The sequence below is a fragment of the Lissotriton vulgaris genome, chromosome 3_2 (genome assembly GCF_964263255.1).
Source record: "Lissotriton vulgaris chromosome 3_2, aLisVul1.2, whole genome shotgun sequence".
Lineage (NCBI taxonomy): Eukaryota > Metazoa > Chordata > Amphibia > Caudata > Salamandridae > Lissotriton > Lissotriton vulgaris.
This window is the reverse complement of record NC_141690.1, coordinates 38647092-38791270: the sequence shown is the minus strand read 5'-3', so window position 1 is coordinate 38791270 and position 144179 is coordinate 38647092.

Below are 144179 nucleotides of genomic sequence, written 5' to 3'. Positions count from 1 at the left end.
TTTCTGTCCCTTTGGTATTTGATCGCCTTCCTTTCTCTGATTGATTGTTCATGTTTCTGCAGTGTCTTTTGCATTTCTGCGAGCAATTTGGCGATCTCGACCTGGCGCTGTGATTTCTCCAGCTCGTCTGTAATTTCCTCTATTCTTTTGAGTATTGCTCCCCTGTCGCTGGTGGCATATTTAACAGGGGAATTTCTATGGTTTTTCAGTGTGTATATATATATATATATTCACTGAAAAAACCATAGGTTATAGACCATATATAGTTACGAATTAGCATTTGCAAAACCATATTTTACTCACACAAAACCATTGAAATTCGCATATATAGTATGATGCACTAACTATATATCGCGCACCCGCAATCTACTGCTGATCATGTCACATATTACATCATTCATGACATGGTCAGTGACATCACTGATGACATCACTGATGACATCTCAAATGACATCACTGATGACATCACTGATGACAACATCCAATGACTGCATGTTTATGAAAAGTCAAAATATGTCTTACATATTGAAGGATGAGTGGATCTATAAGTCTCTGGATGAAGGATTTAGTAGGTGCATGACTGACTGTATGAGAGAATGATTAAATATGTCTCACTGAGTGCATGGGTTAGTGACTAAACTGTCTTAATTTGTGCATCATTATGTCTGTTGTTGTGTAAACTGCTGCTTATGTTGATCATTTGCTTTATGATTATGTATATTGGTTAATGAAAGGTTGCCCAAGTATTTGTTTGAGAGAGTGAGTGTGTGTGTGGGTGGCTGTGAGGTGTGTGACTCTGTGCATAGATGTGTGAGCGGTGGATTCACTAGATGTATGGGTTTAAAAGTGCATGTGGAAACATCTGTATGGGCAGTTGACTGTGTGCATGAGTGTATTGGTGAGTGAATGGATATCTTAGTGCTACATGTCCAAGTAAGTACAAATGTAAAACACAGTACATGTGAGAGTTGACATATATAAATAACTGTGCATAAGAGCCAGTGAATGTGTGAGTGGCTGTATAGATCATTGTAAACTTGTATCAGGGATTGTATAAGAGAGTAAATATGTGTTAGTATATGTTTGAATAAGTAAGGTGTGTATAACTGTTTAGATGAGGAAATGGAGGTGTGATTGATTCTTTGCATGACTGACTAGGTGTGTGAGTAACTCCATGGATGAGTGACAGTCTGTGACTGTCTGGTTACACTGAGTGTATCTAAGGTTTTATTAGAGTCTGAAGAGGTTCATCGTATTATCACATGAATGATGTCATCAGTGATGCGATCAGTGATGTCATTTGAGATGTCATCAGTGATGTCATCAGTGATGTCACTGACCATGTCATGAATGATGTAATATGTGACATGATCAGCAGTAGATTGCGGGTGCGCGATATATAGTTAGTGCATCTAACTATATATGCGAATTTCAATGGTTTTGTGTGAGTAAAATATGGTTTTGCAAATGCTAATTCCTAACTATATATGGTCTATAACCTATGGTTTTTTCAGTGAATTTCATTGGTTTTTTAAAAGCTAATATCTGTAGCTGTAAAATGTATTTTTCTTTAAATCCAAAAATATATTTTATATGTTTATGATTAATTTTTTTTAAATATTTTTTTTTTCGCTCCCGGTTTGTATCTAAGGTTTTATTAGAGTCTGAAGAGGTTCATCGTATTATCACATGAATGATGTCATCAGTGATGCGATCAGTGATGTCATTTGAGATGTCATCAGTGATGTCATCAGTGATGTCACTGACCATGTCATGAATGATGTAATATGTGACATGATCAGCAGTAGATTGCGGGTGCGCGATATATAGTTAGTGCATCTAACTATATATGCGAATTTCAATGGTTTTGTGTGAGTAAAATATGGTTTTGCAAATGCTAATTCCTAACTATATATGGTCTATAACCTATGGTTTTTTCAGTGAATTTCATTGGTTTTTTAAAAGCTAATATCTGTAGCTGTAAAATGTATTTTTCTTTAAATCCAAAAATATATTTTATATGTTTATGATTAATTTTTTTTAAATATTTTTTTTTTCGCTCCCGGTTTGCGAACCGGGAAGCTTTGCTTTGCTTTGCTTTGATATATATATATATATATATATATATATATATATATATATATATATATATATATATATATATATATTACCTACTGGCGGTCGCCAGTAGGTATATATAGTTAGGATTTTTTCCCTATGGGATTTCTGAAAATTCTATGTCTAATAACTTTGGCGTTTGTGGACGGAATCGGCTGAAATTTTCAGGAAAATGGCACATTTTGTTTCTGAGCAGCTCCTGGAAATTTGGGGGGGTTTCGTCAAGGGGGGGCTGAGAAAAAAGGGGGGTCCCAAAACGCGTTTTTAACATTGAGTTTTCCATAGGGCGGTTGGACTCACTTTTAGCTCGAACGGCTGAATGGATTTGCACGAAACTTGGCAAAATTGTAGGGACTGTTAGCCCGATGTGCCTTTGCTAGGTCTCAATATATGTGCTTCAGTGGATTTTGAGAAATTAACGTTTAAATCAAGATATATATCTGTAACAGCGCTCCGGGCAGCGCTCCGGTTCGCGAACTTTTCGCGTATCGGAACTTTGCGAAGCGAAGCTGATTGGCTCTCCGGTGTCTGTCAACATTCTAAACCATCCGGTGCGGCCGCCATCTTGTCTCTCGGTAGGATCGAGAGACAAGAGGAGGCCAAAACAAAGGGGGAAATGAAGGAAAGGGGGCAAGGTAGACCCCTTCTGACCCCCTAGGATTGATGAGGGGGATATTATAGAGCCACGCCGGGCCCAAAAAAAAAAAAAAAATCCGATTTTTTCGCCGTAGAGACGCGTCTTGGTTCGCGAACCGGGCAGCTAACCGGGCAGCTAACCGGGAAGCTAACCGTCAGTGTAACCCAAAAAAAAAAAAAAAAATCAGATTTTTTCGCCGTAGAGACGCGTCTTGGTACGCGAACCGGGCAGCTAACCGGGCAGCTAACCGGGAAGCTAACCGGCAGTGTAACGGGAGTCTGAGGAGTAGCTGATTGGCTGTCAATATTGTAAACAGTCCGGAGCGGCCGCCATCTTGTCTCTCGGTAGGATCGAGAGACAAGAGGAGGCCAAAACAAAGGGGGAAATGAAGGAAAGAGGGCAAGGTAGACCCCTTCTGACCCCCTAGGATTGATGAGGGGAATATTATTAAGCCACGTGGGGCCAAAAAAAAAAAAAAATCCGATTTTTTCGCCGTAGAGACGCGTCTTGGTACGCAAAATGGGCAGCTAACCGGGCAGCTACCAGGAAGCTAATCGGCAGTGTAACGGGAGTCTGAGGAGAAGCTGATTGGCTGTTATCATTGTAAACAGTCTGGAGCGGCCGCCATCTTGTCTCTCTGTGGGATCGAGAGACAAGAGGTGGAAAAAAAAAAGGTGTAAATGAATGAAAGGGGTAAGGCAGACCCCTCCTGAACCCCTAGGATTGATGAGGGGGCTATTAAAGTTCCCTGGGGGGTGAAAAAAAAAAAATTTGCGATTTTTCGCGGTAAAGGTGCTTCCTGGTACGTTAACCGGGCAGCTAACCGGCAGCGTAACGGGAGTCCGACATATTGTGTTTTTTGAACGTTTGTGATATGTGCACGTGTGGATTTTGTCTAATTAAGGTTAAAAAAATATATATATATCTTTAAGCGTGTTCTGGCGCGCTTACGTTTTGGGTTTGGTTTGCGCTGCAGAGACGATACGTCACGGTTATGCGATGCATCATGAGGCGTCTCACGGGCTACGTGATACGTCACTTAATAAAGAATATATTTTACAGCTATAGATATAAGCTTTTAAAAAACCAATGAAATTCACAGAAAAAACTATAGGTTATAGACCATATATAGTTAGGAATTTGCATTTACAAAACCTTGAAAATTCACTGAAAAAACCATAGGTTATAGACCATATATAGTTAGGGATTAGCATTTAAAAAACCTTATTTTATTTGCACAAAACCATTGAAATTCCATATATAGTTAGTTGCACTAACTATATATCGCGGACCCGCAATCCACTGCTAATGATGTCACATATTACATCATTCATGACATGGTCAGTGACATCACTGATGACATCACTGATGACATCTCAAATGACATCACTGATGACATCACTGATGACATCTCATTTGACATTACTGATCACATCACTAATGACATCATTCATGTGATTATACGATGAACCTCTTCAGACTCTGATATAACCTTAGATACACTTAGTGTAAACAGACACTCACAGACTGTCACTCATCCATGGAGTTACTCACACACCTAGTCAGTCATGCAAAGAATCAATCACACCTCCATTTCCTAAACTATACAGTTATACACACCTTACTTATTCGAACATATACTAACACATATTTACTCTTTTATACAATCTCTGATACAAGTTCACAATGATCCATACAGCCACTCACACATTCACTGGCTCTTATGCACAGTAATTTATATATGTGAACTCTCACATGTACTGTGTTTTACATATGTACTTACTTTGACATGTAGCACTGAGATATCCATTCACTCACCAATACTCTCGTACACAGTCAACCACCCATACAGCTGTTTCCACATGCAGTTTTGAACCCATAGATCTAGTGAATCAACTGTTCACACATGTATGCACAGAGTCACACACCTCCCAGCCACCCCCACACACACACACTCACTCTCCCATACAAATACTTGGACAACCAATCAATAACCCATACAGTTACTCATATAGCTACTGATCAACACATGCAGCAGTTCATAGAACAACAGATATAATGGTGCACAAATTAAGACAGTTTAGTCACTAACCCATGCACTCAGTGAGACACATTTAATCACTCTCTCATACAGTCAGTCATGCACCTACTAAATCCTTCATCCAGACACTTATACATCCACTCATTCTTCAATATGTAAGACATATTTTAACTTTACAGAAACAGACAGTCACTGGATGATGTCATCAGTGATGTCATCAGTGATGTCATTTGAGATGTCATCAGTGATGTCATCAGTGATGTCACTGACCATGTCATGAATGATGTAATATGTGACATCATTAGCAGTGGATTGCGGGTCCGCGATATATAGTTAGTGCAACTAACTATATATGGAATTTCAATGGTTTTGTGCAAATAAAATAAGGTTTTTTAAATGCTAATCCCTAACTATATATGGTCTATAACCTATGGTTTTTTCAGTGAATTTTCAAGGTTTTGTAAATGCAAATTCCTAACTATATATGGTCTATAACCTATGGTTTTTTCTGTGAATATATATATATATATAGATATATATATATATATATTCACTGAAAAAACCATAGGTTTCACACCAGTTATAGTTAGGAATTAGCATTTAAAAAACCTATTAAATTCACTGACAAAACCAGTTATAGTTAGCTGGAAATTTTACTGATATAAAACCAATGAAATTCCACGTTATAGTTAGTTGGACTCACTATAACTTGCGCGTGCAATGCACTGCTGATGACGTCACATATTACATCACTCATGACATGGTCAGTGACATCACTCATGACATCACTGATGACACCATCCAGTGAATATGTGTCTTTCTGAAAAATAAATATTAGTGAGTAATGTTTAAATATTTAAATATATATATTAGTGTTTCACTTTGTGTATAAGTGGCTACATGTGTTGGTAAGTAGCTACATGCGTATGTATATGGGTTATTAGGTGTTTCTCTTAGTATCAGTATGAGTGTCTATATGGTTTGGTGGGGGTATTACTTAGCACATAGATGCATGAGTGACTGACTCTCTGTTTGTATGTGTTTTGAAGACAGCATATGTGCAGGACTGTATGGGTGGATGAGTGTGTATATGTGTTTGTTAGTGAGTGAATGACTGTCTCACTAGTGTCTTTATCAGTAACTACATATGTTTTAATCTAGTATATGTGAATATTGATGTATATAAGTGAGTATATGTGAGAGTAAGAGATTGTAAGAGTTCCTGTTTAAATAAGTATGTGTTTCTATAAGTGATTGTTTAAGAGAATAAATATGTGTAATTTTCAATACAAGTAAGGTGGAAGTGTGTGTATAACTCTATATTCAAATAAATGGATGTTCAATAGTTTATTTGCACGTGTGAGTATGTGTGTGAGTAACTTTTGGATGACTGTCGGTGTGTAACAGGATGTATAGGTGTATCACTTCATATGATGAGTGAGTATATGTATGAGTGACTATATAGAACTGTTGGTGAATGACTGGATGTGCATATAGATGGTGGAATTACTGAATTGCTTGTTGTAACTGATATGGGTATCTCAATTTTTTTTTAAATTTCAGTTTCTATTTTTGAATATGTGTTTCAAGGGTTACATTACAGTGAAAGGAGGTCTGTCACTATGTCACAAGGATGGTGTCATCAGTGATGTCATGAGTGATGTCACTGACCATGTCATGAGTGATGTAATATGTGACGTCATCAGCAGTGCATTGCACGCGCAAGTTATAGTGAGTCCAACTAACTATAACGTGGAATTTCATTGGTTTTATATCAGTAAAATTTCCAGCTAACTATAACTGGTTTTGTCAGTGAATTTAATAGGTTTTTTAAATGCTAATTCCTAACTATAACTGGTGTGAAACCTATGGTTTTTTCAGTGAATTTCAAAGGTTTTTTAAATGCTAATTCCTAACTATAACTGGTGTGAAACCTGTGGTTTTTTCAGTGAATTTCAAAGGTTTTTTTAATGCTAATTCCTAACTATATAAGACCTGAAAGCCCACCAGGAATCTCCAGTATGCGCCAGGGGACTGCATTGCAGAGAGGTGTAATGAAGCCACAACCCTTTTTACACCTCTCTGCAACGCAGCCCCCGTGCATGTTTGAAGAGGGGAAACTAATTCCCCTTGCATACTGGGGGCCCCTGGGGGCCAATTAGCCCACCTGGAACCTCCAGTATGCGCCTGGGGCTGCATTGCAGAGGTGTAATGAGACTATGCCCCTTGTTACACCTCTCTGCAACGCAGCCCACTGCCGCGTTTGCAGAGGGGGAACTAATTCCCCTTGCATACTGGGGGTCCCTGGGGTCAACTAGTCCACCAGGAGCCTCCAGTATGTGCGAGGGAGCTGCATTGCAGAGAAGTGTAATGAGGCCACACCCTTGTTACACCTCTCTGCAATGCAGGCCACTGGCGCCTTTGCAGAGGGGGGACTAATTCCCCTTGCATACTGGGGGTCCCTGGATCATATCTGCCCAAACACCGATATTCCGAACGATTGTAAATGACTTTTCTTGAGAAACATTTGGATTTGGATTATCATGTCCTATACTTTGGAATTTTTGAAAGACTGACTTTGAGGATGCTATAAATTACTCAAGTCTGCCCGAATTGTGTGGGTAAAATTGATACCTAGTCACTTTTAATAAGAATATACTTATGTCTCGTCTAACATTTGGAAGAAATATCTAGTTATATGACAACGGGATACCGACATAACTTGAAGGAAATAAGAACGCCCTGAAGAAGTTCTGTTGTACAGAACGAAACCTTTCGGCTGGCTGTGGTACATAAACTTAAGGAAAATAAAAGCATTTGAATATACACCAAGATTCAGCGCTTCAATAAGGACTCTAAGTGATATGATTTCATTGGACTCATTGTGAAAGTGGTGCTGTGCCAAACTTTGGAATATTCTCCACTACTCTCTACTACTTACTCTCTCCGACTCCACTACTCTCAAATACTCACTGTCTACTACTCATTCTCTACTACTCTACTACTCTCTACTACTCTCTCTCTACTACTCACTCCCTACTACTCGCTACTTGCTACTCCCTACTACTCACTATCTACTACTCTCTACTACTCACTCTCTACTACTCTCTCCCTACTACTCACTCTTTACTACTCACTACTACTCTCTACTACTCACTCTCTACTACTCACTCTCTACTACTCTCTACTACTCACTCTACTCTTCACTCTACTACTCTCTACTACTCACTCTCTGCTACTCTCTCTACTGCTCTCTACTACTCTCTACTACTCACTCTCTACTCTCTATTACTCACTCTCTACTCTCTACCTCTCTACCTCTCTCTTCTTCTCTCTCTACTAATCTCTACCTCTCTACCGCTACCTCTCTACCTCTCTACCTCTACACCTCTACCTCTCTACCTCTCTCTACACGCACACATATACACATATATGCATATATATATGCATATGCATTTATATATGTATGTGTATGTATAAAAAAACAACAAAACATTTTTTTTTAAACAGCTACTTATAAAACTGTCATTCTTTTTCCCCATGGTACCCTCCCCGGTACGCGCACCGGTGCGCGTACCGGGCGCCCCCCCCGCGAAAATCCAAATTTTTTTTTTATTTTTTTTTGCCCCGCGGGGCCCTTTTATGGCCCCCACATCAAACCTAGGGGGTCAAGGGGGGGTCTACTCTGCCCCCTTATGGTCATTTCCCTCTTTGTTTTGGCCACCTCTTGTGTCTCGATTTTACCGAGACACAAGATGGCGGCCGCTCCGGACTGTTTAGAATGTTTACAGACACCCGAGAGCCAATCAGCTTTCCTCACGCAAGTCGCGTGGCGTGCACGGTACGCGCACCGGTGCGCGTACCGGTGCGCTGCTATAGATATATATATTTTTTTGAACGTAAATTACTCAAAATCCAGTGGAGCACATATCTTGAGACATAGCAAAGGCACATCGGGCTACCAGTCCCTACAATTTTGCCAAGTTTGGTGGAAATCCATTCAGCCGTTCGGGCTAAAAGTGAAATCGACCGCCCTATGGAAATTAACATGGGGAAAACGCGTTTTGGGACCCCCCTTTTATCTTGGCCCCCGCTTGACGAATCCCCCCCAAACTTTCAGGGAAGGACCGGGGCGCCGCGAGGCCATTTTCAGGAAATTTTCAGGCAGATTCGTCAACCGGTGCCAAAGTTATTCCAAATAGAATTTTGAGATTTAACATTGAAAAAAATCCTAACTATAACTACCTACTGGCGACCGCCAGTAGGTAATATATATATATATATATATATATATATATATATAGATATATATATCTATACTTCTAGTATAAAGAGAGAACAGAAACCTTTTGGCAAGGTAAACTTGGGAACCACAGCGCCAATCCACACACCCAATACATTGTTGGAATCCTCAGGGTGTGTAGATTGACATAGGCGACTTAAAATAAAAATAAAACGTAAATTAAAAAATTAAAATTTACAAACAAAGTAGTCCCCTAAAACTAGCGCCGGCCGCGACGTAGCGCTGACCGCCATGTACACCTGCATAATGACGACAGGCGGGGAGGAGCGGTGACGAGCGGCGAGGAGTGGCACGGCAGCTCAGGTAAGGCGAGGCGGGAGGCGGTCCAGGCAATGTCGGGGCGGGCGGGGGCCCGGGAGTGGCGGTGAAGTCCAGAGCGCGGCTGAGGTAAGGCAGAGGCGGGAGGCAGGCGGGCAAGAGACGGGAGGCAGGCGGGCGGGAGGCGGGAGGCAGACGGGCGGGGGGCGGTATAGGCAATGTCAGGGCGGGCGGGTGGGCGGGGGCCCGGCCGGGACTGCACAAAAGCCCAAAATGCTGCCCCCAGCCCCCTTCTGCCACGGGCAACGCCGGGGCGGGCTGCTAGTATATATATATATATATATATATATATATATATATATATATATATATATATATATATATATATATATATATATATATATATATCAGTAAAGATGAGTTCAATTTCCTGAACAATGAGTTTCCTTTCATACCGATTCTGTATTTTCTTCCAAAAGTACACAAAGGAACATCACCAGTGCCAGGGAGACCAATTATCTTGGCGCGCAAAAGCCTCTGTGAAAACATATACAAATATGTTGACTACTTTCTGCAACACCAACGTGCCAACTTACTTGAGAGACACTAGTGACTTCCTTCTCAAAATCAGAAACATACAGTGTTCATCAAACCTAATGTCTCTTGACATAACCTCACTCTACACCTGCATACGTCATTCAGATGAACTAAACGCATACCAACAATACCTGGCCAAGAGACCGATCCACTACTACATAAAAGTATATGTCTCTGATAACACACTACAGTCCACCCTTCACAGGAAAACCACAGCAGGTAACTCCACCCTTCACGCCACCAGCTTCCACACAAAATATTTAATAGCAAGCATACTTTATGGGGAAATGCTGCGCTTGCGCAGAATCTGCAGCAACACCACAGACTTAGTCAGGTGCCAAAAAGATTCTCACATGAGATTCAAAGCCAGAGGCTACACTGAAAAGACCATTATTGCAGCTATTACCAAAGCCAATGCTTTTCCGAGAGAGCAGCTATTACCAGGAACATCCACAGACAACACTAACAATAGGGACACTCAACCAGAACTGACCTTCAGAAACCTGGGTGACCACGCGCCTCATTATCACACATAACACAGAGGCACTGGCACTGAAGTCTATCTTTAACAAACACTGGGGCATCATTAAAACTAATTCCACACTAGGACCCATGGTAGCTACTAGACCTGATATCACCTACAGGAGAGCCAGCTCTATGCATGATGCGCTACTCAGAAACAGCCCTGAAGTCACCAATGTAACCAATTGGCTATCTAATGTCAAAGGGTTTTTCAAGCGCAAAAGCTGTAGGGCGTGTAGGTTTGGACTTAACACCACCCAAATCAAGGCGGGATTCAGCAACAAACCCATAGTCACTCAGAAAAAGCTCACTTGCAGAACGGATTTTCCATTTACATGCTTAGCTGCAGGTTCAGATATGTAGGGAGTACTATGCTCAAAGTGCACCTACGAATCTTGCAACACATCAGAGCAATTGTCAACAGTGTCCCGACATATTCTGTCGCCAGGCACTTTAAAGATACACACCAGAATAATTTGGCCCAACTCAAATACTGTGTAATCGAATGTATCCTACCACTCAGGCAAGCGGGCAACAGGGAGAAATTGTTAAGGCAACTGGAATCTAGATATATAATTGAACTCAACACTAAGGCCCCGGCAGGACTGAATCTTAGTGAAGACTTATACAACTTCCTCAGCCAGGATAGCTTGATTCCAGTGGCATGGAGAGCATGGGACACACGTATGAGCATACCCGTCCCACTCAGGATGACAAATGCAAAAACAACAGTTGATGTTGCTGTGCCCTCCCACTGTGTGCTGTGTTGATGTGCCTTGCCACAGGGTAAGTTGGGTCATTGTTTGCAACAGCTCTTAAGTGTTGCAGTATACGGATATGTACTTGGTGGATTGTGCTGCCACATAGTTCTTAACACAGGTACAAGACAGTACATATACTGCGTAGTCGGATTTGCAAGTATAGTACCCTCTGATGGTATAGGGTGACTGTCTGAATGGTAGTCTGACTTCCTTTGTGTTGATGCCGTGTTTACAGGCTTTGCATTTTGAACACTTAAAGAAACCTTTGGGAGATTTAAGCCAGGAGTTGTTGGGGATGGTTTTGCACGGAGCGTTTTTAACAAGTTCCTGTCTCATGGATTTGGCTTTATGGAATGTGATCTGGGGATTCTTTCTCGTGATGGTGCCAATGACTGGGTCATTTCTCACTAAAATCCAGTGCCTGTATACAATTTTCCTTATTCGGGCAAGGTAAGCATTGAAACCCGTTATGAATCTGGGGGTGTCTGAGTTCCCTTCCTCCGTGTTTTTGGTTTCTTGATTATTGGGTGTTTCCAATTTCAAAACCATACTGCGTGATGTTTTGGCAGCTTTGTTTTTAGCTTTGGCGAGAGTTTCTCTGCTATAGCCTCTGCGTGCCAGTCTGTCACTGAGCTCACCTGTTGCTGTTTCTGTACTCTGTGTCGTGCTGCAATTGCGCTTCATGCAAAGGCATTCAGCATAGGGTATGCTTTCTTTAAGGGAGGTGGGATGAAAGCTATGTGCGTGCAGGATAGCATTGCCAGTGGTGTCTAATACTGGTGTAAAGCGCATTGACATCAAGAGTCATAAGTAGATGGTCTTGTTCCCAGTTGACATCATAGATTTTTGTGAGGAAGTCACCTGTGTCCTTGATGAATGCTGGAAGTGATTGCATGAATGGTTGGAGGAAGTGATCTATGTATTTAGATGTGTTCTCCATCAGTCCGCCTATATCCGCTATGATGGGTCTCCCCGGTGGAAAAGCAGGGTCCTTGTCGATCTTAGGGATCAGGTAGAGTTGGGGTAGGAGCGGGTAATCACACTTGATAAACTCTGATTCTTATTTCGTGAGTAGTCCTGCACTTCTCCAATCATAGATGGCTTTGTGCAACCTTTCCTTGATTACTACAATGATGTTGGGGCTGACTCTGCTATAACACTCTTTGTCAGATAATTGTCTCATAGCCTCCGTGTTATATTGTTCCAATGGCCAGAGGACCACATTTCCTCCCTTGTCTGACCAACTTACAACTATTTCCTGGTTGAGTTTGATTTTGTTCATGAGTTCGTTGTACTTGGTCATTTTGTTTTGGTTGTTTTTGATAAAATCCCGGCTACTGGTAAATGCCAAGTCTTTAAAATCTTTGATGACATTGTCTGTAATGATGTCAAGCCCATCTTTGGGCATCATGGGCACGAATGTAGACCTGGGTTTGAAAGATGTTGCAGTAGTACTCGCTGTTTGAAAATCAGAGTTAACAGCGAACTCATTGATTGTATCAGGAGTCTGGGTGTCTTCCATATTTGCAAGATCATGTAGTAGGGCCATATCATTCACAGTGAGACTGTTTGGATCAGACTCCCTTTTGCCTTTTTTTTGGTTTGTTTTGTTCAAAAAGAATTTTTTTTTTTGTAATTTAAATTTTCTAACGAAAAGGAAAAGATCTACTCTAGCCTGAGCATAGTCAAAATTATTTCTGGTGCAAAAGGTAAGGCCTAGTGAGAGGATGCGTTCTTCTTCAGTAGATAGTGCCATGGTGGATAAGTTGATCTCTGTGTTTTCCATGGTCATATCTGCGTTCATCTGCGTCTGTAGTTTCTCTGTCTTTTGGGTTGTTTGTACTTTGCCCCACCGTCTGTCTTTTCGTTTCCTGTTTGCTGATTTTGTTGGTTTTGGTTGCCCGTGCTGTTTCCCGTTCTTTGTAGTCCCTCAGGCTCATAAGTCTCCGTAAGCGTAAAAAATCAAATTCTTGTGCTACTGTTGGTGCTTTTACTTTTGTCGGTGAGTACTGATTCAGCGTCAGATCCAACTTCAGAGCTTAGTTCTGTTTCACTAGATATCGTGTTTCTCTGTGCCACAGTTGCTGTTCCAGAAAGTTGTTGGCGTCTGATGTTCTCATACTTTTTAGAGAAAGTATATATTTTACCACTCATGTAGTCATTTCTGTCCCTTTGGTATTTGATCGCCTTCCTTTCTCTGATTGATTGTTCATGTTTCTGCAGTGTCTTTTGCATTTCTGCGAGCAATTTGGCGATCTCGACCTGGCGCTGTGATTTCTCCAGCTCGTCTGTAATTTCCTCTATTCTTTTGAGTATTGCTCCCCTGTCGCTGGTTTGCAAAAACAACAGGTGATGGACTGAATGAGGATCAATGTCACACATTCAACCCAGTCAAAAGATCTGGGTCCTAATCCATCGTTTTTTTGCACTCCACACCACCCTGGGTTAGACAATGGCGATATGCAAATCTGCTCTGACCCTGTGCCCCATGGGAACAGTCCAGTCTGAACTACAAACGCAAAAAAACGACATTGATCCACATTCGGTCCATCACCTGTTTTGTTTGCAATACCGCCATAAGTGCGCTGGGGATGCTCAGACGTGGGTCCCAGGCACTCCACACCACTGGAGTCAAGCTAGCCGGGCTGATGAGAGGTGTTACCTCGAAACCGGTCCGGTCCTCGGATGCTTGATTCCGTTCTGGGAAGGACATGGCTTTTGTAGTTCAGACTGGACTGTTCCCATGGGGCACAGGGTCAGAGCTGATTTGCATATCGCCATTGTCTAACCCAGGGTGGTGTGGAGTGCAAAAAAACGATGGATTTGGGCCCAGATCTTTTGACTGGGATGAATGTGTGACATTGATCCACATTCGGTCCATCACCTGTTTTGTTTGCAATACCGCCATAAGTGCGCTGGGGATGCTCAGACGTGGGTCCCAGGCACTCCACACCACTGGAGTCAAGCTAGCCGGGCTGATGAGAGGTGTTACCTCGAAACCGGTCCGGTCCTCGGATGCTTGATTCCGTTCTGGGAAGGACATGGCTTTTGTAGTTCAGACTGGACTGTTCCCATGGGGCACAGGGTCAGAGCTGATTTGCATATCGCCATTGTCTAACCCAGGGTGGTGTGGAGTGCAAAAAAACGATGGATTTGGGCCCAGATCTTTTGACTGGGATGAATGTGTGACATTGATCCACATTCGGTCCATCACCTGTTTTGTTTGCAATACCGCCATAAGTGCGCTGGGGATGCTCAGACGTGGGTCCCAGGCACTCCACACCACTGGAGTCAAGCTAGCCGGGCTGATGAGAGGTGTTACCTCGAAACCGGTCCGGTCCTCGGATGCTTGATTCCGTTCTGGGAAGGACATGGCTTTTGTAGTTCAGACTGGACTGTTCCCATGGGGCACAGGGTCAGAGCTGATTTGCATATCGCCATTGTCTAACCCAGGGTGGTGTGGAGTGCAAAAAAACGATGGATTTGGGCCCAGATCTTTTGACTGGGATGAATGTGTGACATTGATCCACATTCGGTCCATCACCTGTTTTGTTTGCAATACCGCCATAAGTGCGCTGGGGATGCTCAGACGTGGGTCCCAGGCACTCCACACCACTGGAGTCAAGCTAGCCGGGCTGATGAGAGGTGTTACCTCGAAACCGGTCCGGTCCTCGGATGCTTGATTCCGTTCTGGGAAGGACATGGCTTTTGTAGTTCAGACTGGACTGTTCCCATGGGGCACAGGGCCAGAGCTGATTTGCATATCGCCATTGTCTAACCCAGGGTGGTGTGGAGTGCAAAAAAACGATGGATTTGGGCCCAGATCTTTTGACTGGGATGAATGTGTGACATTGATCCACATTCGGTCCATCACCTGTTTTGTTTGCAATACCCCTGTCGCTGGTGGCATATTTAACAGTGGAATTTCTATGGTTTTTCAGTGTGTATATATATATATATTCACTGAAAACACCATAGGTTATAGACCATATATAGTTAGGAATTAGCATTTGCAAAACCATATTTTACTCACACAAAACCATTGAAATTTGCATATATAGTATGATGCACTAACTATATATCGCGCACCCGCAATCTACTGCTGATCATGTCACATATTACATCATTCATGACATGGTCAGTGACATCACTGATGACATCACTGATGACATCTCAAATGACATCACTGATGACATCACTGATGACAACATCCAATGACTGCATGTTTATGAAAAGTCAAAATATGTCTTACATATTGAAGGATGAGTGGATCTATAAGTCTCTGGATGAAGGATTTAGTAGGTGCATGACTGACTGTATGAGAGAATGATTAAATATGTCTCACTGAGTGCATGGGTTAGTGACTAAACTGTCTTAATTTGTGCATCATTATGTCTGTTGTTGTGTAAACTGCTGCTTATGTTGATCATTTGCTCTATGATTATGTATATTGGTTAATGAAAGGTTGCCCAAGTATTTGTTTGAGAGAGTGAGTGTGTGTGTGGGTGGCTGTGAGGTGTGTGACTCTGTGCATAGATGTGTGAGCGGTGGATTCACTAGATGTATGGGTTTAAAAGTGCATGTGGAAACATCTGTATGGGCAGTTGACTGTGTGCATGAGTGTATTGGTGAGTGAATGGATATCTTAGTGCTACATGTCCAAGTAAGTACAAATGTAAAACACAGTACATGTGAGAGTTGACATATATAAATAACTGTGCATAAGAGCCAGTGAATGTGTGAGTGGCTGTATGGATCATTGTAAACTTGTATCAGGGATTGTATAAGAGAGTAAATATGTGTTAGTATATGTTTGAATAAGTAAGGTGTGTATAACTGTTTAGATGAGGAAATGGAGGTGTGATTGATTCTTTGCATGACTGACTAGGTGTGTGAGTAACTCCATGGATGAGTGACAGTCTGTGACTGTCTGGTTACACTGAGTGTATCTAAGGTTTTATTAGAGTCTGAAGAGGTTCATCGTATTATCACATGAATGATGTCATCAGTGATGCGATCAGTGATGTCATTTGAGATGTCATCAGTGATGTCATCAGTGATGTCATTTGAGATGTCATCAGTGATGTCATCAGTGATGTCACTGACCATGTCATGAATGATGTAATATGTGACATGATCAGCAGTAGATTGCGGGTGCGCGATATATAGTTAGTGCATCTAACTATATATGCGAATTTCAATGGTTTTGTGTGAGTAAAATATGGTTTTGCAAATGCTAATTCCTAACTATATATGGTCTATAACCTATGGTTTTTTCAGTGAATTTCATTGGTTTTTTAAAAGCTAATATCTGTAGCTGTAAAATGTATTTTTCTTTAAATCCAAAAATATATTTTATATGTTTATGATTAATTTTTTTTAAATATTTTTTTTTTCGCTCCCGGTTTGCGAACCGGGAAGCTTTGCGTTAGCTCAATTTGATGCCGCGACCCGGTCCGCTAACCGGTAAACGTTCCGTTTGCGTAACTGCCGCGTTAGAAATCAACATCGTGACGCGTCGCGGAAGCGCGACATATCACGTTGCCGCATAATGCGTCTTATGACGCGCCGTGTTAGCGCACCCGGAAGTGCTCCGAGCCGCGAACGAGGCGCGAAACGCAGCTTTCCGGAAGCGAACCGGAGCGCGGCGCGCAGCGCGTAACGTAAGCGGAACAGGTCATGTGACTTGTTCATAAAACTTTTCATTGGTTCATTTCACTTTTGGTTTCCTAATGATGTAAGACTAGGTCATGTGACCTAAAAATAAGACTTTTCATTGGTTTAGAACTATTTTTTTCCCAAATGATGAAAGCCCCCACCTTTTTTCTCACTCTGACTTTCAACTTTGAGAAAGGAAGACCTATTTTGGAAAATGCCTTCACTAGTTGCTTCAGCTGCTGGATCCCCACCACCACCACAACCACCTCCTCAAAAGAGAGGACCACCTCCATAGTTCCTGGCAAACCCAGAGGAGGAAGAGGATGAAGAAGAAGAAGAAGAGGAAGAACAGGCACCACAATTTTTAAAAGAGTTGCCCCGGGTATCTAAAAAAAAACTCGTTTTATTTGGCAGTTTTTTTCAATTCCAGCAGGAAAGAAAAAAGTTAATGCACGCTATGTGACGTGCCTAATTTGCAAGGATGAGTTATCTAGAGGCACTGAAAAGAAATATAGTTATGGGAACCACACTATGCATCGTCGCATGCAGAGGTGGCATCCTCTGAATTATAGCCGGGCAGAGATGCGTGACCTGCAAGATAACCCTCCAACTTCTGTGGCCAGGACATCACCAGAAATATCTCTGTCGGTTGCAGAAGAACGAGATACAGTGCCAAACATCCAGAAAAATTTTGTGCATATGAAAATTGTTTGCTTATATTGTGGCGCCTTATTTTCATGTGCGAATATGAGTGTTAAGTTAGTTAATTTAGCTTAATTGTTGAGACCTTTTCAATACCTGTTTTTTGTTCTTTCCCTTTCAAAAAAAACAAAAAAAAACTAAAATTGTTCAAAAAATACAAAAAAAACAAATAATGTTCAAAAAAGAAAAAAAAAATATAAAACAACAAAAACATTAAAAAAAAGTTCTTTTCAGAACTACCTCCCCTTTATACAAAAATTGCTAGAAAGTGTAACACTCTGGCAAGCTGTTTTTTTTTTAGTTCGCTTTCCGGTTCGCTCGCCGGTACGCGAACCGGGAGCTAACCCCAAAATTTTTTTTAAAAAAATAAAGGAGTAAGTACAAGGGAAGTAAACAGAGAGTAATGTTAAAAGAAAGACAGCTATCGGGACTAAACCAGAGATGCTGTTTAATAGATTTATTTACAGAAGAAAAGATGGAAGAGGATATAATTGTGGAAAACAAAATAGATAAGGAAGTGAAAGAATCAAGCATTGAAAATGCAATAGGTCACACAATAGAAGAGTTTGTCCTTTTGGTTTTGCAAATGGATGAGTGGTGTTGCGCGGATGAGTGGCATTGCGTGGATGATTGGCATTGCGTGGATGATTGGCGTTGCGTGGATGAGTGGCGTTGCGTGGATTAGTGGCGTTGCGTGGATGAGTTGCGTGTGTAAGTGGCGTTGCGTGTGTGAGTGGTGTTGCGTGTGTGAGTGGCGTTGCGTGTGTGAGTGGCGTTGCGTGTGTGAGTGGCGTTGCGTGTGTGAGTGGCGTTGCGTGTGTGAGTGGCGTTGCGTGTGTGAGTGGCGTTAGTGTGGGGAGGGGGGGAGACGAGAAATGCACACAGCGGACAGGGGAGGGGATGGAGCGGGGAGAGCAGAATGAGGGTGTAAAGCAGCTGGGGCCTTTGAAGTGAAGCTAATCTTCACTTCAAAGGTGTGGGAGGAGTGCGGCTGAGGGAACAGACGGCGATTTGGTAATGTGCACACGCATTTTAGGTCAATGCACTTGCGCATTGACCTTAAAGCCACGGGCACAGCTCCAAATTTCCACATTTAGTTAAACTTTGTTTAAAGCTCTATAGTCTGAAGCCCTATAGTAGGTGAATGTGATAGAAATGTAACGAAAAGAGTAGAAAACATTTACCGTATAATTGTTGTTAACTTATTCACTTTTTTTTCATACTTTCAATCTGTGAAAGAGAGAACAAACATTTGAAAAATATTAAAACATGAATTTAAAAATTAGAAAAGACCAGGGAAAAGGTTGAAGGACAAACAGTTTTTCAACAACTTTGACATTTACAGAAGCCTCTGCTGCTCTAGGCCCCCTACACAGTCCTAAAGATATATATTTTAAACTAACAGTATCTTTATGCTGATGAAGTGAGGTCTATTTTGGAACATGGTGCATCTTTTGCACTGCTGATGTCTCACAACAGTGATGCAATGGCAGCGCAAAAGAGATGTAAAGCCATCATAAAATTGTCCCTAACATTTTAAATGATTGTTTCAGGATGCAAATAAGATGTGTCCTTTCCAGAGGTTTGTTTGAGGTGAGGCCTACTCAGGTTTCAAAATAAAACAGTACCCAGAAGTGCAGCACTGTATGCATTAACTTTGACACTTACAGAAGCCTCAGTTTCTCCATGTCTACCTCACATTTCTAAATGTATATCATAAGTACAAAAAGTAGAGAATTTATTATACATGTTAAATGGTTTATTCTTGCTGTTTTCAGAATGTATCAAATTTCACTAAAATCAGTGACTTGAAGGTATTCATCATGTAACAGCGGGGAAAAAAAAACACAATCAAAATGATTGTGTTTAAAAAACCCATACAACATAACAAATCATAATTCAAAACTCCTTAAAATTAACTTACTTTCCATGATGTCGAAGGATGTCCTATGAACAGCTTACACTCTGTTGTGCTGTTAATATTTTCAGCCCGCCACTTTCTGAAAGAAAACCTCTATCGTTTTGAAAAATATGTTACATACGATAAAAGACTTCTCACATTCTACCACATGTTTCCACAAGGCCAAATCATGTAAGAGCGATTTACAACTCTTGGAATTCTTGTAAGCAAATCCCGTCATTTTCTATTTTCGCAACTTTCAGAAAGAAAACGTTTAAGATTACTTTCACAATCCTGGACTATTAATATCTTACCCTTGTTGCTCACTCATGTTCTACATTTCCTATGACACTGATACTGCTTACTATGAAGCAGAGTTACTTGCATCAGGTTTATATTTTTGAATTTTTAAAATGACATTATGATCCAAAGTTTGGATAAATAATCTAGACAGCATTGCAGACTTACATTCCCTCTACTCCATGAACCTCTAGAAATTGCTCAGAACAAATCCCGAGATTCTGTCCCTAAAATTTTGGTTTTAAAAACACCAGGTAAGAATTTTTAAGGTCAAAAGGCAATTTCTTTTTGAAAGTTAAAGCAGAATCGTTGCAGAATGACCAGCCGTTTCTGGACTTTAAATAAGTTGTGTAATGTCCTGATGTTGTTGTAGGACCGTCATGAAATATAATTGCTGCAGTTACAAAAGTCCTTCCTGATATTGACAACTGCGAAGCAACAATAATTTTTATTAAAGTTGTCAATTTTGTTCCATCAGTCCTACATCGTTGGAACATTAAAATGACATACAGGCCATATCTTCGTAAAAATAATGTTGACATCATTTCAGATTTACATTGGCTACACTCCATGTTGTGATCAGCTGCTTTTACTAGCTTATGAAAGGACACTGATTTACTGTCTGGCAAAGTTAAATATATAAATCTTTCAGAATCTACACTAGTAGTACTTGATAGCCTACAATTCTCGCAGTCATGCTGCCATTGATAAGAAAGGCCAAATAGATAATCTACATCTACACCCTCATCTTGCAATACATCAAGCATATACATTAAAAACTCCTGACAATCCTGCTGAATATTTTCAGAGAATTCTGTTTGACCTGAACATTCGTCTAACAGAAAATAAATTTCAGACACACTTTCTACTCTCGTTTTATCAGCACTACATTTCTCTAACACAGAATTCAACAAACAGCATAAACTTTGTTCCGAATTGATCACAATCTGTTCTTTGAAAGTCTCTAGTGAAAAGAGAACATTAACCACTACATTAGCATAGCAGTTGACACCAGAACTATTTTCAAATTTGAAACCAACAACATCTTCAACAGAATCCATTTTCTTTCTGCTTATAATTTCAGGTTCATCAACTTTTCGTCTTTTTGCTATAACCTCCCTACTATTGGTCACATTTCTTCGTTTCCGGCCTACCACACGTTTCTCAAACAAAGGATATTGAGGCAAATGTGGCGCATACTCTCTTCTTAACCTATTGTATTCCTTAACACAATCTAGATCTGCACAAATGTTTGTGACATCACAGTCAATCAAGTACAATCCCGATAAAGTTCTAACTCGTGACAATGCCACATAAGCCATACCCTCCTTGAACACAGAACTGCCAATATTCACTAAAGCACTATCTACACTTAAACCTTGCGATTTATGGATTGTCACCGCATATGCCAAGCAAACAGGAAACTGCTTACGGCGCACATATAAGTCTTTTACAAGCAAAAATCTAGCAGAAGAACGACCAATTAGCTGTACTTCCTCAATGCCATCAAATTTAATTTTTAAAAATTCAATACCATCTCTATTTCTGTATTTTTCAAAATCAACAACATTACCCATTGATCCATTTACCAGACCTCTTTCAACATGTAAATTCCTTCTCAAAATGATTCGGCAATTTAAACACACATTCAAAGTCTTTTCAAAACCCGCAGTTTTAGATATAGTCTTCTCTAATGAATCCAATTTAGATTTCAAATTCTCAGACAAAATAATTGTTGCTCCCATATGCTCTATTTTTTCAATAGCTTCAAGTTTCACAATCTCTTGTTTTTCTAAATTCAACATTGTGTTGTTGAAGATGGCACATTCTGCAAGAGTTGGCATCAAACATATTCCAGATTTCTTCTCAGTAATTTTCTTAAAAATATTCTCAGGCACAATGTCTTGATCTGGATATAAATTTGACAGTAATCGTGCATGTAAAGCTTCTTTCGCATACTCAGTCACTTTTCCAATTCTAACATCTTGTAAAATATTCTTGTAATCTTCATCCTTCGCCTGACGCATATTTTCATGCAGTTCAGCATACTTGAAGTTTAACCATATATTGACATTGCCAATGCTCCCTAGGCACTTCCTGGTATCTTCATGCGTGAGTATTTTGAACACAGGTTGTCCTTTCACTGGTGTTAGCTGCAGAAGATCTCCGAAAACAATGATGTGTTTGCCACCAAATAACACATCATACTCTGTTTTAAGAACTTCTTGCATTCTCAAATGCACAAAGGCAAGCATGAGATTTGAAACCATGCTTACTTCGTCAATGATAAGAAGTTTCATTTTCCTCAAGACTCTTGAAACTTCACAACAAGCATCTCCAGATAACTTGTGGTATTGTAATTTGTTGTCATGCTCCACTGGCAACATCAGTAGACGATGCAAAGTAATACCTTTAATGTCATGTGCTGCCAGTCCAGTTGGAGCGGTGACAACACAAGACAGCGATGACTCAGTCCTTTCCTGCAAATAACAAGAAATTGCTTTAATGAGGAAACTTTTTCCAGTTCCCGCTTCTCCACTCACGTACAATCGGACAGGCTTCAACGACGTACATGAGCACTCTTTCTTCTCATGATTTAATCCATGCTCAATTTGCTTGGTAACTTTGTCATATATTTTCCTCTGCTCAACGTTGAGTTGTCTTTCCAAGTCTTCTAAGTTAACCGCATCCTCCTGAGCATGTGCCATGGCTCTTTCTACTTCATTCATGGCAGTGGCGGCTTCATTTTCGATAACAGGTCCTCCTAGTGGATCCTGACTCAATGAAACAGTACTCTGACTGTCCTGAGAACTGTCTCTAGCAATCTCGGCTGCAATCGTTGCTTCCTGCTCGATTTCCAAAGTCAACATTTCTAGATATTTGGGAAAAGCAGAACATTCTATGGTTTCCTTGGCGGCATTGAAAGATTCTTCGTAACAAAGAAAATCTCCAAGCAGTTCTTCTTCTGCACGCCAAGGCTTGAAAAGTTGCAAGAGTGCTAAATAGAAAAACTCTTTTTTTTCTGGAGATTCGCCACTCAATTTTCGATGGTTTACCAAGTGGCATTTTCTTTGCTTGACCAGACATCCCTCACTTCCAATTACAGCATACACTCCTTTCTCAATATCTTCTTTGATGTTCCTCTTGAATATGTAATTTTGTAGAACCTCATATAGACAAACATTCTCGAGGTGACTGCTTCGATTTGGATAATATGTATCCAACATGTTGGTCTTCAAAATGTCGGTACTGTTTGGCTCCTTTTCCGCCAAATACTCAATTTCCCGGACAGGTTTTAGAACTCGATTTCGCGTTGCAGCAAGATCAAGACTCGCCCAAACGATACTCCTGGATTTGGCATAGAGACTTGCTGAAGACAAGCGGTCAGAACATTCGTAAGCTCCGATTTCTCGATGCGACAACATCTTCAAACTGAAACTGTACAACTTCTTGCTGAGGCTCTTTTCATGGGAAATATCCTCCCACATATCCTTCAATTCTGTCTTTTCTTTTTTGGTGATGTAAGATGTCACATACCGAGCCACAGCCATACAGTTGTCAGCCACAAACTGTATATCCATGTTAGCATTCCACATGGACAAAATCCCAGGGTTGTAGTCGTTGATGTATTTGGACTCTTCGTTTCTTTTCAAATTGTATGTGTTTTTGGGTGATTTCCTCATCACATTATGTCGCAGCGAAGACATCAAACTGTTTACTCTTCCTTTAGAAATCACCGGTTGTGGAAAGTTGAAACGACATTTGGTGTAGAACTTGTCCTTGTTTCTGAATTTACGACGACAGTACTTTCCACAACGATGGCTTTGGAAACGTAGAACTTGTTCTCTTAGGCTTTTCTTCTCCTTTGCGTTTGGAACAGCACACGTAGAATACTGTTCTATGAAACTTATCACTAAGTCATCCGGATCTGTTCCAAATTTAGGTGCATCCTTGATCCATAGCAGCATATGTATATGAGGAGCACCTCTTGCTTGGTACTCCTTTCTCCAGAAGAAATCCAACACCTCTCCAAGAGGTGGATTCTTCTTATTCATGATGAAAGACATCATAGCTTCAAATCTATGATTGAAGTACCTGCATACATTCACTGGATCCAAAGAGCGCAGTTCTCCGGGTGTCTTGAATTCAATATTTTCAATGTTTCCATTTACCTCTCGTAGAAATTCAAGTAAGTCTTCCCAGCTATACTCGGCACAGCTCAGAGTGAGGAACCATGTCGGAGTTCCTAAGTTCATCAGCATACATTTTAAATCACCATGACGACGGTACCAGTACTCATTAGTACCACGCTGACACGCCATGAGATTAATTAGGTGAGAATCCAAAATACTGTCTTGGACATTGACTTTATCCATAAAGTCCCTTGCCGAGATGTTTCGCATCTGTATACCACTTTTCAAGATGTGGTTCACTGCATATGACAGTCCTGACAGATCGCTTTCAAACAGGAGATGAAACAAATAGGGAATGCATTGTCGAAACCTAGCATCTTCTGCATACAATCGTAAAGTCCGGAATTCTGAAGCAGGAATTTGAACAGGTCGCTCATCATATCGTCCTCCTCGACCTGTGGGAAATAGCTGTGGGAAACACCGAGCTTCCAAACTTTCCTCCCAAACACTAATGGGACTCCTTTTGGCTTTTTTCATTTGAAACAACTCAATAGCATTCCCCATAGCTTCCTTGGAATGCAAAGGATGAACACTATAATGTTCATAAATTTCTTCCTTTTTAGAGGCTTCTACTTTTTCAATTTGACCAGGACACAAATCGCTATCCTCTTCCTCACTTACTTCCTCTTCTGCAACATATACATTCTTATAGTACTTATTATTTTTTTTTAAATACAATGTTGCCTTTTTGACTTTCCTAACATCCACTAAATCTTGCCATATTTTCTTACTCTTTGTCGGAACACCATTAACTATGATAACTAGAGGTTCCTCTTCCACTTTCTCCACTCCAATTGTGTTAATGTTTTTGTTCAAATCTAGAGGCAAATAAACAACTCTTCCCTTTAATCCTCTCTGTAAATCTGATGGAGGCAACTTCCCTGTCTTTGGCTCCATTCTTACAATAGCCTGAAAGGGATGGATACTTTGAATCAAAATAGATTCATAAGTATTTAAATCCTTCAATTCAGAAGGAATCTCTACCAATTCCAGATTATTATGAACCGCCCTAGCTGGCATCTGGTTTTGGTTTAATTTGTTACAACAATAAGTACACACACGTTGATCCGATCCCAAATCAAAACAATTTTCTACCATCAAGTATGTTGCGAAATCCTTCCATTCACTATTATTTTCCCTTTCACTTTTTGCATATAAATCCACTAACTTAGTCTGATTCTTATAATAAGTGCGTCGACAACACACACAAGTGAAATTAGGCCTCTCACTTGATTTCACCTGAAACGTGGCAATTTCTTTCTGAAAATTATCTGTACTGGAAACCTGTACATTATCTTCCACATTACCCTCTTCTTCTGGGTCAATTTGAACATTCTCCTCTTTACTTCCAAAGTAACAAAACTCAATTTCTTCACAAATATTCTTCACATCTATTTCAGAACCATGGAAAAGAGCAGCACATAATTGTTTAAGCATAATTGCTGGACTCGTAGCATAATACAACATTCTAATTAATTTCCTCACTTTATTATGATGCACTGCTAGCATCCTAAAATGATGAAAAACACTCTGGCATACTCTCCTGGAAAGACAAACCAGTGAATGACCATGCAAACCTGTCACTTCTCTCACTCTGCAAGGATCTAATTCTTGCAACAACTTCATTTTCTGCTTCAGACTTTTCTTATTAAATGTCCGTACAAAATCACAAAGCAAATCGATTGAATCCTGTCGCACACTGCAAATACTACTACACTTTCAGGTGTACACAGGACCCTTAGGACGTCTTCCTAAAACCTCATTACCTAACACCTCTTCTGTCTCTGTTGTTACAAGTTTTTCTTTCTCAACTGGACATCCATCTTTCACTTCATAAGCTCAACCACTGGTGTCAACTGCATGCACCAAATCATTATCCTGGAAATAACTCTCCTCATTAAAAAATGCCTCAGAACTTGAACTATGCATCCAGTCTCCTGAGAAAACATCACAAAAATTACTACGATTAATTATTCTCTTCCATCTACTATTTGTTTTGAAATCATAAATTACCTTGTTCACCTTCCTAATTCTGTTGACTATCAAAATAAATAACTTTCATTTAATTTCAAATGCTTGATCAATAACTTTCTCAACTTTTTTTTTCTCTTATAAAAAACCACTTTCTGTTGACCTTTGTTAATATTTTTTAACAAATTGCCAATTATCCTGTTGCGGAACATTCGTTTACGAATGTCCCTAAACTGTTCTTTCCTTCTGCTATCATGCACAGAGTTATCTCTTGCTCTAGCAGTAACATTTTTGATTGGCCCTTCCTTTCCGTTTAAATTGCTTCTCTTTTTCTGGACTGAAACATTTTCTGAAGAAATACTTTTTTTACTACAAATTTTTCTTATGAATGTTTTCGTGGTCTTACCCGGTGCTTTCTTGGTGACTTGACAAGTTTTTTTTGTAGAGGACTGCTGCAGTAATTGATGGACCTGCTGTCTTTGACGTCTTGTAGCCTTTCTAATTCGATTCTTAGTTGGCATTTTCAAATTTTGAAATAATCTGCAGTTGAATCTGTGCTAAAATATAATAAAAAATGTTATTAATCACTATTACCAAACAGTAAATCAATAACAGTCATCAAAAACTTAACACCCTGCTTGTTATTTTAACATAGAATAATTTTTAGTGCATTGGTAAATTTAGAAATCACAAATAGTAGCAATTGCTAATTGTTTTACCTGTGTTGTTTTATATGTGAATCTGAACTAATTTTACGAGCATATTTGATTATTTTAATAAAGACACTACACACATACTATTTTTGAACTATTGTTTAATTTTAAATGAAATGGTTTACATTTTTACTACATAGGCTCAAGCAGATCAGCTTCCCACCCTATATCATACAATTCTGACAAATGAGCATTCTCATCATATTCTTCATCATCCTCAGGATTTAAATGATCTAAAGGATCTACTTCCACTGACGTTTCCATGACAAGTTCAACGATAAGATCGAGATCAACTGATTGCTCATTATCACTCATGCTTGATGTTGTCGTTATCTTTAAAAAAAGAGAACAACAATGATATGTTGGAGACTAAGACACAAATCTCAGAGGCTAGAATAGTAAAATTGTTTAACAAGAAAATCATATTGCAGCTATTATTTAGCCATGTCCAGCGATGCTGAAGAGGTGAGGCCTATGTCTAAGTCTTCAGTAAACAGGACTCATCTCTTCTTAACCTAGGATAAGCCTCACCGACTCTGTGTCCCCTACACATACTTAAATGTATAGGGACAGATTTATATTAACTGACACATCCCCAGGAATGCACCAGTTAATGTGCACCACTGCTCTGCTACTCATGCTGTGGCACATTTACATTGTGGAACACCATTGAATAAAAACAGCACAGATGCGTCACACATCGGTGCCGCAAAAGCAACACATTGCACAAGTCACGTCGTAAACACGACATGTCTACTGCAATGCACAGGAGGAAGCCACACATTGCATGGTGCTTCACTCCTTATGCCTGTTTCAAACAGCCATAAGAATTTGATTCAGGAATGCTATAAAGCTGACTCAGTGAAATCTTCTAAATTTCACTGTGTTACTTTTACAGGGCTTTCATGCAAATGAATGCCCACCCTGCAACAAAACACCTATATGAAACCTGACGCAAGTTTCATGTGGCACAGGACTTTACAGCATGACACATCTGTCTAGATGCATCAAGTTGAAAATATGTCGCCACATAGCAAATCTTTTGCACCACCGCTGCAGAGTACAGAGGAGATAATACATGTGAAGGCCTACCAATGAAGTAAGTCATGTCCACTTCACTCTTGAACAAAGGCCAGACCTCTTTTGTGTCCGTGGACAGACCTAAACTTCATCTGCACAATGTTATTCATAAACTTAGGAAGCACAGGTGATGTAATTGAAAAATGTGGAGTTTCTTTTCCTCATTGCACAATCACATCACCTGTGTTTCCTAAGTGACTTAAAATTCCCTAAGACACATGAAAGTGTTTTTTTAAAGCCTTTGAACCATTTTTGGATCACTTTTAACATGGCTATGTAAGTCAAATATTCAAAATCTAAATTTGCCAAGCACAGATGGAAGCATATTTACAAGGAACGTGCACCACGGGGAAAGGTCTTAAATTAAAATGGGAAAAATAACATCAGAGACACTTAAATGCCTTATAAATATGCCCCAAACAACCTATGAAGCTCTAGCAGTACATATCCAGAAATGTAATTGATTTAAAAAAAAAACGTTTTTAAACACAACATATAAATCAATTGTATACCTGCATTCAAGAGGAAATGACTTAAAATGTCCTTAAGACACATGAAAGGGGTTTTTGATTGCCCTTGCACCATTTTTTGGGACACTTTTAACATGGCTATGTAACTCAGAGAATCAAAATCTAAATTTGCCAAGCACAGGTGGGAGCATATTTACAAGGAACAAGCCACACGGCGTAAGCTCTTAATTTAAAATGGGAAAAATAACATCAGAGATACTCAAATGCCTTATAAAGAAACAGACACCATTTTTTCCTTGTGATAAATTTTAAAAGCATTCCTTTTCCTCAAAAACGACAGCATGACACATCTGTCTAGATGCATCAAGTTGTAAATATATCGTCACATAGCAAATCTTTTGCACTGCCGCTCCAGAGTACAGAGGAGATAATACATGTGAAGGCCTACCAATGAAGTAAATCATGTCCACTTGACTCTTGAACAAAGGCCAGACCTCTTTTGTGTCCGTGGACAGACCTAAACTTCATCTGCACAATGTTATTCATAAACTTAGGAAACACAGGTGATGTAATTGAAAAATGTGCAGTTTCTTTTCCTCATTGCACAATCACATCACCTTTGTTTCCTCAGTGACTTAAAATGCCCCAAGACACATGAAAGTGTTTTTTTAAAGCCTTTGCACAATTTTTGGATTACTTTTAACATGGCTATGTAAGTCAAATAATCAAAATCTAAATTTACCAAGCACAGGTGGGAGCATATTTACAAGGAACGTGCACCACAGGGAAAGGTCTTAAATCAAAATGGGAAAAATAACATCAGAGACACTTAAATGCCTTATAAATATGCCCCAAACAACCTATGAAGCTCTAGCAGTACATATCCAGAAATGTAATTGATTTAAAAAAAACGTTTTTAAACACAACATATAAATCAATTGCATACCTACATTCAAGAGGAAATGACTTAAAATGTCCTTAAGACACATGAAAGGGGTTTTTGATTGCCCTTGCACCATTTTTTGGGACACTTTTAACATGGCTATGTAACTCAGAGAATCAAAATCTAAATTTGCCAAGCACAGGTGGGAGCATATTTACAAGGAACTTGCCCCACGGAGAAAGCTCTTCAATTAAAATGGGAAAAATAACATCAGAGACACTCAAATGCCTTATAAAGAAGCAGACACCATTTTTTCCTTGTGATAAATTTTAAAAGCATTCCTTTTCCTCAAAAACGATTTTCAAGTAATAATTTGAAAACACTGCACAGCTCCTATGTACAAAAACACCCTGACAGTGCTAATACTTCACATTATTTTCAATTACAATTTCTCAAAGAAACAAAATCTATTTGTAAAACACTTTAGACAAAGCAACATTTTAAAAACACAGCTTTCTTCATAATTTTGTCCTTAAAGCATACTATAGTCTATCTAAATTAAATAAATCTTTTCTCACCTTAGCAAATTCTTTATGAGTTTCAAAACTGTCTCAGAAATACACCAAATTGTCTTCAGCAGAACAAAGAGTATGCACTCCAGAGGCTGCAGCTATAGAAAGCACAGAAATGCAGATATTCATTACACATATCTCTCATGTTAGCCAATCAAAACTCTTCCCTCACTTTTTTCAAATCAAAACCCTTCCCCCCTCTGCCCTCTCTGCCTTTTTTGCATAGCAACCACCTCCTGAAAGACCTCTGATGTTTGCAAGTTCACACAACAATGTTTCAATTGAACTCTGAACTCTCAGTGCACCTGCGTATCCAGTGCAATCTTTCATTAAATGTTTTTTCCTGACCATTCAAATTACATCTTTCAAAGAACACATCCATGCACCCTAACTTTCTGTTTTCAGAAATGGAAATCCACCAATCACTGCTAGTGAATCATTAGCACTGAAACTCCACAGTTTTTTTTTCTTTACAAACTCCTACTGTTTCATCTGCCATTTCATTACCACACTTCATCTGACTGCAGCAGAAACTTCTCTCACCATGTTTACTGTCTGGATTGTTGGACATAGTTACATCTACTGGGCTCAAAGGTATGCCGAGAACAGAAATTTACCTAACCTCAATTTACAAGATGTGGAAATTAAGCGGTTTGGCCACAGAGGATTAAAATGTCACCAATTGATACCATTGGTGAAAACCTTTATGCATTTGCCAAAACCTGACCTGTTAATTGTGCACTGTGGAGGTAATGATTTGGGCACTTTGACTGGGGTAGGTCTGGAAATGCTTTTAAAGGACACCTTTGAGCAATTAATGGCACTTTTTCCTCAAACTGCCTTGGTATATTCAAATATATGCCAAAGACAGAAATGGAGGTGGTCGAACCAATTTTGTCCACAAATTGAGAAGTTGATGAAGCATGTAAACAAATCTTTTTCAGCTTATATGAGAGACCATGGAATGGGCTCCATGTACAACAATAACTTGCGTTACTACATTCAAGATATCTACAGAGGAGATGGAGTTCACTTCTCAGATGAGGGCAACAGAATTTTCATTTTGAATTTAAGACTGTGCATTGGTACCTACTTATAAGTACCTAAATGTACCATAAGCCCAAAAGCTCTTCTCAGAGCTACCCTACATCTGATCACTCACAATTATTATTGTACTCTAACTTTTTTCACTAATTTTCAACAAAGTACGCTCCCCGGAGCGCTACCCGGTACGCGAACCAGAAGCTAACCGCGCAAAATTTGTAAAAAAAAAAAAAAATTCCCGCACATATGGGCCTCCTCAGCCACCCTCAGAAAACCTAGGGGGTCAAGATACGTCTACCGTGCCCCCTTCTACCCATTCTGAACATTATTTGCCCTCCATCTTGTATCTTAATTCGACTGAAACACAAAATGGTGGACTCCCGTAACGCTGCTGGTTCGCGAACCGGGACACTCCCTGGGAAGCGCTCCATTAAAAAAGGTGGGAAAGTAATTTACAGAAAAACGACTGGAAACACTTTCACCAAATATAGATTAGCTCATACTACATACCAATCCCTACCATTTTCATACATTTGTTTGGAATTACATTTAGCCATTTAGCCTGTAGACCTCTCTAAATACCCTGAGGTAAATTACTTCACAAAACACATCTGAAGTGTTGGAATTGACAACCAATGAAAATGTTACTTTCATTTTCAATTTTTTTTACCTGACATTTGATTGGTTATGTACCTGAATATATATAAAGAAACAGAGGGAAACACAGCCATTTTGACTACTACTTCCTGAACTACATTTCAAGAACATTTTCACCTCCCTGTAAAGTAAATTGATAATTTGTAAGGGGCACTTTAAATTAATTTGTAAAAACGTTTTTTGATAATTATTTACTGTCCCCCTGCTATAGTTATAGCTACAGATAGGCTCCTCTGTTATATTTATTGATTGACTTACACTTCTCTGCTATAATTATGAATTTACTTACTTTAACTTCACTGTTAAAAAAACAGAACTACCTGTCTGAACTTAAACCCAACAGTGCCCTAACTCTTCTAATATAATTATTTTTTTATGCAATTTACAGCAAAAAATGGAAGGGGAGCACGAAAATATCAATGTTTCCTTTGACATTACATCTGAAGAGATTTTAAATGAAGAATTTATGGATCAGTCTTTTGATGAACAATTTATTGAATGCTTACAAGACATAGAAACATGCATGTTTGAGGAGATTCCAGATGAAGTAATGCTGGAAGTTTTATTGAACTATGAAAATTCTGACCAATACATTTTTATTTAATAATTAAAAATTGTTTGAGACATTATTCATTGTTATATCTAATTCATGAAGTACAACCAAAATAAATAAATAAAAAAAAACAACAAAACGAACTATCAATAAACATACAATAAGTTAAAAGTCAATCATTCTTTTTTCCTCATAGTACGCTCCCCGGACCGCTTTCCGGTGCGCGAACCGGGAGCTTCCCACGCAAAAAATAAAAAATAAAAAAAAAATGTTTTGCCCCGCGGGGCCCTTTTAAAACCTCCTCTTCAAACCTAGGGGGTCAGGGAGGATCTACTATGCCCCCTTATGGTCATTTCCCCCTTCGTTTTGGCCTCCTCTTGTCTCTCGATCCTACCGAGAGACAAGATGGCGGCCGCTCCGGACTGTTTAGAATGTTGACAGACACCGGAGAGCCAATCAGCTTCGCTTCGCAAAGGTCCGTTACGCGAAAAGTACGCGAACCGGAGCGCTACCCGGAGTGCTGTCACAGATATATATATTTTTTTGAACGTTAATTTCTCAAAATCCACTGGAGCACATATATTGAGACCTAGCAAAGGCACATCGGGCTAACAGTCCCTACAATTTTGCCAAGTTTCATGCAAATCCATTCAGCCGTTCGAGCTAAAAGTGAGGCCAACCGCCCTATGGAAATTAACATGGGAAAAACGCAATTTGGGACCCCCCTTTTTTCTCGGCCCCCCCTTGACGAACCCCCCCCAAATTTTAGGGGCTGCTCAGAAACAAAATGTGCCATTTTCCTGAAAATTTCAGCCAACTCCGTATATATATATCTGTGACAGCGCTCCGGGTAGCGATCCGGTTCGCGTACTTGACGCGTAACGGAACTTCGCGAAGCTGATTGGCTCTCCGGTGTCTGTCAACATTCTAAACAGTCCGGACCGGCCGCCATCTTGTCTCTCGGTAGGATCGAGAGACAAGAGGAGGAGAAAAACGAAGGGGGAGTTGAATGAAAGGGGGCAAGGTAGACCCCTCTTGACCCCCTAGGAATGATGTTGGTGTTATTAACGGGTCCCGTGGGGCAAAAAAAAAAATTCGATTTTTTGCGGTAGAAGCGCTTCCAGGTTCGCGAACCGGGTCGCTCACCTGTAGCGTAACGGGAGTTCGCCATTTTGTGTTTCGTTTTAATTAAATCACAAGATGGATGAAAAACAATGTGGGAAATGGGTATAAGGGGGCACGGGAGACGTATCCTGACCCCTAGGTTTTCTGAGGGTGGCTGAGGAGGCTCATATATGTTGATACATGTCTTCCAGCGGCTGCGCGTGAGCGGAATTTTTTTTTTGCTGCGTGACGTCTGTTAACGTTCGATTCGAAGGAAATCAGGAAGTGTTGACCGCCATTTTGTCACTGCGAGTAAATATATTGTTCATTTCAAAGCGTTGGAACATGGAAAAGGGAGAAGGTAGAGATTGTCTTGCTCCGTAGTTTTTCTCAGGGTGTGCAGTAAGGCCCCGATTGTTGTTATACTCACGGTGGGGTCTTCGAACACTTTAGCAAATGATGATCCAAGCTGAGGCAAAGGAGGGTGTCAGTCGGGGGGGGAGCAATGGTGATTCTTACTGTAAGATAGGTAGTGCGGACCCTTGTCCCCCCTTTTGTAATCTGTAATGCCTATCTTCTCCCCACTGATTGGTAATTGGTTCTACCCGGACCATTTATTAGAGGTAGCTCGTCCGGCCCCACCGGAGGGCACCCCTAATAAAGAGGACATATATATAAAATACGGATTAGCCACGGTACCTTCCTAGCAAATTATCGCAAAACGAAAGGAATCGAACAAAATCAGTAGGCCACTGATTGGATCCTTTCTGACCCTCTAAAACAAGAAACACCAGGAAATAGCACTCCGCAAAAATATGAAACCAGGGGGAGGAGCCAAGCTCGCGGTCGGGATGGCCATGAGGTAGTTTGGCTCCGCCACCCTCGCTGCCTAAGCATGCCTGCCCTACCACCCACCCCGCCCAATAACCGACAAACCCTATACAAATGAAAGTCTGCTGATACCCACTATCGGCGTCACCAGATTTTACTAGATCACGCACAATTGGACTATGTCTTTTTCTGGTTATACAGTAACATCTTTGTGCTTGTTGCCACATTACAAATATATAGCACTCCAACAAAGTAGTAGGATTATAACACTTTAATAACTTATAAATATATACAACGCTCCAACAAAGTAAACACGTTAAAAAAAAACATTTTAAACAACTATTTACATGGCAGCCTGCTGCAACATCCATCTCAAAGCATTCACCGTCCGCTTGACACTGTCCCTGCCCTTCCCTCCCCGGAGTAGCAACAATGGGCTGCTTTGGGCTGTCTTTTAGTTGGCTTTTGGCTATAAAAAGCCTACAAAATCCGTCGGCCTGTGAGGCGGCGTCAGTAGCGGACCGTTGTGCGAATAGACCGAAGGCAGCACAACACGCCGAAATCCGGACGGCACCGAGGTGGTGTCCAGCAAGTTGCCGCACTGGTCTGGCCATCCTACAATGCTGCGCCGAAAGACGGCGTGGGGCGCCCCGGGGGGGAGGCGGAGCAAACGGGCCTCCCCCGCCTCCCCAGGTGGAGGCTCCTCAGCTGCAGTGGGGCGCCCCTTGGCGTTTCGCTCGCCATCCAGCAGAGTTGCGCCCGCTCTTGCGGCACAGTGCCTCACCCGCCATCCAGCTGAGTTGCGCCCGCTCTTGCGGCTACAGCGTCTCGCCCACTATCCAGCTGAATTGCGCCCACTCTTGCGGTGCAGCGATAGGCGGCTGCCACAGGACTCTCAAAATGGCGGCCGGCTCTTCGGATTTGGGCCTGGTCCACTAAAATGGCCCTGGGACACCTTGGAACTCAGACGCTTGCCTGCTAGGGCATGGGCCCCATTCCCGAAAGCGTATCCTCAGCCTTGAAGATTCTACAAAAGTCACCGGGCCCCAACCTCCCGCAGGCTTCCGGTGGGGAGCGGCTGCCATGATTGCTTGCGGAATGGCCACGACGGAGTCACGAGATGGTGGTGCTCTCATGCTGACGCCAGCTTCAGCCTGAAACATCCAGAAACACTGTAGACTACCAATTCGATCAGTTCCGGTGGAGCCCCAACGTGACCCGGTAGGGAAGAACTTGCCCTCGCCTCTTTTGACTGATGGTTCTTGTTGCCTATCTCTTCTGTTGTCATTCAACTGAACCTTTTTTGACTGCCGAAAGGGGTTCTGGTCCGACCGCTGGTTGGTGGAGACATTTTGACTATATCCTGGACCTGCCCGGCCTCGCCCAAAATGGCGCCGGTATAAATGGGACTCGCAGCTCCTTATTGTGTACTCGTTGCCCAGCCTTGATATCACAAGATACGTATGCAGTTTTGAAGCACATGGCGGGCGGGGACGAGTACTGATTGAACATTTGGACATCCCTATTGATATTAAGTTCTGATGTGTTATTGATTACTGTACTATTGAAAGTTCGAATTAACGTCACCCATGGTACTTGCCCGCAAATGTATATCTAGCTAATTTTATTGTAACTGGCCCTGTCGTACTTTAATTATAAAATTTACGTTCACCGATTCGGCAACTGTTAGACACCTTAGTTCTTGCAACCTAATGGCCCGCCCGTTACGTTCTTCTACAGTGTAAATGTCCCCTCATCATATACGATTCCAGTTTGCTCCGTGGCTGGCCCACGTGGTTATAGGCCCGTATTTGTATACTGACATTTTCACAATAAAGGTTTTTAAAACAAAACATGGTAGTAGTACCTAGATTGGTAAAGTTTTGAATAATAGCCACTGTTTTCGAATCAGTAAAAGGCAAGTGATATTAAGCAGCCCGATTACATGACTGTTAAAAGGTATAATACGCAGGAATGCTGTAAAGATAAATGGTCAAGGGCTGTTGTGTTTTCCACTCCTGCAACATAAAGTGATCGATAAGAATCCGATATTCAGGCCTATCAGCGACTAAGACAGCAGGCCGAGCCTCTTTTGCTCAACGGCTCCCTCATGGGACGAAGAAACGCCCTTTTTCTCGAAATAGGAATATTTTACTTGCAGGACAGTTGTAAATTTCCCGGGAAAATACATTAGCCTGGAACATTGTTAGTGATAAACTGTAAATGCATCTGGGTCCTTTGATTTACAAGTCAGAGTGAGAAAAAAAAAGGTGGGGCTTTCATCATTTGGGAAAAAAAAATGTTCTAAACCAATGAAAAGTGTTATTTTTAGGTCATATGACCAAGCCTTCCATCATTAGGAAACCAAAAGTAAAATGAACCAATGAAAAGTTTTATAAACAAGTCACATGACCTGTTATGCTTACGTTACGCGCTCCGCGCCGCGCCCCGGATCGCTTCCGGGTGCGCTAACGCGGCGCGTCATAAGACGCATTACGCGGTAACGTGTTACGTCGCGCTTACTCGACGCGTCACAATGTTGATTTCTAACGCGGTAGTTGCGCTAACGGAACGTTTACCGGTTCGCGGACCGGATCGCGGAAAAAAATGAAGCTAACGGTAAGCTGCCCGGTTTTGCGGACCGGCAGCGAAACATAAAAAAAAATTATAAAATAAATATATATTACAAAAATATAAAATATATTTTTGAATTAGAATAAGAATACATTTTACAGCTTTTGATATTTGCTATTAAAAAACCATTGAAATTCACTGAAAAAACCATAGGTTATAGACTATATATAGTTAGGGATTAGCATTTACAAAACCTTGAAAATTCACTGAAAAAACCATAGGTTATAGACCATATATAGTTAGGGATTAACATTTACAAACCTTATTTTACTCGCACAAAACCAATGAAATTCCATATATAGTTAGTTGCACTAACTATATATTTCGCGCACCTGCAATCCACTGCTGATGATGTCACATATTACATCATTCATGACATGGTCAGTGACATCACTGATGACATCACTGATGACATCTCAAATGACATCACTGATGACATCTCAAATGACATCTCATTTGACATCATTGATCACATCACTGATGACATCATTCTTGTGCTAATACGATGAACCTCTTCAGACTCTAATATAACCTTAGATACACTCAGTGTATACAGACACTCACACCCTGTCACTCATCCATGGAGTTACTCACACACCTAGTCAGTCATGCAAAGAAACAATCTCACCTCCATTTCCTCAACTATATAGTTATACACACCTTACTTATTCAAACATATAGTAACACATATTTACTCTCTTATACAATCCCTGATAAAAGTTCACAATGATCCTCACAGTCACTCACACATTCACTGGCTCTCATGCACAGTTATTTATATATGCCAACTCTCACATGTACTGTGTTTTACATATGTACTTACTATGTAGCATTCAGATATCCATTCACTCATCAATACACTCATGCACACAGTTAACCGCCCATGCTGCTGTTTCCACATGCACTCTTGAACTCATACACCTAGTGAATCAACTGCTCACACATCTCTGCACAGAGTCACACACCTCCCAGCCACCCCCACACACACTCAATCAGACAGTTTAGTCACTAACCCATGCATTTAGTAAGACACATTTATTCACTCACTCATACAGTCACGCACCTACTAAATCCTTCATCCAGACACTTATACATCCACTCATTCTTCAATATGTAACACATATTTAAACTTTACAGAAACACACAGTCACTGGATGATGTCATCAGTGATGTCATCAGTGATGTCATTTGAGATGTCATCAGTGATGTCATCAGTGATGTCACTGACCATGTCATGAATGATGTAATATGTGACATCATCAGCAGTGGATTGCGGGTGCGCGAAATATATAGTTACTGCAACTAACTATATATGGAATTTCATTGGTTTTGTGCGAGTAAAATAAGGTTTTGTAAATGCTAATCCCTAACTATATATGGTCTATAACCTATGGTTTTTACAGTGAATATATGTATATATATATCTTTAAACACCCCCAAGCACATGCACGCTGCCTCCTCCATCCGAATCGCCAAGCCAGTGAACAAGGAAAACTCCGAAACGTGTATGGCATGCACGGCGCTACTCTACGCTGACAAGGGCTCGTTTTAATCTCCTGCTGTCACTTGAACATTAAAGGTGGAAACATAGCATTGTGTGTGGTGACTCCAAACTCTGGGTAGTAGCATTTGGAATATGTGGTGGCCTGCTTTGGCCACGGAGTCTACCCCCCGGCCTCCTCAGCTGGTCCGTGTGCTTTGGATTAAGGCACAACAAACGGAACAAGGTACCTGCTCTTGTTGATGCTACTGAGCAGGAGATCATCACTGGTCTTTGAAGCGACCCAATGGGATTGTAATGATGGAACTGGATGGGGCAGCGATTTCCACAAAGGTACACAGATCGCGATAAGGACTACCAAGACCAGCGTGCCTAGCGAGCACCAGCCCAGGTGGGCGGGACTTTCAAAGTAATTTAAACACCCCCAAGCACATGCACGCTGCCTCCTTCATCCGAATCGCCAAGCCACTGAACAAGGAAAACTCCGAAACGCGTATGGCATGCACGGCGCTACTCTACGCTGACAAGGGCTCGTTTTTATCTCCTGCTGTCACTTGAACATTAAAGGTGGAAACATAGCGTTGGGTGTGGTATCTCCAAACTGTGGGCAGTAGCATTTAGAATATGTGGTGGCCTGCCTTGGCCACGGAGTCTACCCCCCGGCCTCCTCAGCTGGTCCGTGTGCTTTGGATTAAGGCACAACAAATGGAACAACATACCTGCTCTTGTTCACGCTACTGAGCAGGAGATCATCTCTGGTCTTTGAAGTGACCCGACGGGATTGTAATGATGGAAATGGATGGGGCAGCGATTTACACAAAGGTACACAGATCGCGCTAAGGACTACCAAGACCAGCGTGCCTAGCGAGCACCAGCCCAGGTGGGCGGGACTTTCAAAGTAATTTAAACACCGCCAAGCACATGCACGCTGCCTCCTCCATCCGAATCGCCAAGCCAGTAAACAAGGAAAACTCCCAAACACGTATGGCATGCACGGCGCTACTCTACACTGACAAGGGCTAGTTTTTATCCTCTGCTGTCACTTGAACATTAAAGGTGGAAACATAGCGTTGTGTGTGGTGACTTCAAACTCTGGGTAGTAGCATTTGGAATATGTGGTGGCCTGCCTTGGCCACGGAGTCTACCCCCCGGCCTCCTCAGCTGATCTGTGTGCTTTGGATTAAGGCACAACAAACGGAACAACGTACCTGCTCTTTTTGACGCTAATGAGCAGGAGATCATCACTGGTCTTTGAAGCAACATGACGAGATTGTAATGATGGAATTGGATGGGGCAGCGATTTCCACAAAGGTACACAGATCGCGCTAAGGACTATCAAGACCAGCGTGCCTAGCGAGCACCAGCCCAGGTGGGCGGGACTTTCAAAGTAATTTAAACACCCCCAAGCACATGCACGCTGCCTCCTCCATCCGAATCGCCAAGCCACTGAACAAGGAAAACTCCGAAACGCGTATGGCATGCACAGCGCTACTCTACGCTGACAAGGGCTCGTTTTAATCTCCTGCTGTCACTTGAACATTAAAGGTGGAAACATAGCGTTGTGTGTGGTGACTCCAAACTCTGGGTAGTATCATTTGGAATATGTGGTGGCCTGCCTTGGCCACGGAGTCTATCCCCCGGCCTCCTCAGCTGGTCCGTGTGCTTTGGATTAAGGCACAACAAACGGAATAACGTACCTGCTCTTGTTCACGCTACTGAGCAGGAGATCATTACTGGTCTTTGAAGCGACCCGATGGGATTGTAATGATGGAACTGGATGGGGCAGCGATTTCCACAGAGGTGCACAGATAGCGCTAAGGACTACCAAGACCAGCGTGCCTAGCGAGCACCAGCCCAGGTGGGCGGGACTTTCAAAGTAATTTAAACACCGCCAAGCACATGCACGCTGCCTCCTCCATCCGAATCGCCAAGTCAGTAAACAAGGAAAACTCCGAAACGGTTATGACATGCGCAGCGCTGCTCTACGCTGACAAGGGCTCGTTTTCATCTCCTGCTGTCACTTGAACATTAAAGGTGGAAACATAGCGTTGTGTGTGCTGATTCCAAACTCTGGGTAGTAGCATTTGGAATATGTGGTGGCCTGCCTTGGCCACGGAGTCTACCCCCCGGCCTCCTCAGCTTGTCCGTGTGCTTTGAATTAAGGCACAACAAACGGAACAACGTACCTGCTCTTGTTCAGGCTACTGAGCAGGAGATCATCTCTGGTCTTTGAAGTGACCCGACGGGATTGTAATGATGGGAATGGATGGGGCAGCGATTTCCACAAAGGTACACAGATCGCGCTAAGGACTACCAAGACCAGCGTGCCTAGCGAGCACCAGCCCAGGGGGGCGGGACTTTCAAAGTAATTTAAACACCGCCAAGCACATGCACACTGCCTCCTCCATCCGAATCACCAAGCTAGTAAACAAGGAAAACTCTGAAACGCGTATGGCATGCACGGCGCTACTCTACGCTGACAAGGGTTCATTTTAATCTCCTGCTGTCACTTGATCATTAAAGGTGGAAACATAGCGTTATGTGTGGTGACTCCAAACTCTGGGTAGTAACATTTGGAATATGTGGTGGCCTGCCTTGGCCACGGAGTCTACCCCCGGCCATCTCAGCTGGTCCGTGTGCTTTGGATTAAGGCACAACAAACGGAACAACGTACCTGCTCTTGTTGACGCTACTGAGCAGGAGATCATCACTGGTCTTTGAAGCGACCTGATGGGATTGTAATGATGGAACTGGATGGGGCAGCGATTTCCACAAAGGTACACAGATCGCGCTAAGGACTACAAAGACCAGCGTGCCTAGCGCGCACCAGCCCAGTTGGTCGGGACTTTCTAAGTAATTTAAACACCCCCAAGTACATGCACTCTGCCTCCTCCATCCGAATCACCAAGCCAGTGAACAAGGAAAACTCCAAAACGCGTATGGCATGCACAGCGCGCTACTCTACGCTGACAAGGGCTCATTTTAATCTCCTGCTGTCACTTGATCATTAAAGGTGGAAACATAGCGTTATGTGTGGTGACTCCAAACTCTGGGTAGTAGCATTTGGAATATGTGGTGGCCTGCCTTGGCCACGGAGTCTACCCGCCGGCCATCTCAGCTGGTCCGTGTGCTTTGGATTAAGGCACAACAAACGGAACAACGTACCTGCTCTTGTTGACGCTACTGAGCAGGAGATCATCACTGGTCTTTAAAGCGACCTGACGGGATTGTAATGATGGAACTGGATGGGGCAGCGATTTCCACAAAGGTACACAGATCGCGCTAAGGACTACCAAGACCAGCGTGCCTAGCGAGCACCAGCCCAGGTGGGCGGGACTTTCCAAGTAATTTAAACACCCCCAAGCACATGCACGCTGCCTCCTCCATCCGAATCGCCAAACCAGTGAACAAGGAAAACTACAAAACGCGTATGGCATGCACGGCGCTACTCTACGCTGACAAGGGTTTGTTTTAATCTCCTGCTATCACTTGAACATTAAAGGTAGAAACATAGCGTTGTGTGTGGTGACTCCAAACTCTCGGTAGTAGCATTTAGGAATATGTGGTGGCCTGCCTTGGCCACGGAGTCTACCCCCCGGCCTCCTCAGCTGGTCCGTGTGCTTTGGATTAAGGCACAACAAACGAAACAACGTACCTGCTCTTGTTCACGCTACTAAGCAGGAGATCATCACTGGTCTTTGAAGCGACCCGACTGGATTGTAATGATGGAACTGGATGGGGCAGCGATTTCCACAAAGGTGCACAGATTGCGCTAAGGACTACCAAGACCAGCGTGTCTAGCGAGCACCAGCCCAGGTGGACGGGACTTTCAAAGTAATTTAAACACCCCCAAGCACATGCACGCTGCCTCCTCCATCCGAATCTCCAAGCCAGTGAACAAGGAAAACTCCGAGAAACGCATATGGCATGCACGGCGCTGCTCTACGTTGACAAGGGCTCGTTTTAATCTCCTGCTGTCACTTGAACATTAAAGGTGAAAACATAGTGTTGTGTGTGGTGACTCCAATCTCTGGGTAGTAGCATTTGGAATATATATATATATGAATATATTCACTGACACAGACACGGGGAAAGGCAAGAAGACTAGACAAGGTGCTCAAGCACAACCCAAAGAAAAAGACGAAACTAAACTACTATTGAATGAGTTGGAGAAATTGCGTAAAAAAGAAGTCGCAAAGTGGTGGGAAGTGAAATCATTGCCCAGGTATCTGGATGTAAGTAGAATCCCCAGAGGTCTAAGAATATTAGTAGCACCCACTTACGAAGACCCTGACCCTGAAATGCTGCAAATGTGGGCAGAAAACAGTGCTAAATCTTCGGAAAATATGTTAAAAATACTAATCAAATTTGCAGCAAGCGACAGAGCGAAAATGATCACATGCATTGAAGAGATACTAAAAGAACTAGACTTGAAAGAAAACAAGGAAGAAATCGCAGAGAGAATGAAAGAAATCCAAGTGAGATTAGAAAAACACGAAGCGGAAATTAAAGAAAGAAAAGCCATTAAATTCCAGAGGGATCGAAATGACTATTTAAATGGAAGAATATATACATTCGCGAAAAAGTTCGATCAAATAAGACAACAACCCCTAGATAAAACACAGAGAGATCAGACCGGGGCTATTGAAGAAAGTGAAAATGAGATCAGCTCTGAATATGACACAGACAATGAAAGTATCCAAGGTGCAGAAATGCTTGGTCCAGCACCGACCCCAGCACAGGAATTTGCTTTTTTACGCCTACAGCGCCTCAGAACATTGCGTCCAAGGAACACGTTAAATGAAGGAGAGGGGCCGGGAAGGAACAATCAGAACCAAAAACAAAGACAAAAAACAGGAGGAGAAAAGACAGGAGATGGGGGACAACAAGTACAAAAGGAAGAAAAACAAAAATACAGACAGAACAGACGCCGATAATGGATACAAACAAAGACAACACAGTCATAAACCTAACCAACATGGAACTATCCAAAGAGGAATTGGAAATTTTATCACTAGGCTTAACTTTCTGCAGTAACACAAACTTTGATTACACGCAAACCTGGATTGATTTGTTCTTATATGTGAGAAAATTAAAACTACAAAAATATTTCTCCAACTCGACGTTGAGCACCACTGGTCCAACAACCGACAATGATCCGAACTTAATGCTGAATGTAGAACACATGGAAGCACTACAAAACCTTATAGACCTGGAACTTGAAAATGAAAGTGTAAATGAGGAAATCACACCGAGTGGGGCAGCCCTGAGCTCAGACATAAATATTTGGCAGCCAGTCAAAACAGGATTTAAACCTAAATCAATATTTGTGCCAACAATGCCAAAGGATGGTCTTGATCTGTTCGCAGAGTATGTGATAAAGGATTTGAAAGAACTCTCCATTTTAAGCACAAGACAACGTTACAAACAAAACCAAGATCAAACCAGAAAATACAATGCGCTAATGGAGAAAATAAAATCAAGATCAGACATAGTGGTGAGATGGTCCGACAAAGGGGGAAACATAGTACTCTGGCCACTCGAAATGTATAACAAAGAGGCACCCAGTCAACTACAGGACAGGGAATGCTATGCGAGAATAAGCCCAACGTATCTAGTAGGCATTCAAGAAAGATACCATAATGAGCTGTACAAATGGAAGGGAAAAGGCCTACTCAGCAAAAATGAATTTGAGTTCCTAAAAACGGATTATCCTGTTACATTACAAATGTATCTGATCCCTAAGATACATAAAAATGACAAAGTGCCACCAGGAAGGCCAATAATATCGGCAATAGGGAGCCTATTTGAAAATACAAGTGTTTTCATTGATAACTTTCTTCAACCGGAAGTCAAAAAGCTGCCAGCATATATAAAGGACACATGAGACTTCCTGAAAAAAATCTATGATGTCAAGTGGAAAGAGAACTATTTATTCTTGACATTAGATGTCCAGGCCCTATATACCAGCATTAGGCATAAGGACGGTCTGAATGCCATAAAACATTTCTTGGGGAAAAGACCTATAAATCAATATGAACATACCAAAATGCTACTAGAAATGACGGAGTGGTGCCTTACTAACAATACATTTATGTTTGACAGACTGTTTTATAAACAAATCCAAGGTTCAGCTATGGGTACTTGCTTCTCCCCCAGCTATGCGAATCTGCATATGGGCTGGTGGGAGGAGCAGGCACTTATGACACTACACGGGGAAACCATGAACCAAAATGTTGTTGTTTATAAACGTTTCATAGATGACATCTTTATTTTGTGGGAGGGAAGTGTGGAAAGTGCACCAAGATTTACTGAACAGCTAAATGAAAATTCATTGAACCTCAAATTCACCTGTAATGCAAGCAGGGAGAGCATACAATTTCTAGATGTAGAACTGTTTGTACAGAATGATACAATACAAACCTATCACCTATCGCAAACCCACTGTGGGCAATGCGATCCTTCACGCTAATAGTTTCCACCCTACACCACTCAAACAGTCCATCCCCTATGCGGAATGCCTCAGGATGACACGCAACTGTAGCACTAGTGAAGGGCTATCTGAAGCAAAAAACAATCTATTCACGAGATTGAAAAAGAGAGGGTACACTGACAAAACCTGCAAGACTGCTGAATTAAAGTGCAGCACAAAAAACCGACATGACCTACTGTTCCCAGAGGTAACAGAGTCAGTAGCCATAGCACAAGAAAGACAACCCCCTAGGTTAATCACAGGTTTCAACCGCTACCACGCCAACCTTCGAAAAATACTCAGAAGGCACTGGCCGTTGGTCCGAAATGACACAACCATAGGGAATAAAATGGGTGACAAACCATTAGTGTCCTTCAGAAAAGCCAGATCCATGCGTCAACAATTGGTACGCAATGCCCCTGCTATATCAAAACAAAAAAACTGGCTTCAATGACAAAAAGGTTTTAAAAAATGCACAAAATACAAGGCCTGCAGTCATGGTAGCAACACAACAAGTATCACAGTACCCTTCCGAAGACAACCCTACTCCATCAGAGAACATTACACATGTAAGACGGAGTACGCTGTATATGTGCTCACATGTGTATGTGGCAAACAATATGTAGGGTCCACAATCCACCCAGTGCATGTAAGAATCCTGCAACACCTAAGGGCAATCGCGAATAAGGACCCAGCCTACCCAGTAGTCCACAAGTGGGCCCGTCCTCGATCCCATGTACGGCTGCTACTTCACTGCCGTGACCCCCACGTTAACGGGGTGGTGCAAACTCCGCGGCTGGACTGCCGCGTGTAAATTGTCGCTCCAGGTTGTCCATACAGGACTTGATTGTGTGCTTTCCGCACTACCCTTCCCAGAAGTCTCATTGGAGCCTCCCATCGACGGCTGAGTTACGACAATTTACACGCGGCAGTCCAGCCGCGGAGTTTGCACCACCCCGTTAACGTGGGGGTCACGGCAGTGAAGTAGCAGCCGTACATGGGATCGAGGACGGGCCCACTTGTGGAGTCCATACAGGACTTGATTGTGTGCTTTCCGCACTACACTTCCCAGAAGTCTCATTGGAGCCTCCCATCGACGGCTGAGTTATATCAAATTGGAGAAGTGTAACGGGTGCGCACACCGCTTCCGTTAAAGCCCCTGAAGAGAAGCAGATGGAGCTTCGAAATGCGTCGGGCAGATCCATTACGGAGCGGCGTCTACAAGCGGATCCCCGTCCTCACCTACACATAAATAAAGCTGCTGCTCGGGTGCTACTCAAAGGTGGACAACCTGGAGCGACAATATATATATATATATATATATATATATTCACTGAAAAAACCATTGGTTATAGACCATATATAGTTAGGGATTAGCCTTTTCAAAACCTTATTTTACTCACACAAAACCATTGAAATTTCATATATAGTTAGTTCCACTAACTATATATCGTGCACCCGCAATCCACTGCTGATGATGTCACATATTACATCATTCATGACATGGTTAGTGACATCACTGATGACATCACTGATGACATCTCAAATGACATCACTGATGACATCACTGATGACAACATCCAGTGACTGTATGTTTCTGAAAAGTTAAAATATGTCTTACATATTGAAGAATGAGTGGATGTATAAGTGTCTGGATGAAGGATTTAGTAGGTGCATGACTGACTGTATGAGTGAGTGATTAAATGTGTCTCACTGAGTGCATGGGTTAGTGACTAAACTGTTTTAATTTGTGCATCATTATATCTGTTGTTCTACAAACTGCTGCATATGTTGATCAGTAGCTATATGAGTAACTGTATGGGTTATTCATTGGTTGTCCAAGTATTTGTATGGGAAACTGAGTGTGTGTGTGTGGGTGGCTGGGAGGTGTGTGACTCTGTACATAGATGTGTGAGTAGTTGATTCACTATATGTATGCGTTCAAAAGTGCATGTGGAAACAGCTGTATGGGCGGTTGACTGTGCATGAGTGTATTAGTGAGTGAATGGATATCTCAGTGCTACATGTCAAAGTAAGTACATATGTAAAACACAGTACATGTGAGAGTTGACATATATAAATAACTGTGCATAAGAGCCAGTGAATGTGTGAGTGGCTGTATGGATCATTGTGAACATGTATCAGGGATTGTATAAGAGAGTAAAGTAAATATGTGTTAGTATATGTTTGAATAAGTAAGGTGTGTATAACTGTATAGTTGAGAAAATGGAGGTGTGATTGATTTTTTGCATAACTGACTAGGTGTGTGAGTAACTCCATGGATGAGTGACAGTCTGTGACTGTCTGTTTACACTGATTGTATCTAAGGTTATATTAGAGTCTGAAGAGGTTCATGGTATTATCACATGAATGATATCATCAGTGATGTGATCAGTCATGTCAAATGAGATGTTATCAGTGATTTTATCAGTGATGTCATTTGAGATGTCATCAGTGATGTCATTTGAGATGTCATCAGTGATGTCATTTGAGAGGTCATCAGTGATGTCATCAGTGATGTCACTAACCATGTCATGAATGATGTAATATGTGACATCATCAGCAGTGGATTGCGGGTGCGCGATATATAGTTAGTGGAACTAACTATATATGAAATTTCAATGGTTTTGTGTGAGTAAAATAAGGTTTTGAAAAGGCTAATCCCTAACTATATATGGTCTATAACCAATGGTTTTTTCAGTGAATTTTCAAGGTTTTGTAAATGCAAATTCCTAACTATATATGGCCTATAACCTATGGTTTTTTCAGTGAATTTCATTGTTTTTTTAATAGCAAATATCAAAAGCTGTAAAATATCAAGTACGTGATAGGTAAAAACTTTTTCGTGTTTATGCACGCTGATGTGCTTTGAACGCTGCCCCCCTCCCCTCTTTTCTCTTAGTAGTACTCTCTCTTTGCAGATAGTGAAGAGTAGTTAACGCAGGCCTTTACCCCCGTTGTAATCCGTCGTGCCTGCTTGTCTCTCCATTTGATTGATTGTTATCCAAGCATTTGCTGTTTTACAATTGATTCTCTTTGGTTCATTCTCTATTTACAAACAAGCACAAAGTCGCAATACTCTGTTTAGTCTTTGCAGATAGTGAAAAATCGTGAAAAATCGTGTTAAAAAATAAAAGTAATCGAGCAAAATCAGTAGGCCACTAATTGGATCTCTTTTTGACCTCGCTAAAATAGAAACATTAGGAACAACCCTTCATGAGAAATACGAAAATAGTGAGATGAACTGAGCTCCACACCATGAGGGCTGCAAGACAGCTCGGCTCCGTCACCCACCCCGCCCAAAATAACGAAAAACCCTATGCAAATATTAAAAATATAGACAACACACCAGCAAAGTAACAGGGTAAAACATTTTATTAAATAACTATTTACATTACGTTGGTTTATGAGATGATGTCAGTAGTGGACCGATGTGTGAATAGGTCGGAAGCAGCACAAGGCGCCAAGATCCGGATGGCAAGTCCTGGATGTTGGGTGCCATAGTTCAGAGTTCTGAGTTTGAGCCTTTTTCAATGCCTGTGCTTTGTTGTTTCCCCTCCATCAAAAACAAAAAAAATATAAAACTGTGCAAAAATACAAAAAAATCAAAAAATGTTTAGAAAAGCAGTGCTTGTAAGACTGTCTGAAGCTTATTTCCACCTACTGCAGCTTCACTATTCTCAAAGTAAGTGAGGGTCGTTTGTGGACCTGACTGCATTTGAAAACAATGTTATATGGTACCTCCCTAAACTGCTTGACGGAGGCCCCCGAGGGGCGGTGTGATGGCACGGACTCGGAGAAGACGCTTGGCTCCGACCCCCTCCCCAAGTCTTATAGCACTGGTGTAGCCTGAGATCGCCCCCGACATAGGCGGCCGGCTCCCGGGGTCCGGCGAAACTTTTTGCCTTTTGATGACTCTTCTATTCTGGACTTTGTTCCACAATCCGTTTGACCTGAAGACACGCTGTAGTGGGGCGCCCCTTTACCGTTTTAGTTGCCATTCCGCCCGCTTTTGCTACACTGTGCCTCTTCCGCCATTCAGCTGTTTACCGCCCGCTCTTGCGACTACAGCGTCTCGCTCACCATGTAGTTGAGTTGCTCCCGCTCTTGCGGTGCAGCAATAGGCGACTGCCACAGGACTCTCAAAATGGCGGCCGGCTCTTCGGTTTTGGGCCTGGTCCACTAAAATGGCCCTGGGACACCTTGGAACTCGGACGCTTCCCTGATAGGGCTTGGGTCCCATTCTCGAAAGCGTCCCCTCAGCCGTGAAGATTCTACAAAAGTCTTGGGGGCCCCCGACTCCCGCAGGCTTCTGGTGGGGAGCGGCTGCCATGTCTGCTCGTGGAATGGCCACGACGGAGCTACGAGATGGTAGTGCTCTCATGCTGATGCCAGCTTTAGTCTGAAACATCCAGAAACACTGTAGACTACCAATTCGATCAGTTCCGGTAGCGCCCCAACATGACCCGGTAGAGAAGAACTTGCCCTCCCCTCTTTGACTGATGGTTCTTGTTGCCTGTCCCCTCTGTTGTCATTTAACAGAACTTTTTGGACTGCTGAAAGGGGTTGTGTTCCGAACGCTGGTTGGTGGAGACATTTTGACTATATTCTTGACCTACGTTGTCGCGTAATGCGTTATATGACACGCCGCGTTAGCGCACCCGGAAGTGATCCGGGGCGCGGCGCGCAGCGCGTAACGTAAGCATAACAGGTCATGTGACTTGTTCATAAAACTTTTCATTGGTTCATTTTACTTTTGTTATTTTAATGATGAAAAGCTTAGGTCATATGACCTAAAAATTACGCTTTTTATTGGTTTCGAACATTATTTTTTTTTAAACATATATGTTATAATATTCCAGGCTAATGTACTTTCCCGGAAAATTTACAACTGTCCTGCAAGTAAAATATATTCCTTTTTCGAGAAAAAGGGCGTTTCTTCGTTCCATGACGGAGCCGTTGAGTAAAAGAGACTCGGCCTGCTGTCTTAGTCGCCGATACGCCTGATTATCAGATTCTTATCGATCACTTTATGTTGCAGGAGTGGAAAACACAACTGCCCTTGACCATTTATCTTTACTGCGTTCCTACATATTATACCTTTTATCCGTCATGTAATTGGACTGCTTTATTTCACTTGCCTTTTACTGATTCGAAAACAGTGACTAAAAGTAAAAACTTTACCAATGTAAATACTACTACCATGTTTTGTTTTAAAAACCTTTATTGTGAAAATGTCAGTATACAAATACGGGCCTATAACCACGTGGGCCGGCCACGGAGCAAACTGAAATCGTATATGATGAGGAGACATTTACATTATAGAGGAACGTAACGAGCAAGCCATTAGGTTGCAAGAACTAAGATGTCTAACAGTTGCGGAATCGGTGGACGTACATTTTGTAATTAAAATACGACAGGGCCACTTACAAAAAAGTTATCTAGATATACATTTGCGTGCAAGTACCATGGGTGACGTTAATTCGAACTTTCAATAGTACAGTAATAAATAACACATCAGAACTTAATATCAATAGGGATGTAGAAATATTCAATCAATTCTCGTCCCCGCCCGCCATGAGCATCAAAACTGCATTCATATCTCGTGATATCAAGGTTGTTAAACCAGTACACAACAAGGAGTTACGAGTCCCATTTATACTGGCGCCATTTTGGGCGAGGCCGGGCAGGTCCAAGATATAGTCAAAATGTCTCCACCAACAATCGGCCAGACCAGAACCCCTTTCGGCCCTTTATGCTACAAGATGGTGTCTTCCATTCAGAAAATATTGTTGGCAGCATTTTGAAAGGAAAGATAAACAGCCGTTTTCCTAGTGAGCCACATTGTTACATTTAGGAAGAATGTTGAAGAGTAATATGTGGAAAATCTGAAGCCATTTTTCTACAAACTCTCAATCAGCCTTGGATGGAAAAAAAAATCCTGAAGAATGTACAAACTGAAAACCAATTTTTGTCTGTATAGCATCAACAGCAACGCTTGAGTCAGCTTTGTGTCAAGCCACCATTTTCATTCAATCAATAGCGTCCCCCTGCACACATTCAGGAACCTGGTCGTGTCTTCAGGTGAAACGGATTGTGGGACAAGAAGCAGAAAGGAAAAGGAAAAAAGTTCCGCCGGACCTCGGGAGCCGGCCGCCTATGTCATGGGCGATCTTTGGCCACACCAGGGCAATAGTGAAGCTACAGCAGGTGCAAAAGAGCTTCAGACAGTCTTACAAGCACTGCTTTTCTAAACATTTTTTGATTTTTTTGTATTTTTGCACAGTTTTATATATTTTTTTTGTTTTTGATGGAGGGGAAACAACAAAAAACAGGCATTGAAAAAGGCTCAACAGTGCAGGGCGCCTTGTGCTGGTTCCGACCTATTCACACATCGGTCCACTACTGACATCACCTCATAAGCCAACGGGGCACCCCACGCTGACTTTCGGCGCAGCATTGTAGGATGGCCACACCAGTGCGGCAACTTGCTGGACACCACCTCGGTGCCATCCGGATCTCGGCGCGTTCGAGTCACTGTACCGCAAAAGTGACCGGAACTCAGCTGGACACGCCGTCTTTCAGCACAGCATTGTAGGATAGCCACACCAGTGCAGCAACTTGCTGGACACTAACTCGGTGCCATCCGGATCTCGGCGCGTTGTGCTGCCTTCGGCCTATTCGCACACCGGTCCGCTACTGACGCCGCCTCACGTACCAACGGATTTTCTACGCTTTTTGTAGCCCTATGCCGCATAACAGGTCATGTGACTTGTTTATAAAACTTTTCATTGGTTCATTTTACTTTTGGTTTCCTAAAGATGGAAGGCTTGGTCATATGACCTAAAAATAACACTTTTCATTGGTTTAGAACATTTTTTTTTCCCAAACGATAAAAGCCCCACCTTGTTTCTGGATGATTCAGACTGAAGCTGGCGTCACCATGAGAGCACCACCATCTCGTGGCTCCGTCGTGGTCATTCCGCGAGCAATCATGGCAGCCGCTCCCCACCGGAAATCTGCAGGAGTCGAGGGCCCCCAAGACTTTTGTAGAATCTTCACGGCTGAGGGGACGCTTTCGAGAATGGAGCCCAAGCCCTAGCAGGCAAGCGTCCGAGTTCCAAGGTGTCCCAGGGCCATTTTAGTGGACCAGGCCCAAAACCGAAGAGCCGGCTGCCTTTTTAAGAGTCCTGTGGCAGCCGCCTATCGCTGCACTGCAAGAGTGGGAGCAACTCAACTACATGGTGAGCGAGACACTGTAGCCGCAAGAGCGGGCGCAACTCAGCTGGATGGCCGCCACCTGGGGAGGCCCGTTCACGCCGCCTCCCCCACGCCCCCCCCCCGGGCCGCCCCACGCCAATTTTCGGAGCAGCATTGTAGGATACCAAAACCAGTGCGGCAGTTTACTGGACATCACCTGGGTGCCATCCACATCTCAGCGCGTTCTGCTGCCTTGGGACTATTCGCACAACAGACCGCTACTGACGAGGCCTCCCCCCGCACCACCCGGGACGCCCCACGCTGTTTTTCTGAGCTGCATTGTAGGATCCCAAAAACCAGTGCGGCACCCAGGTGACATCACCTGGGTGCCGTCCAGAACTCAGCACGTTGTGCTGCCTTGGGACTATTCGCACAAAAGACAGCTTCTGACCATTGTTGCTTTTTTTTGTCAAAAATGTTTAAATGTTTTTACAGTTTTTGTTCCGTTCGTTATATTTAAAAGTTAATAAAGTTTTATAATCCTACTTTGTTGGAGTGCTATATATTTTTAAAAAATCGGGTGATTGGGGCCTTGAATCGGGTTATTGTCATGTGTGGGCTTTGCAAGTGTACTGCTACAGGATCGGACATTTCAAACTCAAATGCACGTTCTTTTTCTTACCTTTCCGAAGCATGGAGCGCAATAGCAGGCAGAGAAAGGGTGATGTAAGTGTTGAACACTGCCTGGTCTGGCAAGTTGCTGGCAGTGCCCCCCCCCCCCGCCCGCTCCTGAAAGAGGACACACACATACCGCCGCCCCGAGTACTTCACAGATCTTTAAAAGACCATGCGCTTGTTCATGAGGCTTAAATGGTTTATCACCCCTTCTAGAACCCCTGCATCGACCCTCTGACGTTTCCTGGAAGAATTACCACGTAACACAATACCAAGCCTTGTCAGCTGAAACTCCCGAGGAATCGTGGGGCATATTATCAAGGGGGTTTATTTCCGCTTTTTTGGCTTTAAAAGCCAAGAAAGCGGAGATAAAATTATCTCCCTATTACCAAGCTGTCGCTAACACCAGTTAGTGACAGCTAAAAGGAGATAGCGACCATCTTGGGCCCCGCTTTGCATGTCAGTGATATTTATCACTAATGACATGCAAAGTGGGCGTGCCAAGATGTTAGCGACTGGAAACAGTCCCTAACATCGCTATCTCCTATTACCAACTTTTAGAGATATTCGCGCTAAGCGCGAATATCTCCAAAAGCTAACACCTGCCCTGAGCAGTTCTTAGCCATGTTATCCAATGGGAGATGGATAACATGGCTAAGAGCATTTGCTCGATAATGCATGAATATCGCTGACTTTTCAGCGATATTCATGCATTGCGGCCGTTTTTTTTCGCATTTGCGATAAACCTTGCTAATAGCAAGGTTTATCTGCGATAAAAATCGCCGATGTGCGGCGATAATTTTTGTCTCTAAACAAGTTAGAGACAAAAATTATCGCTAGTTGTTGGTAATATGCCCCCGGGTTTTTGCTTGCAGAAATCGGGAGGCGGGAGACTAGCACTGAAATCAGTAGTCTCACGCCTGAATCGGGAGGGTTGGCATGTCTGGATTCTCTACAGCTGGGGCCATAAACTACATCCGCAGGGCTAGGTGATAGCCTGGGACCGGCCTGGCATCTAAAATGGCTGCCGTGCACGACAAAATTGTGGCATTGGAAAAAAGGCAAGATGGCGCAGACAATGTTTATCAATAAGGATTCATTTATATCAAAATATTTTATCGCACTGACAAATTAGCGGTCAACACTTCCTGATTTCCATCGAATCGAACGTTAACAGACATCACGCAGCAAAAAAAAAAAAAAGCTCACGCACAGCCGCTGGAAGACATGTATCAACATATATGAGCCTCCTCATCCACCCTCAGAAAACATAAGGGATTAGGATACGTCTCCCGCACCCCCTTATACCTAGTAATGTAATTAAAACGAAGCACAAAATGGCAAATTCCCGTTTCGCTACCAGTTTGCGGCCCAGTTCGCGGCCCGTGAAGCGCTTCTACCGTGAAAAATATATATTTTTTTATTTTCCCCACGGGACCCTTTAATAACCCCAACAACATTCCTAGGGGGTCAAGAGGGGTATACCTTGCCCCCTTTCATTAAATTCCCCCTTCGTTTTTCACCTCTTCTTCTCTCTCGATCCTACCGAGAGATAAGATGGCGGCCGCTCCGGACTGTTTAGAATGTTGACAGACACCGGGGAGCCAATCAGCTTCGCATCGCAAAGTTCCGTTTCGCGAAAAGTAAGCGGACCGGAGCACAGCCCGGAGCGCTGTTACAGATATATATCTTGTTTTGAACGTTAATTTCTCAAAATCCACTGGAGCACATATATTGAGACCTAGCAAAGGCACATCGGGCTAACAGTCCCTACAATTTTGCCAAGTTTCGTGCAAATCCATTCAGCCGTTCGAGCTAAAAGTGAGGCCAAAGGCCCTATGGAAATTAACATGGGAAAAACGCGTTTTGGGACCCCCCTTTTTTCTCGGCCCCCCCTTAACGAAACCCCCCCAAATTTTCAGGGGCTGCTCAGAAACAAAATGTTAAGGGAACCGAAAGGGTCTTGGCTCCTAACTACAGCAAGGCTGAACCAATATACTACGTAATAAACACAACAATTGCCAGTGCTGGGGGATTTCTTTAAGACACACTATTCAACTATATGGTGTACATCACAAAAACATGCACACCTGCTTTATGAATTGCAGTTTTTTATTTGTTTCTTTAGTTTTTAGATCTGCATCATTTTTTGGTTTTATGCATGGGAATACAGAAACTTTCTATATACATATATATACAAACAAAACACTATATACAAGTGATTAGGTATGTACAATGAATAAACAACTTCCATACAACTCATTCATGGCCTTCCATTCATACAAAACATACACACTGGTCCCAGTGTCAAACAAAATATTAAATTCAACCAATGTACAGTCTGTTTTTAGTCAACTTCAAATTAAATTTTAACTTTTCAGACAAAAAGGAAAACAAAGCAGTTTTTACTCGTGTTCCCCTAGGGGGTTCCTTTGAGGTGGACTCTAGAAAATGACCTGGGACCTGGTCGGTCGACGCGTTTCGAGCCCTGTAATTGTCAGGGTTCTCTTCAGGACCAAACATTTACTGAAAGGGAAAGGAACAAACTAATGAATGTGGGTTCTAAGGGTTCAACACCTAATTTGCACACAATCCTATCTCAGCCTACCTCTAATGTGGGTCATGACTCCAAAACGGGGTTCCGTGATGCAGAAAAAATGGAATACAGGAAAGGCTAGAACAAGTTGAAAGAGAAACGATAAGTGCGCTACATTTAAACTTACACATTCAACTAATTTTGGTGGCATGATGTGACTAGCGACTACACTTTTTCGAAAAGCGACCGACAGGAATAAAGCATTACTCTATTCTAGCAACCATCCACGCGGCCTGAGGCAAAATTTACCCTTTGGCCAATTCCTTAGAGTACGCAGGAATTGTTCACGCAAGGAGGATTATTTCGAACATGCCCACCAACTGAAAGATAGACTCCTCCAACGAGGTTACCCCAACAAACTATTAAAAAACTCTTTGAAGAGAGCTTGGTGGACGCCACGTGAATCCCTCCTGCAGAAAAAGCCCAAAAAGGAACAAAAACGGATAGTTTGCGTGTCTACGTTTTGCCCGGCATCAAATCAATTGAGGAAACTAATCACATCAAACTGGCACCTAATAAAAGGATTGCATGAGGACTTCAAAACATTACCCTTGTTTGCACACAAGTGCAAAGTTTCTAGAGTCCACCTCAAAGGAACCCCCTAGGGGAACACGAGTAAAAACTGCTTTGTTTTCCTTTTTGTCTGAAAAGTTAAAATTTAATTTGAAGTTGACTAAAAACAGACTGTACATTGGTTGAATTTAATATTTTGTTTGACACTGGGACCAGTGTGTATGTTTTGTATGAATGGAAGGCCATGAATGAGTTGTATGGAAGTTGTTTATTCATTGTACATACCTAATCACTTGTATATTGTGTTTTGTTTGTATATATATGTATATAGAAAGTTTCTGTATTCCCATGCATAAAACCAAAAAATGATGCAGATCTAAAAACTAAAGAAACAAATAAAAAACTGCAATTCATAAAGCAGGTGTGCATGTTTTTGTGATGTACACCATATAGTTGAATAGTGTGTCTTAAAGAAATCCCCCAGCACTGGCAATTGTTGTGTTTATTACGTAGTATATTGGTTCAGCCTTGCTGTAGTTAGGAGCCAAGACCCTTTCGGTTCCCTTAACATTTTGTTTCTGAGCAGCCCCTGAAAATTTGGGGGGGTTTCGTTAAGGGGGGGCCGAGAAAAAAGGGGGGTCCCAAAACGCGTTTTTCCCATGTTAATTTCCATAGGGCCTTTGGCCTCACTTTTAGCTCGAACGGCTGAATGGATTTGCACGAAACTTGGCAAAATTGTAGGGACTGTTAGCCCGATGTGCCTTTGCTAGGTCTCAATATATGTGCTCCAGTGGATTTTGAGAAATTAACGTTCAAAACAAGATATATATCTGTAACAGCGCTCCGGGCTGTGCTCCGGTCCGCTTACTTTTCGCGAAACGGAACTTTGCGATGCGAAGCTGATTGGCTCCCCGGTGTCTGTCAACATTCTAAACAGTTGTTTATTCATTGTACATACCTAATCACTTGTATATTGTGTTTTGTTTGTATATATATGTATATAGAGAGTTTCTGTATTCCCATGCATAAAACCAAAAAATGATGCAGATCTAAAAACTAAAGAAACAAATAAAAAACTGCAATTCATAAAGCAGGTGTGCATGTTTTTGTGATGTACACCATATAGTTGAATAGTGTGTCTTAAAGAAATCCCCCAGCACTGGCAATTGTTGTGTTTATTACAGAAACAAAATGTGCCATTTTCCTGAAAAATTCAGCCGATTCCGTCCACAAACGCCAAAGTTATTAGACATAGAATTTTCAAAAGTTCCATAGAGAAAAAATCCTAACTATATATACCTACTGGCGATCGCCAGTAGGTTATATATATGTATATATATATATATATATATATATATATATATATATATATATATATATATATATATATATATATATATATATATATATATATATATATATATATATATATATATATTCACTGAAAAACCATAGAAATTCCCCTGTTACAGTTAGTTGAGCTAACTTTAACTCGCGCCCCCGCAATGCACTGCTGATGACGTCACATATTACATAATTCATGACATGGTCAGTGACACAACTGATGACATCACTGATGGCATCTCAAATGTTGTAACAGGGGAATTTCTATGGTTTTCTATGAGTGAAATGTCCAACTAACTATAACATCCCTGAAACCTATGGTTTTTTCAGTGAATTTCTAAGGTTTTTTAAATGCTAATTTCTAACTATAACATGCCTGGAACCTATGTTTTTTTCAGTGAATTTCCAAGGTTTTTTAAATGCTAATTTCGAACTATAACATGTCTGAAACCTATGGTTTTTTCTGGGAATTTCAAAGGTATTTTAAATGCTAATTTAAAATTATAATGTTCATTAAACCTATCTTTTTTCTGTGTTTTTTAATTATAATCCCATTCTCAACTTGGTGAAAACTGAAAATCTCACCACTCTTCCATCAATACCTTACGGCAACAAAATCGCCACAACTACCGCTAATGATATGCAAAGTAGGCTTTCCCATGCAAAAAAAAACACTTCCCCATATTTTTAACGACCAGCCAAATCTGCAATGCGATCTAAAAAGCAGGGAATAAGCTGAGTTGGCAGTAACAAATTAACATCAACCTTTAACTGGTGTAAGGAGGTCGACTATCTACTCCGTGAATTAGACCCAACTCACAGCCACATCTAAAGACCAACACGTGATAGAGCTACTGATCATGCAGCTCTGCTCTGACACCCAACAAGGCCACAACACCCAGCGCCACCACCAGCAGAACCTCCCCCGGACTACCCCCCTACTACCACCAAGGCAGACAAAACAGGATAAATGGACCTTCCCAAAACGCCATGCCCCTCAGCCACACAATAGCTGAATGTTGGGAGATGTGGCAACCAACTATATATGAAGGAGGCAAGTTACCCATCAATAATAAAGCACACAATGCCAAGTGTAATGCTGATGTGCTGCACAGATCTCACTATGCAAAGCATAAACCTCTCCATGTGGAGATATTCTATTGATACTTGTAGTGTAGTGCACAGTGGACGCAACCATGTTGCCTCAGGTAGTGGGGAAAATCTTGGTCATGTAGCTGTGTTGTCTCCCCTGGAAGCGGAAGCTGAGTGGGCTGCTCCAATGTACGTCACTCCAGCGTAGCAGTGTGAATAAATAGGCCAGGCCCTAGGCGTGGTTCACTTGTAGAAAGAACAACAAGTCTGTCAAAGCGGCAGCCCTCACCCTGGCATGTGGCTGCCGCCATGACCGCGGGCCTCCTCGACACAGACCACTGCAAACCCAGCGGCACAGCACCACAGACTTATGTCTGTACCGACTACTGCCTTTGATCTACACTGCGTACAACAGGGCTCAAAATTCAGATGCAGTGGCAATTGCAGATGACGCAGTCCATTTCGTAAGACACGTTGTTCCCAGTGCGGGCCTCCTTGACTAGGCATCATCACAGGCTGCGCACATGCTCTGTGCTTCATGTGCTACTAACTCACTGCACCATAAGTAATCACCACGTGGCCTTATCAATGCAGAATTCATTAGACAAAAGACATTGCTCCCAGTGCGGCCCGCCAGCACCACGTTTCATCGCAGGGTGCGCACACGCTGAGTTCTCCAGGTGCCACTAACTGCAGCTCAACTCAATGCCACATGGCTGTGCGCCTATCCTGACCACTGCCTCCACCCTACACTGGGGTTACACTGTTCACAATTAACATTAGTAGCGACGCAAATTGTGTAAAAGTCTGGAAAGGGTTAAATAGACCAAATGCTCCCAATCTGTGCAGCTCAAGTCAACGTCCCCTGGCTGTGGGCCTTTGCTGACCGCTGCCTCTGGCCAACACTGTAGAAGACCGGCGACACGTGGTGCCAACTAACCCTGTTCAACACAAGCCGATCCCACATGTGTAACTGTGTCCTTAGTCCTGAATGGCAGCGACCACAGCACCGGACTCCCTTCGATCAGTGAGGGGTATTTGCATATGGAAGGCCGGCGACACGTGGTGCCACTGAACCTGCACGACGCAGGCTGGTGGGGCCACCAAGGTATGAACGTGGCTGTGGGCCCTTACTCACTGCTTCTTCTGGCCTACACTGTAGAAGACCAGCGACACAAGGTGCCACTAACCATCTTTAACACAAGCTGATCCCACATGTGGAACTGTATCCTGAGTCCTGAATGGCAGTGACCCCTAACTCCGTGAGATAACCATAACATCAGTCTTCCTTCGATCAGTGAGGCATATTTCCATATGGAAGGCTGGCGACACATGCTGCCACTAACTCTGTTCAACACAATCCAAACCCACATGTGTAACTGTGTCCTGAGTCCTGAATGGCAGTGACCCCAGTCTGTGGCAGCAAGCACAGCACCCGACTCCCTTCGATCAGTGAGGCATCTTTCCATATGCAAGGTCGGCGACACGTAGTGCCACTAACTTTGTTCAACACAAGCCGATTCCACATGTGTAACTGTGTCGTGAGTCCTCAATGGCAGTGACCCCAAGTCTGTGGCAGCGACCACAGTACCACACTCCCTCTGATCAGTCAGGCATATTTCCATATGCAACGGCGGTGACACGTGGTGCCACTAACTCTCTTTAACACAAGCCGATCCCCGATGTGTAACTGTGTCCTGAATCACACTGACCCCAAGTCTGTGGCACCGACCACAGCACTACACTCCCTTCTATCAGTGAGGCATATTTTGATAAGCAAGGCCGGTGACACGTAGTCCCATGAACCCTCTTTAACACAACCCGATCCCAAATCAATCAATCAATCAATCAGAGTACTTGCAAAGCGCGCTACTGACCTGTGAGGGTCCCAAGGTGCTGAGGGGAGGGGGGGTGCTGCTACTGCTCAAAGAGCCCGGTCTTGAGGAGCCTTCTGAAGGTGAGTAGGTCTTGGGTCTGCTGTATGTGGGTAGGGAGGGTGTTCCAGGTCTTGGCGGCGAGGTAGAAGAAGGATCTGCCATCGGAGGTCGTCTGTTTGATGCGGGGGACAGCGGCAAGGGCGAGGGCAAGGCTGGCGGAGCGGAGCTGGCGGGTGGGGGTGTGGAAGCTGAGTCTGCTGTCCAGGTAGGCTGGTCCGGCATTGTGGAGTGCTTTGTCTGCATGGGTGAAGAGCTTGAAGGTGATCGTCTTGTCAACAGGGAGCCAGTGTAGGTCTCTTAGGTGAAAGGTGATCTGGTTGCGGCGGGGGACGTTTACGATGAGTCGGGCGAAGGCGTTTTGGATGCGTTGTAGTCGTCATAGGTGTTTGGTTGGGATTCCTGCGTAGACTGCGTTGTCGTAGTCCAGTCTGCTGCTGACGAGGGCCTGTGTCACTGTTCTTCTTGTTTTGGTCGGGATCCACTTGTAGATACTACAGGGTGTTGTAGCAGGAGGAGGAGATGGCATTGACCTGCTCAGACATGGAGAGGGAGGAGTCGAGCATGAAACCTAGGTTGCATGCCTGGTCGGTGGGTTTTGGTGCTGTTTCCAGTGTGGTCGGCCACCAGGAGTCATCCCAGACTGAGGGGGTGGGTCCGAGGATGAGGACCTCCGTCTTGTCCGAGTTCAGCTTCAGACGGCTACTCCTCATCCAGCCGGCAACGGCCTTCATTCCCTCGTGGAGGTTGGTTTTGATGGTGTGTGGGTACTTGGTGAGGGAGAGGATGAGGTGGGTGTCGTCGGCGTTGGAGATGATGTTGAGGTCGTGATGGTGGGCCACTTGTGCGAGGGGGACCATGTAGATGTTGAACAGCATCGGGCTGAGGGATGAGCCCTGGGGGACACCGCAGATGATGTCGGTGACTTCAGATCAGAAGGGTGGGAGGCGGACGCTCTGGGTTCTGCTGGTGAGGAAGGACGTGGTCCAGTCGAGAGCCTTCTCTTGGATCCCGGCTTCTAGGAGGCATGTCTTTAGAGTGCGATTGCAGACCGTGTCGAAGGCGGCTGACAGGTCCAGGAGGATGAGGGCTGATGTTTCGCCATTGTCTAGTTGGCACCTGATGTCATCTGTGGTGGCAATGAGGGCTGTCTCGATGCTGTGGTTTCGTCTGAATCCGTTAGTCAAAAGGGAGATCCCTGGAGTCGACTAATCAACTGATCACTATTGGCCTTTCCTGTTAGAGAAGAAAAGGTCACAATATGCCATGGGTATTTGGACAAACATAAAAATAGGTTTCCACAAAGAAATAGTCTCGTTTACAATCTAAATTTATTAAAATTACAATCAATTAAACAATAAAAACAGAGTAAATTCATACACTTTTTGCAATACAGTTTTAAAATCCAAGATAAGGTACCTTGGAGGGATAAAAATAATTATTCAACAATGTTACACAAACACAATATTACGGTACACGATAAATGGGGAAACAGTCAAAATATTTTCACAGTAAATAGACAGCAAACTAAACATAATCACAAAAACCCCTCATGTGTAAGTGGCCCACTCGATATCTATGCCACTGTATTTCACCAGATCCAATGGCCTAAAACAGTTTAGTTACTATAAAGCTTTAGTGGAAAGATGAGATACCCATCTAAAGTTTTACCCGGCCCTAACTGGATTCTTTTAAACAAAACAAACAGTGCGTCGACGCGTTTCGGTGCTTTACACTTGATTTTGTGGCACCTTCCTCAGGACTTCTTTTTTCTGGGGTTTCGGGGAACGGATGGATACACCGTATCCGGCCCTAACTGGATTCTTTTAAACAAAACAAACAGTGCGTCGACGCGTTTCGGTGCTTTACACTTGATTTTGTGGCACCTTCCTCAGGACTTCTTTTTTCTGGGGTTTCGGGGAACGGATGGATACACCGTATCCTTAGAGTCGTGTGGGGAACGTTCCAAAGTGGGGTCTGCTTGAAATTTCACTTTAGCTTCCACAGATATTGTTCTTGGAGCCTTCTCTCTCCTACATAGGGAGCTCCTTGTTATGGGGTTCCTTAATTTTGAGGTTGTCAGACGTTTGCTCACTTGTCGTGTATCTCATATATTTTTAAAACGTTCTTAGAACGGGCATACAAAGTCGTGTGTCTACTCCAGAACTGGATGTGTTCGGATTAGCGCTGTGGTCGTGCTTCTGCCTCGTTCCTTCACTCGTGAAGCGCTAATCCGAACACATCCAGTTCTGGAGTAGACCAACGACTTTGTATGCCCGTTCTAAGAACGTTTTAAAAATATATGAGATACACGACAAGTGAGCAAACGTCTGACTATTTACTGTGAACATATTTTGACTGTTTCCCCATTTATCGTGTACCGTAATATTGTGTTTGTGTAACATTGTTGAATAATTATTTTTATCCCTCCAAGGTACCTTATCTTGGATTTTAAAACTGTATTGCAAAAAGTGTATGAATTTACTCTGTTTTTATTGTTTAATTGATTGTAATTTTAATAAATTTAGATTGTAAACGAGACTATTTCTTTGTGGAAACCTATTTTTATGTTTGTCCAAATACCCATGGCATATTGTGACCTTTTCTTCTCTAACAGGAAAGGCCAATAGTGATCAGTTGATTAGTCGACTCCAGGGATCTCCCTTTTGACTAACTGTCTTCCTACCCTGTTCCCTGGTGAAAGTGGGGTACCCTCTCCTTTTTGAAAACAAATTTGTCTGAATCCGGACTGGATGTTGTTGTCTTCCAGGTTGGGTGCCAGTTGCATGTTGACGATTTTCTCGATGAACGTTGCCAGGAAGGGGAGCAGGGAGATGGGCCGGAAGATCTTGAGGTCCTTGGGGTCCGCTTTGGGCTTCTTGAGGAGGACGTTGATTTCAGTGTGCTTCCAGCTTTCCGGGAATGTTGCTGTTTTGGAGGAGATGTTGATGACCTTTCGTAGTTGGGATGCGATGGCTGCGTCTGCTTTGTTGAATACGTGGTGAGTGCACGGGTCAGATGGAGATCCCGAGTGGATGGAGTTCATGACCTTGCGTGTCTCGTTGTCATTGACGTTGGACCAGGAGGTCAGGCGGTTGATGCTGGTGATGGTCACAGGGGGGGTGGAGTCTGTCGTAGTTGAGGCAGTTGTGGTGTTGGAGCTGTCATGGATGTCAGCAATCTTGCTATGGAAGAAGATGGCTAGTGAGTCGCACAGTTCTTGTGAGGGCGGGATGTCATTGGCGTTGGCATTGGCTTTGGCGCTGGGGTTGGAGAGTTCCTTTATGATGCTGAAGAGCTCTTTGCTGTCCTGTGCGTTGTTGTCCAAGCGATCTTTGAAGGAGGATCTCTTGGCTAATCTGATGAGGAGGTGGTGTCTGAAGGTGGCGTCATTGTGGGCTGCGTGTTTGTCCAGTGTGCGTTCCTGGAGCCATGTCTTCTCCAGTTTCCAGCATGCGCGTTTGGAGGTCTGGAGCTTGTTGGTGAACCAGGTGGCTCTCTTGTTGGCGTGGCTGCTGGAAGGTTTCTTGAGCGGGGCGAGTGTGTTGGTGCAGTTGTTGATCCACTGTCTGAGGTTGCGGACTGGGACATCTGGGTTGGCGGGGTCGGTGGGTGGGTTCTTGGTGAGGGAGGTGATCAGCTGGTCTTCGGTGACTTTGCTCCAGCAGTGGCGAGGCAGCTGTTGGATGTGGTGGTGCGTGGTTGGTTTCTTGAAGGTGAAATAAATGCAGCGGTGGTCGGTCCAGTGGAGTTCGGTGGTGTGGTCGAAGGTGACGTGGGAGCCTGTGGAGAAGACGGGATCCAGCGTGTGGCCGGCAGCGTGGGTGGGTGCGGTGACGAGTTGTCTGAGGCTGAGGTTGGTGAGGTTGTCGATCAGGGTGGCGGAGTTGGCGTCGTTGTTCTCGAGGTGGAAGTTCAGATCCCCGAGGAGGATGTAGTCTGAGGAGGCGAGTGCGTGGGTGCTGGCGAGGTCGGCAATGGAGTCGCTTAACTGAGCCAGGGGTCCGGGGGTCTGTAGATGAGTGTTCCTCTGAGGGTGGTGTTGGCGTCGGTGTGTATCCGGAAGTGCAGGTGTTCGGCAGTGTTGAGGGTGTCGTCTGCGTGTGTGGTGACCTTGAGGGTGGACTGTGGATGATGGCTATTCCTCTTCCGATTCCGTTGGCGCGATCCCTGTGGGTGATCTTGTAGCCTTCCAGGTTGGCTATGGCGATGTCGGGCACCGAGGAGTTCCACCAGGTTCCACCAGGTCTCGGTCAGGAAGGCTACATCTGGGCCGGAGATGTCGAGCAGATCCCAGAGTTCGACGGCATGTTTGCGTGCGGAGCGGGTGTTGAGGGTTATGCAGCGGAGGTGGTTGGATCCAGTCCTTGGGGATTTGGTGGTTTTGTCGCAGGTGAAGCTGCAGGTGCGGCAGGAGAAGGGTCCATGGGTTCGGCCTGGAAGCAGGTGTGGTTTCGGTCGGTGTTGAGTGCGTGGAGGGTGCATGCATCGTAGTGGATTCTGGTGTTGTGGCTTTGTGTGGTTCAGGGGTTCTGGCACTGGGCGCGGTCCAGGCACGGACGGGCGCAGACGGCCTTGCCTTAGGCGCGTCCGCTGTGCGCAGCCACTGCGAGGCCGCTTCTCTGCCTGCATATGAGGTGTCTTGGGAGTGAGGAGCAGCTGAGAGGCGGGGAGGCCAATGTGTGTTCAGTTGGGCGGGGCCACATGGTTGCAGTGGCGGGAAAGGGCCTGGTCGAGAGCGGTGGGGGGGCGGGGGAGAACTGGCACGCATGGCAGAGGGGAGGGAAAATGAAACGCAGGAACAAGGAGGCAGGCAGCAAGGAGGCAGGAACCAGGCAACCAGGCAGTCAGGTGACGAGCAGTGGAGTGTGGGCGACCTGCCTGCGAGCAGGGTCAAAGGTTGCTCATGTGTAACTGTGTCCTAAGTCCTAAATGGCAGTGACCGCAAGTCCGTGGCACCGGCCACAACACCACACGATCAGTGAGGGGTATTTCCATATGCAACTACTGACACCAGTAGGCAAGTAACTATCACAGTCCTACACCCTACATATTATCTTTTTAGTATCCTCGCTTCAAGAACTTTTTTTATATCAGTTATAGCTTTACTACAATGGCCAAATGAATCTTCAAATGCAAACTAAGATAGAATAGTAGTCTACACTGCAGGCAGTACAGCTCACAATTCCAATTTTAAATGCTAATTTCTAACAACAAGATTGTACTCAGAAAATACAACACTTCGTCAGAGTATTCTATACTTATTTCATCTTTTCATCATACTCCTACACTGCACTCAGTAGGGCTCACAATGAAAATAATTTCTTCATTCATTAACTAAAGAGTCCACTAGGCAAGTAACTATTACAGGCCTCAAATCTACATAATATCCTTTTAGTATCCTTTCTTCTTGAATTTTTTTTATATCAGTTATAGCTTTAGTACAATAACCAAATTCATTTAAGTACAAACGAACATTCATTAGCAGTCTACACTGCGGGCAGAAGAGCTCGCAATTTCAATTTTGAACACGTGGTTTCAACTAACACTGTCCAACACAAGCCGATCCCACATGTGTAACTGTGTCCTGCATCCTGAATGGCAGTGACTCCAAGTCCATGGCAGTGACCACAGCACCAGACTCCCTTCGATCAGTGAGGCATATTTAGATATGCAAGGCCGGCGACACGTAGTCCTACTAACACTCTCTAACATAAGCCGATCCCACATTTGTAACTGTGACCTAAGTCCTGAATAGCAGTCAACCCAAGTCCGTGGCAGCGACCACAGCACCACACTCCCTTCGATCAGTGAGGCATATTTCCATATGCAAGGCCGGCGTTATGTAGTCCCACTAACCCTCTTTAACACAAGCCAATCCCATATGTGTAACTGTGTCCTGAGTCCTGAACGTCAGTGACCAGAACTTCTTGACAGCGACCACAGCCCCACACTCCCTTCGATTAGTGAGGGGTATTTGCATATGGAAGGCCCGCGACATGTGGTGCCGCTGAACCTGCACTACTCTGGCCAGTGGGGCCACCAACGTAAGCATGTGGCTGTGGACACTTGCTCATCGCTATCTCTGGCCTACACTACGGTCAGGAAGTCTCACAATTGAGATAGAGTCCTGATTCCACATAACCAGTCCAGTAGCCAAGACACATTGCTCCCAGTGTGGCCCGTCCACACCAAGCATCATCACAGCCTCATACAGTCTCAATGCTTCTGGTGCCACTAACCCTCTTTAACACAAGCCGATTCCACATGTGTAACTGTGTCCTGAGTCCTGAATGGCAGTGACCCCAAGTCCGTGGCACCGACCACAGCACCACACTCCCTTCAATCAGTGAGGCATATTTCGATATGCAAGGCCGGCCACATGTGTCCTGAGTCCTGAATGACAGTCAGCACAAGCGGCCACAGCATCAGAGTCCTTTCAGTCTTTTTTTTTGTTCTTTTCTTTAAATTCATTTTTTATATGTAAATCTATACATGAATAAGATTCTTCTTTGTCCAACCGCACAGGGACACTTCTGGGCTCAAGAAGGTTGTTCGGGGTATGATGGTAATGTGGGAAGACGGTGCGTTACCTGCTGATGTGGGGAGAAGCAGCGTCAAGGGGGTATCTATCTCAGAAAGAACTCTGATATGTTTCACAAATGCCTCAGACAGATGCCAGCTGACGGATGGACTGACAAAATAATTTTTCAATACTTATGTAGTGTGAGTTATGAGCAGTTCGCACCCAGGCTCGCAGAGGGACAGCTGCGGCCCGTGAGCTCGACTCACAGATGCAGTACTACGAGCCATCCACGTCATTGTAGCTATCACTGACCTGTTCCGTCATACCCCACACCATTCCGAATACGTTCCGATGTTGGCCCCACATGGCTACCTGTCGCAGGCGTACTCGCTGTGGGCTTGCAGGTCAGTGGTCTAGTTCTCAACATCTCATGGCCACTCCCTGAGGGCAGGTTTAAACACACACCACACCCATCCGGCACATGCATCACAGGTCATGTGTCCACGCAAATATAATAGATTGACAACATCCTTTATTGCCTGTTCTGACTAGATGGCGGACGCTCCACAGGTCTCAACCATAAACAGTCTTTGAAATGTTGCACAGAAGGTTAGTCGCACCCTAATCTGTATAGCCATCAGGCCCCTACCATCCCATTGGCGCGGACTTCAGATGCACAGGGTTAGTGCCACCTGAAGCTCATATGGCCATCAGGGGCCTACCACCACGTGGCAAAGACTTGAGTTTTGCAGGCTTAGCGGCACCAAAAGCTGATATGTGATATGGTCTCCGCCATTTATGACTCAGCGACATGTGTGAGATCTGCCGGGCCGCGGAGAAGCTGATGTGGTCTCCGCCACTGATGACTCAGGACTCACCGACATGTGTGAGATCTGCCGAGCCGTGGAGAAGATGATGTGGTCACTGTCATTCATGACTCAGGACTCAGCGACATATGTGCGGAGTTTTAATGGGCACGTGGAGTGCCCACTGCTGCAAACTCCGGTGGCACCAGTTAATTATTTGCTCATGGATGTGCAGGGGCGGCAGTGTCTCTCCCGCTCTCTCTCTCTCTCTCTCTCTCTCTCTCTCTCTCTCTCTCTCTCTCTCTCTCTCTCTCTCTCTCTGTCTCTCTGAAATGCATACTAGCCGTTCCAGTGCAAAAAGACACGAGGTGCACCTTTGCAATTTATTCTAAATACTAAAATCGTGTATTGAATTGCACTGAGGTAGTGGCTGCACTTACAGTGTGCACACAAAATCAATTAAGAAATCTCATTGTATTTATATTGAATGGGAATAGTGCGTCAGGTGCTGGATCTTCATGGGATACACTGCCCAGTTCATATATTGTCCTGCACACAAAAAAATCACATCACAACTTTCACTCCAACTGCAATGCGAAACATATTCCGGTGATAAGCCACGTTAGCACCAGGGATTTTACACCTGATTTCTGCTGGTGTTAAGCAGGACGACTACCTGCATCATGAAAGGGAACACAGCCAAGAGCCACACCAGAACACCCACAGGTGCCAGAGAGTCAATGAGCATGATACAGGGATACTCATGAGGGCCACAAGACTCATCTCAACAACTCCAGGATTGCCAACATCCCCCATACCCACATACGAGCAAGTGCGTCCCTGTGGTCATTGTGTTGCATGATTGGCACAGGCCCTGCAACATCACAGAGTGCTGTCACCTCAGCTGTACAAAAGGGGGTGGTGATGGACGGAGCATCTGAACCAATCAAACACTCACACCCAGTCAACAGATCTGGGTTTAATCCATCACCGTTCTTTAGCCCACTCTGCCACCCCAGTTCAGACATGGCCATATACAAATCAGTCTGACCCTGTGCCTGATGGGAACAGTCCAGCCCGAACGGCTAAGCAATGCCTTCCCTGGACCGGAATCAAGCATTGGCAGTGAGCCTAAACATGTAGCTATTCTCGCATCCTCCTGCATGCACAACCGGCGTGTGCTGGTCCGGTGTACACAGGTCAGCCCAGGGGTGTACCTATCCAGCAAGAGGAACGGGGTGTTTCGGACATGTCCGTGTACAGGAAGTGTGTCTTTGTGTTCTGGTGTGGCCTGCCACAAGAGCTGCAGCAGTCGATGTTGTAAAGTGCCATGCACCACCTCTAAATGGCACTGTCATGGTGTAGTTGGAATGCAGCAGGACATGCGTGAATAGGCATTACAATGGTGTGACGTTCGAGTGCGTAAGATACAACAGCACACCATATAAAAGTGTAGGGGCTCGTGGGAGGGATGAGCTGCTAATTCGCAATGTAACACACAGTCTAAGCATGGGCGAATTTTGCGAATCTCGCGTTCGCGAATTTTGCGGATTTGCGAATTCGCAATCCGCAAAATCCGCGAATTCTCGCGAATTTGCGGATTTTTTTTTTTGTGTGTTCGCAAGTGTTTCTCCCAGTTCGCGAGGATTTGGTACTAGTTCGCAATTGCGAACTTACTTGTCGGCTCGCAACGGTCGCGACTATGTTGTTTCTACGTCTGGTTCATCATCACAGCCTCCCAGCACCCTCTGTTTCACCACTGGCACCCTCTCTTTGACCCATGCCACCCTCTGTTACATCAATGCCACCCTCTGGTTCATCATCACTGTAGAAGATGGGGGGGAAAAGCAAGCCCACCTGCCCTGCTTGAACTGACATGAATTAATTTGGGGTGAGTTTATTAACAACACCTGCCCTGCCCCAACTGACAATAATGAATTAGGGGCTAATTAATGTGTCACTGAAAGAATTTCAAGTTCCAGCCTGGCACCTGCTTGTCTGCTCCTTTAGCTGTAAATCAGGACCTTTGTGGCATACAGTTAAGGTCAGAGCAGGGTCACACAATAGTTGCAAGCAGGCAACCGACTTCTGGAGGGCCCCCTCAGGAAGCACTACAGAGAATCGTTACAAATCATGAGGTTGACCTTTTGCACCTGCTCATTGCTTTTGCTTTTGCTAAAATCGTTTTTCGGTTTTTTCGCGCTATTCGCGGTGCGCGGCGTCGTGCGAAACCGACCGCGGAAGCCGCCAATTCGTGCGAATGAGCATTTTATTTTTTGCGGCTTGTTGTTTCGCGAGTTTTTTGCAGTATTCGCGAGCCGCTTGCAGCGCAACACGCGAATTTACCCCAAGGTCGAGTACGGGCGCGGCCATTTTGTTTGCGTGACGTATTTCCGTTTCCGCCCGCTATGTATAATCTCGCGCAGTAAGCGCATTGCGAGTAGAGGTTCGCACGAGATCGCGCGAGAAATCTAGAGGTTCGCACGAGATCGCGAGGAAAATCTCGCGCGAACTTACTTTCGCGCTCGTGAACGGGCGCCGGCCATCTTGTTTTTCATTCATTTCCTGTGTCTGGGCATGGTGTTTAATCCTCTTGGTATCTTTGCCATCCTTTGCTTGTTTTCAGTTTTTTATTTACGATTTTGCTTCTTATCTATCCCTCTCTTTTCCTAGCTGTATATTTTTGTCTTTTCTGCTATTTTTCTTTACTTTTAAACTACTTTTTTAAACTCTTTTCTTTTCTTCTTCCCTATCCTATTCTTTCTTAATTTTCTACTTCTTCCTACCTTACCTGCCCAGACCATGGTCAAGCCAGGCGCCGTGAAGCTGCCCAGGCACTTGAGGGCCGCAGCGGCGGCGGGGAGTAGTGCTGGACCCAGTGCCAGGACAGCATGCGGGAGATTGAGGGGGGAGCAGGTGACGCGACGGGAGATATTCAGCCCGGAGGAAGTGGGCGCGCTGGTCTACTTCGTCCAGCGCCGCCTGCCCAGGACCATCGCGGGAGGCGGCAGGATCGCGGCCGGCGGCTACAACATGCGGGAGCGCCGGAAGCGGTGGGAGAAGGTGTGCTGGGCCATATCCCACCTCTACGGGGTCCAGCGCACCTACAGCCAGGTCACCCATCGCTGGACGGACCTCCTGGACCGCGAGCGCGACCTGCTGGACCAGCTCGGCTTGGAGATCCCCGGGCTTGGTGAGTAGTAGTAGCCATTTAATCACTCACTACTATGTTTTTCCTGCTCTGTGTTGTTGTATTGCAAATATTTGTTTTTTACATGGAGCAAGCCAATAATGCCGCTGATGACGATTACATTGTAGTTAAATTATATTTCAAAATCTTCTGTGCATTTCAGGTGCACTGCTCTCCTTCTCAGTGGCGTTGCTAGTGCTACTATGCTTATTTGTTTTCTATTTCGTGGTCTCATTGGCCTGAGTAACTATTATGTATGAGTGTACTTTACAGAACTGCGTAATGCTAGACACTAGGGGGCAGATTACATTTACAAGCCCCTTGCGCCACGTTTACGTTGCCTTGCGTGACGCAACAGCGGCGTAAACGTGCCGCATCCCTGCGAGTCATTTACAGCATGACGCATCTAGGGAGATGCGTCACGTTATAAAGCCATGGGCCTGCACCACAATGGGTGCGTTCCTAGTACGCAGGTGGGCGGTCCGGCGGCTGTGCGCCTCGCAAAATTGCCTGCGTGAAATCTACAAGATTTAACGCAGGCACTTCTGCGACGCTGCTACGTCAATTCAATTCCTTATGTCTGCTCGAAGCAGGCGAAAGGACTGACACAGCATCTTAAGTATTGGGTGGCCCTGAGCATTACTGGAGTTGCATTGCGTTGGCGACGTGACTCCAGCGATGCGCCGCTCTTACGTGACGAGATGCGTCACGCAAGTGCCTACCCTTGCGCCAGGGCGCGCCGCATTGTAAATGAGGCGCATCTGCCGTGTTGCAAGGGTAGTTTTGCGTGACGCATTTGATCTGGCGCATCTCTGGAGATGCGCCAGAACGCGTAAGTAAGTATGCCCCTAAGGGGCAGAATTGCAATTACCGCCGCATCCCTGCAAAGTAGCAGGGATGCGCCATTAATTGTGCGGCCCGCTACCACCACCAAACATGGTGCGCCGTATTTGCAATGCGGCGCACCATGGGCCCAAAACGTCACCGAAGCTTTACTGCTGGAGTTGCGTCTCAACGATGGCGCAGCTCCAGCAATGCTCTGGGGTACCCTATCTCCCCAATGCTGGGTCAAGCCGTACGTCTGCTTCAAGCAGGTGCAGGGTTTGTGTGACGCATCATTGTCCTAAAGGTGACTGATTGAAATTTTGTAGATTTCCCTCAGCCACTTTTAGGATGTGTTCCAGCGCAAGAATGCCCTCCCTTGCGTCGGAACGCCCCCTGATGGCGCAGGGCTTTATAACGGGATGCATCTCCCAAATGCGTCACGTTGTTATAATATTATACGCCGCACCATGGCGCCCTTTTTTGTTTAGCTGCTGCGTCACAAAAGTCACGCAAGAACGGCGCAAAAGAGCCGCAAGGGGCTTAAATCTGCCCCTTCCTTTGTACCCCTGACAATAAGAAAAATAGTGGCGGTGGATTGATAGTTTGACTATTTAAATGACTGGTAATGTAGCAGGCAACTGTTAGTGTTGTCACTGATCTGACTGAAATCACAATGGAGTTTGTCTGTCACTTTGCGTCTTGCCTGCGGACTGCTGCCTGCCAGTCCTAGGTAAACGTTTCAGTACTTTGTTTAGTGAGTTACGTGACTTTCGAAGTCACAGGTCCGCAATTAAATGAAAACTAACCCTAATCAATATAATTTCGCGGAAATATTTTGTTATTGTTCTTTTGAAATGTTTGATTTGGTTGACATTGACAAGCAACAATCATCCATGTTTTCTGTTCTTTCTTTCATGTTGTACGTCAGCTCCCCCCAGGGGCGAGAGGAGGACACAGGAGCAGCAGGCGGCGGATGCTGTTCAACAGGGCCAGGATCGGGCAGGCGAGGGCTCCTCTGCTGGCCCCAGTAAGTTTTCATTTTAGACTAGTACCTATTTTTCCTAGCGTTCCTCATTTGACTTTTTTCAAAATTGTCTTTGATCTTCTTGTAGACTGTATCTAAATTCTTATCCTGCCTCTACTATGACTCCCTGTGGTATTACTAGATTATTCTTATTAGTCTGTCTGTGTAGCTAACTAAGATTGCACGGTTGGCGAAACTCCCATGATTCTAGTCAGCAATAGCTCTATCAACTTAGTGCAGTCCTCTGGGATTGTCCATAATGTCTTTTGAAGTGTTCTATCTGGACTCATGCTTACAAAAATTGCAAAACCTTTCGCTCAGTCACTCTAGTCTGGACCAAAAAACACAGATTGTATTTAAGTTTAAAAGCTTTATTAAAAGTAAACACATTTATTAAAATGAAGTCATAATAAAACTAAACGTTTAACTGATAATGGAAAAGTGGTTAGTGCTGACGATTAATTGAAGACATTTCTTGTGGTCGAGCCGAGCTCTCACCTGGTTTCAACTTGATCTTGTTGTTAGAAGTCCATCTTCTGTCTGTGTGGAGAAAAATAGTGCGTGTTAAAAAAACAGCCTTCATCAGTTGTGCCAAAAAGTGCAGCAAGACAACCTTCCCTGGAAAAAGGGACATTTTTTTTAACTTTAAAGTAGACAGTCACAAATTACATTGTTTTCACATGTCTTCATTCCTAGACCAAAGACTAGTGAGTGCTTTATTCTAACATTCTTAAATGTACTTTGTAGGTGGAACATCTGGTGGCGGGGCCAGTGTGGAGGTGGTGGTGCTCGACACGGAGGTGGAGGGCGATTCTTCAGGGGAGGAGGCGGCGGCTGTGAGAGTTGAGACGGTGGTGGTGGCGGCCAGAGGTAAGCTCTTATATATTCCTTACTTATTGAGATTGAAGACTAGCTGGGAAGGCAAGAATATGAGATGCATGGCTGGGTGAATGATGAAGCAATGATGGGTGGAAGGACAACAGCCTGGGTGGGTGACACAGAAACTGTATGTGTCCATATACCTGGATCATGCTACTATCTGACTCTTAGATAGCATATGTGTATCTAGAGCAGGGGTACTCATAGTACGGCCCGCGGGCCGGTGGTGGCCCGGCAAGCCTTCCTTGGTGGTGCGCAGACCTTGCAGACAATCACTGCTCCCCCGGCCCCCACAGAGCAGAGGCTTTTTTGTATTTCACCTGTTAGCGCCCCTGCATCTCCACTCTGACAATCACTGCTCCCCCGGCCCCCACAGAGCAGAGTGGAGATGCAAGGCCACAAAGAGGTGAAATAGAACAAAGCCTCTGCTCTGTGGGGCCGGGCAAGCAGTGATTGTCAGGGTGGAGAAGCAGGGGCGCTACAACAAACAAAGCCTCAATAATATGTTAATGGTCTTTTAAAGACCTGTTAAGTACTTTGGTGTTGTTGTCTGTGTGTGCGCGTTGAGGAAGCGGTCTCAACCCGGGCTGAAGGCTGACACAGATAGACACACACACAGTGAGATGACAGAGGTGGAGGGAGAGGGAGGGCAGGAGGGAGAGAGAGATGGAGAGGGTGGGCAGGAGGGAGAGCAGGAGGGAGAGAGATGTATGTAAATGCTGGGTCTGGTGGCTCAGTGGATGAGGGCATCTGCTGCAGGGACCTGTGTGCAACCTCATGGTCACAAGTTATCGTTTTGCTTTAGCCCCGCCCCCTCTGACTCCGCCCCCACCAGTGCGGCCCTCGGCCACAAACTACACTGTAAATGTAGCCCCTGAGAGAAAGTTTGTGAGTACCCATGATCTAGAGAGAGTAGACGGTCAGTGGATGAACTAAGTGTAACTTTGAAGAGCATGTAACACTGCACCCGCACGTCCGTTCCAGTGTAGGAAAGGCAAGGAAAAGAAGTTTTAATTTTGTCCAAATACTACCATCAATAGTAGCAGTAGTTTGTATTGCAAGCACAGCATAGATCCGGTTATTACGGTGGCCACTCCCTACCTCTCAATAAGTTTAGTAGTACTCAGTCATTCATGTGTGGATGTATCACTGGTCACTCAATAAAAAGCAAAGCACCTAAAGTCATCCCATATATAAGCAAAAACATCCCATGTGAAGTGATAGATAATCAGATTATTTATCTTCTTCAATTTTCCATTTCTAGTACTCATTTCCACTGTAGGGTGAAAGTTAAATTAATTAAGCAGTAGCCCTTGAGTTGTAACAGAGTATTCTCAGTGCCACCCGTAATAGAAAAGTAAGAGCTTCACCACCTGCATGTACTGGACGGGTACAGTAACGCAACGCAAGTCTAGGTCACTCCTCATGGCGTGCGTCTCTTTTTCTCGGGTGCAAGTTTACTGCGCCGGCATTATGCCGGCTTGCAGAAGATAACGTACCAATTTTCCAAAACAAGAGACAAGAAGAAGAATAAGACTGGTGGACTTTCATAGTCGACTCCAATGGAAGTCCATAGTGCTCGTAGAATTTGTTCCTTAAACTCCCACTAATGTTAGAGCAAGGATGAAGAAGTGTGAGGTTAGATAGATACTGGCCTCAATAGTTATGTAATGCGCTTGCAAGTTGCTAGTTGTAGTGCAACACAAATTTCTGCTGAATGATTGAGTTAATGTTAAAGAGCATTGGTTACAGACTATGTCTTTCTTTCTTCATATAGGTTCTCCTTCCAAACGAACAAGGAGGAAGGAGCTGGCTAGAGCGGCCCGGCAACGCAGGATCGATGCCACTGTGGCCGAATATCGGCGGCTGGTGGCCCTGGAGGACGAAGAAAGTGTGCAGTCGACCACAACAACTACGTCGTCTGCATCGGCCTCCGTTCCCCCACGGGCTGCCAGTGCCACCCAGCACAGTGGTCCACCCAGACTGAGCCGGGCTGCCAAAGCCAAACGCCACCGCCGAGTAGCAAGGACAACAGCTTCCTCTCACAGTCGTTGCACCTACAAGGCATTGAAGGCACGCCTGCGCCGCAGTACCCTGATGGTGTCCCGCCTCCAGCAGGAGCTCCACCACTTTTCAAAGGAGTTGGAGGGGCTCCGCGTAGAGCACGCCTTGCTCCGCCAGGAGCATGATGCCCTGGCCCAAAAAGTTGACAGCATCCACCCATAGTGTCCCTTGCCCCTTTTTTAGAGACTTTTGGGGGGTGGGAATTGGGAGTTGGGTTTTTGGGGACTTTTGAAGGACAATCGTTGGGGTTAGGGAGGGTCTTGCGGGAGATTATTTTGTTAGGGATATAAATATACTTTTTCAAACTTTATCTGAGCATACCCGTTTCTTACTGCTTGCCTGGTGGGTGGGGGTTTAACAGTGACTTTGTTTTCCTGAAAGTTTAGTTCCATTTTCTTCCTTTAAGTGTAAATGCCCAAATGTTTTCAACACTAAGGGGCAGATTTATGAGGCCCTTGCGCCACGTTTACGCCGCTGTTGCGTCACGCAAGGCGGCGTAAACGTGGCGCATCCCTACGAACGATTTACAACGTGACGCATCTAGGCTACATTGAGCAAAATGTCCGAAATAGCCAAACAAAAATCGGCCTGGATTTTGTCCCAACCACTTCTACCCGGTATTAGACCTTCCCAGGAATGCCCCAAGACCCGCCAACCCACCCGCCAAGAAGCATAACACCCCCAAACAGGCCAAAAGCAAAATCTCATACTTGCAATATTTCTCGGCCTTCGGTCCAAACGCGCTGCGTAGCTAGGCCATAAGTCGGGGTTGCCACGACGGATTTCCTGAAAAGCAAATGCAATCAAGATTAGAGTGTCCCAGCAGTGCTCCCAGACCACGAAACTCACCCGCAAACACCAGGAAGCCCCCCTAAGAGCACCTCAAAGGCAAGCAAGTCATCAAAAACACAAATAATTTTCCGCCTGGGATTTGGTCCAAAACACTTTTATCCGGTATTAGAGCTTCCCAGCAATGGCCCCAGAGCCGTCAACTCACCTGCAAAGAGGTACAACAACACCCCCACAAGTGCTGAGTCTTTCTTCATTGGGCGTAAACCAGCCCTCTGGTTTGATGGAAATAGGAGTCTGGAGGAGGAGGATAGAGGAGCATGTTCTTCTGAAATTGTGAACCTGAGGAATGCAGACTGCGGCAACTTCAAATCAATTAGCAAACCAGTGAAGACAGTTCTGCTGATGGGCTTGATTTTGTGATTATCTGATTAAAGTTTGAAATATATTAACTGTGCACAACAAAGAAAGACAGACAGACAGGAATAAAAGTGAATAGGGACGAAAAAGAAAGTTATTGATTCGTTGTCTCATTTTCAGGGCTCGGTATCACGGTCCAGGAATAAGAATAAGGCTTCGTCATCATACTCTGCGAATTCAGGCAGGGTGAGCTCAGTGTCACCTGACAGAGTAGAAATTCCCTCATCTATGTTGCTGGCCACCTCCTCTTCATCCGGCACGCTTTCTCGTACTCTGAAATCTGGTGGTATGAGGTGCTGATTCATCTTGATCATTGTTAACCTCTCCACATTTTTGGGCGAGAGGCGGCTCCGTTTGGGAGTTACAATGCCACCAGCAGCACTGAAAACCCGTTCAGAAGACACGCTTGTGAGTGGGCAAGACAAGTAGTTTAAAGCCAGGTTGGTGAGCTGTGGCCACAATTCTTTTTTCCCATGCCAATACGCCAATGGGTCAGAATTAACATAGACCTCTGTTGAGTCATTCAGATAGTCCTTCACCATCGACTCAAGGTCCTCTTCCAAGGTTCCTCCACTTTGCTTAGCTCTTGCTGTGCCTCTGACCTTTTGAGAACCAAACCCACGCAGAGCTAGCCAATCCTCTTCAGCATCCAATGTTTCTGTTGTGTCTCGTGCAGATGATCCGGTTGCCAGTGTCTTTAATGGCTGAGAGGTCACTTGTGCCACAGCCACAGGTGCAGAGGTGGATTGTTTTGACTGGGGATGGCCTGCTGATGTACTGCCATTTCCTTCAATTTCCAGCCGTTCTCTTTCAAACCTCTTGGCTGACAAGGCTAGCCAACGTTTGTACTTTGGAACATGTTGATCATCAAAAGGAAAGAATGCTTGGCCTGCCAGCGCCTTTTTGTAGCGTGGATCCAGAATAGTAGCACAAATGTAATGCTCTTCTGAGTGTATCTTTTTAAGACGTTCATCACCTTGTAGGAGCTCTAATAATTGCTCAGCCAGAAGCAAAGAGTCTTGGTTTTTGTCATCTTTTTCAAACACAGAACACACCTCCTTCAGTTGGTCCTCCAGCATGTACAACAATGGGATAGCTTTTCCCAAATTAGAGTCCTTCTTGCTGACTGCACGCGTGAAGAACTCAAAAGGTCGAAGCATGCGTGTCAGGCTTTGAACTATGTTCCATTGCGGCCCACCCATCCTCAGCTCCTCTGTACCCTCTGTAAGGAAATATTGATCGAGTTCCATATACTGCTCATACAGACGCTCAAGCATGTAGAAGGTTGAGTTCCAACGTGTTACCACCTCCTGGATGAGTGCTTTCACTGGCATTTTACGTTGATATAGCAGGCTCCTCAGCTGCTTCCGGGCCTTAAAAGAATGGCTGAAATGCTTGCACATTTTTCGGCAGGTGTCCAATACACTGTACGCTGCACTGGCTTTATTAGCCAAGAATTTTTGGACAACCAGGTTTATACAGTGCGCCAAACACGGCACTCTGAAATAGTAACCGTCCCTCATGGCCTTAACTATATTGGCGCCATTGTCCGTGGAAACATAACCAACCCGGCGTTTTAGTGGGGACAGCCAGTTAAGGACCTTTGTGTTAAAGACATCCAAAATGTTTTCTGCTGTGTGACGTTTCTCCAAACCAAACATGGCTATTGTTGCATGTTTCCGAGCATCTTTAAAAACAATGTCCGTGTCAACACCTGCGTTTAGCTTTGCTTTAGCCCCTGAAAAAGAGACCCAGTGTGCAGTGATGCACATGTAATCAGCGCCTGCGCCACTGGTCCACATGTCTGTTGTCAGATGTATAGTGTGAACAGCACTCTTCTGCAAAGCTGCCCCAATCACCTTCAGAACATCTTCATGTAGTGCTGGAACCGCAACTCGGGCAAAATAGAACCGGCTAGGAACCTTCCATTTAGGGCAGAGTGCTGCCACTAATTCTAGAAAACCAACCCCTTCTACAAAAGAAAAAGGGAGAAGGTCCAGAGCTAGCATTTTAGCCAGCTTAGTGTTATACAGACGCGTCAGTGGGTGGTTGCGTTCATATTGCGTTTCTGTAAACAACATCTTTTTAATGTTGCCCTGGACCAAGGATTTACGGGATGATGATGATATCTTCGACCCAGTTACGCTCGCTGATGAACTTTTCCGCATTGATGTCTCACTCTCTCCCACACTCTTAGTGTGCCTCACATGGGGTGTGCTGCTGACAGGGGTACTGGGTGTAGGTGAAGTGTTTGAATCGTCTTCTTCCTCCTCGTCATCATCAGATGAAAAATCAACGCTTTCATTACGTGCAATTCTGCCTTGCATAAACGCCTCTAGGTGCGGAAACCATTGGACAGGGTGCGCTCTCTTAAGATGACCTCTCTGGCCTCTGGTACCATCGTTAGAACCAAGCTTACCACGACCAACTCGAACCTTACAAAGGCTACAAATGGCTACGTTTTCCATTTTTGGGCAAACACTAAAGAAGTCCCAAACTGGAGACTTGAAATGTCTTTGGGGGCCGGAGGAGGCGGCGATACTGGTGGTGGTGGTCCTGCTGCTAATGCCAGATGAAGTGGAGGATGTGAATTGCTGAACTTCAGTACGTTTTGCACTTTCACCACCACGAATTGAGGTCGAGGTGGGTACCTTCTTGCGAGGAAGTAATATGGAAGCGGTAGGTTTTGGTGTACTACTTAACTCCAAATCTAATGATTCCATTTCCATTGCCTCCTCGTCGACATCATCATCACGCTCAGCAGCTTCTCGGGATAGGGTCAAAATGTCTCTTTGCTGCATGCCCGGTGGGGCTGCAGTGACCATTGTGATGACTGGCTCGTCGTCATCGTGAGAGGCTTCATCACCAGCAGTATCTGTCACTTCTTGTTGAGCCTCATCACACTCCATAGGTATGAGTTTTTCGACGACCTTCCTTTTACGCTTAGGTACCGGTGTCAGATCATGGTGTGCCTCACTGTTAGACCGCAGTTGTGGTTCCCAAGCTGGATCTGTATCATCAGAAGGAGGTGGGCTTGAAGAAGATGTAGACACCCCCCTTGATCTTTTCCTTGCTAGGGATGTGGAAGACAATGAATGATCATCAGGAGGAGTGGCTTCCAATGAAACCTCGGCTTCATTGTCGATTTCCTGATGTGCCCCTACTTCGGGAGGAACAACTATTGTGGGCACTTGTGAACCTCCATGCACCTTTGCTTGCGCATCTCCTTTTGCTGCCTCTCCTTCCACATGTACTTGGGCGTGTACTTGCACATGGTGTTGTTGTTGCGGCTGTGGTTGTTCAACACTTGTCAGATGAGTTACAACAACCTGTGTTGATTCAGGGACATTGCTGCTACTTTCTTGCGATGAGCCAACATCACTGGTCGATGGTGATTGGAGAAGTACACTGACTGCCTCTGAAGCACTCAAGGGCTTTGACTTAAGTTGGCGTGGTGGTGGAGGCACTGAACCCAATGGAGCAGGGGTGCTGCTCCCAGCTTGGTTCCCAGCAGATCCTGCTGCTGCAGGCATACTTTTTTTTTTTCTCCCAAAAAACGTGGCGGGTGGCACACCAGCCTCCTTGGTAACTTGCTTCTTCTGCTCCTTACTAGCAACTTTCTTGCTAGAGGAGCTACGGAGACCTTTTTTGGGGGCCATCTTCTTCAGACAGCAGGCCGCAGTTACACGAATTGTAGAGTTGTCTGAGGCCAGACGTGACGTCGCGTGACGTTATGCTGCACACACACACCGCTGCAGGACTTCTTCCTGGCACTGGTGGTTCTCTTGAGTCTTGTGCACCTAAAAACAATGGAAGACAGAGGAACATCAGTTCAGTTATACAGCACAAAAAAATAAAAAATCACTGAAAAATCAGCACAATCCTAATCCATCCATGGCCTCCATGATGTTTAAATTCAAGACAACCCACAGAAAGACTAGGCCCATGCAAGACTCACTACCCCTGGGCATAAATAAAGGTTGAAAAGTAGGCAAAATGGTTGCAGGCCTAACAACAAAGCCTGCATTCAAAATGGCCACTTGCCTGCCAGCACATGGCCAGTGCCTGTAGCTGCACTCAAAATGGCCACCAGCCACATGGCCTGTCCCTCCCCATGAACACCCCCAAAAATCGAAAAACACTGCAAAATCAGCAAAATCCCATTCCATCCATGCCCTCCATGATGTTTAAGTTCAAGACAGCCCACAGAAAGACTAGGCCCATGCTAGACTCAAATACCCCTGGTGAAAAGGCCAGAAGTACAGGCCCAAAAAACGAAAATCACTGAAAAATCAGCACAATCCCATTCCATCCATGGCCTCCATGATGTTTAAATTCAAGACAACCCACAGAAAGACTAGGCCCATGCAAGACTCACTACCCCTGGGCATAAATAAAGGTTGAAAAGTAGGCAAAATGGTTGCAGGCCTAACAACAAAGCCTGCATTCAAAATGGCCACTTGCCTGCCAGCACATGGCCAGTGCCTGTAGCTGCACTCAAAATGGCCACCAGCCACATGGCCTGTCCCTCCCCATGAACACCCACAAAAATCGAAAAACACTGCAAAATCAGCACAATCCCATTCCATCCATGCCCTCCATGATGTTTAAGTTCAAGACAGCCCACAGAAAGACTAGGCCCATGCTAGACTCAAATACCCCTGGTGAAAAGGCCACAAGTACAGGCCCAAAAAACGAAAATCACTGAAAAATCAGCACAATCCCATTCCATCCATGGCCTCCATGATGTTTAAATTCAAGACAACCCACAGAAAGACTAGGCCCATGCAAGACTCACTACCCCTGGGCATAAATAAAGGTTGAAAAGTAGGCAAAATTGTTGCAGGCCTAACAACAAAGCCTGCATTCAAAATGGCCACTTGCCTGCCAGCACATGGCCAGTGCCTGTAGCTGCACTCAAAATGGCCACCAGCCACATGGCCTGTCCCTCCCCATGAACACCCCCAAAAATCGAAAAACACTGCAAAATCAGCACAATCCCATTCCATCCATGGCCTCCATGATGTTTAAGTTCAAGACAGCCCACAGAAAGACTAGGCCCATGCTAGACTCAAATACCCCTGGTGAAAAGGCCACAAGTACAGGCCCAAAAAACGAAAATCACTGGAAAATAAGCACAATCCCATTCCATCCATGGCCTCTATGATGTTTAAATTCAAGGCAACCCACAGAAAGACTAGGCCCATGCAAGACTCACTACCCCTGGGCATAAATAAAGGTTGAAAAGTAGGCAAAATGGTTGCAGGCCTAACAACAAAGCCTGCATTCAAAATGGCCACTTGCCTGCCAGCACATGGCCAGTGCCTGTAGCTGCACTCAAAATGGCCACCAGCCACATGGCCTGTCCCTCCCCATGAACACCCCCAAAAATCGAAAAACACTGCAAAATCAGCACAATCCCATTCCATCCATGCCCTCCATGATGTTTAAGTTCAAGACAGCCCACAGAAAGACTAGGCCCATGCTAGACTCAAATACCCCTGGTGAAAAGGCCACAAGTACAGGCCCAAAAAACGAAAATCACTGAAAAATCAGCACAATCCCATTCCATCCATGGCCTCCATGATGTTTAAATTCAAGACAACCCACAGAAAGACTAGGCCCATGCAAGACTCACTACCCCTGGGCATAAATAAAGGTTGAAAAGTAGGCAAAATGGTTGCAGGCCTAACAACAAAGCCTGCATTCAAAATGGCCACTTGCCTGCCAGCACATGGCCAGTGCCTGTAGCTGCACTCAAAATGGCCACCAGCCACATGGCCTGTCCCTCCCCATGAACACCCCCAAAAATCGAAAAACACTGCAAAATCAGCACAATCCCATTCCATCCATGCCCTCCATGATGTTTAAGTTCAAGACAGCCCACAGAAAGACTAGGCCCATGCTAGACTCAAATACCCCTGGTGAAAAGGCCACAAGTACAGGCCCAAAAAACGAAAATCACTGAAAAATCAGCACAATCCCATTCCATCCATGGCCTCCATGATGTTTAAATTCAAGACAACCCACAGAAAGACTAGGCCCATGCAAGACTCACTACCCCTGGGCATAAATAAAGGTTGAAAAGTAGGCAAAATGGTTGCAGGCCTAACAACAAAGCCTGCATTCAAAATGGCCACTTGCCTGCCAGCACATGGCCAGTGCCTGTAGCTGCACTCAAAATGGCCACCAGCCACATGGCCTGTCCCTCCCCATGAACACCCCCAAAAATCGAAAAACACTGCAAAATCAGCACAATCCCATTCAATCCATGGCCTCCATGATGTTTAAGTTCAAGACAGCCCACAGAAAGACTAGGCCCATGCTAGACTCAAATACCCCTGGTGAAAAGGCCACAAGTACAGGCCCAAAAAACGAAAATCACTGGAAAATAAGCACAATCCCATTCCATCCATGGCCTCCATGATGTTTAAATTCAAGGCAACCCACAGAAAGACTAGGCCCATGCAAGACTCACTACCCCTGGGCATAAATAAAGGTTTAAAAGTAGGCAAAATGGTTGCAGGCCTAACAACAAAGCCTGCATTCAAAATGGCCACTTGCCTGCCAGCACATGGCCAGTGCCTGTAGCTGCACTCAAAATGGCCACCAGCCACATGGCCTGTCCCTCCCCATGAACACCCCCAAAAATCGAAAAACACTGCAAAATCAGCACAATCCCATTCCATCCATGCCCTCCATGATGTTTAAGTTCAAGACAGCCCACAGAAAGACTAGGCCCATGCAAGACTCACTACCCCTGGGCATAAATAAAGGTTGAAAAGTAGGCAAAATGGTTGCAGGCCTAACAACAAAGCCTGCATTCAAAATGGCCACTTGCCTGCCAGCACATGGCCAGTGCCTGTAGCTGCACTCTAAATGGCCACCAGCCACATGGCCTGTCCCTCCCCATGAACACCCCCAAAAATCGAAAAACACTGCAAAATCAGCACAATCCCATTCCATCCATGCCATCCATGGTGTTTAAGTTCAAACTAGCCCACAGAAAGACTAGGCCCATGCTAGACTCAAATACCCCTGGTGAAAAGGCCACAAGTACAGGCCCAAAAAACGAAAATCACTGAAAAATCAGCACATACCCAATCCATCCATGCCCTCCATGATGTTTAAATTCAAGAAAACCTACAGAAAGACTAGGCCCATGCTAGACTCAAATACCGCTGGTGAAAAGGCCACAAGTACAGCCCCAAAAAACGAAAATCACTGAAAAATCAGCACAATCCCAATCCATCCATGGCCTCCATGATGTTTAAGTTCAAGACAACCCACAGAAAGACTCAGTCCACCCACCACTGAGTACCCCTGGGCAAAAGGCCCCAAAACAGCCCAAAAATCGAAAATTCCAAAATTTTAATTGCAGCAACTGTAATGCCCCAAACAAACTTACTTGTAAAATTTCTAATCCAACAGTGATCCAAAGAAAGTCAAAAAGGCCTCAAATCCAAATATCCAGCAGCATCCACAAAAAGTAATCCTTCCAGCTCCAGATCCAAATGAAAAGTGACCAGGAGATGGACAAAGCACTGGGAGGAGCCTGCTGAACAGGAACAGGAAGTTGAAGACTGTGGGGCACTTCCTTCCTCCCACCCCCCTCCCCCCCTCCCCAAAATGGACTCCTCGCTAAAAAAGTGCAGGCAAATGTCAACCTAAGGAGTTATTCAGATAAAAATCATCATTTCTAGAAGGTTTATGCTGCTTGCTGGTGGATTTCTTGTGCAGAATTGCAAATTTTATATTTTCGCTCGCCGCATCTCAAATCTCGCAATTGCGAAGTACCGCGAGACGTGATCTCGCCGTACTCGCGTTGACAAACTCTCGCTGGAAATCCGCGATGACGTTGCGCGCTCGCCAATTCCCGCGGGATCACACAGCAAGATCCAAAATGGCGCAGCACTCGCAAACTATCGAGAAAAACAACCCGGCAAACGATGATAAATGCTGCGCGCCGCAAAAATTGTATCACCAACGCCGCGCGCCGCAAAAAAAATCCGCTGCGTGCGAATTTGCGGATTTTGCGGGAAATTCGCAAATCTCGCGGATTGCGAATTTCCCAAAAATCCGCAAAATCCGCGAGCGAAATGGATTTTCCGCCCATGCTTAGAACTCGCCCATATGCCACATGCTGGGCATCTCATCAATGATGACCACGGTCGCAGACATCCCACAACCGGCCTTTGTACACATCCTGTAAAAATGCAGCGTTGTTTTCATTTGTATGCTTGTTCACTGGTGTGATGTTGCAGGGTTGTGTGACTTGTGCTCCATGTTAGTGTGTTTCATTTTGGCCATGGTTTGTCTATACTTGTGCTGTACTTAATTGTGCATGTGTGCCATTCTGCCCATCTCCCCCTGTTCCCCCACTCCCTGTTTCTTCCTCTTCCTGGTGCTGTTGTATCTATAATTTTGTTGCTCTACGCATAAATACATGTAAAGAACACATTAGAATAGTTTGTTGAATCTTTTAGGTTTCAAAACTTCTCTCTATTTGTTTATTTTTAATTTTCCATATAAAGAGTTTTTCTAATATTCAACAACACACAGAAGTCAGAAGTGCAACATATTCTATCAACACACTTTCTAGTACATTCTACAACACGTGCAGGTTAAAAGTTCATAATTTTTTTTAAACGTAACAATATTTTTTGCAACATTTTCTCGAAAATTTAACGGCACGTGCAGGGTAAAAGTTCACGATTGTTTTAAGTTCAAACAGTGCCTTCCAAATGCAAGTAGCAGGTGCGGTTGAGATGAGCAAATTTTATTCTATGATATGTACTCGAAGTTGAAACTGCTTTTTCTTAACCAATCACAAAGATGCTGTTGTCTGTTGAAGGTCTTCTCAATGACCTTTCCCGGGAACAGGAGCAGGGAGATGGGCTGGAAGTTCTTGAGGTACTTGGGGTCAGCCGTGGGTTTCTTGAGTAAGGCGTTGATCTTGGCGGGCTTCCAGCTCTCCAGGAAGGTCGCTGTCTCGAAGGAGATGTTGATGGCTTTCCGGAGATGGGGCGCGATGGTGGTGCTGGTTTTGTTGAAGATGTGGTGTGGGCGAGCGTATGACGGAGATCTGGAGTGGATGGTGTTCATGATTTTGATGGTGTTGTCCTCATTTATGTTGGTCCAGGAGAGCAGGAGGTCGTTGCGGATGGTGGTCGAGGGAGTGGAGGTCTCAGTGGTTGTCGGGCGGTCATGGCGTTGAAGCTGTCATGGATGTCTGCGATTTTGCGATGGAAGAAGGTGGCAAAGGGAGTTGCAGAGGTCTTGCGAGGGTGGGATGTCGTTGTGGTGGAGCTGGGGTTGGAGAGTTCATTCACAATGTTGAAGAGATTTTTCTATTGTGTGCGTTGTTGTCCAGGCTGTCTTTGAAGGAGGCCCTTTTGACCGATCTGATGAGGCGCTAGTGTCTGCGGGAGGCATAGTTGTGGGCTGCGTAGCTGTCCGGTGTCCGTTCGCGGTGCCATTTCTTCTCAAAGCTTTCAGCAGGTTTGCTTGGGGGCCTGGAGGTCTTCACTGAACCAGCTGGCTTTCTTGCTGGTGTGACTGTTGGAGGGTTTCTTGATCAGGGGGAGGGTGCTGGCGCAGTTGTTGATTCACTGTCTGAGGATGCGGGCGGTGGTGTAGGGGTCAGTGGGGTCGGTTGGTGGGCTCCAGGTGAGGGTTGTGGTTAGCTGGTCTTTGGTGACTTTCCTCCAGCAGCGGCGGGGATCTGTTGGGTGCTGTGGTGCATGGTGTGTTTCCGGAAGGTGAAGTGGATGCAGCGATGGTCGGTCCAGTGGAGTTCAGTGGTGTGGTTGAAGGAGATGTGGAAGCTTGCGGTGAAGATGGGGTCAAGCGTGTGGCTGGCGGAGTGGGTCGGTGTTGTGACCAGTTGTCTGAGTCCAAGGTTAGCAAGGTTGGTATCGGTGTTGTTCGGGAGGTGGAAGTTCAGGTGTCTGAGAAGGATGTAGTCTGTGGAGGCGAGGGCATGTGTACTGATGAAGTCGGCGATGGAGTCTCTGACCTGTGGTCGGGGTTCAGGGGGGGTTTGTAGACTAGGGTTCCTCTGAGGGTGGTGTTAGGATTGGTGTGCATCTGGTGTAATCGGTGTTGGTCGAAACATGAAACTGGGTGATAGCAATTCCTCCTCCTACTCTGTTGGTGGGTTCCCTGCGGAAGATTACGTAACCATCCAGGATGGCTTGGCAATGTCGGGTGCCAATAGAGGGTTCAGCCAGGTCTCCATCAGGAAGGCGACGTCTGGGGAGGTTGAGTCGAGTAGATCCCAGAGTTCGATGGCGTGTTTGCGGGTGGAGCGTGTGTTGAGGAGAATGCCTCCCAGGTCGTTGGGTTCTTTCCCGGTGGGTGGTTTAGTGCGTCGGATGCTGATGAAGCTGCAGTTCCGCCAGGAAAAGGGTCCTGGGTTGCGCTTCGGGGTGGCCAGGCAGCAGGTGCATGATCATCTGGTGTTGAGTGGGTGGAGGTTGCTGGCATCGTAGCGTGGGTTGTGGCGTTCACGGGGGCCAGGGGTTCTGGTGCTGGGTGCGGTCCAGGCTTGGACGGCACAGACAGGCTTGCCTTAGGTGGGCTGAAGGCGCGTCAGCGGCCGCCATCAGAAGGGGAGGTGGGAGGGAGGAGCAGCTGGGAGGTGGGAGCAGACGAATGGGCGAGCGAGGGGGGTGAGGCCGCAGGGCAGGAAGCAGCAGGAAAACATGAGGGGGGACCGGCGAGTGGCTGAGGGTACAGAAAGAAAGAAAGGGCACAGGGAAGTACAGAGGGGAGAGGAGAACAATAACACAAAATGCAACCATGTAACCAAGAACAACAGATAAAACAAAATTACAATGCAAGTAGAAGTAAATAGCAGGCGCAGACGAAGGGTACAGAAGGAAAAGAGAGGGCACAGGGAAGTAATTAGGGGAGATGAGAATGATAACACAAAAATGCAGCAATGCAGCCAAGAACAGCAGATGAACAAAAATACAGTGCAATTAGATGCAAATAGCAGACCTACGGCCTACCACTGCCACCAGGGTTGAGGTGCAGGTGGTGGAGGAGAGCCTCGAACTCGCGTCAGAGGCAGCAGCATTGAGCTGAAGACACGTGCAAGCCGGTGGTGCTGTTGCGGCGTGGGGAAGCGACCTGCCTGTGAAGGGTTAAGGGTTACAGATAAGGTGGTCCTAGACGTTAACTCTACACACAATTCTTGATACTATGTTGTACAACTTAATTCAATTCTTATTCCACATGCGAAATGAATCCTGCAATGAAGAATTTTTGGAGAAAAAAGGAGAAAACAATAGCCCAAAGATATACAAATGTCCAACTCACACAAAAACGATATTTTAAGTGTTTTAAAAGTAGAGGAAAAGACTCTAAATAAAATTCCTCATCATGATACAATATACAAATATACAAATTTGGAAAAGCAGGGGGTTACCAAAGGGTAAAGTGCATAGAATAAGAAAGTGGTGCTCGTGTGGGATAGAAAAGGACCAAGATGGTCAAGAGACGGTAAATTCCAAATGTTTCTTGAGTCCAAGGTTAAATAATCCTTGGAAAAATTCTGGAGGAGCCTGCCCTCAATGATTATATCACAAAAAATGTCATTCTTTCTCGCTATATTACGGCAAACAGTTCATCCGTTGCTCTTATTTTCCAGAGGGGTGGGGGACAGGGGCACAGAAGATGCAGGCTCCAGGTAGGGGGAAGGATTGTCGACGTTTCGACCCAAGGATAAGAAGGGCAGTTGATATCCTCATGAGCGGGTCTTCATCAGGACGGGGTGGTGATGGGAGGGAGCTAAGTTACATTGAATTCATGTAACCCCAGTGGTGTGGGCGGACACCCTTTAATGGTGTGCCATGTGCGAAAAATCAATGGGTTTTTTGAAAGCCGTCCAAACATGCTCTCGAGTACCTCGCTGTCAGTGTCGGCGGGTGGGTATTTTAATTAGTTAGATGAACAGTTTACATGCTGCGTCTCCTATGTCGGACTGCGTGGGCTGTCAGTGGGGCTCTGTCTGCTTGCCTGAGGTGCGCCGAAGGCGCGTCAGCGGCGCCATCAGAAGGGGAGGTGGGAGGGAGGAGCAGCTGGGAGGTGGGAGCAGACGAATGGGCGAGCGAGGGGGGTGAGGCCGCAGGGCAGGCAGCGGCAGGAAAACAGGAGGGGGGACCGGCGAGTGGCTGAGGGTACAGAAAGAAAGAAAGGGCACAGGGAAGTACAGAGGGGAGAGGAGAACAATAACACAAAATGCAACCATGTAACCAAGAACAACAGATAAAACAAAATTACAATGCAAGTAGAAGTAAATAGCAGGCGCAGACGAAGGGTATAGAAGGAAAAGAGAGGGCACAGGGAAGTAATTAGGGGAGATGAGAATGATAACACAAAAATGCAGCAATGCAGCCAAGAACAGCAGATGAACAAAAATACAGTGCAATTAGATGCAAATAGAAGACCTACGGCCTACCACTGCCACCAAGGTTGAGGTGCAGGTGGTAGCATGTGGGTGGAGGAGAGCCTCGAACTCGCGTCAGAGGCAGCAGCATCGAGCTGAAGACACGTGCAAGCCGGTGGTGATGTTGCGGCGTGGGGAAGTGACCTGCCTGTGAAGGGTTAAGGGTCGCTCACCACACAGCGGCCACCATAAGAAGGGGAGGTGGGAGGGAGGAGCAGCTGGGAGGTGGGAGCGGATGAATGGGCGAGCGAGGGGGTGGGCCGCAGGGGACACAGCAGCGGTAAAACGGGAGGGGGTCAGGTGAGTGGCAGAGGGTACAGTAGGAAAGAAAGGGCACAGGGAAGTACAGAGGGGAGAGGAGAACGATAACACAAAATGCAACAATGTAACCAAGAACAACAGATGAACAAAAATACAGTGCAATTAGAAGCAAATAGCAGACCTACGGCCTACCACTGCCCCCAGGGATGAGGCGCATGTGGTAGTCTGCGGGTGGAAGAGGACCTTGAACTCATGTCAGAGGCCGCAGCAGTGAGCTGAAGACACGGGCAAGCAGGTGGTTCTGTTGCGGTGTGGGGGAACGACCTGCCTGTGAAGGGTCAAGGGTGATGGCCCATCTGGTCACACCTAAGCTCCCATTGTGTGTGGTTATCTAGTAGGAATAGGGTTAAAAAGTAAAGGAGGACCCCGCACAGGCTAGTAGGGGACTGGGGGGATAGTGAATCTTAAAAGACAGGGGTGTCCCCACGAGAGAACAGTCTGAGACTGAATTTCACACCTGGTTCTTAAGTTCTAGGGTGAACGTTTTATTCTCAAAGAAACATATTTATGAAGCATGCCATTGAATATGGCGGGAGAGGTAAAGTTACAATGATTTGTACTCAACTTCTATCAGTGTATGGTAAGACCAATTCCTTGCTTATATCCCTAGAGATGCCAGATTCATAGGGAGATGACTGTTGTACACCCTTGTTCAGAACTGCAGTTATTTAGTACTCCCCACCGTGAACACAAACTATGTTTTTTTCAAAAACAAAGGCTATAAACAAGACACAATGTCAATAATGTCAAAGATAAAATAAGATTTTTCACACCATGGGTTACTCTGTCAAACATTTATTGTATATATACATTGTTAAAATTTCATTGTTGCATAGTATAAAACATTTTCAAAAACATATCATTAAATACATTTGAATAAACACAGTTAAAAACAAAGAATCACAGGTCGACGCGGCGTTTCGGTTTTCTTGGATTTGTACCTTCTTCAGGACAGATTCTTAAAACCAGTGGAATAAATTCCCCACCGGACAGCGTTTTCCGTTCAGAGTCTTGTTGCCGTCTTAATTATGGGCTTAATAACAATTTCTGTTTGGTGTTTCGCCTTCAATTTACACTTGGTATGCTTTGTCTTTGACTACCAGGAGAAGCCACCGTACTTTTCTTATATGGGTTTCTTCATTGACCCAAAGAAGTATATCTGCTTGTTGCAGTTCCTTGACTGTTCTGATCCTCAGTCCCTTTTATGGATATCAGAGTTCGTGGCGTTTCATTAGTAATCGGCCTCCCTGCTCCTTCGTCCTGGCAGTCTATTCTGGCGTCTCTTTCTCGGTCTGCTCCGATCCGGTTACAAAGACTTTGTAACCGGATCGGAGCAGACCAAAGCATACCAAGTGTAAATTGAAGGCGAAACACCAAACAGAAATTGTTATTAAGCCCATAATTAAGACGGCAACAAGACTCTGAACGGAAAACGCTGTCCGGTGGGGAATTTATTCCACTGGTTTTAAGAATCTGTCCTGAAGAAGGTACAAATCCAAGAAAACCGAAACGCCGCGTCGACCTCTGATTCTTTGTTTTTAACTGTGTTTATTCAAATGTATTTAATGATATGTTTTTGAAAATGTTTTATACTATGCAACAATGAAATTTTAACAATGTATATATACAATAAATGTTTGACAGAGTAACCCATGGTGTGAAAAATCTTATTTTATCTTTGACATTATTGACATTGTGTCTTGTTTATAGCCTTTGTTTTTGAAAAAAACATAGTTTGTGTTCACGGTGGGGAGTACTAAATAACTGCAGTTCTGAACAAGGGTGTACAACAGTCATCTCCCTATGAATCTGGCATCTCTAGGGATATAAGCAAGGAATTGGTCTTACCATACACTGATAGAAGTTGAGTACAAATCATTGTAACTTTACCTCTCCCGCCATATTCAATGGCATGCTTCATAAATATGTTTCTTTGAGAATAAAACGTTCACCCTAGAACTTAAGAACCAGGTGTGAAATTCAGTCTCAGACTGTTCTCTCGTGGGGACACCCCTGTCTTTTAAGATTATCTAGTAGGAATACACACAGACCAACTGCCAACTACACCCATGCATGTGACCAGGAACAAGCTGCAGGCACCAAATGGCTAAGGCAAAAAAATGTGAACCTTCTAAAAGTGGCATTTTTAGAGTTATAATTTAAAAACTAACTTCACTGTAAGTAAGGATTTTTAATTGGGATTCCAGAGACTCCAAGAATGAACTGGTTATCTCGTCCCATTTGTAAATTACACTAATAAAGTGTAATAATGCAAATCCAATGTTATGTAATGGGAGAGATAGGCCCTGCAGTAGTGAAAAACTAATTTAAGAGTTTTCACTACCATGACATGTAAAAATTAAAAGTACATGTCCAACTTTCTAAAGACACTGCACCCTTCACTTGGGTCTCTCTGCGGCCTACCTTAGTGGTGACTTATATGTCTTAAAAAGAAGGTTTGGGCTTGTCAAAAGGTTTATTTTGACAGGTCGACATGGCAGGTTAAAACTACACACACATGCTCTGTAAAGGGCTAATTAAGTGGGTGGCACAATCATTGCTTCAGACCCACAATTAGCACATGTAACACACTTTATAAGTAAATTAAATATGCCAAAAGGGGATAAGCTAATGCTAGCATATTTTAGGGAAAGAGCACAAGCACTTTAGTATAAGTTAGCAAGGAGAAAATGTGCAGAGTCTTAAGGCTTGCAAAAACAAAGTCAGCAAAAACATGAGGTCGGAAGGCAAAACGTTAGAGGGAACCAAGGCAACGATACCAGTTCTAAAACTGTTTAAACAAAATTTAGTCTAAGTAATTTCTCATCAGCGGTGTACAAGTCACATTTGAATAGTAACAGAATGTGCATGAATGCATGCCAGCTAGATGAGGCCCGATGATGAAGCTAGGCACACTTCTGCTAATATATGACATTGCAATAGGTAATCCGTAAAGAAACCTATGGCATCTAGTTGAGCAGTACTCTAGGTATGAGTACTATCATCCCCCAGGTACACTGAATGGCAGAACTTCCGTTACTGTTTGCTTGTCAACAAAGGAGTATCTGCTATAAATGCAGGAGCCATTTTGGTAGAAATTATGGGCATATTTTCTTTTTTATAATCCACTTTATTATATTTAAAAAGCAAATACATCCATCATCACAATCAACGAAAGATGTGCATTTGAAACCATAAAAATACATAATGCGTGTCCACAATCAACCCTTTCACATCAATAGTCCATGCGAAGACCACCACTCCCCCATATCTTATCGTGATTGTGGGGAAACCCATGTGCAGCATAGATCAGTTTTTCTTGTTGTGCACACCAGTCCACCCGTGCACTACTGCCGGATCAAAGGAGGTGTGGGATGTCTCCACAGGAGTACCACATCCCTTTTTGCCACCAAACATGCCATCCCAATAAAAGATTGTTCAGCAAGTGGACCTCCAATTTCCTCCACGAGACCCAACAGTACAAACCTGGGGGTCAATTCAATGGGGTGGGTCCAGAACAGATTAATTCTCTTGCCCCCGGCCTAAAAATAGCACAGTCCCAGGCCATATGAAAGAAGTAGTGCGCAGCCGAAAGTGTACATTGCACGCAGGCAGCATGGACAGTAGGTGATATGTGTTGGATGCAGCGTGGAGAGACAGATGCCACATACAAGTAATTTACCTGAAATATGTGCAAGTGGGAGGAGCTAGCCAATTCCCTAGGTGCAAAGCAGGCTTCCCTCCATTCGTCTTCATCCTATTCACTCACCCAGTTTACCAATTTCTGACTCAGAGACTCAAAGCCATCAGGGGTGTGGAGTATAAGGCAGCAGTAGATCATGGATACTGCTCCTTTCCCCGACGTCCAAGGAAAATCTTAACCTCAAAGAGGCTGTACTCTGGAATTTAAGTGTTTAGGGGAGCCGTGAACGCAGCTCGTGCCGCTGTTGAAGAAAGCTAAATAAGTGTTTTGGACAGGGCGTAGTTGTCTTTCAGGTCTTGGAAGGACATAAGATTGTCTCCTTTGTAAACGTCCCCCAAGTATGTGATTCCACACTGTCCATTGAGTGAAGCCCTTGAGGGTGCAGAGATGTTGGAGTCATGTGCCCTGCCACAGGAGAGTCCTGCCCGTTAAGCAGCAGTCCTACTGAGTAAGCCATAAGGCCACTCTCCAGCAAAGGATAGACACCTTGGTGCAGGATGGCATCGTCTGGGGCAGCTGAGTGCCATAGAGGAGCCCGAAGAGCCCCTCAAAACTCACCAGGCAGAGCTCCCGGTGGTAGGTAGGGCATCCCAGCCCCAATGGAACCAATCATTAATAGGCAGCAGTTGCACCGCCAGATAATATGCATAGACATCGGAAACCCTTAGGCCTCTGTCAAAGGGTTATTTACACGTTGAGTGGAATGTTACCCTGTGACACTTACTGGGCCATATACAATTTGAATGTTTTAAGGTCAGGGAGTGGAACCATAGTGAGGAATAGGATAATGGAAGTTTGCCGGAGTACATGAAATTGCAAGGAAGATACAGCATCTTCAAGAGCGATATGTGCTTCATTGGGTTAAGGAGCAGGTTAGTCCAACAGTGCAGATCCCAATAGAGACTTAGTGCTAACTGTTGGGAATTAAGGGTTTACACCATGTCCGGTAGAAAGGATATGTGGATCCCTAAGTATTTAAATGAGTTCTGATGGTTGGGAACATCGGGGCACCAGTATATGCCCCTGTCATCTCCCTTCACCGCTACCAAAATGGTCTTACTCTTATTGATCTGGAAGGCAGAGGCTTCACCGTAGAGGCAAAGGATGTCTAGGCACCGGGGCCCTGAAACATGGAGGTCGCCAAGGAACAAGAGAATGTTGTCAGCTTTTAACTCATCCGAGCCTCAACTCCGCTTCCCCACCTCCATCCCCATATCTGGCCATCACATTGCATAAGTAGCGCCAAGGGTTCTATAGCCAGACTATACTGGAGGAAAGAGGACAGCCTTGGAGAGTACCCCGTTGGATTGGAAATGGGGCAGATAAAATACCATTACCCGGACCTGGGCTGTGGGGTCATTGTAAAGGAGGTGAACCATCTTGCAGAAAGTAGCCTCCAGGCCTGCTTGCAGTAGAACAGTGTGCAGAAAGTCCCAAAAGACCATGTCGAAGGCCGTAGCGAAGTCTATAGGTCTATAAGGAGGAGTGCTGTCTATGGCCTGTGTCTGGGAGAGAGCTGTCGGCACTGTACGAATGCAATGTTTTGTAGTTATGCTCGGCATAAACCCACATTGGTCTGGGTGGATGAGATATAGGTGGTTACATGTCTGCCGGGTCACCAGGGCTTTGGTATAAATATAGATATCTGCATTGATGAGCGATAGTGAGCAGAAAGAGGAGCACTGGCCGCAGGGAGGCCCTTCTAAGGAAAAAGTATGATAGTGGCACAGTCCAAGTCCGGGAGAAACAACCCCCGCTTACCTTAGCTTTGTGGCATAGAAATGTAGCAAGTAAGGTATTAATATGCCTTGGAACTTCTTGTAGTATTCGATGGGATAACCATAAGGGCCTGAGGTTTTCCTAGAGTGAAAGCCGGTTATGGCCAAGTCTATTTCTTCCTCTGTCAATAGTTGGTATAGTTCTTGGGATAAGGAGTGTGGGACGGAGGGCATCAGAATGTCCCAGAAGATGGGGTTTTCTGTCTCCACTGGTGGGGCTGGGCAACGAGCATAAATGCTTAGGTCTGGGCGATTTTTGGCAGCTCCTCATGGAGGTGGCCGGAGGAATCCTGAATGGCGGGTACCACCCTAGCGGAAACATTATCAGGTGACAACCAATACAGCATTATATCAAATTTGTCACCCATTTCATAGATTCTTTGTGTGAAAGCCCTCCACTACTGCTTTGCGACTCCAAGGAGACCTGTGGCAGCACGGTTCATGCTTGGGCCAGGAGGCATCTAGACTCTTCCATATCGGAATGTCGAGAACAGTTCTCCAGCTGGATTATTATTTGACTTTCAAGGTCTGTTACCCGAGCATATTGACAAGACTCACAACGTCTCACATAGCCCTTTAAGAGCCCCCTCATGGATGGTTTACTTGATGCCCAGAGTGTCGTGGCCGATATCACAGAGCCCACATTAAGTTTAAAGAAGGCCAGCAGCTCCTCTTCTATGAATGGGGTGCCCTCAGAAGCCTGCAGGTGCCAGGTGCTAAATCTCCAGACAGGGCATAGGGTTTGGGGCCGGTTTCCCCATTCCATCAGCAGAGGAGTGTGGTCAGATATCCCCCGTGGAAGGATATGGATCGATTGGAGAGAGAGCTGGTCCGCTGCAGGCAACCACATCACTTCAATCCACAACTCTATGTTGTGGGTCTCAGACTGATGCATGTAAGCCCATAATGTCAGATGCCAGGAGCGCAATTCTTCGCATAAACTCATTGAGTCAGCCCAGGTCGATAAGCAGAGCTGAATGAGTACGCTGCCCCGCATTGGGGGCAGGTGAGATGTCTTGTGCAGGGTCAGGAACTGCATTGAAATCCCCACCAACCATAGTAGTCCCGGGTGGGAAAGCTAGGATCTGGGACCAAAGCACCTGTAGGGTGAGTTGCAGCAACCAGGGTGGGGCACAGCAGCAGGAGACAGTTATAGTGCCTAGCAACTATGCGCCCCTCAATCCCCTCTTATCTCCCTGGGGGTCTTCATAAATCTTGGCAACTGTCAATTGGGAGGGATTTGTGCAGTAGAATGGCCACTCCAAGGAACCCCTCGTGAACCCTGAGTGAAAAACACTGTCATAGCAAAATAGGCCAATGAAGGGGCAGCGAGAGGCGAGTAAGTACGTTTCTTGCAGCAGGATTACTGCCAGCATATATCGTTTAATGTTGCACTGTCACCGCAGATCTCTTGTTGCGATCCAAGTGACCATTAGTGTTCCAATAGAATATAGTTAGTACAGTAGCATTTATTGTGGAGACAAAAGGGGGATGGGAGATGGCCGAAGTTATTATTTGGGCATGCACAATAATACAAGACACAGCGGGATAGTATCGCAAAAGTATAGTGGAGAGCTTGCTGATTAGAACTTGAAAGGGAACAACAAGATTATAACAGAAACACAATTTTGTTTGGGCCAACACAAGTCCCCACCTCCAACTCCGCCCTCCCCATACTTCCTCCCATGAGGCATCTGTCGCTCCTAAATAAAACATATCAATAACAAAGAAAGTTCAGGGGAGAAAAGGCAGTGTTTGTATAGATGCCCAGTGGACAGGATATTGGGGCATATTATTAAGCACGGAGTTAAAATTATCGCCGCTTCAGCGGCAGAAAACTGCTGCTAAAGCGACGATAATGGGCTTGATAATATGCCCTTGAGAATTCCAATAGAAGCCCTTGTTGACACCAAAACATGGGCTTCTATTGGAATTCTGAAGGGCATATTATCAAGTCCATTATCACAGCTTTAGCAGCAGTTTTCGGCTGCTAAAGCGGCGATAACTTTAACTCTGTTTCCTGATAATATGCCCCATTGTGCCTTACTGCAAGAAATGATTGGGTAAAGAAGAGCGGGCAATAGCAGTGCATACAGCACCACATATTGTCAATAACATAGCTTCGATCTAAGTGGTTAATGTTCATCTGTCTCTCTTGTCAATGAGGCTAGAGCCAGGTCCCACAGCAACATTATGTATGCTCATAATTCAAGACATTTTGTCTCTGGTTGAGGTCCACTAGTCAGGCCCAGAAAATTGTGGGCATATTTTGATGTGGCAGACTACCGACCACCAGCGTCGCAGAGGCACAAAAGTGTCTCAGAATACAATATTTTCATGACTGCATCAATTTAGAGAAGCTCACTGCATATAACAAGCAGCCTTCCTGTAAAGTGCCACATTAGGGGTCATATTATCAAGCAGGGCTTTAAAAATGATCGCTGCTTTAGCGGCAGAAAACTGCAGCTAAATCGGCGATAATGGGCTTGATAATATGGCCTTGTGAATTCCAATAGAAACCCATGTTCTGGTGTGAACATAGGCTTCTATTGGAATTCCCCAGGGCATATTATCAAGCACATTATCGCCGCTTTAGCGGCAGTTTTCTGCCTCTAAAACGGCGATAATTTTAACGCCCTGCTTGATAATATGCACCTGGGTTCTTTTTTTTAATCATACAAGAGCCTATTTCTTCTCCAAAATGAGGTAATATATCACGGGCAACTACGACTTCTTAAGACTAAGGATTTTCTGGCTATGATTTACATTTTGAAGAAATTATTGATCACTGGAATATTATCAATAATTTTTACTCTTGTCTGCATCTCATCAAACACTTTTATCACCTTGGTGATGTTTTTGATTAATCATATTTTTTATGTTTATGCTCTATTGAACTATTTCTATTAATGTATAAATTGGGGCAATGCATATTTTAATTCTTAACTTTGAACTGTGCCATATATTCAGTTAAAAATTTACCATTGACACTTAGACTTAGGTGCAAAAAGACAGAAATTTGCAAGTGTAAGTTTCAGACTCTGGTTAAGACAATCTGAAGAGGACAAACTTTGCTTTTGAAACTTACAAGAAAAAATATCTAAATTGGCTTTTCTGCATTCATAAAGTAAGTAGCATTTGCAGGAGTGTGCGCTTTCCAAGGGTTTGGCATTACGTATTGCTTTGAGCACCCACATTCCCATATAGTTTAGGGTTTAACAACCTAATTTCAAAAAGTTTCCCATTGAGACAAAAACACTTGCTCTCATTACAGGCAACTGTGAGTGCCCTCTCAGGTTCTCATTTACAAGACCCTGTGTCCTGCCGGAACATCAATTTTATTGATGTTCCGGCAGCACACAGTGCAGTGCCATCTCTGCGAGGTCACCTAAAGCCACCCTTTATGGCTTTTCATGACCTTGTAAATATTGTGTGAGGCAACAAGAGCACAAGTCGCTGCGTTGAGGATGTGGTCCATCGACTAGACTGCTGACTTTGGTGCTGGAAACCAGGGTTCGAGCCGCGGGTCGCGTCCACATCCTGTGATTCTGGGCAATGAATTTGTAACGTAACTGGTGCTCATGTAAAGTGATCCAATACCTGCGGGTCGAGTTTGCCTAATATAAAATCTGCCCAAAAAAAAAACTACGAGCGGGAGATGTGCCATGGGCATTACAGTGGGTGTTCCCATATAACACCCATGGCATTTGAAACACATTCTCAGATTTACAACATTTTGTTAACCTGGGAATGAGTCAAAAACCTGCACCTCCCTAGGGGAGGAGTAGAGGAGGCACAACTAGGATAAATAACTTATTTCTCCTAGTTTTTCCTCTTTCTAAGTGTGCTGCATTCAGATGCCCTATGCAAAAAAAGCTTGAAAATGAGGCCCTCAGTCTGGAAAAGAGTAGAGAATAACATCATACTTATTCGAGATAGAGGGGAAGAATTTACCAACATCAAACATATTTCCTAGTGATGAAACAAAAATAAAGCTCATTATTTCCGCATGTGAAAATTTGAATCTGTCCAAACCTAATCAAGTACATTTTGTGCATTGAAATACTCTGAGGCATCTATAAATGGCAATTTTAAAAGATAGCTCTAGGAATCGTTGTGAATCCCAAATGGAGGAGTAATCCTACCCTATGGATCGATACTTTATATCAATGCTCGTTTAACCGTGACTTCTAGGCCCAGATTCTGAAAGGTGTCACACAACGCAGTGCAACACCCAAAGCGGTTGAGATGCGTGTTAGGGAGAGAGCAGGAGAGTGCCTTATTTACAGAGACATGGCCCTCTCCTCCCCTCTCCCTCTCACCGGTGCCGATTTCAGCTGCTGTGCGCCAGACACACACCTTAGCGTCATAGGGCTAGGGTGCGTGACTGAGTCTACCATAGGTTTTGTACAGGAAGGTTATGCTTCATGTACAAAATACTATGGCTAGACAAATTTAAAACCTTTTCCTACTTTGTTTGTGTGCTTCACAGTGGAGCAAGCATGCAAAGTAAGAAAAAAAATGAGAAATTATAACATTTCTCCTTTTGTCCCCTGCTTTCCAGCAGTGGTAATTTTTGGGGCAAATCCCTGTCTACCTATATTAGTGAATAGGGTTTAGCATCAAAAAGGATGGTTGGCTGCAGGGGAATGCGCAAGTATCACCCATGTAACATTCCCTTAATACAAAGTAATGCAAAGAAGCGACTGGCGCTGCTCTGCTCTACTTTTCCATACAAACCAACGCAAATATCAATTTACGTTGGTTTGTTAATCCCAAAACAGGTTAAGAATCGGGTTTGTAAATAACTCTCAGCAGACGCTAAATCTTTTAGACTCTGGGCCCTAGTTTGCATCCTTGAGGACTGAGAAAATTCATAATCAACACATTCCTGTTGTAGCATTAATTTGGGATCCATTCCCCGTTGTCATAAAAAGAGGGCACACATTTCACGTGCAGGAGTCAGTATCTTTCTTCGGGTTCAGCGGCGCAATAGACAAAAGTTACTGCCCTCAGTATCACCAGAAGCTCATCCTCTGTGTAAGATTTGTTTTACTGCAAAGCGTCTGGGAAAAATAAAGGCCAGGCTGCAGGGAAGCATAGATCTGAAACGTTCTCTCCTTGTTTCTTCCCATTTCTCACCACCGCTTACACTTCACCAGTATATTTATCTTTCCCTAATCACCATCTCTGGAGCTCTTGGTAATCAAGTAACATAGCAGGAGGAAGATAAAATAAAAGCAAATAAATACAACAGTCAAGCCATAGGCACTGCATTAAAAATGTGTGCTCTGATTGAGCCCATTCTTCAGAGGGCCCTTTTCAACTTCCCCTGCACTTGTTAAGAGAGAAGATTTTCAATGGCTGGGATTTGTCTCAAAAAAGCAATTCTGTGGCTTGCAATCCTGATTTTGTTTCAGTTGAAACAAACAATTGCATTACGGATTTAGCAATGCGTTCTGTCTATCTGATTAGCCGTCTGTTCCTGTATCGCCCACGGAGTCTATATGTCACTTTATCTGGGTATCTTCCTACCTGCTGGACGGCTTGCATAGAGTCCGGCAGTCTGTCTATGTAACAGACAAATTGTAGAATATATGGGTCTGATTTTGAGCAGTGTGGTTGTGGAGGTTTGCAGATTTCGGGGGCAAGTGCGACTCTGAACAATAATATAAAGCTAGGATTCCAGAGGATGGGGCTCTATGCAGTCAGACTTAAATATGCTGTTGATGATTGTGTCTGTATCTCATTGTCTTCCCTCTTTGGAACACACTTTACACAGGGGCAGTATTTCAGGCATTTATTTATTTTTAAGAGTGTCAAAATGTCTAGTTTTGTCAACATTCTTCTCTGTTTTTAGGTATATTCTGTGCAAAAGTTTAACGTGATTTTCGAAGGTCATATATGTCACTTATTTCCCTTTCAATAAATATAATTTATAAGTTCATCCTAGTCTCGTAATGCACAGGGCATCCAATTTAGCACTACTAACTTGACCTAAAATGCTGGCTTATATATGGAGCACCTCAGGATATATGAGCCATAAAACGTTGTTATTTTTTTAAATAGCTCTTGTTTCTCAAAGAAACAGGTGCTGCTTTATAAAAAAAAAAGCAGGTAATATGTTGGATGACATCAAGACAAGCATGCAGTACCCTCAGAAGGACAGCATCCCCTTTGTGAATCAGTTGCCACCCTATTTGAGGTGTAAGTAACTTTTCAATGGTTTGCAAGTGGAATTGCTGCCACAAAATATTGATACATATTATTTTGAATTGCAATTAGGAGGGAAGCCCTTTACAGGACTCCTCCTAAATGCCATTTGAAATGACTTTCAAAACCTCTTTTTGGGAATCTAAAAGGCTTTCCAAACTTCCAGAAGGGCTTTCGTACATGCCCAAACACCATTTTGTTGTCAAAAACATCATCATCAAAGAACTTTGGGGTCCATTAGGGTGTCAGGGGTGGCGCCACGGCGGTGCCGGCGGTGCAGACAAATGCATGTTTCCGCCTGCGAGCAGCGGCACTCACGTCCGCCATATTAGTAGGGCCAAACATAGACCATTTCCCGTCTGCCGCGGTGCGACGCACACCGCCATTAAAGTGCGCCCGCCACCATGGCGGTAGAAGCCAATAGAGACCCTCCGCCATGCGGAATGACGTCCACCCTGCTTAACAAATTAGGATGTCCCAAACAAGCAGACGCACCGTAGCAGAGACACCGCCCAACCAGAGACAGCGGAAGCTCGACAGCGGAGCGCAAAACCATAGTCCCAGGACGGTCCACACCACCCGGTCACGACCGCCATGGACCCAGCTCTACACGTTTTTCCGGTGCTGTACCTGCTATATCACCAGCAACTCATGGACCGCCGCGGATCCCGACGCAGGTATGCAACTACACAAACACAACACACAACACATGGGCTGACAGAGGGTCCAAATCCACATCAGGCACCCTGCTGGGGATAGGAATTCATCCACAAGGGCACCCACACATGACCCACCTGCCACCAAGTCACCCCTCTGCATCCTGGACACACATCTACCGCAAGCTTGCAGCAATGTCACGGTCATGTCACCGCAGCGGAGAACACAAGGGAATACATGCGCACAAAGCAGAAGGCAGGGCCAGTCCAAGTCATGGGCAGGGCACAAAGACCACAGGGTCACATCTCCTCCCACCACACATTAGCACACCCATGAAGGCACATGACATGTGCCCATCCTGTGCACTCCCATGCACAACAACAAGCCAGGTCAAAACACACCCTGCACCACACAGCAAACAACAAGGGAGACAGCCACAGCATGAGTGGCTGCACAGGAACACACAACACACAGCACAGTAGCACAGGGCCAGGGAAACACACACACCACAACACCACCACACACATGGAAACAAACATTAGTACAAGCACCACATGAACACATACAAGCAACAAACATACTAATGGACACACAGCCTGCATAGTCACACATACATACCACAGACTGACACCCAAACACATACACACCCAAAATGCCAACAGCAATGGAGCACAACAAATAGGAAAGCCAAAGTGGGATGCACACAAATGGGAGGCCATGGAGACGCACAACAAGCATGTGCACATCACATGCAAGACAAGGAACACAGAACAACACCCTCAGACCATCAAACAACACATGGCTGCTACAGTCAGTGAAGTCAAACCACAATCACCACAGTGCAACAACACAGGGAGACAGCAAGGCAAACCAGGTATAGGCACAAGGATGAAAGGATGGCCGGAAGTCAAACTGGGAACAGCCACACGCACATACAACAACCCCACAGGAGTACACTAGCAACACAACACGCAGGGTCCATTGACACACTCCATGACTGCCAAGCACCAGGAGAAATGTACAGACATACCCCCTCACACCAGCAGCACAGACACCAGTGCCAAACACACTGAAGGCTGACAATACTTGCCAGTCCATACACACACAAACAAACACACACCCTGGGTGCAACCACAAACATCACACACAGGGATGCCACAACAAATGTCTGCATAAAAACAACACACAAACACATAACACAACAGAAACACACACAGAACCACATCAAAAACAGACATACCCGGTTAGCCAAACTGTGGAAAGGCAATGGGAGCACATTCACAACAGGAGTGCACAACCTCATCACTCAGGAACAATGCACACACAACATACCACAACACACACAAGAAGTGCACCATCACAGAACAACACAGCCACATCAAACAAACAACAGATGAACTGGCAAAAAACCAGAACAAACACTGCAGGACATCAGGGGATGCATACCAGGCAATGACACAGCAACATACACACAGCACCGCACGCACCTCAAGCAAGGTGTGCACAACAAGTATACCAGTCACACACAGACATGAGTGACACAACATCATTCAACACAACACAAATCATCCCAGCACAAACACAACAGCACACCCAGGAAGTGAAACAATACCGCAGCCAACACACATACATCCAACACAACAACAACAGATGCACAATTCTGGGACAAAAATGTGGAATCAAATTAACCAGAGGACTGGGCAGCACACACAGCTGAACAGCAGATGAGCAACCATGACTAACAAACCACACAAGAACATCACTGTTAGAACTGGGGGTCTCTAGTTGGCAGAGGTAGGTACCACTGTCCAAATAGGGACCCTTGCTTCTAGTCAGGGCAAGGAGGAAACCCTCTGAGATAATCCCTGCTCACCCTCTAGGTAGCTTGGCACGAGCAGTAAAGGCTAATCAGAAGGCAATGTTTAAAGTATTTGTACCAACACTCACAGTAACACAGTGAAAACACCACAAACTGACTCCACAACAGTTTAGAAAAATAAAGGTATTTAATCTAAACTACACAAGACCAAAACGACAAAAATCCAACATACACAGTTCAAGAATATGGTTGCAAAAGAGTTCTTTAGGTTGTGATAAAATAATCCACAGTTGAGTGAAAAGTTCACAGTTGCGACACGTTTAGCCAACAGTACCTTTAGTTGCAACAAAGTTCCAAAAGCAGAAGCTGGTGCGGAGAAAAACAAGCGATGCGTTGCTCCTGAGACCTTGGGGAGGCGATGCGACAACCCCGCTGCGGCAGCGGGCGTGTTGCGACGAATCCGGTCTGTATGGGGAGGAAGGCCACGTGTATGGATTCCGGTGCGTATGTTCTGTAGGAAGTTTGTTCTTGCAAAGGCACAATGCGACGATCTTGTAGGGGCTGCGACGATCTCCGGGGCGACGATGCGTGATCCAGCAGCGATCTCTCTCTCGCAGCTCCTCGATGCGATGGCTCTGCAACGATGTTCGCAGTGACGTGATGCGGTCCGCAAGCAAGCGGTGCGGCGATCTCACCCAGCGACGACAGGCTCTGCGACAACACTCTCAGCAATGTTAGTTTTCCTGCACCGGTCTGGTGCGTCCCGCAAACGAAGGATGCGGCGGGCAGCGGCAATAGGCGCTGCGACGATCTCGGCCTTCGTAGCGGCGGGAATTTCCTCGCACTGTCGGGGATGCGCTCTGCAGCGAGCGATGCGATAACTTTTCTGTAGCAAAGTCTTTAAATCTTGGTTTCCAGCTTCCCAGCACATACAACTTCCTGAGACACCACACAAGGGTCACACACTCCAGGAAGGACAGAACTCTCTGAGTAGAGCTCAGGGGACGCTGGGGGTGAAGTCCTTTTGTTCCTGGGACTTCAAAAACAGGGAGCCAGCTCTTCTCAGGCCCTTGGAGATTCCTTCAAGCAAGGGGACACAGCACCAAAAGCAAAGTCCTTCCCCTCTCCTTGGCAGCAAATCAACAGCAAGTCAGTCCAGCAGAGCAATAGCAGGACAGTCTTCCTTCTTTAGTTTCAGCTTTCTCCCTGGCAGAGGTTCCTTCTTGATTCCAGGATGATCTAATTTTCTGTAGTCAGGGGTCCTATACTTATACCCCTAAAAGTCTTTGTTCCCTTTGTGTAGGAGGTCTCGGAGCTCGGTCTGAACCAGTTCTGGGTGTTCCTTGAGCACTTTGTTTTCCTGGCTTCTCCTTTCCTTTCAGAGTGAGGGACAGGGTCATCAGCCGCCCAGCAGGATGTGGAGCAAGCATTGTGGAAGGCAGGCACAGCCCTATTCAGGCCCAGGTGCTATCTCCTCCCACCACTCAAGTTGCAAATGCAGTCATTCAGCCTAGGGCTGACTCAACCAGCCTCCTGGAGAATCCCCAGCCCCTGTCACTCTCAAACCAGACAGTCAATACATAAACAGGCCAAGGTACACAGAAAGGGCAGACAAGAGAACAGCAACTTTCTAAAAGTGCCGTTCTCAAACACAGCATTTACAAACAACCTTTCCTAAAAGGTGTGTTATTAAATTCTGAGTTCAGGGATACTAGACTTTTATGTCCTATCTTGTTCCTATGGGAAGATATGCTGGTAGACACTGTAGCCAGCATCCCCCATGGAGCAAGATAACCTTCCAGCAGTGAAAAACGAAAATGGCTGGAATTCCCTACCAGAGCATGTCACCTGCACAAGTGCATGCTCTACCTTTCACAAACACTGCACCCTGCCCACGGGGGTACCTTGGGCCTTTCATAGGGGTGACCAATGTGCACAAAAAGGGAAGGGTTAGGCCTGGTCAGTGGGGACACTGACCAGGAGGACATGGCAGTTCACAGACTGCACACAGGCACTGCGGTGGCATGCCTTAGACACCATTTTGTGGCTACTCTTGTGGGTGGCACAATCAGGGCTGCAGGCCCACTAGTAGCGTTTGTCATCACCAGCCCTCGCACACCCAGTGCACTTTACTAGGGACTTCTTAGTGATACAAATATGCCAATCATGTATATCCAATCATAATAACAATTTACACAGGGAGCACTTACACTCTGACACTGATCAGCAGTGGCAGAGTGTCCAAAGCATCGAAACCAGCAAAAACGATATCCAGCACTGCATCAAAAATACAGGAGGTAGAGGACAAAAAGACAGGGGAAACCACGCCAAAGATGCTAGGTCTAACAATCACAAATAAAGAATTGGGGAAATATCCTGAGTAGCACATAGCTCCGGGCCAATGGAATGCACCACACAGCACAATGTCACAAATGAAGTGATGTGGAGGAACACACACACACATACAAATCAAGTGGACAGCCGACATCTAAGTGAAGTGTACTGCACGTCAGTAGTGGACATGGCAGGAATGCACAAATCATAAACAGAGGGAGTTCAGACTCACAAAGGGTAGGCCTAAGAAGCGCACTTAGGGGATGGCACCACACCACACACAACATGCCATACTGGAAGCAAAAAGGCACCATGTGTTAGCAATGCATGAGAAAACACACCACAATGGCAGTGTGGAGCAGCAGGTCTGCAAAGTCCACAGAAACACAATCAAGACACATGGATGTTCAAACAAACACAACACTGACGTGCCAGTCACATACACTGCACACTCACAAGTTACAAAAACAACAAGTAGGAATCAGATAGAACGACATGGACACACCAACATACTGCACAGTGCACAACATACGACACGTGTATATAACCACATCCACAGGGCTGAACAATACAAACAACAGGCACTCAATTCCTGGGTGACACATGTGTGCAGTTGACAATCCAGGGACACACACACATCAACACTCACGACAAAGTCACCCCCTTCACACTGCATACTTCTTTTTATTTTTTTTTTATTTTTTTTATTATCCTCATTTGCCAACTCGCCACCCAGTTTACTAACTGTTCCACCTGCTGGGTTTTTTTGTATCTCATACGCTAGTATATCGAGGAAGAGACATCGGGCTCACCTCCACAAAGTCCGGCCAGCGTATTATCCAAGCCCTTAATGCCATTTGACCCATCCGGTGTTCCCATCTAATCCTCATTCCTGGAGCCTGAGTGTCAACCCAAATACTAGCGAGATAGGCGTGGGGCTTAATCATAGGATTGATGTTGCTTTGTTCAATAGACAATTCAAAATTTCCCACATGCCAATCACCCAAAATGTAGAAGAAACGGTACCCAAAATGCTAGTTTTTTGCTGGTGTGATTCAACATATCTAATTTAGCTGTATATCTCATTGACTTTATCCAGTCCAAAACATTTTGGAGAGAGGGGAGAGACCCACAACTTACAAAGTTCTCTACGTGCCAGTAGTATAGCATAAAAAATCAATTTCACATTGCCATTAATTCTATCTTCCTCTAGGTCATTCCTCCTAGTAATTATAAGTTCGGGGCTTACCTCTATTTGTAGGTTCAGATAGACAGTTACTCACATCTTGCCAAAAGCCTCTTATTTCCGAGCAAAAGACAAACATATGGAGGTCATCGGCGTTGGGGGTCTTACATTTTGCGCATTCCACCACTGCACTTGATTTAAGTTTCGTCAATCTGCGCGGAGTCCAGTAGGCCCTGTGGATTGTGAACAAAAGGTTTCTTCTTAAATTCGCAGGTTTAACCACTCTGTATAGTATAGCCATAGATACTTGCCATTGGTTTTCTGTTGCAATCTTTGGCAAGCTTTGCTTCCACAGGACCTCCGGAAGTAAGAAGGGGCCATCTTCCATCTCCAACATTGACCAATACCACAAGGCCACCTCCTTCTTAAAAGACCCCTCCATCGCCAGTTTTGCCTCAAAGTCATTCTGTATCCCAGTTCGAATTTCGGCGCCCTTCGCCCAGCTCTGAATCTGTAGGTATTTATACCTTGAGAGGACTTGCCCCCACCTTTGTTGGCATTCACTCCATGCCAACAAATTGCCCTCCTGAAACAGGTCATTCCATCTCCGAACTGAACCCTCTCTCTTCAATGAAATTGCCAATAAGTCCTTTGTCCAAGGTGGAGAACCTGGTGAGTCCCATATTGGAGCCATACAACTCAAATATGGTATCTTTAAGAATTTCCTAATCTTGTACCACATCTCCGCCAAATCATATAGAACTTTCAACCTAATCTTTTTAAAAAACTTAGGAATTGAGAACTTATACAAAGAACCAAAATCTGTATAACCACCGCAATAACCACTGCATACTTCTTGACTACCCAAAAGCTCACATCTAAGGTAGGCCATGGGACCAGGATGACTTGCCATCACAAGATGGCCAAACACATACACTGCTGACCACACATAAAGGAAGAACACACATACATGATGACACTGGCCAGCCTGCCTGCAAACCAGTGGATAGCATCACACTCTGTGCTGGCAGTGTCCCCCAACTTGACATGTGAAGAATGTAGCCCGCATTTACGAACAATGAAAATGACAACTGCATCATAAGTAAACTTTAACATCACAGACACCACAAGTATCAGTGTCAGAAAGAACTGAAGTCCCTGTCACCCCTGTAAAAAAGTTGAAGTGCCACACAGAGCATGGGGCACAGGCAACCATATGCACACAACAATATAACTTTATTCAGTAAGTACACTGACAAAACAGACAACAGGAGTAACTGTCTTTATTCACATATTGCCCAGATAGGGACCAACAGTAGAGAAGAGCATAGCACAACGTGCAGAGCATATCCATGAGAATCTGCACAGGCAAGGGCAAAACCGAAAGGCCAGTGGGCAGGGCGAGTACATGAGAGGCCGCACGGGGAACATTACAACACAGCAAACAGCAACAAGGCCACTGTCCATGGCAAAGTGCAGGGTGAGTACATGAGAGGCTTCACAAGGAAGAATCGAACAAAGCAAAGAGCAAAAAGGCCACTGTCCATGTCAAAGTTCAGTGCGAGTACATGAAAATCTGCACAGGCAAGGGCAAAACCAGAAGGCCAGTAGGCAGGGCAAAGTGCAGGGCGAGTACATGTGAGGCTGCACAGGGAACAGTCCAACACAGCAAAGAGCAAAAAGCTAGTGTCCATGGCATAGTGCAGAGCGAGTACATGAGATTCTGCACACGCGAGGGCAAAACCTGAAGACCTGTGTCCATGGCAAAGTGCAGGGCAAGTACATGAGAGGCTACACAGGGAACAGTCCAGCACAGCAAAGAGCAAAGAGGCCAGTATCCATGGCAAAGTGCAGGGCGAGTTCATGAGAGGCTGCACAGGGAACAGACCAACACAGCAAAGAGCAAAAAGACCAGTATCCATGGCAAAGTGCAGAGCGAGTACATGAGAATCTGCATAGGCATCAGCAAAACCGGAAGGCCAGTGGGCAGGGCAAAGTGCAGGTCGAATACATGAGAGGTTGCACAAGGAACAGTCCAACGCTGCAAAGAGCAAAAATCCAGTGTCCATGGCAAAGTGCAGAGCGAGTACATGAGAATCTGCACAGGCAAGGGCAAAACTGGAAGGCCAGTGTCCCTGACAAAGTGCAGAGTGAGTACATGAGAGGTTGTACAGGGAACAGTCCAACACAGCAAAGAGCAAAAAGGCCAGTGTCCATGGCAAAGTGCAGAGCCAGTACATTAGAGTCTGCACAGGCAAGGGCAAAACTGGAAGGCCAGTGGTCAGGGCAAAGTGCAGGGCGAGTACATGAGAGGTTGCACAGAGAACAGTCCAACACAGCAAAGAGTAAAAAGGCCAATGGGCCGGGCAAAGTGTAGAGCGAGTACATGAGTATCTGCACAGGGAGTGTGCGCGACTGTACCCTTCCATGGGCAGCAACACAGTCAGGGGGGTAACAATGGGCAGTACAGGGCCACCTGTGTGAGAGACTGGCATGTGAGGGAGATTACCACTCAGACTTGGCTGTCAGGTGGACTGGGAGCTTGCTGTGTGATGGGGACTTTTGGAGCCCTTGACTTGGGAGAGAGCAGTCCAGGTGAGGTAATGCTATCAGTGGCTTGGCAAGGCAGAGGGCTACTTGGACCAGGTGCTGTAGTGGCACGTGGAGGTGGAGTCATGCAGACCTGAGACACACTGTGGCTGGGAGATTGTTGCAGTGTGCCTTTTCACTTCTTGGAGATTTCCAAATGGCATCCCTGGCTTGCGATCAACTAGAGGTGGTGTGGACACAACAGGCACACTCACCACCAAAGCTGCATCAGGTGCATACACTAGCACACCATCTGGGGACATGCTGGAACCAGCGGGGCGCTTCCCCTGTCCTTGCCTTTGCCCCTCCATCCCCTGTTTACTAGGTGTTACCCCTTTGGTGCCCTCCTTCCCCTGCTTCACTGGGCTTGGCATGGGAGTTGAGGTGGTGGGTGAATCTGTCTTGGAACCTTTCTTTGGTGTACCCTTGCCATGCACCACCTTCTCGGTGGGCATAGAAACTGTATCCTTCTCTTTGTGAGATACTTTAGGGACAGGAGAGTCCTTGGCTGGGGATGCCTCTGAGGCATGTGAGCTTGAGGTCTGCTTCCTTGGTGTTTGGGCTTTGGTGTGGCCTGATGGGCTTTAGTCTTTGAACTCTGGGGTGGATTTGCTCTTCTGTGGGGATAGTGTCTGCGGCAGGGACCGCTTGGGTTGTTTCTGCTGTGTGCTTCGTTTGCTGTACCGTGACTGTGACGTATGTAAATCGTGGTCACTATCATCAGAGGTGGCCACTACCTGGGGGTGGACAAAGGCCCTGAAGCAGGAATGGGAGTATGTGCCTGTTGAAGGGCAGACGTCACTGTAGACGAGAAAGCCTGGACAGTACGGTGCAGCCCACCGAGGTCAGAATGTATGCCCTCCATGTAAGCAACCACCTGGGTTAATTTCTTGTCATGGTCAATGAAGGCATTGAGGGGAGCTGTCGGGCCCACACACAGCTGGCGCAAAAGCTCAAAGACTCAGCACTGAGGGCAGCAGGGGAGACAGGGGCAGGGGCAGCGGTGCCAGGTGTGAAGGAAACTCGCCCCTTCTTACTGACCTGGTCACGGGCATCACCAGAGGAAGAGGCGGGGAGGGTGGTCACTGGCCGCTGTGTGGTTGAAGATGATGCAGAGTCTCCATTCCCTGTACCCGCCAACATGGATGCATCCCCACTGGCGTCAGATGATGTGGTACTTTGATCTCAGGCTGGGATTCCTCCTGCAGACTCCAATCCCCCTCTGAGGAGCTGGTGACATCTGTGTCACTGGGCTCCTGTGCAGCTGAAGTGCTAGTCTCACCCCCACTGGTGTCTGGCTCCTGTTCCTCTGTGACCACTGGTGAATCTGCATGAGAGAGAGATGCGGGGTTAGATTTGTGGCAGCAACAGAACAAACCAATGCAATCTAATTGACATGTTGCACACAACACTCTGCAATCACATTGGTGCAACTCACTAAATAGACCCCAACAGTGCATGTAATCCTGATTATCTGTCATGACTGAGCCAAGTGATGGCCACACAGCACAACACCTTGTCTGTGGCTGTAATCTACTAGACACATAACTAGCTCTGCGCACACCTGGGGACATGATTGGGGCACACCACGTGTTGCCAATGTCAGACCTGGATAGAACAGGAGGGGACAACACAGACACCGACTACAACATGAAAGTCCACAATGGCAAAGAGCCCATGCCAACCACCATGTTGTACCTTGGGGCCCAAACATTGGTGCACATTGTTGTCAGATGTCTAGGCCTCAACATTCTGGGTGCATGCAATGGACGCATTGTTGAAGTCACAGTCAGATTGGGAACACTGCTGTTGACTCCCAATGGGATTCCCCAGACTAACCCAATGCTGAAGAAACCTGAAGAGCACAACTCAGACTGCAGTGGGAATGCACAACATGGAGAATTACCTTTGTAAGAACAGGTAGGGCAAATGCATGACACTGGCACCCGGCCCAGCAGCCACTTACATGACACTGCATCACTCCACCATCATCAAATAGGACAGCGCTGGCACAGGCCCTGTACACATGCAGCCACTCCCAGCTAAAGTCACCCTCCCCAAATACTCACCCCTGCCTTGCTGCTGATGCTCCTTCAGACATGCATCCAGCTCAGGCTGAGTCACCGCCAAGATGCGGCCCATCAGTGGTGTCATGTGGCGCCGTGCCAACTGGCCAGTGCGAACAATCAGCCCCAAGGTCATATCTGCCACATTCTTTGCCAGCCGGCTGATGTCGTCCCACATCTTGTGGCAGTGGGTGCACCTTCGGTTGGAGTCCCCCAAAGCTCGCACATTTGCTGAACTGGCCATCCACACGGCCTTACGCTGGTGTACCTTGAGCTGCAGGCATGGGAGACAAGAGGGGGAAATGATCAGTGACACAGTCTTATGTTCCAACATCTATCAGTATAGCAGCAAGATACAAACTGATCACAAATGCAACACTATGTCTTTAAGAGACTAGGGGACATCTCACATGGATATCTGCATGGGATAAGCTGATGTGATTGTATTCAGTTGTGAAGGGGAACACAGTCCCTACATATCTCACACACGTGCAGGATGCCAGCACTGAAGCCCCTATGTGGCCTGCACACATCTCCTGTCCATTTTTTGGTAGAGCAACACATACATCACATATCCGCCTGTGTCTGGGGGTGGACTCACTGTGTCCAAGACTGTGCAGCACTCAATGTCCCTGCCCTGTGAATAGATAACTGTGTCATGGGTGTTGCATTGAGGGACATGGACTCACGAACCAAAAATACCTCAACACAAGGCCGGTAGTGTGCAATCTTCAGGGCTGAGATGGCGCATAGCTGGAGTGCATTGAGAAACAACTTAGGAAATACACAGTAAGTGAAGTGATGTGTCATTGTCTTTGTGGGCGGGCACTGTGCTGACCATCTAGACTCATACTGAGATGGACAACAGGAGCACCCACAGCCATTCATCCAAGCAATCACTGTCCTGACTCCTGCATGACCAACCTACTGCATGGCTGACAACACAACACAGTCCACTCATACCTGCAACTGCAGGCAGGAACACCTGTGACATTGGGACACACACCCTCCCCCTGGAGATAGCAGGTTTGTCAGTGCATGGCACAACCCCATACCCTCAGGCACATACTGCATCAGTCAAACTACATGTGTGTCCACTTGCCCTACACATCCACTCCTCAGGACGTACCACAACATTTAGGGCACCATACAGCCTTGGGTACTGTGTGAGCACCTCATCCACCAGGACCTCCAGCTCCTCACTTGTGAATGGACTGGCACGGATCTTCTCTGTCCTCGCCATCACTGTGGACATGAAACAACTGCAATGGAATTGGGTGTTGAGGGGTCTCAGGCAGCAGTCCCTGGAGGCAGCAGCAGATGAGGTGTCTCAGGCAGCAGTCCCTGGAGGCAGCAGCAGATGAGGGGTCTCAGGCAGCAGTCCCTGGAGGCAGCAGCAGATGAGTGGTCTCTGACAGCAGTCCCTGGAGGTAGCAGCAGATGAGGGGTCTCTGGCAGCAGTCCCTGGAGGCAGCAGCAGATGAGGTGTCTCTGGCAGCAGTCCTTGGAGGCAGTAGCAGCAAGTCAGGGGTCTCTGGCAGCAGGCTCTGGGAGCAGTGGAAATATAACTGCAGCAACTGGTGGTCCAGGTCTGCCTCTTTCATAAGCATCCAATGACCGCCTCTGCTGTGGCGGAGCACGCCTATCGCAATTTTCAAAATTGCATCATGCCACTGCAATCATCATTCCCATTGGCTCTAGGGCATGCTCCATGGTGGTGACACACTGTAGGGGCCTGGTGTACACTACCGCGATAGTGCATTTTTCAAAAGCATCCAATGACCGCATCCACAGTGGCGGAGCACTCCTACAGCGATTTTCAAAATTGCATCATGCACCACAATCATCGTTCCCATTGGCCCCAGGGCATGCTCCATGGCTGTGACACACTGCAGGGGCCAGGCAGTAGCTTCAGCGATTTGGGTGCCATACAATGACATGAGGCACTGTGATTTGGGTAGCGGAGCATGGCAACCGCCATTTGGGCTTGCCTCCATACCAATCACTACAAACTCTTGTGTGAATGTGGGGTGCTGCTGACGCACCGCTGGGGACAGGCAGTAGCTACTGTGATTTGGATAGTGGAGCTTGCCAACCGCCATTTGGGCATGTCTCCATACCAATCACTACCGCACTTGTGTGAATGGGGGGTGCTGGTGACACACCACCGGGGCCAGGAGCTAGCTACTGCGATTTGGGTAGCGGAGCATGCCCAACCGCCATTTGGGCAGGTGTATATGGCTAAGACTACCGCACTTGTATGAATGGGGGGGTGCTGGTGACACACCTCTGGGTTCAAGCTGTAGCTACCACGATTTGGATGGCGGATCACTCCAACCGCCATTTGGGCATGTGTATATGGCTATCACTACTGCACTTGTGTGAATAGGGGTGCTAGTGACACACAGCTGCGGCCAGGCGGTAGCTACCGCGATTTGGGTGCCATACAATGGCAATGGCCATCTGGCATACATCAACAGTGCACACTGGCCACATGGTCAATGGCACCTCATTGTACACACAATGCCAATGTTCCATTGAATCCACTGGTCTCTACATATGCCATGTTTGTGTATGTGTGTGGTAGATTGCATGTACTACCTCACATGTAACATATGAATGTGTTGGTCAATGAGGCAGGACAGTGTAGTCGTGGTCTCCCCAATGTGTCCACATGTCAATGTGTTGAGTTACAGTGATATTCACGACAATGTTCGTCTCAATGTATGATAAAGTCACTTGCATGGCCTCTTTAGTCTGCTCATGCACAAAATTGTCAGTTCTACCCCAACTGTGGTCATTGTGTTGTGGATGAGTGCCAGGTTATGATGATGCATTAGGGTGTGACAGGTACAGCCGGCAAGTATGAGCCAGTGGTGTTGATTTGTTATTTGTAGCTGGATGCCATGCTCCCAGGTGTGCACATGTGAAATGTGGCCATATCACAATGAAGCTACACATGGACCTATGTAATGTCTGAGGTACTTGTGTATTGTAGTTAGAGAGGTGTGCCCTTTTTGTAGCTTAAATGTCCACACATGTAAGGTGGTGTGTCACTTAATGTTTGAGTCAGTACTTGATTTCCCTGTGTCATCCAGAACGTGATATGCTGTGTACATCTTCTGATGTATTGCATTGACATGTGTCCACTTTCATCTCAACTAGGAGGAGGTCAAATCTGCTTCATCACTTGACAGTGCTGGAGGACATGGAGGATGTGGCGATCATCCGGAAATTCCGTCTGGATTGAGCAACCCTGAAAATACTTTGTGATATGTTGGAGCCCCACCTGCAGCCTTGCCGGACATATCCAACAGCTTTCACCCCAACTTATAAAGTGATGGCAGCCCTCCATTTTTTTGCAACTGGATCGTTCCAGGAGACAGTGGCCAGTGCTGCTGGGATGCCTCAACCGATGTTCAGCATGGTGCTGTGTGATGTTCTGTCCGCCATGGTGATCTACAAGGACAGATATATCCATTTCCCCAGGGGTGCTGAATTAACAGCTGTGAAGGAAGACTTTTATCCCCTTGGGCAAATCCCCATGTTGTTCGATTACACACATGTCGGTCTTGTTCCACCACAGGCAAATGGGCACATATTCCGGATTGCAAATATTACCACTCCATTAATGTGCAAGTGGTGTGCCTGTCTGATATGAACATCTTGCATGCGTGTGCCAGATTCCCTGGCTTAGCCCATGTCTCCTACATCCTGCGGAACTGCATTGTGCCCCAGCTGATGGCTAATCTGCTTCCCGAGCGTGTATTGGTTGTGGTGGAGTATGCCTAGTCGTATGGTGTGCTGGGTGTGTGACCTGCTGCCCTCTGCCTGTGCAACATTGCCATGTTTATTTTTCATACCTAGGTGACTCTGCATATCCCAACTGTCCATGGCTGCTGAGCCCACTGCGGAATCCCAGGATCCCGGCTGAAGTCCGCTACAATGAGGCACATGGGAGGATATGTCGTGTGGTGGAGCGTACTTTTGGTCTGCTGAAGTCACGTTTCCGCTGCCTGGACAAAACTGGAGGTGCACTGGCATACTCTCCCAAGAAGGTGTGTCAGATTGTAGTGGCGTGCTGCATGCTCCACAACCTGGCCATTCGCAAGGAGATTCCCTTGCTCCTGGATGATGAGGACCCAAGGCCCCCACCTGCACACCAACCTGAGTCCAGTGATGAGGACAGTGGAGAGGAGGAATGTGGTGACATGCGTTTACAGCTCATCACCCGCTACTTCACTTGAAGGTGGGTGACAATGTACAACATACACATTGTCCGGCTTTTGTCGTGAAGGGGTATGTGCAAATTGCCAGTTGTAAACTCAGCAGTGGGTGGCTATATTACTGGGACATGTCATTTGTGAACGTATACTGGATGTGTATGTTGACACTTGTTGCACATTGTGAAGTCTACATGTTGGCTAATGTAGATGGTAGGTGTTGTGTAATGTTGTGATGCCACACTCACATCAGTGATCTTTGTTCTGTTATGTTTCCCTAGGTGCCTTGAACTTATCCATGCCTACATACAGTACATACTCCTGATACATTGTGGACATGTTGAAGACTGTACATCCTACACTAAAGACAGAGGTGGCACAAAAAATTGTGTTTAAGGTATTTCATTTCCATAGCTGACATGTGAGGGGGATGTACATGTACATTGAGGTGTTGGTGGAGCAGTGAGTTGACAGTCATGCTAAATGAGATGAAAGAGTAGTTACCATACTGATGTGGTGACCCAGTCCAACAGACAGATGCCATTCACAAGGTAGTGTGGGGATGGACAGTCGAAACAGTCAATGCAGTGGAGAAGAGGTTTGCCATCAGGGCTGGCTCTGTGACTAGCGTTTGGCAGGTGCTTTGCCTCCAGATACTCTCAGGCTCTGCTTCGGACAGCCCCTTGGTCACTGTGGCAGGGGTGGGACCTGCTGTGGTGCCAGTGGTGTCTGAGGACTCACCCCTCTCTGTGGCCGCATGGGAGGATGGTGAACTGTCATCCTGCGACCCACCAGAGGGAGGTGGAGCTGTTGGTTGTGGCACAGGCCTGTCCCTCAGTAACGCCACTTGCTGGCCCATCAGGTCCACCAGTTGTCCAATGCGGGTGTTGATCGACATCATCAGCAGGATGAGCTCGCTAAAAAGGTCATCTGACTGGCCACTTTGTCCCTGGTCCTGTTGGTATGCCCTAAGGACTCTGGTGATGTGGTCCAGGGATTCGGTCCCAGACTCCTGGTGTCTAGGGGTGACCCTGGCCCTCCCACCTACCCTGCAGCACGGACCTGTTGCCGTGCCACTGTGGGTCCCCGCACACTCTCCCTGCCGTCCTCAGTTGGTGGTCTGGGGTGGTCATCCTCTGCGACAGGGAGGGTGTTGCAGGTGGCACTGGTGGTGGTGGAGGTGGACAAACAGGCCGTAACAGCAGGGGGCTGCTGTGCAGTTGGTGCTGTAGCAGATGTGTTGGTGGGGAGGATAGGGTCCTGGGACCTGTTGCTCCCTGGCACATCAGATAGGCTGTCTTCAAGCTCATTGTCCTGAGAAGCCTGGTAGTCTACATCCGAGAGTCCATGTACCGGGGGTGAGACTGGCTCTGCAGGTTGCTGGTGTTGTCCTCTGCAGTAAGTTCTTGGTCACCTGCGGATCAGATTGGAAATGGTCATTGTGGTGCGCTCCGCAAGCTTTGTGTTAGCTGTGTGTCATCCACTGTTTGTACATTACACAATTGAATGGTCATCACATTGTTTGCTATGTGAACTACTGTGGCTCCTGACATGAGGCAGTGGTACATGCATTACTAGTCCATGTTATGAGGTATCAATCCATTCCATGGAACTCTTGCTAAATTCATGTTCATAGGGACCTTTTGTCATGTAGGGCCCAGCACAACATGTATTTTATTGTTGATGATTTGTCTGACCGGGCAGACATCACATCTACCCATGCACTGGCTATTGGATTCTCCTGCATTCCTTTGTGCTGTCATGTGCATATCGTAATTTCTACCAACACACATGCTTTCACGTTTTTTAAATGGTTCCGGTTGGTTGGGCCCTATGGCGATGCAGTAATCAGTGAGTGCTGTGCATGATTGTGCCCAGTTTTACTTGTACATGTGCATTGGTGTGTCACACTATGGCAGCTTTGACAGTTTTCTTTGCTTACCTGTGTGCACGCTGTGTGTGCCAAGGGGGTCGGTGTGCACATTTGTGCAATGGGAGGGCTAGTGTTGTCATATGGTGGCATTACTTATGTGAAAAATGTGTGGTTGCACGTACTGTCTACTTATCATTTACGTGCTCACATTTGACTTTGTGTGGTGGCACATCTGTGTGTGCGTGGAGGACGATTACATTCTGCTCATTGGTGTTATGAGGCAGTATGTTATGTCTACCTACCTAGTAAATAGCTTGAGTTGGTCAATTATATACCACAGGCATCTGTGTGGTATGGAGAGCTCCATCTTGCTGTACTGGGAGACAAGTGTACATGGTGGGAGTTGTGGTACAGGACTCCCCCCAAACAGACCTCCCAGTGAAGATGGCTACCTACCAGTAAGTTTGTTTGGTGTACTGCAATGGTTTCCAAGTGCTTCTGGGTAAGGGGAGTGCTCCATCCTGCTCAGGGGTGGGACAAAGGAGACTGTTAGGAGTTGTGTTGCAGGCATCCCACCCCCAAACAGCCCTCCCAGTGAAGATGGCTACCTATCTGTAAGTTTGTTGGTGTACTGCAATGGCTTCCAAGTGCTTCTGGATGGGGGGAGTGCTCCATCTTGCTCAGGGGTGGGGCAAGGGTGAGTGTTGGGAGTTGTATTGCAGGCCTCCCACCCCTGGACAGCCCTCCCTTGGAAGATGGCTACCTACCTGTTAGGTTAAGGTCAACAATGCAATGAATGCCACATGCTTCTGGGTGGGAGTGACTGCTCCATCATGCTAGGGTGTGGGACAGGAGACATGGTGGGAGCTGTGGTACAGGCCTCCCCTCCAGACAGCCCTCCCAGTTAAAGATGGCTACCTACCTGTAAGTTTGTTTGGTGTACTGCAATGACTTCCAAGTGCTTCTGGGTGGGGGGAGTGCTATGTCCTGCTCAGTGGTGGGCCATGGGGGACTGTTGGGAGTTGTTTTGCAGGCCTCCCACCCCCACCAAACAGACCTCCCTGGGAAGATGGCTACCTAAATGTAAGTTTGTTTGGTGTACTGCAATGGCTTCCAAGTGCTTCTGGGTGGGGGGAGTGCTCCATCCTGCTCCGGGGTGGGACAAGGGGGACTGTTGGGAGTAGTAGTACAGGCCTCCCACCCACAAACAGCCCTCCCAGGGAAGATGGCTACCTACCTGTAATTTTGTTTGGTGTAGTGTAATGGCTTCCAAGTGCTTCTGGGTGGAGGGGGTGCTCTATCTTGCTCATGGGTGGGACAAGGGGGACTGTTGGGAGTTGTATTGCAGGCCTCCCACCCCAGATAGCCCTACCTGGGAAGATGGCTACCTACCTGTTAGGTGAAGGTCAACAATGCAATTAATGCCACATCTTCTGGTTGGGAGTGACTGCTCCATCATGCTGGGGTGTGGGACAGGAGGCATGATGGGAGTTGTGGTACAGGCCTCCCCCCCACACAGCCCTTCCAGTGAAGATGGCTACCTACCTGTATGTTTGTTCGGTGTACTGCAATGGCTTCCAAGTGCTTATGGGTGGGGGGAGTGTTATATCCTGCTCAGGGGTGGGACATGGAGGACTGTTGGGAGTAGTAGTACAGGCCTCCCACCCACAAACAGCCCTCCCAGGGAAGATGGCTACCTACCTGTAATTTTGTTTGGTGTAGTGTAATGGCTTCCAAGTGCTTCTGAGTGGGGGAGTGCTCCATCCTGCTCAGGAGTGGGACAAGGGGGACTGTTGGGAGTTGTATTGCAGGCTTCCCACCCCAGACAGCCCTCCCTGGGAAAATGGCTACCTACCTGTTAGGTGAAGGTCAACAATGCAATTAATGCCACATCTTCTGGGTGGGAGTGACTGCTCCATCATGCTGGGGTGTGGGACAGGAGGCATGGTGGAAGTTGTGGTACAGGCCTCCCCCCAGACAGCCCTCCCAGTGAGGATGGCTACCTACCTGTAAGTTTGCTTGGTGTACTGCAATGGCTTCCAAGTGCTTATGGGTGGGGGGAGTGCTATATCCTGCCCAGGGGTGGAACATGGAGGACTGTTGGGAGTTGTATTGCAGGCTTCCCACCCCAAACAGCCCTCCCTGGGAAGATGGCTACCTACCTGTAAGTTTGTTTGGTGTCCTGCAATGGCTTCCAGGTGCTACTGGGTGGTGGGAGTGCTCCATCCTGCTCCAGGGTGGGACAGGGGGGACTGTTGGGAGTTGTATTGCAGACCTCCTACCCCCAAACAGCCCTCCCAGTGAAGATGGCTACCTACCTGTAAGTTTGTTTGGTGTACTGCAATAGCTTCCAAGTGCCTCTGTGTGGGGGGAGTGTTCCATCCTGCTCACGGGTGGGACAAGGGGGACTGTTGGGAGTTGTATTGCAGGCCTCCCCCCCAGACAGCCCTCCCTGGGAAAATGGTTACCTACCTGTTAGGTGAAGGTCAACAATGCAATTAATGCCACATCTTCTGGGTGGGAGTGACTGCTCCATCATGCTGGGGTGTGGGACAGGAGGCATGGTGGGAGTTGTGGTACAGGCCTCCCCCCAGACAGCCCTCCCAGTGAGGATGGCTACCTACCTGTAAGTTTGTTTGGTGTACTGCAATGGCTTCCAAGTGCTTATGGGTGGGGGGAGTGCTATATCCTGCTCAGGGGTGGAACATGGAGGACTGTTGGGAGTTGTATTGCAGGCTTCCCACCCCCAAACAGCCCTCCCTAGGAAGATGGCTACCTACCTGTAAGTTTGTTTGGTGTACTGCAATGGTTTCCAGGTGCTACTGGGTGGGGGGGGTGCTCCATCCTGCTCCAGGGTGGGACAAGGGGGACTGTTGGGAGTAGTAGTACAGGCCTCCCACCCACAAACAGCCCTCCCAGAGAAGATGGCTACCTACCTGTAATTTTGTTTGGTGTACTATAATGGCTTCCAAGTGCTTCTGGGTGAGGGGAGTGCTCCATCCTGCTCCGGGGTGGGACTAGGGGGATAGTTGGGAGTTGTATTGCAGACCTCCTACCCCCAAACAGCCCTCCCAGTGAAGATGGCTACCTACCTGTAAGTTTGTTTGGTGTACTGCAATAGCTTCCAAGTGCCTCTGTGTGGGGGGAGTGTTCCATCCTGCTCAGGGGTGGGACAAAGGGGACTGTTGGGAGTTGTATTACAGGCCTCCCACCCCCAAACAGCCCTCCCAGTGAAGATGGCTACCTACCAGTAAGTTTGCTTGGTGTACTGCAATGGTTTCCAAGTGCTTCTGGGTGAGGGGAGTGCTCCGTCCTGCTCACAGGTAGGACAGGGGGAACAGTTGGGAGTTATAAAGCAGGCCTCCCACCCCCAGACAACCCTACCTGGGAAGATGGCTACCTACCTGCTAGGTGAAAGTCAACAATGCAATGAATGCCATTTGCTTCTGGGTGGGAGTGACTGCTCCATCATGCTGGGGTGTGGGACAGGAGGCATGGTGGGAGTTGTGGTACAGGCCTCCCCCAGATAGTTTTCCCAGTGAAGATGGCTATCTACCTGTAAGTTTGTTTGATGTACTGCAATGGCTTCCAAGTGCTTGTGGGTGGGGTGAGTGCTCCATCTTGCTCAGGAGTGGGACAAAGGGGACTGTTGAGAGTTGTATTGCAGGCCTCCCACCCCCAAGCAGCCCTCCCTGGGAAGATGGCTATCTAGCTATGAGTTTGATGTGGGTAATGTAGTGGCTAACCCATGCTTCAGGTTTGGGTGGGGAGGGCTCCATCTTGCTGATGCTGTAGGACAAGGGTGCCTGGTGGGAGTTGTAGTGCTGGCTGCCTACACACATGCCCCCATAGTGATGTTGCTGGCTACGTTTGTGGTGAATGGGAGTTTGTGAATGTTAGCACCGTGAGACATGTTTTTGTGAGTGTGTGGTGCAGATGAATGGGATTTGTTCTGGATGCAGGATGGCAAGCATCTTCTCCTATCATGGTGTGAATGTTTTGGGTGGAATGGCAGGGCCACCGCCAGTCCTGTCAGCCAGCTCCCGGGTCTTGCGTCCTTCCCTTTGACAACCCTCTTCATATCATGCCACCGCTTCATGATCTCCTTTTTAGATCGCGGGGTGGTCCCTATTGCATTGATCCTTTGGACTATCCTGGCCCACATTTGTTTCCTTGTGGCTAATGGAATCTGTAGGACCAGGTTACCAAACAGTCTTGGTTCCACTCTGACATTCTCATTTACCATGACTGTCAACTCACTCTCTGTGAATTTGGGCATTTTGTGGGTTGCCATGATGTGTGGTGTGCAAAGTGTTTGTGGGTGCAGGGGTGTGAGTGGTGGGTGTGGTGTGTATGGTGTGTTATCTGCTGGGGGTTAGTGGTGCAGTTGTGATGGTGGTGGTAGTGATCTGTGTGTGCTTTAAGCTTTTGCCTCTCATCTCAGATCTGATGGGAGCCCTTCTCTTCTGGAGTGTTGCAAAGGGCTGTGGTCAGTGAAAGGGCTGGTTTTATATTCAGCTATGTAGGTATGTCCAAATGGGGTGTTTACGTCCACCGCGGTCGGATTTGAACATCACCGCACGCTATGGGCATTTTTTCTTGGCCTCGTTCCGCTGCTGTCGGGCTTTTTTGGTGGGTGATCCTAATTTGGCTGCCGGCTTTTCCACGGTCCTGTCGGGCGGTTGTTTTCTGCTTCCATGGCGGTCGGGGTAGTTTTTCGACGGCCATCCTAATAGGCCCCTTTATTTCGATCACTATGGATCATAAAAGCATAACAAACAAGACAACCAACCTCACAAATATACATACAAATTCAATAGAAATAAACAATAAATACAGCTATAAAAGTATACAATAAAGCACTTTTAAAACGTGACTTAAAAAAACTGTGAAACCACAAATTTGATGGACACGAGAATACTAACTGTAAAGCATTAAAAAAAAATTTAAACAGCGCCAAAAATGAAGACCTACAATAATATTACTCATCCAACCACAGTACTTCATAGGCATCGGATAATCCATTTCATAAATTGGAAACTGGCTACATTTTTCAAGCTTTATCAAAAATGATATTAAAAACTTGGCCAGACAAAAAAACACGAACAGTCTGGTATCGGACTGCAGTAATCTAAATGTTTCCTGGTACTCCCTACTACCCAAGTTTTTGCAAAGGGGAACAATCCATTTTACACACAGTTATTTGTAAAGGAGGCAGAAGAACAAAACATGAATAAGGGATTTAAGACCGCTTTCACAGCCTACACACAGATCATCGTTTGGACCACTATCCTGTTGCCATTGGCTGGTAAATAATTTTACAGGTAAAGTTCAATACCTAAACTGAAGGCAGAGTTTCCTAGCTAAGGGAGGAACATTTTCATTGATGGTACTTTTATAGAGAGTCACTGGTTTGTGACCAGTAACAGCCACGAATAGGGAGCCCTTTCACTGCATAACATTATCAATTGTAACACTCTCCCCAAAAATTGCTTTTATGCTGGCTTTGCCAATTAAACACATGCTCTCTCTGGCGAGACCCAGTATTTATCCAAACTCAACTTTTGAAGTAGTGCATTAACAGTATAAAGCCACAGAATTTTCCATGCACACTGTGGGATCAAAAGGTCTTTAAAACCCTCCTGGGCAGGTGTTGTCCATAACCAATACCAGTTGATGAGCATTCTACACTCAATCTCGTGAGCAATTTTCTTTTGGGCCAAATACAAACATACGGGTTTCAGTGGTGTACTTGCTAGAAGATTCAATAGAGTTCTTATTAACCTGTGCTCCACTGTAGGGAGGCTCTGGGTTTGTGAACAACCCCATAGCTTTACTCCATTAAAACTGCCACTAGTGCCTTCACATTATAAATTTCTAACGCCGGAGCCACCCTTCTAGATGAGGTCTTTCTATGTATTTATCCTGCATATGCAGTGTGTTGGACCAGGGACAGCTGGGCTTTTTCCACCTGTGGTTCCCAACATAGATTCTTTGTGAGTTTTATACCCAAGTACTCAAGGTTTTGCACCACATCTAGGGGGTGTCACCAACTAACATCCTCTTTTTATAGTGAGTAAACTTCTGTCTAGTAAAAATCATGCATTTAGTCTTGGATCTGTTAAGCTCTAGGCCAGCTCAACACAAAACATTTGAAAGGAGTTCAGGAGCTGTTGCAAACCCTTAGACATTAACAAGGTGTTGTCTGCAAAAAGGAGTGCAGAGACCCTCAGCCATCCTATTTTGGGTGCATCACAATCCTATTATGGGTGCATCACAACCGTCCCTATCAAAAAGTAAATTACATCATTAATATGTAGCTTGAAGAGAGTTGGCGCCAACACACATCCTGCCTGATCCCCCCAGTCAATGTGAATGGAGTAAGTCAGGGCCCCATCCTCCCCCACCTCACCTGTGCAAGGGTGCCAGCATGTAGCCTCACTAAGATGTCGAACAAGGGGATAGGTACCGCCAGCTCCTCAAGTAGACTCCATAACTTGGCTTGGGAAAACAGTTCAAAAGCTGAGCGAAGATCGACAAAGGCAACATAAAGTTTGCCCTTGCCTATAACCACTTCTCCCCAATATATGCAGCTGAAGTGAAAGATCTGATCAACAGTACTCATATTCGATCTAAAACCTGCCTGCCAGTATGAAAGCACACTCTCATTGTTTATCCAGAATTGGATGTGGGCCAAAACCCGTTCACAGAAAACCTTTGTAAAGAATGAATCAGGCTTATAGGCCTATAGATGGCTGGATTTGCCTGGTCTCCCTTCTTGTAAATAGTGATGATTTCCACTAACTTCCAAGAAGGGGGAATCTCCATATCAGCTAGAATAGTGTTTGAAAGCAAGTTGATATATGGCCCCCAAAATTCCGGATTTTTCCTATACAGATCATTAGGCAATCTATCTGGGCCCGTAGCATGGCCAGGGATAGAGTCAATAGATTTTAGGTTTTCATTTAATGAGAATGTCAAACTATTAGGGTTGGATGTGTAACTAGTTTCTGGTGCCATGCCATCACCCTTGGCAGAGGTACATTTGGTAGAATAGAGCTGTCCGAAATGTACCATCCATCCATGTAGGTTGGATACAAAAATCAAGTGTGGGTTTGCGGCCATTTAGGCAGATCACAACTGTCCAGAAAGACTTCCAGAAAGACTTATTGTCCATATTGGAGAGTGCTTCATGCAGTATGACTATAGTGAACTCTCCCATTCCATTTTTATTGTATTTAGCACTTACCGATAGCAGGTCATACTTTTGGTTATTTCTGACTGATTTTGACTTTCTTGCCACAATAATTTCACTCCTGGCTAATCTACAGTCCTCATTATACCATTTATCAGGATTTGGCACATATTTCCTATTACGCCGTTCCCTTCCCAGTACCTCTCTAGTATGGCTGAATAGTTTATTATGACTGGTAACAAATTCCTCAATCCTAGACACAGGAGATAGTTTGGATAAAACTCATAGTCTGCAAGTACACTTTATTAAATTAACCACATCAAGTGCTTTTGCATTTCTCATCACACAGTCCCAACTAATAGTTCTAATGGTATTAGTATACAAGAGGGTACCTATTGCTCCATTGCCATAAGACACAGGACATGGGCTGCTTCGTCACCTAGTAACAAACAGCCTAAGGGTGTTGTGGTCACTATGTGTGTGATCAATTACTTCCATAGCCACAATCACCAGCCAGAACTTAACATCTGGCCAAAAAAGTCTATTCTACTGCTGTATCCCATCCCATTGTATGTAATTTTTCCCTGGCGGTCCGAAAGGCATCTGCCATTTGTGGCTCTAAGATCACAGTTTTGTGATACAGCCAACAATTGGTCCGCTTTCGCTGTCCATCTTTCTAAGGGGAGATCTATCTATGGTACACCCAATTGGTGGTTCAGTTCCTGGGGTAAATCAAGCGGTGTGGCCGTAAGTAGTTCAAGGGTGGAATTTAAGTCCCCAGCTACCAAAAGCCTGCCCTTACCGGTGCTCTCCAAAAGTGCTTGCTCTAATATATTAATTACCTTGGTCTACTCACCACTGATCTCCACTCTATTGTACACATTATAGATTTTTAATGACAACCCAGATGGGAACTTCCGCCTTACTCCTAGTATATCACGAGAGACAATAGGCACTTAATATATTCTGCACTGGAGTGTTGTTTTAACCCATCTACACAACCCTCCTGAAGACCTGCCCCTAGTAGGTTTAATCACGTTCACATAAAAGGAAGTGTACTCACACCTGTGAAAAGGGCCTAAACACTACATCTCTTGGAAGAGACAGATGTCTAACGTTTCAATAAATTGACCCCACTCAACCTCCAACAATAGTTTAGTTATTCCTGCTGTATTCCATGACAGAATTTTAATAAAGGCCTCTTTGGGCAGCTTGACACTATGAAAGATGGTGGAGACTAGCTCCACAGTGATGCTTCCCCCATTACTTGCGACAGGGGATTCAGTTGTCGGACACAGCATCTGGCCCAAAATCCCATCTCCTGAAGCTTCTTGATTCATCCACCTACTCAAGGGGGGCACAAACATTATTACTTTGTGAATCACAAGATTTGCAATGACAAAATGGTTTTGTATAACTGGCCCACCATATTTCATGAATGGGCACTAATGCTCTAGATAGAGGATAGTTTACGGATGACACAGTATGTTCAAAGATAGATTATTTTCCAATCTATTGATCAGCTGCTGCTTACAAGCACTGCAACTCCTGCGTATCCTTCAGCAGAAGCTGACTCTTGATCACTGGTAATAAAATATGACTACATTTAATTACATTCCACCATAATTTGCTGCATGTGTGTCTGATCGTCTGCATTATCCCAGCAAAAGAGGGTTTTTACGGTTCAAAGGGATCAATCAGAAAAACATGAAGTTCCTTGTACATTCGCACTGAACACCCTTTCTTTTCTCCTTCCATAACCTCCATTGCAATTGTGTCACACACTATTTTGACACATTAATAGTGACAAATAGAAACCAAAGGGACCCCAGCCTACACGAACTTATTAAACATGCTTTATCCCTCAGGGTCTTTGTGTAGACTTTACTATAGATGCTCAATCCCTGTTTGCTATCACTTCCTAAGCTTTGTACTTCGATCAACAATGCAACAATAAGGACCCTGAAAAGTGCCTTTCAGATTGCTTCATCTTTAAATCTGATGTTTCTGACTGGCAGCTTTATCCTGGAAGCTTGTCTCTATGGCCTAAATATTATGATTTGCTTTGATGTCCATATATTACTGACCTAATTACAACCCAGTTCACTATGACTTCCTGCACACTCACATCATGCACAAGTCCTGGTAAGTCGGTATTAGGTTTGCAAAGGATCATTCTGTTTCCTTGCCTTTCACTCAGTTGTGTCCAATGCAAACCTTTCTATTTGGTTACCAAGTGAACCTTCTGCAATTCATCCCTTAAAGGAGAAGTATCACCCCTGAAATTGCCTGAGAATATAGCATTGCTTAGAGGTTTAGGCAATGTACTTGATTTCAACTATCCATGAAATGTACAAGAATCAAGGTAACAGGACTACAGTTGTGATCGGACCAAATGTATTGTGCACAGTACAAGTTGGCCCTCCAAATAGGGAGTAGCAATATTATTCGATCAACTCAAAAGTGGCACTTGTCCAAAAACATTTCAGTCTAATCTTTTTCTTTGACCATTTCCTCTTCTGATCTCACCACCAGCAAACTGCATCAATTCTGGATCGATTCTGTACTACGGAAAACACAGAAAAGCCAGTCAAACTCACAATCACAACTATTTGGAAATTCTACCGAAGTACCAACGAAAATTTCTAGTGAAAATCACGCATGAAGGGGCATATTATCAACAAATAGCAATATTTATCGCTTAGTAGGCTTAGCGGCAATTTTTTCATCACCGCGCATCACCGGATTTTATCGCTGAGATAATGTGCTGTTAGCAACGTTTATCTCAAAAGTGATAACATTTCTGGCGATAGCGGCGAAATCCGTGAATATCGCTGAGAATACAGTGATATTCACGCATTATTGCTAACAGGGTCTTAGCCATTATATCCACCTCCCATTGGATAAAATGACTAAGAACTGGTCTGAGCAGGCGTTAGTTTTTGGAGATATTCGCGCTTAGCGTGAATATTTCCATCGCTACACCTGTGTTGGTAATATGTGATAGCGATGTTAGCGACTGCTTTCAGTCGCTAACAGGTTGGGTACGCCCACTTTGCAAGTCATTAGCGATAAATATCGCGGACATGCAAAGCGGGCCCAAACCACTCGCTATCGCCTACAAGCTGTCGCTAACTGCTATTAGCGACAGCTTGCTAATAGGGCGATAGAATTATCGCCGCTTAGCGGACGAAAATTTCCTATCGCCCCCCTTGATAATATGCCCCATAGTTATATGAAACACAATTTCAACTTTAAAGCACCATTTTTTAGGGCAAAACACAAGCAACATTATCCTTGCATAAGGAGTCTCTTTAACACATTGCGATATTAACTAGGGGAGTATGTAACAAATCCTAATGTAGGTGGGGTTTTGGTCCACAAAGGGAGAATAGAAGCCAATGGTCATTTCAAGAATTAGATCGCTGGAACGCTTTGCATACTGAACATGAACAGCAGGATTTTGTAAGCAAATATTCCAACCATACACATTTTCTACCTGCAACTCATCGCTCAAAAAAAGAACCATTCAAGACAAACAATGCGTTATGCTTACTATCAGTGAGTATATGGTTTCACAAACCAATGAGCTAAGAAAACTTTTGTAAAGGGCTTTTTCCTGGCTTACTTGTTCCCTAAATGATTCAGAATAGTGATATAACTCAATATTACTATGATGTAGTGTAGAGTTAAGCGATTGAAGAATCTATTTATTCGTTTCTCTGAGTGATCTTTTCCTGAATGTGTAACTGTTTAATTTTTTTATGCATTTTTCTCTATTACTTTACGGTACAATAAAAACAAACATTTATATTGCCAATAGGTCTGCACTTTGAATGAATGTTGTATGGTAATGTGAATCATGACAAGGAAATAGCATGGACATTTATATATTGTGTGGAAGCAAAGAAATGTGGAATAATATTGGTGTAGGTTAAAAGGTCAGGTGAAAGTTGCACTTTCTAGCCAGACCTTAACATCCATGTAGGTTAATGACTGACCTCCACCCATCCGTTCTGCTGCTATAGAAAAATACCATGAATGAGCTAGTTATCTAAGACACTTTAATAGCATTACAATTTCATGTATGTGCTCTTGAAAGTTTAAGCTCAGGCAGCTAGATGAATTAACAAATTGATAACATTTGGGTGAAGGGCAAGTACTCTTTGTGTAGATGCATACAACTTTCAATCATAGCATATACTTCTATCTCGCAACATGTGGGCTGAGCCAGAGCCCCGCTATAGTGATTCTAACAAACTTGTCTGGTGACAGCTGTGCTATCAGGCCAGACTACAAAAAGTAGAAGGGCCTGAAGTTGCAGATAAGGACCTGGGTCCTATTAATAAATCAAGGCCATGGTTGGAAATTTAGAGTCGGATTACGAGGACCGCGGTCCCAAGACCGCTGTACTTGTGGTGGTGGTCCAACCACTGCAACATCCTCAGTCTAACCGCCGCAACCTCCACAGTCCAACCGCTGGATTATGAGTGCCACATTCAGACTACAGGCAGCCAAATACAAGACAGCACTGCAAGGATCCTGGACCTCCGGGCGGTATGAAAAGTGGCAAGGAATGGAGGCAGCCCTGATGTCAGCACCGCAGTGCCTATTCCAACTTGCCTTTCTGCCAAGCTTTTCATGGAAATAACCACATGTTTTCATATTAGGCACACCTGCTTCAGAATTTGGATCATATGAAACCAGGGTCTTTATAAAGTCATAAATGAATATGCATCACGTAACTAAAACTCTAGAATCCTATATGGATACCAGGGTATGTCTGCAAGAGACAATAATCCTGTGCCAAATACATCAGTTTCTCTCTTGCTTCCAGGCCATTGTATAACATTGCATAATATTGCTAGGTCCAGGAGAATCTCGCTCTTTCTAGCATCATTAAGCACAAACAAAAATTAAAACCAAAGGGCCCCACAAAGCAAGAGCCAGTATCAGAGCAATGATCAAATATGAGTCATTGGGTCTGAAACCCTTATCTAGCTACCTCCCTACTTTTGCCTCTAGGTGCTTAAAGCATGCTCAGTGCTGGATTCTAAACCTGCATGTGGAGATTATATTGCACCCTAATGGTACTCACTAAAGAAGATAGTTAAACTGTGTGTATGATGAAACATGAGCAAGCAGGGGCATTAAACCCACCGTAAAGGACCACACAGGACAAACACAACATTATGGTTCCACAGACCTTGCATTGAAAGTTAAAAGATTAATGTGTCGATTAGAGTTTGGCAGTCTTACCACCATACCGCAGACTATCAGTTTTCCTCTGGGCTGGCGGTGTGTGGGCAGCAGAGTTATGGTGGTGGCATGCTTCGGCTCTGGCAATGAGCCAGAAGCCAATGCTGGTCATACTATGGTGCCTCCAGCCAGTCGGGTGCACTGTTTCCTTGGATTCTGTGTTGCAAGTTAAACATTGTGCACATCCGGCCTGGAGGCATTGGAGGGCACAACATGAGCACCAGCTACATTACACATGGGCACATTCACCCTTGAGCCATTACTTTGGTTCGTTACCTGCCTTTCTGCCAACTCTTGCATGGCTGTGTCCCCGCCAGGAACATGCTTGCAGAAAGGGAGGTCGTAATTGAGCTAGTGGTGAGCTGCACAGGACTGACTACTGCTGTGGCAGAGACTCAGTCTCTGCCACAGCAGTAGTGGAAATGTTGGGTGTGGCTGCAGTCTTTTGGCGGTCTCACTGCACAGATTGTAATCAGGCAGTCGAACTACCAAGGAGTCAGTGGTCGGACTGCCTAAAACGGGATGGCGGTCCCATGACTGCTAGTGTTTCTAAAGACAGTGGTCCCTAGCAGTTCGAATAATGTATTGGAAATAAATAAAGACTAAATAGTTTCTATATTCTTTGTCCAGCCGGACAGGGTTTCATATAAAGTAAGTTAATTTGTAGTCAATAAAACATACAGATTCAAGTGGGACACAGCCTGTGTCCTACTACCACACATAGAACTAATTGACATACAAAAGGAAGAATTCAGGCAAGGGCAACGTGGGGTCTGCAGACAATGAAACCTTTTTGCAGACTGATAAAGTAAAACACACTATTGCGGTATGTTCTATAGTATAATCATATGCATATAACGTGTACAGTGTCGACGGCGTTTCGATCCCTGTTTAAAAATAAAGGGATCATCCTCAGGACAATTAGACTCATGCCAGAATAACATTGCTTTATTGACTGAAGAAAACATTAAAAACCATACAATACAATTAAAGGGACACATATGATTAGGGAGAAAATGGGGGAAAGAAAATAGGGAAAAAAGATAAAATTAAGTTAGGAAGGCATGGATATCCAAACACTACACATATATGCAGCCTAAAAGTATTCTGCATGACAACAAATCTCCTTCCAAGTCGAAGTGATTACTCCTGTTTTAGACGAAAAACCTGCTTATATATAGTGCAGTTATTGTGGTGATAATTTCTATTGCTAGCAACTGGTGGCATAGCATGCGTGTGATTTGGCAGTGATCCTGGTAAGAGAACTATCTTACCTACGGCTGAAACGTCAGAGCCGTGATATCCTGAAAAAAGTTTTCGCGGGAGAAAATGTGCCTGGTGGCTATTATCTGCAGGGGAAAATTTGACGAAGTTAGGAAGAATTGTGAGTAAATAATAACCGAGTGTGTACTAAGAATAAAGTTGGCCTTACCGCAATCGGTACAATTAGCAGAAACCAACTATAATTCAGGATAAGAATACGAGGCTCGAGTTCAATCCCGGGGTGATCATATAAACCCTGCGAATAAAAATGAAGGAGTCCGGAGTCACAATACCGGAAAGGGTGAAGGGAGGTGGTGTATATACATGACCAGTGGTCTGCTTACCTACGGATTGGTTCGAGCAATAATAACTAGCAGACCGGTGGCAATTCCCGACCTGTGGGCGAGAAAGAGGGGGGCAATGGATAAGAATCAAAGCTGCTACGGGCAGGCTCTACGGGGTGTGGCGGGCAAAAAGTTGGGCGTTCTTACTGTGTGCTTCAAGACGTGGAGCCGTGAATGGTTTTCCATGCCTGCAGTAGAGGCGGTGCTAGTGATGACTGTCAAATCGTTCGCCGCGGGACGCCATTAGCTACGAATGAATCATGTGGTGTTGGTCATGTGACAAGGACTGAGCTTAGTGATAGTACCCTACGAAGGAGTGAGCTATTACGGTGGCAATTTTGGAGTGGTGCGTGATCGGCAAAACCGAGTGATAAAAACTTTTGAACTTTAAAAAGGAAAATTCTAAGTAATGCATAATTTGTCAAACACACAATTTTTGGTATACATTTGGAGCAAGAGCAACCGATTGCAGTTAACGAGTTGGAAGATTCCAATACAATTGTGGTTCTATTTCTACTGCCGTCATAGATTAAGCAAGGTGATAATTTGCTAATGAGCATTAAGACGGGGATGCAGAATAATACACATTATGGCAAGAATAGTAATATAGTGAACATTTTGAACACAGACGGTAGATTACAGTGAGTCACTCGGAAGGTTTAAAGACTGTTGTCCCTGTGGTGTAGGTTTCATCTTTACTGGAGGATTACATGGTTCACAACAATGAAGGCCAGTCTTCAAGACGGTTCAGGCCATTATGAATACTCTTGGTCCTTAGTATCCATTTCAACTCCACTTCATTCAGGAGTTGGTGAACATCTCCGCCTCTTGATGGAATTTTTATGGCATCACTTATTGTCGATTTTACATCAAGTTCTGTGTGGCCTGTATCGTTGAAGTGATCCACTAGAGGCGCATTCAGGGTTTTGCATCGGATCCTACTTCGGTGTTGGGAGATCCTGATGCGTGCTTTCTGTGTCGTTTGTCCTACATATATTTTATTGCATGGACAGAAGATTGCATAGATAAAATTTACACTGTTACAGTTAGTGAATTGTTTTCTCTTATATGATATTTGCTCATATGTGAAGTTTTTACCCTATATAGTAGAATCACAGACAATGCAAGCACCACATTTGGCATGACCTGTAAGCCACGGGAGCCCCCACAGTTCGTTTAGAGTGCCTTTAGTGTCCGGGATGGGCAACGCTGCATGTACCAAATGGTCTTTGATATTTTTTGAGTTTTTAAATGCAAATAATGGACGCTCTAAACTCAGGGTGCCTACGTTAATAGTGTCCCAGTGTTGTTTAAAGCTTTTCTTGATTGCATTTGAAAGAGGTGAAAATGTTGTGACACATACCAGCCGGTTCTATGTCAATTATTCTTTGGGTGCCAGGAGAACGTCCCCAGGGCAATACCATGCTCTCTTTAAGGAACTCCGCAACCAGTTTTCGGGGGTACCCTCTCGCACAAAGTTTGTCACTCAGGTTCTTTGCCTAATTGAAATAGTCAATTTTCAAATAGCAGTATTGCCGTATACGAAGAAACTGAGAACAGGGAAAGGCGTCTCGAAGTGCACAAGGGTGGTGGCTTTTGTAGCTTAATAGAGTGTTACGCTCAGTCGGCTTCCTTTATAAGCTGGTAAACAGTTTACCCTCTTGATGTTGAATTCTAAGGTCAAAGAATGGGATGGTTTCTTTGCTTTCAGATAGAGTGAAAGATAAGCCGCTACAATTATTGTTCAGCCAGTGCTGGAATTGTATTAATAGATCATGGGACTCCTGCCAGATCAAAAATACATCATCAATGTACCTCTTCCACAGGGCAATGCCACGGTCGAAGGGGTTCAAAGATGTCAAAATGCAATTTGATTCAAGGTTAACCATATAGAAGATTGCCAGGTTTGGGGCAAAAACAGCCCCCATAGATGTACCCTTGACCTGACAATAATAATGGTCGTCCAAAAGAAAAAAAAATGTTGTCAAGCAGATTTTGAGAAGCTGTAGTATAAACAGTGTCGGTACTGCATGTGGGTGAGGGCGTGTGTTAAGGACTTGTTCCATAACCAACAGCGGATCACTTCGCGGAATATTAGTATAGAGTGACTCCACATCCAAAGTGCACAATGTTTTGGATGTGGGGTCAAATGGGTAGTCCTCAATGAAATTAATCATCGACATACTGTTGCGTATGTAGCACTCTGTAACAGGTACAAATTCTTTAAGAAATGGATCCACATGCTGCCTTAGTGGTTCCAATATAGATCCACAGCCAGAGGCTATCGGTCTACCGGGTGGATGTTCCATGTTTTTGTGGATTTTTGGCAAGGTATATATTACTGGTGTTCTTGGTGATTTAGTATTAAGAAACTGATTTTCTTTTTTGCTTAGGAAACCTGCGTTGAGGCCTTCCACGGTGACCTGTGCTAACATGTTCTGTATTTCCTTGGTGGGATTGGCAGGTAAGCTACAGTAGTGGTCTGTATTGCTGAGCTGTCGCAAAATATCAGTTTTGTATTTGCCTATGTCTTGCACCACAATCCCCCCACCCTTATCTGCTGGTTTGATAACTAGGGTGGTGTTTAGTTTCAAGTCCGCCAATGCTTTCTTCTCTGCAATCGATATGTTGTATGGATTAAACATTTTTTGGCATTCTAATTCAGATACATCTTTTAATACCAGTTTCTCAAATGTCAATATTTCAGCAGGTACCATGCTGGCAGATGGTAGGAAGGTAGAGGGTGGACGAAATGGGGTGTTAGTATTGTACAGAGGTGAAGGGTTAAGAAGGAAATAGCTTTGCAATCTTATTTTTCTGAAGAATCTTAGGAGGTTTGCCTGTAGATCAAGAAAATTGGGACGAATAGTGGGCACAAAGGAGAGGCCCTTGATCAAGATAGACTGTCCACTGCTGGATAGATGGTAATGAGTCAGGTTAAAAATAGGTAGCATGTTGTTAGGCGTAAGAGCAGTGAAGATGGTGTGGTTGTTAGTGGGAAGTTCTGCTACCATTGGCAGTGTTGTTGTCGTGTGTAGCGTTCCCCTGGTGGGTTCGGCCAACGTTGCTGCTGTTTCCCTTTGCCTCTCTTGGGTTGTTCTGATTGTCCTCTGCCAAAAAAGGAATTTGGTGGGGAGTATTCTGCCCTTCTCTTTGGGCTGAATTATCAGAAGATTCTGCAGAAGTATCTGAGAATCCAACAAGGTTTTGTCTTCTATTGAAACGCCCCCAAAGTCTAGGATTTTGGCTACCACAGTAAGATCGTTTGATGTAATATTCTTTCGCCAGATAAGGGTATGCACGTTCTAAAGAAAAGGCTTTGATATCTTTGCACACTTTTATTTATTTTTTATTTTGTTCTATTCTATAGAATTCTTCAATCATTTTTTGTACTTCTTCTAGAAGTTTCTTGCCCTCACTTGTCAGACTCCGGTCTTTAATTTGTTTATCTAAGTCTTCAATTTCGGTAGCGACTTTCTTCAGTTCTTCTGTGGCAATATCTATGCTCAACACCATCCAGTGCCTAGAACAAGTGGTACTGATGTACCTAAACCCTGTGGTGTATCTCGGATTATCGGTAAAGACCCCTGGAATGTTGCGAACTTGTAGTCCTACAGGGATTATATTGGCATGTAAATAGTCTGTTAATAGGTGTATCATTAGTTGTAATCTCACTAACTTCTTTTTACATTTTTCCAGTTGCTCACCCAGGGAGGTGGTCTGGGGTCCAGTAGTATCAGTGTTTTCTGAGAGTAAGGTAGGGCCTTCTAGGATCTTTTTAATGTAATCTTCTGAGTAAAGGGGTGTGTGGTCAGACATGCCACAGAAGGGGAGGACTTGGTAGGGGGGTAGGAAGGTGAGAGGTGAAGAAAAGGGAACGGGTAGAAGTAACAGGGAGAAACCCACTTGTAAGAAAGGGGTAGGTGTGCTAAACCCTTGCAATCCAGCGATTGCGCTATATACTGTTACAAACGCACAAGGGAAACCCAATATAGCAATAGGTCAGGGACCTTGGGTACTTATAGTGTTTCTAAAGACAGTGGTCCCTAGACAGTTCGAATAATGTATTGGCAATAAATATAGACTAAATACTTTCTATATTCTTTGTCCAGCCGGACAGGGTTTAATATAAAGTAAGTTAATTTGTAGTCAATAAAACATACAGATTCAAGTGTGACACAGCCTGTGTCCTACTACCACACATAGAACTAATTGACATACAAAAGGAAGGGTTCAGGCAAGGGCAATGTGGGGTCTGCATACAATGAAACCTTTTTGCAGACTGATAAAGTAAAACACACTATTGCGTTATGTTCTATAGTATAATCATACGCATATAACGTGTACAGATTCGACAGCGTTTCGATCCCTGTTTAAAAATTAATTATTCATAATGGCCTCAACCATCTTGAAGACTGGACTTCATTATTGTGAACCATGTAATCCTCCAGTAAAGATGAAACCTACACCACAGGGACAACTGTCTTGAAACCTTCCGAGTGACTCACTGTAATCTACCGTCTGTGTTCAAAATGTTCACTATAATACTTTGCCTGCCATAATGTGTAATCTGAATCCCCGTCTAAATGCTCATAAGCAAATTATCTGCTTGCTTAATCGATGATGCCAGTAGAAATGGAACCACAATTGTATTGGAATCTTCCAACTCATTAACTGCAATCGGTTGCTCTTGCTCCAAATGCATACCAAATTTGTGTGTTTGACAAATTTTGCATTACTTGGAATTTTCCTTTTTAAAATTCAAAAGTTTTTATCACTCGGTTTTGCCGATCACGCACCACTCCAAAATGGCTGCCATAATAGCTCACTCCTTCCTAGTGTACTATCACTAAGCTCAGTCCTTGTCACATGACCAACACCACGTGATTCATTAGTAGATAATGGCCTCCCGCCGCGACCGATTTCACAGTCATCACTGCGGTGAAATTGTCGGAAACATGGGCGGGCGCGATGGCTCGCGTTCAATACTGGCGGTCGGCCAGCTGAAAAGACCGTGATGGTTGGGGAATCCAACTTATTTGAAGTAATGACAGATCCGTAAAAGTGCGCGATCGCACATTTTCAAAAGCGGGAGCTCAGTGGCTTGTCCAGCTGCACGGTGGGTTTTCTTCAGTCTCTCAAGGGTCTCTTTGGCACTTGCAAAGGCTGAATGGCTGGCTATTGCCTCTTTGAGCCCATTGTAATGTGACCCTCAATTGAGATATGAGAGCGTGGTGCTGAGGGACGTCTTAAAAACTTGTGAAGCCAGACCCTACGTGAAACACAACATCACGGCAGGAGAGCGCACAGCACTGAACTCACTCAAGAACAACCAATCAGTGGTGATAAAACCAGCCGACAAAGGCGGAGCGATAGTGCTGTTGAATGTTGAAGACTACAAGGCAGAAATCCATTCCCAACTGAGGGATGGTGTTAGCTACAGACCAATAGCAACGGACCCCACTAAGGAGATCAGATTGGAGATATTGGCCATTACCAAGAAAGCAAGCGAAATGGGCTTCCTCACTAAGAAGGAATTCGACTATGTTAACGTAGACCAACCGCAGATACCAACGATCTATGTACTACCCGAAGTACACAAAAACCCATTGAAACTGCCTGGACGTACAATTATTTCAGGGTGCGGATCACTTTTAGAGCCATTATGCAAGTATGTGGATGTATTTCTAAAACCACTCGCTGAAGCAACACCCACACACCTCAGGGACACGATGCAAGTGATCAACTTGGTGGACCAGATGCACTTTAACAAGAATAGCCAACTCCTGGTAACGATGGACATCGTTTCTCTTTACACCAGCATTCCGCAGAGACCGGCTCTGGAATGTATGAGAAGAGCACTACAAAGGAGGGAACAACCGGCACGGGTCCCCACAGAATTCATCATTGATCTTTATGAAATTGCCATGACTATGAATGTCTTTGTGATTCAAAACAAGTTCTACATCCAAAGTAAAGGAGTGGCAATGGGCGCTGCCTTCGCTCCGGATCTGGCGATCCTATGCATGTCAGATTATGAACAGCAGTGCATCCTATCAAGTCATAATCCATACCGCAACCAGATCTTCAGATGGCACAGGTATATAGATGACGTCTTCTTGATATGGACAGGTGACGAACTTGACCTGAATGCCTTTACAGAATGGCTTAACACACAGTCCTAGGATATTAAATTCACCATGAATATGGATAAGGAATCTATAGACTACTTGGATATTACCATGAAAGAAAAGGATGGGATACTATACACCACACTATACAGGAAACCAGCGGAAAGGAATACCCTCTTGAGATACACAAGCCATCACACCAGAGGACTCCGGGACAACCTGACCTTCGGACAATTTCTCTGCATCCGGAGGAATTGTACCTTAAAGGATGATTTTTTTCAAAGAATCTGAGGATCTCATTTCCCGCCTGATCAATAGGGGCTATCCCAAGAGACTTGTGACCAGATCTAGAAAAAGAGCTTGGTACCAGGACAGATCAACCCTACTGATGCCAAGAGAACGAATGCCAACTCAGGAACGGATGATATGCGTGACGACATACTGCACCAAAATCAACGATATTAAAAAAATAGTCATCAAACACTGGGGCTTCATTGCAGATGTCATCGACATCCCTGACCCTCCAATGCATGCCTTTAAAAAGGCGAAAAACATAAGGGACCATGTGGTCCGTTCCCTACTGGAAACGCCACTGGCACCGACCATCCAAGGACTCTGTAACCTACCAGAAGTGGTAGGACACTTCAGATGTACAACCTGCAGAGCATGTCCCACATGTTGGGAAACAAAGAAAGTGACTCGTAACAACCTCACCATAGATCTCAAGGCCCTTACAAACTGCAATACCAGTGGAGCTATCTATGCCATTCTGTGGCCATGTGAGCTCATGTACATTGGATAAACCAGACAGAAGACAAAGAACCGGATCTTCCAACATTGTAGCAGGATCAGATGTCAAACGACAGGGGCACCCCTAGTAGAACACTATGTTGACAAGAAACACACCCCAGAATCGATGAGATGGGTAATACTTGAGAAGATTACCTTGGGCCCCAGAGGGGGCAACTTGAATTCCATTCTAAACACTAGGGAGTGTAAATGGATGCATACGTTCAACCCCATAGCAAAAAGGACTGAACGAACTTGATGCTAACTTTGCACAATTGGCAGGACTAGATCCTGAGTAAACACACCTTAACAGAACCATATCTGACGCACCACGCAGATGTTTAGCGCCATAGTAACACAAACTAGCCTATAACCTGTCAATATGAAACCTATGGGTTGGTTATTAAATACATAGGAATTATCCAGAGATGGACCCGATTACACCTCCGTGTAACTAACCGTTAATGTAAAATCTACTGAAATGTTCTCATTGTGAATGTACATGTATACTAGCCTAAACAAAGTATTGTCTAGATTATAAGAGGATTAACTGCCTACTCCCAGGCTTGATATGTATAACATGCGATTATACAATCTTGTGTCTGCATAATGTGATTGATTGTTTGCTCAAAATGTATTATGGTATTACTTTGACCACACAAGGATGTAACCCATATTCATAACAATGCGTTTATATTGGTGAACCCATGTGACTAAGCACTGTGAACACTTTGAGTCACCCAATGGCACAGCTCTTTATTTTGGGAACCTACTGTGATGTTTTAACACAGCCAGAATATATTTTCATAATAACCACATAGAAATACCTGGCAGTAATGATAAGAAATGATGGCAGACTCAATACCGAACAGGGTGGCAGCCACAACAAGCCTCTTTTTAGACACCCCCTTGATCACGTAGCAGTCTTTGGCACGGCCCCCGGTGATACTCGCTGATGATTGGCCTAGACCCGCCAAGCCTCCAAGACTAGCATTCAGCGGCGGCACCGCGAGAAACTTATGACTCCTCTTGCCAGTGTCTCGCCCTGACGACTGAGTAAACGCTGACCACAGATCAGGTAGGAACTCCTCCACCCGCTCTGCCCCGAGTACCCATAGAGGCGCCTGTACCTTTCGAATCGTAATGCATGCCATACCGAGCTCTACCCTGTTGAATCATTACGAGTGATTTTTTGCCTCACCACTACGGACTTAATTATTTCACAATGCCATGAACCGACCCAAAGGAACGGTTATGTCATTGTCCTTCACAATTCCTAACAAGTAATACCTCCTTACTGTTAATGCCGCCAGAACCGCCAACAGTGTCTGACACAATGCGGCAATGATGCCATTTACACATTCGTTGAATTAATCTCCCGAATAGGCGCGCAATTGAAATGCTGGTACACTATGGCTCTCTCTAAATAGCACCACTGTGGTGTTGCCCAAAAAACCTCCAATAGTGCCCAAACGCAATGCGGCATTGGCGACTGTGTCAAATAGATTATTTGATTCCCAAATGGCTTGATCATACTCATCGAGCAATCTTCAACGTCCCAAAACCGCTACAGTTGGTTTTTAAAAATAACTAAATTTTAACAATAACGAAACTGTTCACACTACTAGCCCCCATTTTTTCAACCCCTGATAATGATACGAGCCATAACAATAAAAAATTCCTTATTATGCCTTTCAGAATGGTGCTAGGCACGCACTGAATAAAGAAATCCTCCTCCACTGGCCCCAATCCGCGAAATAGGAGCAAGAGTATGCTCAACCACAGGAGCATTGCCCAAGTAAGTCTTTTTCCCCCTTCCCCCCCCTCCCTTGTTACCCACCTTTTCGGGTACATGGCCTTTGAGCCAGTGAACTTTATTGAGATTCTTCCTTTCTTCTATAGAACCTTTAGGAGCCCACGCTGGCCCACGCAGTGACGGTTCAGACGCCGACCGTTACATTAATGTAGGTATTCCCCTACTCATAGCTTACACTATGATTATAGTCCACCACAAGCATTTAATGCCCGACTTTATATTTTAGGTGCTCAAGTTGTATATATCCTGACTAAGACCCCAACATAAGGCAAGAATAACCCTTCCATATCCATAGGGGTCGAAACGTAGACTACACCAACCCAGCACACCATAGGACTCAATACAATGGATTCGCCTAGCCTATGTGTGATGTGATTAGGGAACATGTGTACTAGTTTAAGTGTAAAGGCCTACTGATTTTAATGTGATGCTATCAATGTCACACCACCTCTACCCAGTCCCTCACAAACCCAATCACATCCCTTCCTTCCTTCACTGAGAGCACTATCGCTGTGATGCTTTGAAAATTACGCTTATATATTTTGAAGATAAAAAGTTACTTCTGTGATGCAGCAATTCACAATCTACACGATTGCAAAAATAAATACAATTATATCTTGAATATTGCAAGCTTTATTGTTCACTTTTTTTAATAATGCATAATGATACATATATGTGGTGAACGTTTTTTCATGTAATAAGACAGAATAGTTACAAGCAACTGCGCAAACTCGGACCACTTTTCCTATACTGTACTTAGCGACCCAGGTCCTTGAGTTTTTTTGGGTTCACCCCGTCTAAACTCAATACAGTATCTAGCACTGGCATTGAAACGTCGTCGACACCCAAACGCCATATGCAATATGATTAAGCAATATTGTAATGTGCAATGGTGTACAAAATAATGATTTAAGTCTGTAAAATTTTCAAATACGAGTGTACAGATGTATTTCATATTTCATTCTGTTTTCGTAGTTTTGTATCAATTTTCTGTGGGTCACGGCTGTGCCCACTTGTCATCAAGTGTTTCAAACAACTTAATTCTGCACATATATGGAAAATAAATTCTTGTCCGGCTGGACAAAAGACATACTAACTATTTAGAGTATGACTATTGTTTGAAGATAATAGCCACCAGGCACATTTTCTCCCGCAAAAACTTTTTGCGGGATATCATGGCTCTGACGTTTCAGCCGTAGGTAAGATAGTTCTCTTACCGCGATCACTGCCAAATCACACGCATGCTATGCCACCAGTTGCTAGCAATAGAAATTATCACCACAATAACTGCACTATATATAAGCAGGTTTTTCGTCTAAAACGGAGTAATCACTTTGACTTGGAAGGAGATTTGTTCTCACGCAGACTGCTTTCAGGCTGCATATATGTGTAGTGTTTGGATATCCATGCCTTCCTAACTTAATTTTGATCTTTTTTCCCTCTTTTTCCCCCTTTTTCTCCCAAATCATATGTGTTCCCTTAATTATATTGTATGGTTTTTAATGTTTTCTTAAGTCAATAATGCAATGTTATACAGGCATGAATCTAATGTCCTGAGGATGATCCCTTTATTTTTAAACAGGGATCGAAACGCCATTGACACTGTACACGTTATACGCGTATGATTATACTATAGAACATACCGCAATAGTGTGTTTTACTTAATCAGTCTGCAAAAAGGTTTCATTGTATGCAGACCCCGCGTTGCCCTTGCCTGAACCCTTCCTTTTGTATGTCAATTAGTTCTATGTGAGGTAGTAGGACACAGGCTGTGTCCCACTTGAATCTGTATGTTTTATTGACTACAAATTAACTTACTTTATATGAAACCCTGTCCGGCTGGACAAAGAATATAGAAACTATTTAGTCTATATTTATTTCCAATACATTATTCGAACTGTCTTGGGACCACTGTCTTTAGAAACACTATAAGTACCCAAGGTCCCTGACCTATTGCTATATTGGGTTTCCCTTGCGCGTTTGTAACGGTCCCTTAGACTGCTGTCATCGTAATCAGGCTCCCAGTTCCTGACATACCTTAAACACCTTATAAACACATAATGATGACAGAAACTCCTCAAAGAAGAGAAGAGTACATTTTTAATGTTCGTACTAAGTTAAGATATTACAGCAGAATAGAGTTAGACCTGACATACTTGGTGTGGTACTCCCCAGCACTGTGCCTTCACTCCTCTATTTTTGCTTAACTTGTTTTTGTTGGCTTTAGGACCCTGTGCACTTTACCCCTACTAACTAGTGGTAAAGTGCTTGCGCTCTTGCCCTTAAACATGGTAAAAGTTAGTTTACTTATAGGTTCCTAATACATGGTACATCCTGTATCCAGGACCTGTACATTAAATGCAACCTGTGAGCCTCAGCGCTATTGTGCCACCCTTTAAAGTAGCTATGCAAAACATGTCTAATGCTTGCCACTGCAGCTAGAGGTGCAGTTTTAAACTGCTATTTCACCTGCCAAGTTAAATCTTCTGCCAGGCCTAAGCCTACTTTTTTATTACTTATAAGTCACCCAAATGGTCGGCCCTAAACGTTCATAGGGCAGGCTGCATATTATTTCAAAATTGTAATGTAGTTTTAATTTTACATATCCTTACAATGAAAAACTCTTAAAGACCTTTTTTGTAACTGTAGCAAGGTTATCTCTCTCATAGACTGAGACTTATAAGTGAGAACTTTAGTTTGGCAACAGATAGAGAAATGCTTCTTTCCCTGACATGAATTGAAATTTAAAATCCTCTTTGATAGTAAAGTCAGATTTTAGGTAACTATTTTGAAAATGCCACTTTTATGTGACTTTTTTGTCTAAACAAAATGAGCCTTTCTGCCAGTGTCCAGGGTCACATGACTGACATGACTGTGAATTACAATAATATAACAACACCGGAGCACTCTCAAACAGTAATAACGAAGTTTAACACTTCCTTGAAGGAATAAACAGTCTGTAAATGTGCTCCCAAGGTATATTCTCCACATTTCGTTTTTTTATTCAAGACTTCTACCCCTCAGTAAATATATGCAATTAGTAGCCTCTAGGTTTCCAGTCTTCAACAAGTTTCATGAGATAAACAGTCAACGCATTTTTCATCGGATACAAACTTTCCCAAGGCTGTAATGAGTAGGAAATACACAAATAACTTCAACATGAATTTTACATTTAGCAAACAATATGTAAAAGTGACTATTTTCCCAGCCAGTGAACCAAAAATAAAGAATATCACTAAGAATTTTGTTCATTAAACTGTGGAAGAAAGGAAATAAAATGTGCTCCCAATTGGACCAGTAATAACCATAATAATGAGCTGCAAATATATATTAGACATTCAAGGTGTAGACGATGTTCAGGCAGTGTATTAGCACTTGAATGTCTAAAGCAGATCCGAATTTCAAGGAGAGTTGTATATTTTAGGCATATTTGTAAATCTTAACGCTGTGATCTGTTAGTAGGCCACCAATTAGCTCCATGTAGAGGTTTAAGATAATAAGAGAATGTATGGTCCCCTGGGGGGCTCCACCGGTGAAAGGTATTTTTTGTACCTGGAGTAGCCAATGTGAACAAACTGGTGAATGGTAGGAGGAGAATCAGAGGAGGACAATACCAGTGAATCCAGACTCAAGGGAGCATATCAGTGGCAACTGTACTGGAGAAAGCTGATAGGTCCAGCATTATCAGATGGCAGGGATCATGACATCTTCATCTGTGATGAAGAGGGCATTGTGTAATATGTGTAAGGTAACAATCTCCATGCTTTAGCATGATCTTGTGTTAGAATGGCAGTTGTGCAGGAGATTGTTAGCA